The sequence below is a fragment of the Aspergillus aculeatus genome, assembly GCF_001890905.1.
Source record: "Aspergillus aculeatus ATCC 16872 unplaced genomic scaffold ASPACscaffold_4, whole genome shotgun sequence".
NCBI lineage: Eukaryota > Fungi > Ascomycota > Eurotiomycetes > Eurotiales > Aspergillaceae > Aspergillus > Aspergillus aculeatus.
The window spans coordinates 1,766,455-1,892,680 of NW_017962979.1; the positions used below are offsets into that span (position 1 = coordinate 1,766,455).

The 126,226-nt window shown below is 52.2% G+C and overlaps 41 protein-coding genes across 41 annotated transcripts in view; 17 read left to right on the forward strand and 24 right to left on the reverse strand.

Moving 5' to 3' along the window:
* Window positions 1-2,957: 2,957 nt before the first annotated feature.
* On the reverse strand, window positions 2,958-4,624 carry ASPACDRAFT_58732 (FAD-dependent oxidoreductase; the record flags this gene model as incomplete). Its single annotated transcript, XM_020203383.1, has 6 exons — window positions 2,958-3,084; window positions 3,140-3,218; window positions 3,278-3,473; window positions 3,531-3,591; window positions 3,675-4,141; window positions 4,205-4,624. The coding sequence occupies 6 exons, from the start codon at window positions 4,622-4,624 to the stop codon at window positions 2,958-2,960; spliced, it is 1,350 nt and encodes a 449-aa protein (XP_020058753.1).
* Window positions 4,625-5,506: 882 nt separating this feature from the next.
* On the reverse strand, window positions 5,507-8,195 carry ASPACDRAFT_76792 (chaperonin-containing T-complex subunit CCT5). The gene is made up of 11 exons (XM_020204792.1): window positions 8,051-8,195; window positions 7,971-7,988; window positions 7,853-7,901; window positions 7,676-7,769; window positions 7,528-7,611; window positions 7,170-7,459; window positions 6,465-7,113; window positions 6,270-6,407; window positions 6,024-6,204; window positions 5,866-5,954; window positions 5,507-5,801 (listed from the first exon to the last, which is right to left on the reverse strand). Exons 1-11 carry the CDS (start codon window positions 8,058-8,060, stop codon window positions 5,757-5,759), a joined length of 1,647 nt encoding a protein of 548 aa, XP_020058754.1. The 5' UTR covers window positions 8,061-8,195; the 3' UTR covers window positions 5,507-5,756.
* A 405-nt stretch (window positions 8,196-8,600) lies between these two features.
* Window positions 8,601-9,670, forward strand: ASPACDRAFT_41243 (chromo domain-containing protein; the record flags this gene model as incomplete). Its single annotated transcript, XM_020200916.1, has 7 exons — window positions 8,601-8,607; window positions 8,689-8,839; window positions 8,895-8,937; window positions 9,010-9,086; window positions 9,151-9,511; window positions 9,570-9,595; window positions 9,652-9,670. 7 exons carry the CDS (start codon window positions 8,601-8,603, stop codon window positions 9,668-9,670), a joined length of 684 nt encoding a protein of 227 aa, XP_020058755.1.
* Window positions 9,671-10,089: 419 nt separating this feature from the next.
* ASPACDRAFT_58735 (putative transcription factor Rap1) lies at window positions 10,090-11,647 on the reverse strand (the record flags this gene model as incomplete). Its single annotated transcript, XM_020203384.1, has 4 exons — window positions 10,090-11,025; window positions 11,090-11,330; window positions 11,378-11,463; window positions 11,519-11,647. 4 exons carry the CDS (start codon window positions 11,645-11,647, stop codon window positions 10,090-10,092), a joined length of 1,392 nt encoding a protein of 463 aa, XP_020058756.1.
* Window positions 11,648-12,066: 419 nt separating this feature from the next.
* On the forward strand, window positions 12,067-16,810 carry ASPACDRAFT_1879665 (uncharacterized protein). The gene is made up of 5 exons (XM_020198173.1): window positions 12,067-12,327; window positions 12,384-12,537; window positions 12,590-13,546; window positions 13,851-14,038; window positions 14,167-16,810. Exons 1-5 carry the CDS (start codon window positions 12,239-12,241, stop codon window positions 16,721-16,723), a joined length of 3,945 nt encoding a protein of 1,314 aa, XP_020058757.1. The 5' UTR covers window positions 12,067-12,238; the 3' UTR covers window positions 16,724-16,810.
* Window positions 16,811-16,828: 18 nt separating this feature from the next.
* On the reverse strand, window positions 16,829-17,849 carry ASPACDRAFT_76796 (uncharacterized protein). Its single transcript, XM_020204793.1, has 3 exons — window positions 17,813-17,849; window positions 17,290-17,724; window positions 16,829-17,177 (listed from the first exon to the last, which is right to left on the reverse strand). The coding sequence occupies exons 1-3, from the start codon at window positions 17,826-17,828 to the stop codon at window positions 16,900-16,902; spliced, it is 729 nt and encodes a 242-aa protein (XP_020058758.1). The 5' UTR covers window positions 17,829-17,849; the 3' UTR covers window positions 16,829-16,899.
* A 343-nt stretch (window positions 17,850-18,192) lies between these two features.
* On the reverse strand, window positions 18,193-20,312 carry ASPACDRAFT_115317 (putative oxidoreductase, FAD-binding). The gene is made up of 2 exons (XM_020195890.1): window positions 19,621-20,312; window positions 18,193-19,570 (listed from the first exon to the last, which is right to left on the reverse strand). The coding sequence occupies exons 1-2, from the start codon at window positions 20,111-20,113 to the stop codon at window positions 18,252-18,254; spliced, it is 1,812 nt and encodes a 603-aa protein (XP_020058759.1). The 5' UTR covers window positions 20,114-20,312; the 3' UTR covers window positions 18,193-18,251.
* A 492-nt stretch (window positions 20,313-20,804) lies between these two features.
* Window positions 20,805-21,831, forward strand: ASPACDRAFT_41249 (uncharacterized protein; the record flags this gene model as incomplete). The annotated part of the gene is made up of 2 exons (XM_020200917.1): window positions 20,805-20,969; window positions 21,070-21,831. The coding sequence occupies 2 exons, from the start codon at window positions 20,805-20,807 to the stop codon at window positions 21,829-21,831; spliced, it is 927 nt and encodes a 308-aa protein (XP_020058760.1).
* A 659-nt stretch (window positions 21,832-22,490) lies between these two features.
* Window positions 22,491-24,652, reverse strand: ASPACDRAFT_115320 (mannose-1-phosphate guanylyltransferase). The gene is made up of 4 exons (XM_020195891.1): window positions 24,329-24,652; window positions 24,206-24,262; window positions 22,907-24,076; window positions 22,491-22,832 (listed from the first exon to the last, which is right to left on the reverse strand). Exons 1-4 carry the CDS (start codon window positions 24,386-24,388, stop codon window positions 22,806-22,808), a joined length of 1,314 nt encoding a protein of 437 aa, XP_020058761.1. The 5' UTR covers window positions 24,389-24,652; the 3' UTR covers window positions 22,491-22,805.
* Window positions 24,653-24,878: 226 nt separating this feature from the next.
* Window positions 24,879-26,146, reverse strand: ASPACDRAFT_76799 (uncharacterized protein). The gene is made up of 2 exons (XM_020204794.1): window positions 25,324-26,146; window positions 24,879-25,260 (listed from the first exon to the last, which is right to left on the reverse strand). Exons 1-2 carry the CDS (start codon window positions 26,140-26,142, stop codon window positions 25,006-25,008), a joined length of 1,074 nt encoding a protein of 357 aa, XP_020058762.1. The 5' UTR covers window positions 26,143-26,146; the 3' UTR covers window positions 24,879-25,005.
* A 1,652-nt stretch (window positions 26,147-27,798) lies between these two features.
* On the forward strand, window positions 27,799-30,348 carry ASPACDRAFT_41252 (putative dynamin GTPase; the record flags this gene model as incomplete). Its single annotated transcript, XM_020200918.1, has 3 exons — window positions 27,799-29,880; window positions 29,937-30,078; window positions 30,131-30,348. 3 exons carry the CDS (start codon window positions 27,799-27,801, stop codon window positions 30,346-30,348), a joined length of 2,442 nt encoding a protein of 813 aa, XP_020058763.1.
* Window positions 30,349-30,824: 476 nt separating this feature from the next.
* On the forward strand, window positions 30,825-33,054 carry ASPACDRAFT_76801 (lysine--tRNA ligase KRS1). Its single transcript, XM_020204795.1, has 3 exons — window positions 30,825-31,159; window positions 31,241-32,828; window positions 32,881-33,054. The coding sequence occupies exons 1-3, from the start codon at window positions 30,944-30,946 to the stop codon at window positions 32,889-32,891; spliced, it is 1,815 nt and encodes a 604-aa protein (XP_020058764.1). The 5' UTR covers window positions 30,825-30,943; the 3' UTR covers window positions 32,892-33,054.
* Window positions 33,055-33,799: 745 nt separating this feature from the next.
* Window positions 33,800-37,139, forward strand: ASPACDRAFT_76805 (putative C6 transcription factor). The gene is made up of 4 exons (XM_020204796.1): window positions 33,800-34,044; window positions 34,155-35,070; window positions 35,121-36,022; window positions 36,089-37,139. The coding sequence occupies exons 1-4, from the start codon at window positions 33,822-33,824 to the stop codon at window positions 36,835-36,837; spliced, it is 2,790 nt and encodes a 929-aa protein (XP_020058765.1). The 5' UTR covers window positions 33,800-33,821; the 3' UTR covers window positions 36,838-37,139.
* A 421-nt stretch (window positions 37,140-37,560) lies between these two features.
* ASPACDRAFT_76806 (protein transporter TIM17) lies at window positions 37,561-38,945 on the forward strand. Its single transcript, XM_020204797.1, has 4 exons — window positions 37,561-37,826; window positions 37,920-38,118; window positions 38,220-38,374; window positions 38,510-38,945. The coding sequence occupies exons 1-4, from the start codon at window positions 37,758-37,760 to the stop codon at window positions 38,549-38,551; spliced, it is 465 nt and encodes a 154-aa protein (XP_020058766.1). The 5' UTR covers window positions 37,561-37,757; the 3' UTR covers window positions 38,552-38,945.
* Window positions 38,946-39,562: 617 nt separating this feature from the next.
* ASPACDRAFT_115332 (uncharacterized protein) lies at window positions 39,563-40,819 on the forward strand (the record flags this gene model as incomplete). The annotated part of the gene is made up of 1 exon (XM_020195892.1): window positions 39,563-40,819. One exon carries the CDS (start codon window positions 39,563-39,565, stop codon window positions 40,817-40,819), a length of 1,257 nt encoding a protein of 418 aa, XP_020058767.1.
* Window positions 40,820-41,488: 669 nt separating this feature from the next.
* Window positions 41,489-43,197, forward strand: ASPACDRAFT_4520 (uncharacterized protein; the record flags this gene model as incomplete). Its single annotated transcript, XM_020201570.1, has 3 exons — window positions 41,489-42,075; window positions 42,144-43,065; window positions 43,129-43,197. Coding segments are annotated over 3 exons (1,578 nt in total), but the record flags the coding sequence as incomplete, so codon positions are not given.
* An 878-nt stretch (window positions 43,198-44,075) lies between these two features.
* Window positions 44,076-49,365, reverse strand: ASPACDRAFT_50987 (putative ABC transporter; the record flags this gene model as incomplete). Its single annotated transcript, XM_020202419.1, has 16 exons — window positions 44,076-44,228; window positions 44,321-44,365; window positions 44,443-44,896; window positions 44,961-45,250; window positions 45,301-45,552; window positions 45,603-46,164; window positions 46,214-46,291; window positions 46,346-47,000; window positions 47,056-47,103; window positions 47,151-47,275; window positions 47,328-47,426; window positions 47,473-47,595; window positions 47,646-48,546; window positions 48,603-48,774; window positions 48,838-49,180; window positions 49,259-49,365. 16 exons carry the CDS (start codon window positions 49,363-49,365, stop codon window positions 44,076-44,078), a joined length of 4,407 nt encoding a protein of 1,468 aa, XP_020058769.1.
* Window positions 49,366-50,630: 1,265 nt separating this feature from the next.
* Window positions 50,631-52,528, forward strand: ASPACDRAFT_25320 (glycoside hydrolase family 1 protein; the record flags this gene model as incomplete). Its single annotated transcript, XM_020199322.1, has 4 exons — window positions 50,631-50,754; window positions 50,810-51,151; window positions 51,232-52,388; window positions 52,442-52,528. The coding sequence occupies 4 exons, from the start codon at window positions 50,631-50,633 to the stop codon at window positions 52,526-52,528; spliced, it is 1,710 nt and encodes a 569-aa protein (XP_020058770.1).
* A 347-nt stretch (window positions 52,529-52,875) lies between these two features.
* Window positions 52,876-53,805, reverse strand: ASPACDRAFT_41260 (uncharacterized protein; the record flags this gene model as incomplete). Its single annotated transcript, XM_020200919.1, has 2 exons — window positions 52,876-53,411; window positions 53,571-53,805. 2 exons carry the CDS (start codon window positions 53,803-53,805, stop codon window positions 52,876-52,878), a joined length of 771 nt encoding a protein of 256 aa, XP_020058771.1.
* Window positions 53,806-54,454: 649 nt separating this feature from the next.
* On the reverse strand, window positions 54,455-56,445 carry ASPACDRAFT_115341 (uncharacterized protein). The gene is made up of 4 exons (XM_020195893.1): window positions 55,964-56,445; window positions 55,768-55,911; window positions 55,642-55,709; window positions 54,455-55,590 (listed from the first exon to the last, which is right to left on the reverse strand). The coding sequence occupies exons 1-4, from the start codon at window positions 56,132-56,134 to the stop codon at window positions 54,807-54,809; spliced, it is 1,167 nt and encodes a 388-aa protein (XP_020058772.1). The 5' UTR covers window positions 56,135-56,445; the 3' UTR covers window positions 54,455-54,806.
* A 1,351-nt stretch (window positions 56,446-57,796) lies between these two features.
* Window positions 57,797-59,500, reverse strand: ASPACDRAFT_24744 (putative nucleotide-sugar transporter; the record flags this gene model as incomplete). The annotated part of the gene is made up of 2 exons (XM_020199287.1): window positions 57,797-59,176; window positions 59,252-59,500. The coding sequence occupies 2 exons, from the start codon at window positions 59,498-59,500 to the stop codon at window positions 57,797-57,799; spliced, it is 1,629 nt and encodes a 542-aa protein (XP_020058773.1).
* A 4,504-nt stretch (window positions 59,501-64,004) lies between these two features.
* ASPACDRAFT_41263 (anticodon-binding domain-containing protein) lies at window positions 64,005-64,891 on the reverse strand (the record flags this gene model as incomplete). The annotated part of the gene is made up of 4 exons (XM_020200920.1): window positions 64,005-64,039; window positions 64,106-64,157; window positions 64,221-64,713; window positions 64,848-64,891. The coding sequence occupies 4 exons, from the start codon at window positions 64,889-64,891 to the stop codon at window positions 64,005-64,007; spliced, it is 624 nt and encodes a 207-aa protein (XP_020058774.1).
* Window positions 64,892-65,666: 775 nt separating this feature from the next.
* On the reverse strand, window positions 65,667-67,949 carry ASPACDRAFT_76820 (NADP(+)-dependent, decarboxylating phosphogluconate dehydrogenase). The gene is made up of 5 exons (XM_020204798.1): window positions 67,917-67,949; window positions 67,404-67,540; window positions 66,892-67,343; window positions 66,401-66,829; window positions 65,667-66,344 (listed from the first exon to the last, which is right to left on the reverse strand). Exons 1-5 carry the CDS (start codon window positions 67,931-67,933, stop codon window positions 65,904-65,906), a joined length of 1,476 nt encoding a protein of 491 aa, XP_020058775.1. The 5' UTR covers window positions 67,934-67,949; the 3' UTR covers window positions 65,667-65,903.
* A 2,123-nt stretch (window positions 67,950-70,072) lies between these two features.
* ASPACDRAFT_24597 (RNP domain protein) lies at window positions 70,073-71,227 on the forward strand (the record flags this gene model as incomplete). The annotated part of the gene is made up of 2 exons (XM_020199276.1): window positions 70,073-70,319; window positions 70,416-71,227. The coding sequence occupies 2 exons, from the start codon at window positions 70,073-70,075 to the stop codon at window positions 71,225-71,227; spliced, it is 1,059 nt and encodes a 352-aa protein (XP_020058776.1).
* Window positions 71,228-72,933: 1,706 nt separating this feature from the next.
* Window positions 72,934-74,529, reverse strand: ASPACDRAFT_6249 (DNA-(apurinic or apyrimidinic site) lyase APN1; the record flags this gene model as incomplete). The annotated part of the gene is made up of 5 exons (XM_020203793.1): window positions 72,934-73,732; window positions 73,806-73,940; window positions 73,996-74,115; window positions 74,168-74,204; window positions 74,268-74,529. Coding segments are annotated over 5 exons (1,353 nt in total), but the record flags the coding sequence as incomplete, so codon positions are not given.
* Window positions 74,530-75,226: 697 nt separating this feature from the next.
* ASPACDRAFT_115361 (putative checkpoint protein kinase (SldA)) lies at window positions 75,227-79,597 on the forward strand. Its single transcript, XM_020195894.1, has 3 exons — window positions 75,227-76,384; window positions 76,484-76,928; window positions 76,992-79,597. The coding sequence occupies exons 1-3, from the start codon at window positions 75,395-75,397 to the stop codon at window positions 79,277-79,279; spliced, it is 3,723 nt and encodes a 1,240-aa protein (XP_020058778.1). The 5' UTR covers window positions 75,227-75,394; the 3' UTR covers window positions 79,280-79,597.
* Window positions 79,598-80,796: 1,199 nt separating this feature from the next.
* ASPACDRAFT_76825 (uncharacterized protein) lies at window positions 80,797-82,361 on the reverse strand (the record flags this gene model as incomplete). The annotated part of the gene is made up of 2 exons (XM_020204799.1): window positions 80,797-82,185; window positions 82,245-82,361. The coding sequence occupies 2 exons, from the start codon at window positions 82,359-82,361 to the stop codon at window positions 80,797-80,799; spliced, it is 1,506 nt and encodes a 501-aa protein (XP_020058779.1).
* A 6,877-nt stretch (window positions 82,362-89,238) lies between these two features.
* ASPACDRAFT_115364 (cytochrome P450) lies at window positions 89,239-91,745 on the reverse strand. The gene is made up of 6 exons (XM_020195895.1): window positions 91,227-91,745; window positions 91,026-91,142; window positions 90,870-90,966; window positions 90,752-90,820; window positions 90,088-90,696; window positions 89,239-90,022 (listed from the first exon to the last, which is right to left on the reverse strand). The coding sequence occupies exons 1-6, from the start codon at window positions 91,449-91,451 to the stop codon at window positions 89,586-89,588; spliced, it is 1,554 nt and encodes a 517-aa protein (XP_020058780.1). The 5' UTR covers window positions 91,452-91,745; the 3' UTR covers window positions 89,239-89,585.
* Window positions 91,746-92,556: 811 nt separating this feature from the next.
* On the forward strand, window positions 92,557-93,659 carry ASPACDRAFT_76827 (nuclear transport factor 2 family protein). The gene is made up of 2 exons (XM_020204800.1): window positions 92,557-92,607; window positions 92,676-93,659. The coding sequence occupies exon 2, from the start codon at window positions 93,035-93,037 to the stop codon at window positions 93,527-93,529; it is 495 nt and encodes a 164-aa protein (XP_020058781.1). The 5' UTR covers window positions 92,557-92,607; window positions 92,676-93,034; the 3' UTR covers window positions 93,530-93,659.
* On the reverse strand, window positions 93,658-94,478 carry ASPACDRAFT_41271 (uncharacterized protein; the record flags this gene model as incomplete). The annotated part of the gene is made up of 2 exons (XM_020200921.1): window positions 93,658-94,239; window positions 94,368-94,478. 2 exons carry the CDS (start codon window positions 94,476-94,478, stop codon window positions 93,658-93,660), a joined length of 693 nt encoding a protein of 230 aa, XP_020058782.1.
* A 1,970-nt stretch (window positions 94,479-96,448) lies between these two features.
* Window positions 96,449-97,901, reverse strand: ASPACDRAFT_76828 (KRR1 small subunit processome component). The gene is made up of 3 exons (XM_020204801.1): window positions 97,809-97,901; window positions 97,431-97,703; window positions 96,449-97,360 (listed from the first exon to the last, which is right to left on the reverse strand). The coding sequence occupies exons 1-3, from the start codon at window positions 97,866-97,868 to the stop codon at window positions 96,590-96,592; spliced, it is 1,104 nt and encodes a 367-aa protein (XP_020058783.1). The 5' UTR covers window positions 97,869-97,901; the 3' UTR covers window positions 96,449-96,589.
* Window positions 97,902-99,836: 1,935 nt separating this feature from the next.
* Window positions 99,837-101,219, reverse strand: ASPACDRAFT_58761 (class I SAM-dependent methyltransferase; the record flags this gene model as incomplete). Its single annotated transcript, XM_020203385.1, has 6 exons — window positions 99,837-100,018; window positions 100,072-100,310; window positions 100,390-100,511; window positions 100,686-100,973; window positions 101,030-101,150; window positions 101,203-101,219. The coding sequence occupies 6 exons, from the start codon at window positions 101,217-101,219 to the stop codon at window positions 99,837-99,839; spliced, it is 969 nt and encodes a 322-aa protein (XP_020058784.1).
* A 4,023-nt stretch (window positions 101,220-105,242) lies between these two features.
* Window positions 105,243-107,860, reverse strand: ASPACDRAFT_24633 (gamma-tubulin-complex subunit SPC97; the record flags this gene model as incomplete). Its single annotated transcript, XM_020199279.1, has 4 exons — window positions 105,243-105,324; window positions 105,375-105,577; window positions 105,630-107,617; window positions 107,695-107,860. 4 exons carry the CDS (start codon window positions 107,858-107,860, stop codon window positions 105,243-105,245), a joined length of 2,439 nt encoding a protein of 812 aa, XP_020058785.1.
* Window positions 107,861-108,559: 699 nt separating this feature from the next.
* Window positions 108,560-109,660, forward strand: pup2 (proteasome core particle subunit alpha 5; the record flags this gene model as incomplete). The annotated part of the gene is made up of 4 exons (XM_020202420.1): window positions 108,560-108,588; window positions 108,730-108,808; window positions 108,940-109,283; window positions 109,381-109,660. The coding sequence occupies 4 exons, from the start codon at window positions 108,560-108,562 to the stop codon at window positions 109,658-109,660; spliced, it is 732 nt and encodes a 243-aa protein (XP_020058786.1).
* Window positions 109,661-109,975: 315 nt separating this feature from the next.
* Window positions 109,976-110,819, reverse strand: ASPACDRAFT_41277 (alpha/beta hydrolase; the record flags this gene model as incomplete). The annotated part of the gene is made up of 2 exons (XM_020200922.1): window positions 109,976-110,305; window positions 110,436-110,819. The coding sequence occupies 2 exons, from the start codon at window positions 110,817-110,819 to the stop codon at window positions 109,976-109,978; spliced, it is 714 nt and encodes a 237-aa protein (XP_020058787.1).
* A 3,759-nt stretch (window positions 110,820-114,578) lies between these two features.
* ASPACDRAFT_76848 (uncharacterized protein) lies at window positions 114,579-116,519 on the forward strand. The gene is made up of 4 exons (XM_020204802.1): window positions 114,579-115,465; window positions 115,554-115,644; window positions 115,705-116,178; window positions 116,231-116,519. The coding sequence occupies exons 1-4, from the start codon at window positions 114,791-114,793 to the stop codon at window positions 116,275-116,277; spliced, it is 1,287 nt and encodes a 428-aa protein (XP_020058788.1). The 5' UTR covers window positions 114,579-114,790; the 3' UTR covers window positions 116,278-116,519.
* Window positions 116,520-116,857: 338 nt separating this feature from the next.
* Window positions 116,858-118,294, forward strand: ASPACDRAFT_76850 (BAR domain-containing protein). Its single transcript, XM_020204803.1, has 5 exons — window positions 116,858-116,950; window positions 117,107-117,262; window positions 117,324-117,885; window positions 117,937-118,068; window positions 118,126-118,294. Exons 1-5 carry the CDS (start codon window positions 116,916-116,918, stop codon window positions 118,156-118,158), a joined length of 918 nt encoding a protein of 305 aa, XP_020058789.1. The 5' UTR covers window positions 116,858-116,915; the 3' UTR covers window positions 118,159-118,294.
* Window positions 118,295-118,740: 446 nt separating this feature from the next.
* Window positions 118,741-119,976, forward strand: ASPACDRAFT_76851 (uncharacterized protein). Its single transcript, XM_020204804.1, has 5 exons — window positions 118,741-118,889; window positions 118,957-119,020; window positions 119,188-119,271; window positions 119,384-119,436; window positions 119,521-119,976. The coding sequence occupies exons 2-5, from the start codon at window positions 119,010-119,012 to the stop codon at window positions 119,598-119,600; spliced, it is 228 nt and encodes a 75-aa protein (XP_020058790.1). The 5' UTR covers window positions 118,741-118,889; window positions 118,957-119,009; the 3' UTR covers window positions 119,601-119,976.
* Window positions 119,642-121,501, reverse strand: ASPACDRAFT_1854430 (sterol homeostasis protein ARV1; the record flags this gene model as incomplete). Its single annotated transcript, XM_020197388.1, has 3 exons — window positions 119,642-121,161; window positions 121,213-121,266; window positions 121,313-121,501. 3 exons carry the CDS (start codon window positions 121,499-121,501, stop codon window positions 120,037-120,039), a joined length of 1,368 nt encoding a protein of 455 aa, XP_020058791.1. The 3' UTR covers window positions 119,642-120,036.
* Window positions 121,502-121,544: 43 nt separating this feature from the next.
* On the reverse strand, window positions 121,545-123,587 carry ASPACDRAFT_115404 (NAD(P)/FAD-dependent oxidoreductase). Its single transcript, XM_020195896.1, has 4 exons — window positions 123,146-123,587; window positions 122,771-123,060; window positions 122,132-122,708; window positions 121,545-122,072 (listed from the first exon to the last, which is right to left on the reverse strand). The coding sequence occupies exons 1-4, from the start codon at window positions 123,393-123,395 to the stop codon at window positions 121,807-121,809; spliced, it is 1,383 nt and encodes a 460-aa protein (XP_020058792.1). The 5' UTR covers window positions 123,396-123,587; the 3' UTR covers window positions 121,545-121,806.
* A 1,148-nt stretch (window positions 123,588-124,735) lies between these two features.
* ASPACDRAFT_115406 (MFS transporter) overlaps window positions 124,736-126,226 on the reverse strand; it is a 2,267-nt gene continuing 776 nt past the window's right edge. The window contains exons 3-6 of the mRNA XM_020195897.1: window positions 125,684-126,226; window positions 125,500-125,624; window positions 125,274-125,435; window positions 124,736-125,206 (exon numbers count right to left, since the gene is read on the reverse strand). The exon at window positions 125,684-126,226 is cut by the window's right edge and continues 213 nt beyond it. Of these exons, the coding sequence (XP_020058793.1) occupies window positions 124,880-125,206; window positions 125,274-125,435; window positions 125,500-125,624; window positions 125,684-126,226 (1,157 nt within the window). The 3' untranslated portion in view covers window positions 124,736-124,879. The remainder of the gene's footprint in view (window positions 125,207-125,273; window positions 125,436-125,499; window positions 125,625-125,683) is intronic.

Below are 126,226 nucleotides of genomic sequence, written 5' to 3' on the forward strand. Positions count from 1 at the left end.
CCGCCGCTGCTGCTACTGCTGAGTTATGGAGGCCCTTGTCTGTTACAGTCAGTAACTTACTGGTAGCAGCCGCGCAGCAACGAAGATCACATGATAACCAGCGGTGACAAGTTTCTGTCAGTAATTCTTGAACTGTTGCTTGTGCTTTGACAAAACCCAACAACACCTTTGGACCCACAGCATTGTACACTGTCCAACATCCCTTGTCCGTGCAAAGGAGAAATAATAGCTTAATTAACTTTTTTTCCCCACGCAACACGCAAAACCAAATGCCTTAGAGAAAAGCCTCGTTCGAAACCTCAGCCCCCGGCTACTGGTTGCTACAAGATGCTTCTCCAACGGTAATGCACAGTTGCAGGATAGGAAATCCCGGGAAAGGCAAGCTGCAACGCAGAGATGCAGCATCCTGCATCACTCTTTGTTTCTCGCTCCAAGCGGTGCATCGTTGCACTACTAAAACTACCTTGATTTCTGTGGAGTGGGGAGAGGAGAGGTTCGCTCGCTGCGCACGCCAAAAAAGAATGGAGGTGAGCGGAGCTATCTCGCCCGATGCCGTGTTCGGAAATGGAAAGTCGTGGAGGAGGAGGAGGAGGAGGTTCTAGACGTTATGGCTTAGATGCACGATGCTAATATATTTTCGCAGGTTCTGCGGAAAGGTGATGCACTGCAGCCAGCGCTATCGGTTTGTTCATGCTGATGGTGGTGGATCTGATCTGGCGTCGAGCTTCGTTGCTACTTAGGCTTATGACGTGGGGCTAAGTCGACGGATATAGCATAGTATCGAGTTGCTCTTTGGTTCATGCAGGAAGTCACTGTGTTGGGGAATGACTTGGCTTTTTTTTCGTCTGCCAGTTGAGTGCGTGATGGTGTGACACTGCTACATATGGCGAGTTGCTTTGCTGCGGGTCTCATCATGGAATGAACCTCCGTGGTCTTTCTATGACTCGCGGTGGACATTGCTTCCTTTGGGGTTGGTGATTACTGCCTTCATTATAGCGAGAGAAAGATGCCATTGACTTGACAAGGAACGTTGAGGTTTTTCTCAATTTCGGGTGCTAGCTACCTCTGATGCAAGCTGGTTAGGGGAAAGTATCTGTCATGATATACATGGATAGTCCTCGGGGGATTGGCAGGTCTATCTCCACGTAGTCTGGCCACAGTAATGTCCACGGCGCAATGTCGGAGAACCATGGAGCCACAATGCCTTATCAATCACTTGGTAGTCGTCAAATGCGGATCCGGGCCTGATTCTAGAACGGCCTCGCTCAAGTCCAGAGTGTCGTGCACTCGCGACATCATCTCTCATTTGCACCCGTATGTGTATGCCTATGAACGGTTCAAAACAGCAAATATGATCCCCGTCTCCAAACCCCTCAGAAGTCGTCATCGTGCCTCCCATACTGTCCGAATCACGGATCCTTCTCGAAGCCTACAAATCTATATCTGACTGCAGATATTGCCTCCTCGTCGGAATGTACGATACTACTGTATGAACAAGACAGACAGTACATAGATGGCGCTCGTGCTACCATTTGGAGCAATTGCTCTGAAGAAAAAAGGGTGTTGATCCCAGCTTGTCTGCTGATCAAAAGAAGCGTAAGCAAGGTAGCGCCTCAGTCTCGCTCTGCAATGTTGACTTGCGTCCAACGAGCCGGTCCAGACTCATTGCTTCCTTTCTGAATGCGACTGACTGGCTGCCGATTTGCATAGATTTGGGCCCCGAGCTGACCCCCCTCCCCTTCCCCCAGGAGTCATCTCGTGTCAAAACCCAATCTGCAACTCATAGACCAGCATCCCCTGTGACAGGGAGAGGGCTGACATGCCGTTACAGGTGAGTCTGCATTAGTTTAGGGGGGAAAGGCATGAGTGGAAAATGAATCGAAAAAAGAAAAGAATAAGAAAAGCATCTGCTGCGTCATTCGACAGGGAAGGAAAGGCGATCGAAGGCTAGTCTAGAATTCGAGGAGTCGAAGTGGCTTGCTTCTGTTCGGCGATGCAGGTTGCTGTTGCTGTTGCTGTTGCTGTTGCTGTTACTGGTGTAGTTGCTGTTGTCGCTGGTGTAGTTGTTGTTGTGAGCTGGTGGTCAGCTGAGCAAATTGCAGGGGGTGATTGGATGTGTGTGTTTCCCCTCCCTCTACCGCCTTTTGTCCTCAGCTACTCCGCATTCTCTACGGGATCTGTACTTGGTGGTATACTTCCTTTCCCCTCCGTCGTATCGGCATGTTTGATGTCCGACAATCTGACTCATAATTCAGTACCATTAAGGCACACATTCCCTCACTCACTACGGGAACACTGACCGTTGTCCATCTGTCCATATTCGAAGCGAGACAGCCGACGGATAATCTCCAGTGGCAGATCAGACGAGCGTCAGCTGGCAGTAGAGGTGGCAGTGGTTCAGTCTCTACAACATTCCCACTATGGAAATCATCTCCAGTTCGTCTCTCCCCCTCTCCGGCCCCCGGCCCTTCGACCCCCTCCTCCTCCCTTCCCACCCCTGATCATCAGGTATACCCGACGCTATATTGCCTATCCTTCACTTAAGGCAACCCATCTTGACCGCGATCGACGTTGTATCCCTTCAGCTCCGATCCTCACTCTCTCCCGTACTTTATCGCACCTTAGGCCGATCACATCCAGATCGAGCCCTTGATCGATTGTGTAATACCCAATCGAGGTGGACGTCTGTGCCTAACACTCGTAAAGAGTTATCTTGACTCGGCGCTCAAGCCGGCTGATCCATCTCAGGCCTCGCCCCTAGTTTTCTGTCATGGGACCCGGTTGACTATGTTGGTCACACATTTCATTGAATGGACTATACACCGCAGTGACATGAGATGTCCACCGCACAAACATCAAGCGTTACTATATACACGACTCCGCATGAGGTATCAAAACAATGGAGGAAAAGAAGCACAAGAAGAGAAGACTCCAAATCTGGATCTGTCAGAACTCGCTTATTCTCCGATGACCACTCCGTTCGACAGCTTCAATCCGACAGGCAGCCCTCGGATGAACTCCTTGTCGAACGAGGACCCAAGCTCTTGGGACAGGACTTCCTCGATGTCCATGTACATGTCGTATCTGGTTGAAAGGTCAGAAACCTGCAGCTGGTGCTCGGAACTGATGCTTCACTTACGCGTTCATTTCTTCAATCGTGAGCTTCTTCTGCTCATCCTCGACCTTGTACTTTGGCATGTTGGTATTGCTGGAGAAGCCTGGAGAGTCCCCGTCAGTCACATACTCGCAGTGTAGTCAGATCCCAGCAGTTGCTTACCGATGCGCTCGTTGATGTTGTATGCCGCCTTGGCTGAAGCGGCTTGGACTTTGGTGGCCCGAGGCAGTCGCACCTTCTGGTAGACTGACAGCGCCGCTGCGACATCACCGGAGAAATAGGGCTTGCTGAATATGATTCCGAGGGCCGCGGCGTCTTCGATGGCCATGCAAGCGCCCTGGCTCTGATGAGGCATCATCTGCAGAACGTCAATCAGTACCTCGCTCGGAAAAGCTCGTGTAGGGAAGCAACTTACTGGATGTCCTGCGTCTCCCAGCAGGCAGACCATATTGCTGGCGATATACGGGTAAGGTTGACTATTCACAGAGTTCAACTGTTAGTGAGATGTCCAGCACTAACTCACAGATACTGCAGAAAACAACCCAGGGGCGAGACTTACTGCACCCACAGGCGCCAGGGCCTAATCTCGATGCCGATGGCCAGATGAGAGCGGACTTGTTCATCTAATTCCGGGTAAGGAGCGAGCAGCTCTTCGACCGGACGATCCTCTCCGCCCCATGTGTGCGTTGTAAAGTCTCCCTTCTCGCGAGGAAAGAAGCAGTAGTAAGACAGCAACTTGCCGCCGTTGCAAGGGGAGAGGACGATCTTATCCCACTTGCCTTCCTGGCCGCCCCAGTATTCCAACGCACTGTCCTGGGAATAGTCGACCAACCCCAGGCGGACCGCATCCTCCGTGTGGACGTTGGCATGCAAGCAGCTCGACGGCGCCGGAGTCTTCTCAGGATGAAGGCCAATGATGCCTCGCACGGCCGAGCCGATTCCATCAGCACCCACGATGAGGTCGTGCCGCACGGTTTCACCACCGTCGAAGGTAATCACACCCGTCTCGAGGTCAATATCCTGGCACTAAACGCACGATCATCAGCAACCGTCCCAGTTCAAAGATAAGTATACCCCCCCAAAACTCACCTTATGGTTCACCTTCAGCGTGACCGGCGTGCCCGCCCCTTCCTCCTGCAGCGCGCAGTCCTTCAACATGGCATGCATATACTGCCGATGGAACATATTGTAGACGTACCCCCAGCGCTGCTCGTAGTCGTCCAGATCATAGACACTGACCGGCTCCCCCGTCTTCCAATCCCGGTTGATCAACTTCTGCAGCACCACGGGGTCGCCCTTGGCGATATCGACCCCCCATTCATGCAACCACCGGGTCCCGTTCGCCGCACATGAGATCGACGCGCCCACCTCCCCCGCAAAATCATGGCGCTCGTAGATAACCACTGCATGGCCCGCCCGCCGCAGCGCAATCGAAGCCGCCAGGCCCCCGATCCCGCCGCCCACGATCCCCACACTCAGCGGTCTCCAACCAGACGCAGTTGAGCCCATCTTCTTTGTTGTATGATATTAAAATCACCAAAGCCTAATAGCAAGCGTCTGAGAAATAATGAAGAGGGTGAAGGTGAAGAGTAATGATGATACTTCGATGTCAGAGACCCTCTAGTTTACAGGCGGAAGCCATCTATTTAAACTTCCTCTCCCCTCCTTCTTTACCATCACTACATCATAGGTTATCCCGATCAAAAGAAAGAAAGATACGAGACGGGCCCAGTCGCCGATTGTCCATGAGCTCACGAATCATCGCCTCTCTGCATCCCCCCAAAACAGTTATCAGTCGGGGCGGGCAGGCGGGCAGGCGGCCCGCGCACTCCAAGTGCATTATCCGCTTTGCTTGCGCTGTCGTAGCCGACGGACGCGGGGCGGAACTGGCACCACCCGCTTGTATATCGACTGGCTTATCTTTTGACTAGGGGATTGAGATGGGATTATGCTTCGTTTGATCGGATCTTGGGTGTGGGATTTACGCAAAAAAAAAGTTGACGTTTGATAAGGGTGGATGATGGGGCGGGTTTAGCTGTGGGAGGTTCGGGCGGATGTTGCACGTCCGCTTGTATACATATCTTGTGGGGCGGGGGGGGGGCCCTTTAACGGCAGGCTCCTGCTGTGGATATGCAAGGTTTGGGAGAGATTGGTGCACCTGAGGGCTTTTAGATAGGCGTGGCTCTGAGGACTGGGTTGCGCGCTACGGCAGATATCCTGAAGAGCTAAACTTATATATCGTAGTCCATTGGAGATAATAAGTACAGTACAACGTAGCTATATTCGGTACGTGGGAATGTTCTACTGGAGCTTCTTTGAACAAAAAGTCTTTTCTTTCGCATCAACCTGAGGCAATCTCAAACATCATCAGAATAGAAGTGAACGATGTGTGCCATGGAAATTTATTGTACTTTGTTTGATTCCCTTAGTTTTCTCTATGTACCAACAACCATAGTGACACCCCACCACGCGCACCACCTCGGTTTGTTCATTACTCTTGCCGAGAGGAACATATATTGAAGAAAGTAAGTAGGATTATCATCTTTAGCCCCGATGTGACTGTAAACGCCAAAGGTGGTGGACTCTCTTTTAGCCTGCAGAATAAGAAGAAGAAAAAATTACATTCCTGTATACAAGAAATCTAGAATTCCTGGTCATCGTCACCGGAGATGATGACGTTGTTGATCTGCGATGTGATCACTTATTAGCCTCTTGGTCTGGGGTTGACTCAGGTGGATAAGCAAACTTACCTTAAGAACCATGCGGCAAAGCTGGGTGGCGAGCAGGAGCTGCGAGCGCTTGCCGATCAAGGGGTCGATGGCGAAGTGCTCTCTCATGTCTAGTCAAGAAGTGTTAGTCGGAGTTGCGCAGCAGCAAGATATGTTGTTTGAGAGCTACAAGGACGTACCGTTGTTGCCAGTCAGCATGCAGTCGACACCCAAGCGGGAGTTGTTCTCCTTGACCTGGCGCGACTTGATCGAAGCCAGGGTCTCAATGGGGCTCAGGCCGGAGTTCTCAGCCAGCGCCAAGGGGATAGCATCCAAGGCATCGGCGAATGCGCGCATGGCGTACTGCTCAATACCAGGGCTCTGCGGGAATGTTAGACAAATAACACAAGGGTAGGTCCGGACTTGAGAGGCGAGGTTCCACGCACCTTCACAGCAGCATCCTCAACAGCGATGGAGCAGGCAATCTCGGCAGCACCACCACCGTAGACGACACGGTTATCGCGCACAAGGTTGCGCACAACGCAAAGAGCATCGTGTAGCGAACGCTTGGCCTCGTCAATGATCTGGTGGCCATGGTCAGCAATCGGTCACGTCAATTCCATTCACCCGTTCAGACTGACCATCTTGTTGCTTCCTCGTACGAAGACCGTGACGGCACGGCTGTTGGCGCACTCCTCGATCACCAACATCTTCTCCCGGGTAGTACCAAAGGTCATCTCGCGAACGCGACCGGCAGTTCCAAGCTTCTCTGGGCTCAGATCCTCGAAGCGAGGAACGATGCGACCATTCGTGGCGATAGCGATCAACTCAATCTCGGGTCCACCGACCCAACGGACAGCAGGAAGCTTGTTCTGGAGAAGAAGGTGGTTGGCCTCGTCGTCGAAACCCCACTGGCAGATGACCAGGTTGGCCCCGGAATCCTTCAGGTTCTGGATCATCTCTGTGAACTTCTCCCTCTCGTAGTCCTGCAACTTCTTGAACTCCTCCACGGATGTGATGTCGAGCTTGTGCTTGGTCTTGGGCTTCGGGGGCTCAAACGGACAGGTCAAGATAGCCAGCTTAGCATCCCGGACCTCATCCGGCATCTGAGGGTGAGAGAAGTCCTTGTCGACAATAACACCCTTAACGAGGAGAGAGTCCTCAAGAGCACCTCCAACCTTTCCGTCAACCTTGATCAGCTCGAAATCGACATCCTTGCGCTCGAGGTCGGCCACGGAGAGGACAGCATCGATGGCGATCTTGGCGAATTGGTCGTGGGACTTGGAAACGCTGTGAAAGAGTCAGATGGGAGTGACTGCAGGGGACTCAGGATATGGTCACCGTACATCTTGGAACCCAAACTCGTCTTGGCAACCTTCAGAAGGTTGGAGGTGTCCTCCTTGGAGAAGGGGATCTCGTCGCTGATCTTATCAAGTTGTGCAATCGCGATCTCACAGGCCTGGTCGTATCCGTCTGCGATCCGGATAGGGTGGATACCCTTGTCGATGAGTTCTGACGCTTGCTCCAGCATGGCTGCCGCCAAAACCACAACACCAGTAGTTCCGTCACCGATTTCCTCGTCTTGAGACTTCGACAACTCAACCAAAAGCTTGGCAACGTTGTTTGTGATTTCCATCTGTCCAAAATCTTCAAGTCAGAACTTTTGCTAGGGGAGGACTGCGGGGCGTAGTTGTCGGCACGAACCTGGCCGAGAATAGTAGCGCCATCGTTCGTCACGGTGATATCGCCATCGGGGGAGATAAGAATCTTGTCAAGACCGCGGGGACCCTGGAGTAGTCTGTTAAAATCGGAACCGAGACGCATCTAGCATTCGTCAGGCGACAGATCATACCAGAGATGTCTTGACGATGTTGGCAACCGTCTTCGCGGCGACAATGTGTGACTTGACGGCTTCAGTACCATGCTGTCTCTTCTTCTTGCCTTGACTGTCCGGATGGATTGCGATCAGCGACATATCCTACACCGACGAGATTGTGGCACACCATCTGAGCGGGGGATCGTAACGTACTCCCGAACAACGATGAACGGCCGGCCTTGTTCATCCTTCATCACAGAAGCTGAGTGTGGTAGTCAGCGACCCCGGAACTTGTATCATAATGACGAGGATAGGTAGCGGAGGGGTCAACCTTGAGACAGATCAAGCTCTGTAGTCACAAGAAAAAGACGTTAGCACCTTGGTCCGAAATGAGGGGTATCAGAAACATACGCATAGCCATTTTGACGGTCTGCCCACTTGGCGGGAATTTGGAGGGGGAGGGGGAGAGGAAAGGTTAAACAAAAGCCCACAAATCACAAATTGAAAAGTAGACGGAGAAAGAAAAGAGCCCCCAAAGAAGAGAATTAGGAGTCGGTGAGGGGGAAGAATGATAAAAGAAGGGGGAGGGGGTAGAGAGAGGGGATGCTTTAACCGGCACAACTTCAAATGACGGGCGATTGTAGAAATTCATCTGGAGATGGAGGGAGCCAAAAGCGGGCTAGTGAGCTGCTTGCCCAAAGGGGTCTAGCGTAGATCTTCCACCGCGCGCCTGCGCGACTAGCCAATAACCATTTCACTGTCCATCGTCACTCTTCTTGCTGCTACTCCGTACTCTTTTCCCATTATTCCATCCTCTAATCTTCTATCGGCCTGCGGTCGGTGAACTGCAAGCGCTCATCGATCTAAGAAAGCCATTCGAGTCAATTGACATCGCATTTCGACCGCCAAGCTGTTTTCGCGACTCTTCTATTTCGCCGCATCACCGTTTCAAACAACAACAATGCCTCGTGAGCATCAATTGCCCATGACCGCGCGTCTAAACCTGTCGCACGGAAAGATTTGACTGACTAACCATCATTTACCATCAGCTCCGGTGACTGACGTGTCCGATGACGAGTCGACTGGCGAGTCTATTCCTTACGAGGAGGCCCCCGCACCTAAGAAGCAGGCAAAGAAGCAGGCCGTTGACGATAACGAGGATGATGAGGACGAGGACGAAGATGAAGAAGAAGAAGACGTGTGAGTACGGTTAGGAAGTGCTTGGGTTGGTCTTGGAAGTCCTGACTCCGCGCAGTTACCACGTCGAGAAGATCGTCAGTCATGAATGGGGCAAGAAGGTGCGCGCCGCTCTCACTTGGGCCTGTTGCCCAATTACAGCTACTTTGGAAGTCTCGCTAACTTTGCGACAGGGCGAGCTGCTCCTGCAGGTGAAATGGAAAGGATATGATGACCCCGCCGACATGACACTTGAACCAGAGGGAAATCTGTGCGCTCTTCGCTTCTGCCTTTACCTTTGCACAAACCGAACTGACCCAAATGATTTTGTCCAGCGATGGTGCGCAGGAGGCGGTTAATGAGTACTTTTCCAAACTAGGTGGCCGTCCGGAGAAGCCTCAAACCAAGAAGCGCAAGTCCTTGGGAAGACCTCCTAAATCAGCAAGCCCCGAGAAGACACAACCGAACAAGCGGAGAAAGTCTCGAGCAAACGAGTCACCGGAATCCCAAGCAGCAGAAGACAGTGACTCTGGCTCGTGGGTGCCCAAGTCTAAGAGCTGGGAGAAGGAGGTGGATAACGTCGACACAATATTCCGCGAGCCGGGCTCGGGGAATCTGCTTGCCATCTTGAATTGGAAGAATGGCAGAAAGTCCAAGGTCCTTATTGAAACTTGCTACGAAAGATGCCCTCGAAAAGTATGTGCTCCTGTGGCCTTTTGGATCTGAGAGAGAATAATGGCTGACAACAGGCAAGATGCTTGACTTCTACGAGTCTCATTTGTAAGTAGTCACTTGTACCGCAGGACGACGCTATTCATAAGCTAATGTCATGGTAGGGTCTTCAAAGAAGGTTGAGATACCATGTGGAGTCTGCCGTCTCTTTTCCTCCCAGCAATTTGGGTGAAGCATCCAGGCATTCGCCTTCTACTTCCCTTGGTATCCTCCCCAAGGTTGCGATTAGTGGCTACGAAGCGTTTACAACGAACCGTGCATATGGGTGTTCTGTTGGGGCTTTATACCACCATTTACAAATGCTATGACTGTAAGATAAACCCTCTTTTGGGTACTTCTTGGACATGAGAGGTCAGCGGAGGGCACAGAATGTCCCAAGATGAAAGAGCACTTGCACACTTCTTGAAATACATCTTGCTTCTTCCGTTGCCATCTTCGTTATATTCCCGGGTCTTTCCCTGACTTTTCTTTTCATTTGATCGCTTAGCGTTCCTCTGTATTCTAGTTGCATGTTATCAAATTTCCAGTTTGTGGTGGACTTCCTATTCGATGGTTTCTGTCTCAAGACCGGCAGCCCTTGCCATGCTTAGATATTCCCACCTAGCATCAAACGCTTCCGCGCCGTGTTTCTCTAGAACCCGCTGGATCCCTCGGGTCTCTTTCCCTTCCACACACCTGTCATCTCCCGAGGTCCAAACCCCCGGAATATCGTCTGGAATGTCCTTTCCGGCCACCAAGAACTCGAGAACCTTGTCTGCTAAGTCTGGGTCCATACTTGTGCAGCGCAAGGCCTCAATTATCTGTGCCTCTGTCGCTCTGCCATTCCGAAGGCGGCGGTCAATCCAAGTGTCAATATCCTGCTCCGGGATCTCTGGCTGAGGGTCGGGAACGGATTCAGGCTCGGGACTTGAAGGTAAGAAAGGAAGCTGAAGAAATAGAGGATCTATTTCCGGGGGTATTGGGGCGGGGTCTGTGCCACTTTGTGGCTTATCTGTTCCAGTCTCGGTCTGTTTCGGAATGGATTGTTGCTCGACTCCGTTCGTAGTTGGAGAAAGCTTCTCCCCACCAATCAATGCCTTAGGATCGGTTTGTGGTGGAGGAGGCCTCACAGGCTCCTTACCTTTGTGCTGAAGGCGTGCAGGTGCAGCTGCTACACGTTCTGGCACGGGCTCAGCGTTTCTTCTTTTGGGAGCTGAACGATGCATTGGGTCAGGTTGATTCGCTTCGTCGCCAGTCTCCGACATGCGTTTCCTCTTCTTGTCAGCTGGTGTGCTAGAAGAGGGCACAGCCTCATGCTCCCGTGAGAGAATTGCTGGCGGCTGAGTCTGCGCTGTAGGGGCCGTCACCTGTGCAGGAGCAACCTCCTGCGAAGCTTTTTCTTCAAGAGCAGAGCCTTTTGGCATGCCCCCCGGACGCGGACGACCACGTAGCCTCTTTAGATAGCGATCACGCCATGATTGAAATGTATGTCTGGGATTCTAGGGGGTATTCAGTCACGATTAGACATCTATGCGGGGGGCTATAGATTGAGGTGGACACTACCTTCGCCGCAAGTTCTTGGTAAATCTTATTCCCTGAAATAGAGGCTGTCGAGTCTCGTTCATACTTCTGCATCCAGTCCCATAGAAGCTGGTCATCTGCGACAGTGTAGGGCACTTTGTGGTTTCGCGTAGGAATGTATGAAGCGCCAACTGGTCGAGCTTCTGATGGCCCGGCTCGATAAGGCTCTAGATTCTGCATCCGCCCTTTGCGGATGGAGTCCTCGATGAACTTGAAGGAGTATCTATGCATAAGTGAGTTGTGAACATCTAGGCGGAGTGACATACTCACGTGTCCGGCGGGAGATTCCTGCGTTTGTGATCGACTATTTTGATTTCGGCATCTTTCTCAAACAGCCTTATGTGGCCTCCGTGTTGCTTGAGCCCTTATTAGGTAGGAGCTCGCTATCAATCCAGGGCAAAGGATGAGTACCTCAATAAGATCTTTGAACCGGTTTCGTTGGGGAACATTGTGTGAGAGCCAGAAGTGCTTTCCCCGGAAAAGCGTCCCATTCGCGGTTATTGGGGCCTCATGACTGACTGCCGTAGTTGCCTCAGCCATAATAATCCATAAGAATATCCGTTTGGCCTGGAAGCCTTGGAAAGTCGCGTCGGAGCTGTTGAACGCCCTTGCAAAGCCTCCGACGACGCGCTATCACGTGTTTCCGATGTTGAGTATAGATCCAATTGCGCCGGATGGTTTGTACGTCTTTGGGTGAGTGTGTTTTGTGCTTATAACAAGCCTAGCATCATCATGACATGGATAATGTTAGAGCAAGAGCATGCTCTGAGCAGTCGAGACAATTAGAGTCGAAGGCACTTTGTTTGTGGTGGTCATGACAGACAATTGTGAACTGGAACTGGAACTCGGCCAGCACCAGCCCATTCCCCGTATCTTGGAAATACGGTCACGTGCCCAGCCTGTCCAACGGCCGCGTGGGCAACAACCCGGGGATTCATCCTATGGCACTGCAGCCTTCCCATTATCCTATTGAGGCGAAATACAACGGGGTGTCTGAATTAATGATCGAAATATTCACGCATGTCAGGTCAATGATATATAATACCAAGCTAGCAGTACCTATGCTGTACATAATTGGAATCTGATTGCGACTCAAAATTGGACCCCCAAACTGGTTCGACTCGGAGCAAGATGGGATTGCTACGGACCATAGCGCTGGCCATCCTTGGAATTTCAGGCTTTGTATTTATCGCCCTATTTGGAAGACTACCTGCATTTCGGTAAGCTATGTATTGGTCCTCGAATGCAGTGAACTGCGACTGATGCATGCTTGTAGCAAAACTCCAATCGGGTTCCTTCATAGAGTTCTTTGGATACATATCCCTAGTGGATTCGCAAAAGTCGATGAAATACTGTTCAGCGGCCGGCTTTTCTCTTGCTGCAGTCAGGCTGGCAAATATGTTCTCAATGAGAACCATCCTCTTGTTCTGGTTCGTCTCATGAATCAGAAGTCAAGCTCGTCTCCCTGCTGACTGAACTCAGATATTCTTTGCCTCACTTCTGGTAGCAGGCCAGTGCATGTTCATTCCAGCCGCTTGGGCCAGGATCTCTCCGGCCCACCATGTATGGATACCGCTCGTTGTAGCCCTCCCTTACTACTTCTTATATGCGAGCATAACCACTAAGTCTTTCATTACCCCCAAAAACCACGCTGAGGAGTTGGAACGCTATCCATACGATAGGGTCATCTTCCATCCAGGACACCGCTGCAGCACCTGCCGCTTCCTCAAGCCGGCGAGAAGCAAGCACTGCAGCACTTGCAAAGCATGTGTTTCCCGACACGACCATCATTGTGTGTGGTTGATGAACTGCGTTGGGTTGCACAACTATCACTACTTCCTGTCGCTGATAGTATCGTTATGCGTCATGCTGACTTATGGCTCGTGCCTTGGATACACTCTGCTGTACCAGACCTACGACAAACTGGTACCTGCCGACAATCCTTTGCGACACACGCGACAGAGCTGGACGACCTTCTTCAACATCTGGGCCGTGGTGATCGCTGCTGATGTTCGCATTGGCGCGACAACCCTGTTGATGACGATGACAGCCCCTTTGGCGGGGGCCTTTCTCGTATACCATACCTATCTGATTTGGGCCGGTATGACCACCAATGAAAGCTCCAAGTGGTCGGATTGGAAGGAGGACGTTGCCGACGGCTATGTATATAGATCGACCAAGGACGTGATATATGGCAATTCGCCCTTGCTCGCAGAATACCAGGGGTCACCCACAGACTGGCCCATGAGCAGCGAGCAGGTCCTTGCACTCACGGATGGGGAGGCTCCAAAGGAAGGACATCTGTTATCTTCGGATTCGAACGAAATATCGCAGCCCAGCGACCGAGATGCTCCTATCGACCCGCGGTGGAATTTGGTACATAGTATGCGGGAGGTTGAGAATATCTATGACCTGGGGTTCTGGAACAACTTGCGCCATGTTTTCGGGCTCTCCATCCGAGCCAAGATGTCATGAAAAGGTATGGGCTCTATACATACTACATTATTTAGTAGTGATGTGAATTGTACATGAATCTTCCCGAATAGGCAGTCAGTCGGCGGCGGCGGGATGGTTCCGGAGCCGGAAAAATTCCCCTCAGCGGGTGTTATTCTACGAGTAATAATTCCCAAGTTCTTTCCTTCTCCGCCCGCACTTAGTTGGACTTCTTCTTCTTCCCCGCAACAATCAATTCGCAAAGCCGCAGCTGCTCAAAACCAACGGTATCTTTAACTTCGCGCCCAAGATGGCTGACCGGGCAGCAGCGGAGATGAAGCCCAAGTGCACTCCTGCAGAGCTTATGCTAAAGGTTATTCTGACGGGGACCTTGAGCCACTATGAGACCCGGGGTATGATTGATGACAAACGTCTTGAACACATGCTCTCTGCGGGCAAGCAGATTCTTTACAAGACACACCAAGAAAGCGATGTCAGGTGTGTTTCCGAAGCATTTCCCCTACTATTCCTTCAAGCCCATTTCGTTCTGCAGCCCCACGCTTGCACTGTTCCCCGCACAGAGACTGTGTTGTTGACCGGCCGACTGATTGAGCTCCCCTCGATAGACATAATCTCGGCCTGTCACCGGACATCTGGCAAGGCTTCACAGATGTTTTGACCAAGGCGATCCCGGTTCTCGAGTCCCAGTCGTTCGCTTGGAAAAGCCCTCCGACCGCCAACTACGACCACTCTTCCTCCAACCTCATAGCCTACAACTACTTCTCACTTGTCAAGGATATCGAGCGCCTGAATGACTTGTGTACCATCGCCCGCAATCTCCTCGCCACCACGAAGAAGGCCCAAAATATGGCGGCGGAGAAAGGCTTTGATCAGAGGATTCTAGCTCTGGTGGACACCTGTGTCAGAGTCACCGCGCGGGGATTTGATGGGGAAACGAACGCACGGAACGAGGAGCGCTGGCAGAAAGTCGTCAACCTCTACAAGCGCCTCCTGATCACGTGTCTGCAGTTCATGCACAATTTCATCATGCACAACGAGCAGCGGAAGATGGTTTTGTGGCTGGACCTCTTCGGATACCATTCCACGGGAGATTCGAACATCATTCAGCCCCGGGAGCCGCTTGATCCGGCCTTTTCTCAGCCCGAAGGAATGGCGCCGATTGTCAAAACCGGAGAGCGGATAGTCAACCCCCCCATCCGGGCTCTCTACGATCAGACTGCGGAGGACTTGCTTCTGGAGACGATCTCCAATTTCCCCCGGGAACCCGCAACGATCAAAGAGGAGGCGGCCATGCTGCTTCTGGCAAACATCAAGGACCACATGGAGAACCTGCTCGGGCGCGATCTGACCGCCATACAGGAGATGGGCAAAGACCCGGAGCAGGTCAAGGAAATTCGCGCAGCTTTGACTGCTATTCTCGGAGCCAAGGTAGATGGGTGGTCTGATCTCCAGGATAGAGCCAAGGACCTTCCGCCAGCCCTGCCAGAAGATGAGCCTCCTCGCAAGAAGGCGATTGTGACGATAGATCGGAGCCTAACAGCTGGTTTCCCACGCGTTTGTTGGACCGATCTTCCCGACCTTAGCGAATACGGGGCGCTTTCGGCTGGTGATGCAGTTGTCATGGAGGAAGATATGAGTATGCCCCGGTCTGCTCAATCTGCGGCCGAAACCCTACAGGAAGCGAAGGACGAGTTGATGGCGCGACTGCAAGAGAGCTCCCAGATTGGTGGTGATGGAGACCAGGACTACGATACTGGGGATGCGGGCACCGTTGGTGATGACGACTCGCGCAGCCTGGAGGCTGTTGCAGACGGAAGCATGGAGGAGGAAGAGGAGGAGGAGGAGGAGGATGACGATGAAGATGACGACGATTACCGCGGCCGTCCAGGAGACCAACAACGCGGTCTGTTGACGGATATACCGCTTGTGCTTGGACCCGCAGAGATCGAAGCGCTTCCTATGATTATCCAAGCCGGTATCGTTGACAGTTTCGGCTTGAAGGGCGGAGAAAGGACGGGGTCGCGGAATATGCAGGCTCTGCGATGCCACATCCTACTGACGCAGGAGACTGGTCGCAACCTGTTGAGAGAGTTGTTGATCTTCATTGCTGCCTGGGATCTTCCTGATGACGAGCTCTACTTCAAGATGATGGTTCAGATCATGGATGCGGTTCTCAAGAACGGTCTTATGTCACACGCATACTCCGATTTCGGCCAGCCCAAGGACATTATTTCTCCTGCGCAGGCAGTCGTGGTCAAGATTCTTACACACATCTTCCGAGCTAAGTATTCTCCAGCATCAGTCACCGGTACTTCTCAACATACCGCAACCAAGAGCCCGGCCCCTCTGTCCCGAGTCGACATCCTTACCGTTCGATACATTTTCACCATCTTCCGGGGCAACATCATTCCTGAGACTTGCGCTTTGATCTACTTGCAGGGACAGATTCGCGCCGGACGGGCTCTGCCGGAGGACTTCCCGCTGAACTTGTGGGATATGGAGCGGGTCTACGAAGGTGTCTACCAGTTCTTGGAGTTCTTCGCTGTGCTGACCGAGAACAACGACTGGAAAAACCTGCTTGTCAAGTGGGAGATCGTCTATGACTTGGTGACGTTGATCAAGGAGCTTGAGGCCAGCATCCCCAAGGGCCAGCTGAGTTCCCTTACTCTGGGAGGACGCAACAGCCCTTCCCGGGACCATCAATCTAGCTCGGGTTCCGGGCCGGTAGCAGTCGAGAGACCATATGACCCCGGTGACCCCGACCCCGTTGATGCTGGGCCGGGATCGAGAGCAGAGTCGCCGCCCATCACGGAGGACCCGTCGGAGTTCGAGTGGCGCAATTTGAAGAAGCTGGTGGTGCTTGTTCTCTCGTCTTTGGTGTGGAAGTGTCCCGAGGTTCAGGACCAAATCCGGCGCTATGGTGGTGTGGAAACCATCCTGTCCTGCACCAACTTCGATGCTCACAACCCCTACATCAAGGAGCATGCCGTGATGTGTTTGAAGTTCTTGTTGGAAGGTAACCGCGAGAATCAGAAGATGGTCGAGGAGTTGGAAGCGCGCGAGGTGGTCAAGGATGACAACGGGGTCCTGGAGAGGAGTGGCCTGGAGGCTATCATCGACAAGGCGGGCAAGTTGGCTCTTCGACCCAAAGAGGAGCTTTGACTTAGGATTATAGCTTAGCTACGCTATTACGCTATTCTTCCTGACATGATAGACTTAGAAACAAAAATTACAGTTCATGAATGAAACGTCTCTATGCAAGTTCAACAGCAAGCCTCGCGGGTCCAAAGCATAGTTCCGCAACACCATGCCCTATTATTCGGCCCCTATCTGTAAACCTAACCATACATGCCATCCCACTCCTCCTCCTCATCATCCACCGCCGGCTTCCGCCTGGCCTCCGCCTTGTCCCTCTCCTGCTTGGCGAAATCCGTGCGATCCAGCGGACACGTTCCCCGCAACCTCAACCACGGCCGCACGCACTCCAAATCAAACAGATGCGTCGGATGACACGGCAACCGCACGACAAGGGGGTACTGATCCTCCAAGAACGGGTTGTTGCAAATCGGACAGACCTGCGACGAGTTCAAGGATGTCTTGGGCACGCGATCGAGCACTACACGAGAAACCAGACATTAGCCAAAGACCCTTTCTGCTCGTATTCCGCAAACAACCCCCCTTAACCACCCTTTTCACCCCCGCCGGAGAATGAAAAACGGAATACATACCATCGCAAAACTCCTCACTCACCCCCTCCACCTCCTTGGGCGGCCGCTCCGCCGACTGCAACAACGACGCAATCATTTCCGTTAGTAGCTCGTTGCCCCCGTTGACATCGGTAGCCGTATCCTCCGGCCCGAAGCTGGGGATCCCCCCCGCTGCGGCGGCGGCGATGACGTCCCCGCCCCCGCCGCTGCCCCCGTCGCGGCGCATCACGTTCAACGCTTCGGCGAGCGTGTAGAAGGCTGCGCTGATGTCGCGCGGGACTGGCACGGCGTGCGGCCGGTGGGTGCTGTGCGATTCATCCGGGGTGATTTCGGAGAGGGTGGCGAAGAAGCTGGAGAGGTCAGGGCGGCGCGGGTGCGTTGTGGTTGTTGTTGTTGTTGTTCCTCCTGTGGTGGTGGCGGTGGTGGTTGAGGAAGGGTCGGTGGTGTTGTGTTCCACTTTTTGGGAGGGTTAGTTTGACTTGAACTGGGGGGGTTGATTATTGGGTTTGGGTTTGAGGGGGATAGGGGGGTAGGAGGATGGTACCTTCGTAGGTGGACATGGTGGGAGTTGTGGGAGCTCGGGGAGCTCGAGGGGCTGTGGTGAGGGGTTTGTGTTGCGGTGCGATGGGTTTGGGATGGAAGAATGGTTGATTGGAGTGGGGAATATAAATGGAAGGATTCTCGTGAGGAGAATGGTGGTAGAGACTGCGGTGACGTTGGCGTCTGAACGCTTCTGCGGCAGGTTGCCGAGGTTGAGAGAAAAGAGCTCGATAAGGTACGGTACTTAAATGGCGGCGGCGGAGATGAGATGCGGAGGCAGCAGCCGATAACGCGTTGCCGCTCGGCGGCGGAGATTCCGATCGGGCGGAATCTCGGTCTTTACTGGCTACTAGGTATTTTACGAACTATGCTCCGATGTAGAGCATGAAAGGGTAGATAGATACAATCCTTAACTATATAAGTAAACTGGTAGTATAATCGCGTTAGTAGTTAAAGTCCTCATATACTACGTTCTTACCAGTGAGCCACTTCAAAACCGAGCTTTTCAAAGCCGGACTGCCGCAGAAATACCATGTCTCGGCCAATGACAGGTCCAAATCATCTGTGTCCATCCTGCGTCGTGAAATCTGTGCTCCAGAGGAGACGACAACCTCATACTGCCGCTTGATGAATTCGTCCTCCGGGTCAGACCCGGTGAGAAACAAAGACGTCGATCTGGGCAGCGCCGGAAACCGCTTGAACGTATTCCACACTAAACCCACGTCGCTGATTGATATAGACCACAATAGTCGTAGCCGGCTAAGATCCAGACCGGGGAGCTGGGCAAGCACAGGCGTTATCCCAATGCCACCTGCTATAAAAGGCAGGATCTCATTTCCCGCTGAATTTATCTGAAATTCTCCCCCAACCCCTTTCAGAGGGACCTCAAGGCCGGCTCGTTCATTGACTCCCCAAAGATAGCGAGTCACATTACCGTGCTTCCTGGCTGTTATTTCGAACTCTGATGTAGAGATTCCCTCGCCTGGATAAGATGAGATAGTGAACGTCCTGACATAATCGTCATTGAGGCTGGTCGGGTCATCGTCTCGCATGTGGCTGTAGCCGAGACTCAGCTCATCCCAGAACGAGAATGTCGCGTACTGCCCTGGAATCCACTTTCCAAGTTTGACTGGATCGGAGACGCGGAATCGGAAACGAGCAATGGCTGGAGTGAGAATCTCTTTCCGGATAAGAGTTGCTGTGATAGAGCTATCTTCCTTGAGATCGGCCGCACTGACCTTTTCTGTCGCCAGATACCGCACCGGAGGATTGTATGGAGACGGCTCCCCGGCGATACCGCGGAAGGAGAGGGACTTTTCCACATATCGCGCAGCTGTGACGGTGACCACGACTGCCAGATTTGACCGCGGAAGCACCCATGCTGCATCTTTGCCTACCAGAATCCGCGCTTCCCCGGTCACGTATAACGCACTTCCCGTGTCAAAGTCCGGGAAGACGTATCCTGATCGAGGATTGGTCTGGAGATTGCCTAGAGTCTGGTATAGTCGATTACCTGAGTATTCTGGATAAGCAAATACAGCCCCACGTGGCCCGTTAGACACCAGTCGCACAAATCCAGGAGGACCTCCACGGATGTTTGTGTCCATGTCAATTGTACCATGAGCCGAAGAGACAAACAGGCAGTCAGCACGATTGAGAAGGTCTACAGCCGCCGGGGTCAGTTGAGGCGAGCTTGACACCAGCTTCGGATTTGGAAGGGCAGGGATGATCTGCTTCTTATTCATATACTTTGGACAGTTTCCTGATTCGTCAGCTGTGCCGCATGCCTGATATTATGGGATATCTACTCACCGAGACTTGCATCAATGTGCAACGTCAGGTGGGCGAATCCCACCTGGTTCAAGCCTGACACTGCGCTGGGACTTTCCAACGACCCCGCAATCGACCTGCCGTGAAGCTTCACTCTCTTACGATTTTCCAGATCGAAGACTAATCCAGACATCAGTTTTCCGCCGCGCGTGGAATCCGCCAAGTCGCCTTCCGGTGGACCCAGCAGTATTCCAGCGACGGGATCATGTCTCCTGTCGACAGGTGTGGTCAGTTCGACCGTGGTTTGCGAAGTAGGTCTAGCGAATCCTTTCTCGCCGCCCCAGATGCTTGTCCAGGGGCGTCCTTCCGAATCAATAGTCCCAATAGCCAAAAGTGGAGCGCGTGGCAGTAGATAGCCAGCATTATAGGTGAGGCTTGGAACTGTGGGGTTATCGCGTGGGGGAACGTGAAGCAAATTGTGCATTTCTTGCTCACCCTCATGCCAGGGCATGGAACCTGCAAGTATGGAGGTCATGATGGATTAGTAGCTTGGCGACTGATGTCGGACAGCCAACATTTAGTAGCTAGGAGAAAAGAGGACATCAGTGCTGGTTGTGAGGGCACTGCTGGCTTTATGGGGAGAGTTGTAGGTATGTGCGAAGGTTTAGGGAATTAATCAGCAACGATGGTGTCAGTCAGTCAGTCAGTAAGTATGGTAGTACGATGCGAACCAGTAGTAACCATGCAGCGACAATAATACGAGAGGGAAAGAGAGCATCTAGAACTGGATGAAGTAAGCGAGACACGTGCCATGCCTACATAACTACTCCACAGGTCAAACGCGGCTGGGTTCGTCATCTCCTCCTCTTCCCGCTGCTTTCTTTAGCAACAGCCGTGGTTGTGGAGCCTGCCCAGGCAGTGTAAAAAGTGATCGACCCAGCCAGGCGTTGCATTGTTGTGTTTCTTGCTCTCGCACTCGCACTCGCACTTCCTGCCTGCTGTTTCTTTTTATTTCCTCACTTTGTTGAATTGTCATGACCTGAAATCAACTCTCCCCCTCTTGCAGGTTCAAGAGCATCTGTCTTTCTACCATCTCCCCCTGTCGCTCACCCACAGTATTGTTGTCTGATCGTTTTTTGTTTACTACTTATCGATCGGAACGCAACAATTACTGATAAACCCACCCCACTGCGACTGGAAACATCCTCCGATAACCACCGCCCACTATGCGTACCACAGCATCAGTCAAACCATCCCACTACCCAGCGATACCCTTCCACATTATCCGCGCAACGGGTCTCATTTCGACCTTTATCGTAGGAATTATTCTTGCTGTCTTTATCACCAACCTACACAGCCATGGCTACAAGCTTCCGTGGGCCTTCCTGGTCGTAAGTCCCTGCTTCTCCTTCCCCGGATTCACGCCGGTCCCAGCCAGACACGCAGACACACAGACACACAGACACCCCAACTAACTCGAAAGTAAAACAGCTCCTAATCGCCACCGTCCTGACCCTTCTCAACTACATTCTCACGACACTGACCCACTGCTTCTATGGCCTCTCCCCACGCCTCTCCCTAACCACCAATTCCATCCTCCTAGTTCTCTGGCTCATCTCCCTTGGCCTACTGAGCTACTGTCTTGCGCACACCATCCTGACCAGCTGCACTACCACCTACTGGGGCACCTCAACCGGCATCAACGTGTGCCGCATCTACAAGGCGCTCTTCACGTTCACCATCCTCGCGACCGCCGCCCACATCGCCGCCGTCGTCCTCGATGTGATCGTCCGCCGACGCCAGACCCGCCTGGGCGAATACGACCCCATGGCCAGCAACGCCGCCCTCAACGACTACAAGATGCACAACCGCGGGAGCAGCGTCATGTCCGGCGGCGTGGGCCCCTACCACCCGGACGACATGTACGCCCAGCCGCATCCCGCGCAGCAGGGGCCCTACGGGTACCCCGCCGGCCAGGAGGCCTATCACGATGCACCACCGCCCAACATGCCGGGCCAGTATATGTCCCCGCCGCCGTCGTATAGCGGGCTGGGAGCCCACGCCGGCGCCGCAGCAGAGCACGACCGCGCTCACGAGGTGGAACAGTACAGCGACGCTGCGGCGGCGGGAGATCTCGGGGCACAACACCCCATGCCGCGGGTGCGGTTCAGCGCGTATGGAGCTTCGGCGTCCACCATGGGCTATAACCGTCCCGTGGAGCAGACGGGGTATGATGCTGGGGCGTATCGCTAGATGTCTATTGAAATTCGTTTCGTTTGCCTCCTGTGGCCTGACGAGCTTGTGTCCTTGAAAGAAGGCGTACGCTAGAATTCGAAGCAGCCTCAGAATGCGAAGCGCTTCTGTACGGTCTTTACACTGTTATATTATGGATTTGACGCGTTACGATCTCGCACTGTACATGATCTATTCTTCGAACTGAACATTTCAAACCACTCAAATGGCCCGAGATTAGTCGCCGTGACTCACGGCGCCTGGTTAATATACATTGGTGCACGTGTCCATCTCATCGAGTACGCCGTAATGTCGCATCGGCGGTCGGTGAAGAGCTCGGTGGTCTTCGAGACCACCTCCCTACCACACTTGACCCAAATGAAAATTATTAGCCATCAACCGGGCAGTAATGGAAAATCTTCACTTCCTGCGTTTCAGCCGCGATCGGACTCTGAGCGACGGTTCGTTCCAACCAGGTGCTATACGTCACGATGCATAATCTCGCCTCGGTCTAGAATATATTCCGATCCAGGCAGTTTCTACCTAGACTCTAGAGGATGATTTGTATTGAAGGATATGGATAGAAAGTTTTTATTATGCAGACCGGCGTTTTCTAGGGACATTTTTCGGTGTTGATTTCAGCACATGTACTTACCACAGAAGACATCTATCTACATGTTGCCTTTTCTATTACTATCTAAACACGGACCCGCGAATTGGAACGATATTAATTTATTAATTTGTAATTTTTCTGTGGCGGGCATACAATCCATACCCATGCCCCGTTCATTCTAAGCATGAACACTAGCTCTAAAGAATTTGCTGAAGCGAGATAAGAAGTCCGCAATCGAAGGCCAGGAAAGAAAAATTAATCGATCAATAAAGTATAACCAAGAAGAGCATGGCAGCGATAGGAGAAGCATTTCATAAAAAACATCTGAGACAAAATCCGTTCACACGTTACGTTCCAGATTTTCAAGCGCAGGGCCGACTTTCTACATAATAACTTCGTTGGCGACGTCCTGTAGTGCTGAGTTAGCTTGTGCTCATATTTAGAAGACGAGTAAGAGGGAGAGATGGAGAGGAGGATACGTACGCGCTTCAGTTCCTTGTAAGGCAGACAGACACAGTTCTGGACGCGCACCTCATCGCCCACAGCGCACTCCTTGCCCAGGATGGTGATGCTCTGGACCTTGACGCCGTGCTTGATGATGCTGGTCGAGTGGCTGGCCATCGGGACAGGCGTACCCTCCACACGGGCCCAGGCGCCAACGCGACCGCTCCAGCCGATGATCGAGTGCAGCACGCAAGCGTCGTGCTTAATCTCGGCATCTTCCAGCACAATCGAATCCTTGATACGAGCACCTGCGCCCACGACGACGCGAGGTCCGATGGACACGTTGGGGCCGAGCTTGGCGGTGGGGTCGACGGTGGCGGAGGGGTGGATGTAAACGGGGGGCACGATGGAGGCGGAAGGGGGGGTGAGCTCTTCGGACTGAGCCTGGAAAGCCTTCTGGAGGTACAAAGCATTGGCGGGCACCGCGGAGCCGGCCGTCTTGATCTGGCGCCAGAAGTCCTTGGTCTCGTGAACGAAGAAGCGGTTGCTGTCGGCCAGATCGGACAGGATGTCCTGTTCGAGACGGAGGACTTCGCTCTTCTCGGCGTCGTCCTCGGCCGCGACGAACGAGGATTCCAGGTTCTCGGACGAAGGGTATGAGAGCAGGCGGGGCCGGGTGGTGCGACGCTTGATGGCGCTGCGGATTGAGGGGAAGATGCATTCGGTGGCGAAGAGGTAGACACCGCAGTTGATGAGGTTGGAGATGTGCGACTCGGGTTTCTCGACGTAGTGCAGCACGCGCTTGGTGTGCGCATCGGACACGATGCAACCGAAGTTGGTGGCAGCATCGTTGTTGACCCGGGTTCCGAGAATGACGGCCTCCGCATCCTTCTCTTCGAACAGCTTGAGCATCTCCCCGAGCGGGAATGAGCAGCAGACATCGGCGTTCAGGACGAAGAAGCGCTCGGGCTTGCCCTTGAGAATGGCATCGCGGAAGTGGTAGAGACCACCGGCGGTACCCAGAGCCGTGTATTCGCGCAGGTATTGAATCTTAAACTGGGGGAACTCCTTGGCGGAGTCCTTGATGAAATCACGGAAGACCGTTTCGTCATAGTAACCGACCAGGATAACTTCGCGAATATCGGGGATCTTCGCAAGGGCTTTCAAGCAGTGATGAATGATAGGGTGTCCGGCGACTTCGAATAAGGGCTGTATGGTAGATCAAATGGTAAGCAACCGTGCGTAGACGCCGGGGAGGGGGGGTGCAATCCGCAAGCGGGAGGGAGGGGTTGGAGGGAAATAGTTAGTTTCAAGGACGGAGGAGGGGCAGCAACCGACCTTAGGTACATCGAGAGACAGAGGCCTGAACCGAGTTCCTCTGGACGGACCACCGACCTAAAATCGAGTAGCGAGGTCATTAGTGAGCTGAGTGAAAGGAGACAGATTTCCAATGCCGCCTACCAAGATCACGGCCTTTGTGGAGGCCACGTTGGAGTGCTCCCGAACAGGGACTTGAAGCATTGAAGCGACGAGGGGAGTTGAACACAACGAAAAAGGAGGCGGAGGAGTGGAAGAGGAAGAAGGACGAGGTCTGAGAAGCTGAAGCAGAAAGATTTAAGCAGCCAGCAGCTTTGAGAGAGACTCGAGAGGGGCGATGGAGACTAACTCGTAGTTAAACACTGAACTAGACTAGTCGACGAGGAGGACGAACAAAGGAGGCCCACCGCCCGCCGGGCAGCAGCGACCTCCAGGCTGGTCACGGGTGGTACCTTACCTTGCCGTGTTAGCGCTGCGGAGGAAGAGGATCCGTGGTTTGGTTGGTGGTGGAAAGGGGGAACTTCACCGCTTTCGGTCGGCCCTGCCCCAGGTGGGCCTCTTCTATAGGCACAGTACTGTACATACCTGCTAAGCATCCACCGTCTTCGGACAAATTGAACCTCATCCTTTGATGTTCGTCTACGTTAGAATCACGCACCTCGACTTCTACCTAAGATCGGCCTTTCAAGTTCGTACCAGCGGCAAAGCAACTTGTTGAATTAAAGAAAAGGCTGCTAGTAATTAAGGTATGGATACAAGCTAAGAGAAACCTTCGCCGATGCGGTCAAGCTGCTTTTGGTTGGGGAGAATAGCAGCACTAGTTATTCCTCACCTTCTTCGACATCCGCACTAAAGTCGATATCCTCGTCTTCGTCCTTCGGTCTGAAAAATTTGGTGGCACGCCAACAAGCAAAACGCGGAATAAGCGCTGCCATCTCCTCAAAGAGTAGATCAGTATTGATAGCGAGTCTTTGAGACACATCGAGGTTCGGGAAGTCATCGTGTAGTTTCAAAGGGATCAGGTCTCCAGCATAAATGTACGGTACGGAATTTCGGTCAGGGGTGGGATATAGGCGCTGTTGAAGAATATTCAGGATTAGTTGTCACCACTTTTACTGCAAGTACCTAGAACAACTTACAGTGCGGCCACCGCGTAGTCGTGGCTCAGAGTGAATCAATTCCCAAAGCTCGAGGTCGGCTTCAATGGTGCCGATCCAATCTTCAACTTTGATTTGCTTTCGGACGTGCTTTTCCGTATAAGGGTCGGCCGTGACAGACGCATCATGGGCGCTATTCTCCAAGTATGTGGCATGTTTCTGTTTCCCCAGGTCGTTGCCGAAGCGCAAGAGGAGTCTAGCCGCGCGGTCTCGAAAACCCGGATCCGTGCGTGAGGTGCGATACTTTTTGTCTTCCTTGATCTTGAGTAGAACAACCAGTTGCGCAGGCTCATAATGCTTGAAGTATTGGAGCATATCTCGGTGAAGATCTTCTCGAGATTCTGAAAATCCGGTTTCCATCATGATTGTGGTAGAGAGCTCACCATCACCAGGGTGACGAAAGGTGATTGTGTGATCAGGTATTTTGGTTCGCAGCTGCGGCTTGATTCCTTTTCCTTTGATGATTCCGCTGCAATCAATACTCATTTTGTGGTTTGAGAGATAGCGACACAATTCACGCGGTAGGATCGTTGAACGCTGGTCGAGAATGTTCTGCACGAGACTATCAACGACAGAATTCAATGGGCATTCTCCCATGATCACCAAAATGCTGCCGCAGTAGAAGTATCGAACCCGATAGGTATCTAGCACTCGGATCAACTTCGGCGAGTCCTCGATGTCAAGGCGGGTGTTAAGAATCAGTTTGTCCACCTCGAACAAGCTAGTTTGGATGAAAGAAACGACTTCTGCTATAACTTGGTTGAGGCGCGTGCTTTTCTCTGTGGGCTTCGATATGTTCATGCGCATCCCCGTTGGGGAAGCCTCTAAGGTTGTAATTGTAGACATGTTTGGAGGTGAGGACATGATGGCGGCAAGGTAGCTGCAAAGCAAAAGGCACTGAAATGGGTTGGACGATAAATCGAGATTCTGCGGCAGGAGCGATGTGAAAGTTGATTGCGAGTAGGAGCGTGGGTTTTCACAGATTTTCGAAGTTGTGTCATCAAGGTGTCAGGCTCGGAAGTAGGAAGAAGACGAGCCTTTGCAAGCACGTGGTAATGAACCAACTTCTAAGGTCGAAGGGGTTACAATCCATGCTTAACCTTGCATACTCCAAGAACTGATGTAAAGTTTTTGACAGTATTGCCGTAGCTATTTAAAGTGTATTATTGAGGGGCGCAAGCATTTTGTAGAGGGTCTCAAATTGACGTCACTAAGGTCTCACTTCTCACTTGAAGATAGTTTATAAACCCATACAAAGTACTTCTACTTTATTGACTTCCACTTTAGTTAAATCCTATATAAAGTTTGAGTGAGAAGTAATATTTCAGTAAAGTCAAAGTAAAATCTATCAAACTCTTTTTAGTTGTAAGTAAAAAATAAAGTGGAAGTCAATACAGTGGAAGTACTTTGTATAGGTTTGATAAACTATCTTCAAGTAAGAAGTAAGACCTTAGTGACATTAATTTGAGGCATTCCAGACGGATTGGCTGATGCTTGGTGAAGTGGGTCTTTCACTAATTACCTATGTCAAGGATAATACTAGCTTAAGCAGTTCGAGTCTTATTTTCGTCCTTGTCCTCCGCAATCAAAAAGAAAAAAAGAGCTGAGTTCTCAGGAACTCTGCGCATAAGGCTCGGTATAGTTTAGTTGAAAGCTGTGAGAATGCTAAAGTACAAGACTTTCTAGTTATGGCTGTGAAGTCACGAAGTCTTGTCTAAAGTGAACTCCTAAATCGGGCTTATTAGTAGTACAGAGAGGGTATATTCAGAACATGCCATAGCCACTATTGTTTTGATATGTTTTAGTAGTTCCTCGTCTGTTTAAGCCGATTCTAAGTGGGTCAAATGAATACGGCATGTCAGTTGCAGCTTTTCAGTGAATGGTCGTCGTGCCGCTAGTACTAAAGAGCTTCGCAAGGGTTGCTGCAGGGCTGTAAATTGATCTATCAACTCCACGGTCGGCTGTATCTCTACCACTCTAAGTGAATGTGTTATTCACAGCCTTCTGTGTGTGTGACAAGATAATATACTGCCGGTGTTGCTCTGTCAACTTCCCTTCCACACCCCCTCGGTATAAATCTGCCTACTTTTGGATCTCCTTTCCTTTCACTTCATCAATATCATCATCTTCTTCTTCTCTTCCAAGCCATTCCAAACAACGTAGCTATCTGGTTTACTCACTCTATGGTGGGGGACTATTCTCCAAGACTTTGCTCGGCTTTCTGATACCATTTTTTCCATCTTCTGTGTGAAGCGTCTATACCTATAGCCTCCTACAGCCTCTCATTCCCCCTACTTCGGTTGAAATCCTTGCGATCTCCGTGTCGAAATTACCTTTGCTCCAGCCACCGTCTGTCAAGATGGCGGAGCATTTATCGAGTAAGTGGTAAATTCTTCTATCAAACTGGTCACTTCTGACTCACGTCCCCAAGCCGTGATACGAGCCAAGTCGGCCGAAATGTCTGGTCCAACGGCAGTGAAAAACGACTCGATCAATATCATCACTCACGACATGAAGACACTGGTGAAGAAGATCCAGGATCTGCGGCACCTCGGTATCGAAGACAGCCAGATTGCTCTCCCCAGAATATGCGTCATCGGCGATCAAAGTGCGGGCAAGAGCTCTCTGATCGAGGGCATGAGCGAGATCAAAGTCCCACGCGCGGCAGGAACCTGCACTCGGTGTCCAATGGAGATTAATCTCACTGAAAGCGACCAACCTTGGACGTGCCGCGTCTATCTATCAAGGAAATACTTTTATGACACAAGTCAAAGAGTTGATAAAGTATCCAAGAAGACACATCCTTTCGGTCCTTGGCATGGTCAGGATCAAGAGGATGAGCTTTTCATTACCTTGAGCGATAGAGATGATGTCGAAGAGGCGATCCGATGGGCGCAACTGGCCATCCTGAACCCAATGAGACCGACAGCTGAGTACATTCCTGGGCAGAATTTCGAAACAGATGAGAATTATTGCCAGGCCAAGTTCTCACCCAATGTAGTGCGACTCGATATTTCCGCTCCTGGCTTCCCGAGTTTGTCATTTTACGATCTACCTGGTGTTATAAGCCAGGCCGAGCACGAAAGGGACAGATATCTGGTTGCTATGGTCGAGAATCTTGTTAAAGAATACATTACTCAAGCAAACTGCATCGTGCTGTTGACCTTGCCGATGACAAATGATGCGACCAACTCGAGTGCCGCTCGCCTCATGAGGGAGGTAAAGGGTGCAAAGGCGAGAACTTTGGGAGTGCTTACGAAGCCCGATCGAATCCAATCCGGGGAGTCATACGTTCAATGGCTGGAGATTTTGGAAGGAGACAAATTCAAGCTTGGACACGGCTACTACGTGATCCGCAATAATCCAGACCCCACGATCCAGCATGCTCAAGCCCGTTGTGAAGAGGACGCGTTCTTTGCTTCAGAGCCGTGGGCAACAGAACTTGCCGCATATCAAGAGAAGTTTGGAACCAGGAAGTTGCAAACAGCACTCTCAAGCCTTCTACTGGACCAAATTCAAGGTTGTCTTCCTAAGGTCATCGAACAGATTGAAGCCAAATCTCAACGTATCGATGCTGAGCTCCAAACCTTGCCGGATCCTCCTTCGGCGAGCAGTCCATTTATTCTGTGTCAGATGCTGAACAACTTCAGGGAGCGCGTGCAGGCGCATATGGACGGCGGCTCGGTTGACTATCCGCTGCTGAAGATGTGGTCTCATCTAGCAATCGACTTCAAAAGGGTGCTGATACAGACCCGGCCAAGTGTCAAGATATTCTCTCAAGCCGAGGAGCGTGAGAAAGCGATGTACAGTCAGAAGGGTGATGACTCAGATAGCGAAGTCACTATAGTCCATCCCCCTCCTTCAACTCCAGCAAAGCGCAAGGCCCTGAACCACGGCGATACACCGGGTGCCAAGAGGAGACTTACACCGGACTTGAGCAGAGTTAGCTCGACTTCGCCATTTGATAAGGTCAGTCGCGAGATCAAGAATTTCACATGGGAAGAGATTCGGGAATGCAACGAAACTGCCTCGCGAGGGTGTCTTCCAGACCAAATCGATCCAAAAGCAATCGAAATACTGAATCAGCGGAGCGTGAAACACTGGAAAGCGCCATTGACCATATTCTTGGATGAAAGCCATAAGCTAGTGAAAAAGATACTGCTGGAGCAAGTTGATGAGGTCTTTGTGCAGTATCAGCGGACTAACCTCTATCGCGAAATACGCCGAATTGTAGAGCAATACTTACGGAAGCTTCACCAGCAGCACATCAACTGGGCAGAAGAAGTATATGAGATGGAACATAACAATCCTTTTACGATGAACGGAATAGCGCTAGAGCAGGCCAAGAACCATGGGTTTGGTGTTCTCGTACGCGCTCGGAACAGCAATCGCTACGCTTTGTACCAAGACCGTATGGGCAGATACCCACAGGGGGATATTCGCCGTGATAACGAACTCAAGAGCATGATCGAGAAGCCACAGGAGTTGGAGGCAGCACTTGGTCCGGATCTGTACCTCCCGGAAATGAGGATCATGGCAGTAGGTTGAGATTCATGGGGATCTACGATTACGTGGCTGACTGCCCTCTCCTTCAGTATGCGCGAGGTTACTATGATGTTGCGAGCTCTCGCTTCGTCGACTTGATCTGCCAGAGCACCCATACAAAGCTCTTCTCCAAATGCCGCGGTCAATTGATTGAAGAGATTCAACGCGAGCTACACATCAACGATCATGACAGTGAGTGTTGTTTATGTTTCGAGCAGGGCACCTGCTAACGTTCCGCCCCTAGTGTTTGAGAGATGCTGCGATCTCATGGCAGAGGAGCCAGAGCGCCAACATCGCCGACTGGTTCTCCAACGCGAGAAGGAGAAGATTGTCAAGGCGCAGACATGGTTGTCGGCTGCCAAGAAGGACGAGCCCGAAGACGTGTACGACAATATGACGGTCAAGTCCCAACCCCAGGATGATTGGGCGCCTTTCTCTTCGAGTCTGGATACGTCTGTGTGAGAGTCTATATGCAGACGAGTGATTGGGACAATTGATTAGAGCCAGAGACAAGAAACTTGGGGTGGGTTGAAGGGTGAAAGGCGGGGTACGCGGATGTAGAAAGAGAGAGCGATAAATCAAAACCCCATCCGCATGCCCTAAGCCCTAAGCCCTGCCTGCCAATGATAAGGATTGATAGCGTTGGGATCGAATTGTACACTATACTAGTTTACAGAACGAAGATCTTAAGTAACCAAAATGTTCAAGATCGGGATGCTACTCCGTGTTGCTGTAATTCTCAACTCTAAAGATGTCATCTCGTGCAGAGGCAGCATTTCTTTCTCAGCCTGAGGCAGCAATAGCCCGACAAGCCGTGAAATTGAGTCATCCATGATTGAATCGAAGGAGGGGTGGGCGTGGGGGAGCTGCCCCTCCCTACCCAATCACCATCGCCCGCCTTGTCTCCCGCCCAAAATTCTCTCTCGCCGACTTCCAACCCACCAAACCCGCTGCTCCGTGTGTCATCTCCTTTCCCCTCCTTCTCTCCAAACGTCTTTCATTTGTCATAGAGGAGTCTAAGTCCCTGTTGCGGTACTTTAAGCCTCACTGATTCATCATGGCCGACAACACTGCTGTCCAACAGGCTGAGGCCTCGTTGGCCAACCTTATCCTCGACGAGGTCACCGGAGAGAAGGTCTCCAAGTCCGAACTCAAGAGACGCCAGAAGCAGCGTGAGAAGGAGGCCAAGAAGAAGGAGCGTGAGGCTGCTGCTCCTCCCAAGCCTGTCAAGAAGACCTCTGCTGAAGACGATGAGGCCAACCTGACCCCCAACGTAAGTCGTACCCCGCCATCGCCTGAGATATGCCGTCGCGCAATACTTGCTAACCATATTCGATAACTTGAACAATTATAGCAATATTTCGAGATCCGCAGCAAGAGAATTAACAAGCTTCGCGAGACCAAGCAGCCCGACCCCTACCCCCACAAGTTCCAGGTCACCGATGACCTCCGGAAGTACCTCAAGGAGTACGAGGGTCTCGCCAAGGGCGAGCAGAAGCCCGATGTCACCGTCCGCATTGCTGGTCGTATCTTCACCAAGCGCGCGTCCGGTTCCAAACTGATCTTCTACGATATCCGTGCTGAGGGTGTCAAGGTGCAGGTCGTCTGCCAGGCTCAGAACATTGCCGGCGACGCCTCGTTCGAGGCCCAGCACGAGCACCTTCGCCGTGGCGACATTGTTGGTATTGTCGGTTTCCCCGGTCGCAGTAACCCCAAGAACCGTGAGGATGGTGAGCTGTCCATCTTCGCCTCAGAGGTTGTTCTCCTCGCCCCCTGCTTGCACGCCATCCCCTCCGAGCACTTCGGTCTGCAGGACAAGGAGCAGCGTTACCGCCAGCGCTACCTGGATCTCATCATGAACGACCGCTCCCGCAACGTCTTCCTCACTCGCGCCAAGATCGTCTCCTACGTTCGCAACTACTTTGACAGCCGCGACTTCGTCGAGGTCGAGACCCCCATGATGAACGCCATTGCCGGTGGTGCCACCGCCAAGCCTTTCATCACCCACCACAACGACCTGGACATGAACCTGTTCATGCGTGTTGCCCCCGAACTGTACCTGAAGATGCTGATCGTTGGTGGTCTGGAGCGTGTCTACGAACTGGGTCGTCAGTTCCGTAACGAGGGTATTGATTTGACCCACAACCCCGAATTCACCACTTGCGAGTTCTACTGGGCCTATGCCGATGTCCACGATGTCATGAACTTGACCGAAGAGCTTGTCTCTGGCTTGGTCAAGCACGTCACTGGAGGCTACGAGACCACTTTCCACACCCAGTCTGGTGAGGTCTACAACGTGAACTGGAAGGCTCCCTGGCGCCGTGTGGAGATGATCCCCGCTCTGGAGGAAGCCACCGGCGAGAAGTTCCCTGCTGGTGACCAGCTCCACACCGCTGAGACCAACGAGTTCCTCAAGCGCATCCTCAAGAAGACCGGTGTTGAGTGCTCTCCCCCCATGACCAACGCCCGTATGCTCGACAAGCTGGTTGGCGAGTTCATTGAGGAGACCTGTGTCAACCCCACCTTCATCACTGGCCACCCCCAGATGATGTCTCCTCTGGCCAAGTACCACCGCGAGAACGTCGGTCTGTGCGAGCGTTTCGAGGCTTTCGTCTGCAAGAAGGAGATTGTCAACGCCTACACCGAGTTGAACGACCCCTTCGACCAGCGTCTCCGCTTCGAGGAGCAGGCCCGCCAGAAGGACCAGGGTGATGACGAGGCCCAGCTCATTGACGAGAACTTCTGTACCAGCTTGGAGTACGGTCTGCCTCCCACCGGTGGTTGGGGTATGGGTATCGACCGTCTGGTCATGTTCTTGACGGACAACTACAGCATCAAGGAGGTTCTGGCCTTCCCCTTCATGAAGGATGACAAGACTGCTGCTGAGACCAAGAACGCCGCCGAGATTGTTGGCATTGAGCCCCAGCCTGAGGAGGGTATCCGTAAGTCATTTTGATCTACAGTCAGAGAGACCCCTGTGCTAACCAAATTCAGCCCACAAATAAACGCACTGTGATGAATAATTTCGGACGATAGTCAAGCTGATGATGACGTGTTGCATGGGTTTCTGGGATGTCGATGAAGAATTCATTCAATTATAAATCAGGACAGATTATAATGGGTCTTCAGTCTCCTACAAAATTAAATGAATATGAAATGCATGTTTTCGGTTTCCCAGGCTAGAAATCACAAGTAGTATTAATTTGCTGTTAATCTTTGTCGTTATGCCATTCCATCCCTGCGTTTTGTGAAAAATATAACAGTGCCGATGCATCGAGCTGCACGTCTAATTAAGGAATCTGCATATACCTTCCCGAATCTCAAAGCTGTGTCGAGCTCTATACCTTTGTCTATCTTGTCTTCCCTCCAATGAAGGCTGCCAAGTACCAGATACATCCTGTGCGGACAAATCAATGAACGTCTTATGTTCTACATTATGGTTCTGAGCACTAATGCTTGGGGAAATTGCCTTATCAGAGAAGGTATGAGTTACAGGCCACAAAAATGTCAGGTGTTGAGGATGGTCGGCTTCTAGGCTTGGAGGACCTTGCCAGAGAATCTCATTTATATGACCTCAGAGATATAGGTTCCATGACTTTTTATGTGTGCGCGAGCACCACCATATGGCATCGGGTAAATAATAAAATTCTCAGGTAATCTTCGCATTGATACAAACCGAAGCTTCGCGCCGGATGTTTCCCTTCTCCGCCAAGGGAGCGGGAAACGACGGCTATTTCCGTTTACCCTCCTGGTCTCCGCTCCAGTCCTCCCCTCGTTGTGTTTCTCTCTCTTTCACGCGCACAATCGTTCGGTATCCATCTAGGCTGATTCCCAGGCTCCCGCATTCTACGATTCCGGCCTTGCTGCCAAATTCTTGTGTCGGAATTTTGACTTGTTTCTGCGATGTTATTGGTTGAGCTGGAACTCCACCCATCATGGAAGTCAGGAGGCCGTCCGCCCGCTACGGCGACACTCCGACGCGGACCTACCAACGGACCTACAAAGCCTGTCTCTCGTGTCGGCAACGCAAGGCCAAATGCAACCTCGGAACCGACCAGGACGGCTTTCCGATAGGGCCTCCCTGCGCGAAATGTCGAAGGGAACAGAGGGAGTGCATCTTCAGTGAGAAGCGGGCGTGGGAAAGAAGCAATAAACGCGGTAGGTGTTCCGCTATGCTGGTGCTGGTGCAGCTATAACCGTCTCTGCTTGTGCATGACTTCTTTGTATCAGTTATTGCTCTAGAACCGGAGGCTAACTCTTTTCAATAGGTCTTTCGGAAGATGCACCCATGCCGTCGCCAAGTACACGTCGCAGGTTTTCGGACCATACCAGACAGGACCGGGAGCGACCCGATGACGTTTTGAAAGTTGGCGCTGACAGCCCCTTTGGTAATGGCAGCATGCCTGAGAATGAAAGCGGGGGATCGCATACGATTCACACTTCCGAAACACAGGCTGGGCGCCGCGATCTTACTCATGATGTGCTACAAGTGTTTGATGATCGTACCATGGACAATAGCACTACTGGTAGAAGTAACAGCTCGCTTCAGTCGCAACCGTTTGATATCCGACGGACTCGGCGTCGAAGCGTGCCAGAGGATGTCTTACAAGTTTTTGACGAAAGAGTAGGTAGCGAAGGCACTGAACCACAACACGACAGTAGGAGATCGCATCACTCTTCTGTTCCTGAAATATACGCAAACCGGACACGGAAATTGCCGAATAACATGCCGCAAGGGATGGAGCAGCGTCCAGGCGGGGATAACAGCAACCATGCAGATGGTGACAGAAGCTTCCACCACTCTTATGACACTGAGGCGCGCTCGAGCCAGCACCCAGCAACGTCGAATCTGGCGAATTCAATGATGCGGACCGTGGTCTCGAGTGGAAATGATGCTTTGAATATTCTTTTTGAGGCCGCCGTAGCCCACAGCCAGGAGAATATGGCTAATGAGTTTCAGTCGCAATCACAAACTACACAGGAGAATGCCTCGCATGGCATAGGCGTGGACAGTAGTACCATGAACCCGCCGCAGTTCAAGTACCCTGCGGAAGCCTTGGCCAAGGCGAAGCGCCCGGTACAGCTTTCGCCTGCATCGGAAGAGGTGCTCAAGGTCTGGGAGACCTGCCGATTCGTCAGAATGGGGTGGTTCACATCAAGAGAAGCAGTGACCTTGATTGACCTGTACGTATATCTACTTCGACCTGGTCATAAACATATCTTGACGCTTGCAGGTTCTTCAAGAACATGGTTCCTCTATCCCCAATCTTGACCAACTTCTATGCCGATCATGGTAACCACCAACATCTAATTACTTGTGATCCGGCTTTGTGTTGCGCTATATTGATGCTATCGTCTCGGTATCATGTGTTGCCCGGGGCTGGAGGCGAGTCCCGGAACTTCTTTATTCACCACCGTCTGTGGCAGCATTGCCAACATCTCGTGATGCGACTGGTATTCGGGCAGGAAAGATCGTCGCATGCGAAAAATAGAAGCATTGGGACCATTGAAGCACTGCTCTTGATGTCGGAATGGCATCCCCGGTCCTTGCACTTCCCACCTGGAAGTGACGGTTGGGACTCAGACTTGGTTCTGGTCCCTGGGCCTCAGAATCAAGATGATTCCTCGTCAAACCGATGGCTGGAAGACATAGTCGAGCCTGCCAGAAGATCAGATCAGATGTCCTGGATGTTACTGGGATCCGCGCTGTCGCTAGCACACGAGTTGGGGATCTTCGAACTCGATGATAAGAAATGCGACTATGCGTCATTATATGAGGGTTTTATCTCAAATGATCAGATCAAGCTGCGCAGACTTCGAGTGCAGCGCCTTCTATACGTCTACATTAATCAGCTGGCTTGGCGGATTGGATGTGTTTCACTCATGCCGCAGAGCTTGAATCATACGATACTCGGTCGGCAGACGACTAGAGATGTGAGCCATTCAGAAGATGAATGGTTGGCGCTGATGGACTCTTGGATGGATCTCACAAAATTGGCCAAGAATGTGACGGATATGTTCTTCCCTTCGATAACGTTCGCGAGGCAACAGCTGCACAGTGGGCGCTATATCGACTTGCTAGACCACTTCTGCCCTCTTCTGCAGAAATGGAAGGAGCAGCATCTTCGGCATGACGGTATGTGTTCCTTGGGTACTGCGAAACCAGTCTTTGCCATGAAATGCTGATTGATCTATGGTGCAGTGCTTAGCAAACATTTCTACGACATTCTCTTCATTGAATACAACTTCGTGCGGGTCTACACGCACTCAGTGGGGATGCAGGCAGTTGTGGAGCGCATAGTTGCGGACAACGACGCGAACGTGGAAGAAGTCCGCGCTATGCATATCGATCCCATTGACTACAACTATATTCAGGAAGTGATTGATGGATGCTGTAAAATTCTGCAGAAGGTCATCGAACTTGGTGACTCAGGAGCTCTGCGGTTCTCTCCGGTCCGAATCTTCTTGAGAATCACCAGTTCCTCTATCTTTCTGATGAAAGCCCTAAGTCTAGGCACTCGTCCAGCAAGACTGCGCGAGTCACTAGATATACTGGAGCGCTGCGTCCAGGTGCTGAAGTCGAATGCTCTTGACGATATCCACCTGAGCACCCGATACGCCGAATTGCTGGAAATGCACGTGTCGCGCCTGCGTCGAAACCTGCTTGCATCTTCCAAATCTGCTAAGAACAGTCATGGAACCACGACTCGCAACTCAATGGTTCCTCAACAGAGCACAGAAAGTGACAATCCTGCCCCCATGGCCGAGACCCCTGTGTCGCAGAGCCTGGCGGACGTGAGCCTGTTTCCCCAGCTCAACGATATCGCCGGGGATGATTGGCTTTCTCTACCATTTGATCCGTCGATGGCACCCTTTGGAATCAATAGTTGTGGGCAATTTCCTGCTTATGGAGGAGGAGCGTTGAACTTCATCTGGAACTTGCCATCGTAGTTGATGCCATCTATTTTGAGGCTGGACCCACTTCCTGTACTATGTACTGAAGAATAAAACTTTATCATGCATTATCTTGCTTAGCGAGCTCACTTTGTTGATTCAAATATGCCGCAGATATGTAGTGCCTCCATGGTTGTGAAGTATGAGCGGAAAGCTCAACGCTATGCATAGGCTGAGCGACGGATTGCGTTGACTTGACGTGGAGCTTTGTAAGGCCAAACATGGCAAATGTAGCGCACATCTCCAGCCTGTTGTAAGGTAGACAACACAAAGGAAGAATGTATAGCACACTCGCTAGCAACAACCGACACTGATCTCTTATCATCAGCATGGCGTCAGAGAACACAAAGCCGGATGAGTCGGCCAAGCAAAGCGCTCGGGCCTTTTGACTCTTAAGAATAGCACGCAAGGACAAGAGGAGAGAAAGAAAACTTTGATCGAATCCCTGTCAGTTGGGATGCATATTTTCCTCCTCGTCTTCCCGACTCGCCACTCATAGACTGGGTTCGGACTGGGTTGGACAATGTTTGGAAGGGAGATTCCGGGCTGGTTATCGGCACGTGATCTGGGACTGGGGGTACCAAGTCACGTTTTCCCGGCGAAAAAAGCCAGAAACTTATTGTTGCGATCCGCCTTCGCTCTCCGTTCCCCGACCCCAGAGTTTGTCCATTAAAGACTGCATCTGCCAGCCTGTTGTGCACCACCTTGACTCAATCTCCCGACCCGATCTCTCTCCCTGCAACTCGCATCACACTTCCGTCGAGTTCGATTTTACGGCACTGCGAAACCACCGTCCTCTCAACCTCAACCTCTTACTCGACGTTGTAGCTCCTGCCACAGCTACTTGACTCTCTCCGGGCACGCTCGCCATTTGACCTCTCCCCCCACCTCCTCTTCGCTTTAATCCATATATCGCAATGGATCACTCCAGAGATCCCTGCCCCTGGGTTGCCCTGAGCGACTTCGGTGGTGCTTTCTGTATGGGTGTACGTCATCAATGAACTCCCAAGCTGAATCACGCTCCAGCTGCATTTGCATTCCGCATCGAGTACACCACTAAACTGTTTCCTTTTGTATAGGCTATCGGTGGTGCCGTCTGGCACGGTGTCAAGGGTTTCAGAAACAGCCCCTACGGAGAGCGTCGGATAGGTGCCATCACAGCCATCAAGGCTCGTGCGCCCGTCCTCGGTGGTAACTTCGGTGTTTGGGGTGGTCTCTTCTCGACCTTCGACTGTGCGATCAAGGGTATCAGAAAGAAGGAGGATCCCTACAATGCCAGTACGTTTTTTTATCCGTTGTTGTACAGATGTGCACGAAAGCGGCGCGGCATCGCGCGCGTTTCATGAGATGACCACATAGCTAATTTTATTTCCCCCTAGTTATTGCTGGTTTCTTCACTGGTGGTGCTCTGGCTGTCCGTGGTGGTGTCAAGGCTGCTCGTAACTCGGCCATCATGTGTGCTGTCTTCCTGGCTGTTATTGAGGGTGTCGGTATCGGGTTCCAGAGAATGATGGCCGACAACACAAAGCTCGAGGTGAGAATTAATTCCGGTTTTGTTGTCCCGGGGCATGGTTTTGCCAGTGACTTGTTTGGCCAAAGAATCAAGACCCCCGGTGTTTTTTTGGGAAAGTTTATCAGGAGCTAACCTCTATGATTTCATCGACTTTAGCTCCCTCCTCCTCCCCCAACTCCCGAGAAGGCCGTCGCTTAATTGATCCACCACCACCTAAAATCTCCTTTATTTCATGCTAGTTAGGAACGTACGAATCCCCGCGTTGTCAGCAATATGCCCATCTTTCTCATATCCTTATCCGTGGTCTCTCTTCTCTGGTGTTGGGCTGGTTCATATCATTTCAGGATGCATGGTATAGAGGTTTCTTTCGACTCCTTGCTTCGATCCTCCTTCCCTCTCTCCCCCTTATGATGTCTTTTCTATAAAGAAGTGTGGGTTTTTGTCGGCGATTTTGGATGACACAGCCTTGCATCCTTGTGTATTTTTTCTCTGTTGTGTGTTTTTCTTTTCTGAGAGGGGCAATCTCAAAAGAAGAGGTTCTCTCCGGATTAGTCGGGGGGGAACTGTTTATCTTTTCTTATTTTTCTTGTACATTAACATGCAGATATCAGGTATAATGTGATACTTCGTACACAGTGAAGTTTTACCTCTGGTAGTCATTGACTATTGAATATCGGGAAGTTGATTTGTGCAGCAGACTGTGACGGAGTGAGTGAGTGAGTGACGGCCGACGACCCATCCCAATCAGGCAAAGAGCGTGCAGCAGTGCCAGCCGATAAGCCGCGCGCAAGACAATCCATCGACCCCGACCTTTATCCCTCCCCCTCTCAGCGCCTCTTTCAATCGAACTCATAACTCATAACTCCAAAGGCTGCTTGGTCACCACCAGCCTGAATCTTTATTCTCTACAGATCCTACACCCGGTATACGAAAAGAACCAGCTGCCAGCATCACCACCCACAACAATGACTTCTACCTCTCACCCCTCCCATCCCTCCGACCACAACCACAATCCCTCCCCCCCTCCTCCCCCTCTTCAAACCAACCCTCATCCTCCACGGCGGCGCCGGCGCCATCCACCGCGCCACCCTCCCACCCGACCTCTACGCGCAATACCACGCCTCCCTCCTGCGCTACCTGCGCTCCACCCGCGCCCTGTTGGAAGGTGGCGCCTCGGCCCTCGACGCCGCCGTTCACGCCGTCTCCCTGATGGAGGACGACCCGCTCTTCAACTGCGGCCGCGGCAGCGTCTTCACGGCCGCCGGCACCATCGAGATGGAGGCCTCGCTCATGGTCACCTCGGTGCATGCGGGGCACCCCTCGGAAGCGATCGTCAAGCGCGGCGTCGGCGTGATGGGGTTGCGGAATGTCAGGCATCCGATTCGGTTGGCGAGGGAAGTGCTGGAACGGTCGGGGCAGGACGGACGGACCAGGAACAGGGGTGGGGGCAGTGATGGCGGCAGTATGCACTCGCAGCTGGTGGCGCCCTATGTGGAGGATGTGCTGGCCAGGCAGTGGGGGTTGGAGTTCAAGCCCGATGAGTGGTTCTTTACGCAGCGGCGGTGGGAGGAGCATCTGCGGGGATTGCGGGGTGAGGGCGAGACGATCACGATGAGTCAGGGGACGGTGGGGTGTGTTTGTTTGGATCGCGGGGGTGGGTTGGCGGTTGCTACGAGTACGGGCGGGTTGACGAATAAGTTGCCGGGGAGGATTGGGGATACGCCGACGCTGGGAGCGGGGTTTTGGGCTGAGGCGTGGGAGGAGGACGGCGTTGAGGGGATGGGGATGGGGATGGGGATGCGGTATAGGAGGATGGGGTGTGGTGGTCTGGTGGATGGCGAGAAGGGGGAGGGGGACAAGGGGGTTTGGGATCTGACTCTGGGAGATTGTTTGCCGGGGTTTGTGAAGGATGGGGCTGATAGGATGTTTGAGGCTTTGTGGGGAGAGGAGGATGGGTTGGCTCGACGGGGTGACGATGGTGATGATGCTGCACAAAAGTCGGAGAAGGAATGGCTGATTGCGCACCCGCTGGAGCCGACTCCTGCGCAGAAGGGAGACTTGAAGAAGAAACGTGCGGTTGCGGTGTCGGGGACGGGCAATGGGGATTCCTTCCTTCGCACGGCGGCGGCGCGGACGGCTTGCGCCATGTCCCGGTTCTCAACCCCTAAACCCTCGTTGGCTGAGGCTGTCAGTGCGGTTGCTGGGCCCGGCGGCGAGTTGCAGCGTTCTGCGGGGGATCGTTGGGGCTCAACGGGCGAAGGTCAGGGGGGTATTATTGGTATAGAGGCTGAGTTGGAGGATCCCGCGGTCATGGATCATGGTGATGATAAAGACCGAACCAAGCTCCGGCGAGGAAAAGTGGTGTTCGATTTCAATTGCGGAGGGTTATGGAGGGCTTGGGTGGAGGATTCTGGTGATGGGGAGGAAGTTGAGCGAGTGATGGTGTTTAAAGAGGAATATAAATAGAGAAGAGAGAGAGTGTGAGAGAGAGAGAGAGAGTGAGTGAAAGAGAGAGTACTATACTAGTATACATAGCTGGCCTGGTTGATAGCCCCGGCCAATGACCACAAGCTTAAAATCACCAAGAGATTGTTCGGAGGCAGACAGTAACAATGACGGTACTTAGGATAGTCTTCAAGTGCCTGCGCGAAGAAGAATGTGTAGAAGAGTATCCGTAGCGAGTAGCAAGAAGCAAGACAAGCAAAAGCAAAGCAAGCGGAAAGACCACCCCGAAGACCCCACTCACTTACTGTCTCGGCTTGGCGCTTCTTTTCCTCCATCCATCGTCACGTTCCTTTCCTTTCTTCTCTCTCTCTCTCTCTCCCTCCTCTTCTCCTCCCTCGTGTGTTTCTCCTCTCCTCCCCTCTTTCTCATCGCTTCTCCCCTCTTTCGACCAGCGTCACCTCGCCATCTCGTCGCATGCCATCCTCAATTCCATCTCCATAAATCCTACCCTCTCGCTTGACTTTCATTCGCTCCATTTGGTTTATGTCATGCATGCATTGAGCTATACCTTCCCAGCCCACCCCATCTTCCAGTAACCCTCCTAGCGCACGCGTCTCTCCATAACCCTCACCACTCGGCACACTTTCAATCAATTTCCCTTACCGTCAAATTCAGGTAGCCTCGTTTGCCATGGAAGAAAGCGCCTCGTCGCGTCCCACCAACACCCCCGAGGGGTCCGTCGGAGCAGACGATCACAACCCGTCGAGCTCCGCGAAGAACCCAGCCCTCAAAGATCGGCAATGCAAATACTGCCACCAGGCATTCACCTCATCCTCCCTCGGACGCCACCTCGATCAATTCATGTTCAAGAAGAAACCCGATGGCATCCATGATGTCGAGGAGATTCGACGCATCCGAAGTGAGATCACGCGACGCCAGGCCCGCACCTCGTCCGGCAGACGCGACACCCCCGAGCGAACACCTGGCAAACGCCAACAAGACCTATTCGACTCGGGCGACTCGGGCACGAAGCCACGCGACGGCGCGTATAGGATGATGTTCAACACCCCTACGTGGCATGCGACCGGAGTCATCAACGACATCCCGAATCCGAGCCAGGCGCAGGAGGGCACCTCCGCCCATTCGCGCATTGCGCCTTCGCAGTCTCGAACCGGGTCCTTTACCTTCACGGATAGACACAGTTCGAGTAATCCGGACACCATGCGAGCGCTGGAATTGGCTTTGCGCGAGGTGCTAGATAACATCAAGGCTGCAACGTATGACCACCTCCCATCTGGCCCTTTGCGCGTTGTGATAAACGATCTGACATTCTTCATCCCTCCAGCTCTCGAATGCGCCCCCGACTCTCCCCATTTGATTTTGACATCCAATCGCAAACCTTTCCCTCCCTCTGTCTGCAGCTTCTACCCCCTCCGCCCAGCCTGTTCGCAACCAACCCTTTCCCATCGCCTACGTCTTTCCCCCTCCAACCTCCGGGAGTCGAGCACCTTGAAATTGTCCGACAAGCTCTCCGCGCGAAAATTGAACAATGGCAGTCCGACCAACTCTCTTCCGCCGAGTCCGGTTCTCACCCTCATTCCGGCCGCCCATCGACCTACGGGCTCGACTCCAGTATGATCAGCCGCAGCGCCCAACAACACGAAGACCTCAGCCTCCGTCATCTTGAACTCGCCTTCAAGCACTGGGCCTCTTTGTCCCAGGAAATGCGCAAAGATGCTTGGCAACTCGAGATCACGCGCGCTTTCGCTCGCGAAATGGACAAGCGCAAATCCTTGGACGATCAGCTCGCCCGTGTCCAGCAGGAAGCCAACCAACTCCGCGCCCAGGTTGAACGACTCGGTTCCTGCCAATGGCCGCGAGAGTTTGCACTCTTCCCGCCTGACACTTTGCCTCTTCCGCGGGATGTCGCCAAGGAGTTGGATGCGCACCAGAGCCAGATTTCCCCTACCGCATCGAGATGGGATTACGACAGTGTTGTTGCGAAATGGAAGCGAGTTGTGATGCATGATAAGGGAATGGGTCGCGTGGGCGTAGGCTACACAGCCTCCCTTCAGCAGCAGCAACATCAGGATGATCTCCCTCAGATAGCGCCTTCTAGCACAGAAACAAGACAGCAGCGCAGTGCGACGGCCACAGCAGGCGATGACAGTACAGCAAGCAGAATGCTACACCCTCCGACCGGCGCCTCGGCCTTGAGTCCCAATCCTTCCCCAACGAATCCCGCCCCTATTCCTAGCGCAGCACCCGTATCATCATACCCGCAGCAGCAGCAGCAGCAGCAGCAACAACAACAATCACAGCAACACCAGGATTCCGTGACTCGCAGCCCTGAAACGGGCCCTCATGCTAAACGCCCTCGCTTGATGAACGGCCATCATACGGCGACAGCAGCGCCATCCGCTGTGGGACACGACGCCCCAGAGGGCAATGTCCCTAGCTCTGGCGTACCTGTACCATTGTCCTCGCCAACCGTAACTACCGGTGCCGGCAGCACATCGGCCCAGCACTCCACCGGCTCCTCCAGCCTGTGGACCGCCCCGCAACAATCCAGCGGTGGTATCCCCTCTAACCCCACGGGTGCAGCCTCCGGGACTTCCGCACCGACGCCGCCGCCCTCCTGCTCAGAGACGGCTTAATGGGTGTCTGAGGCAACTAGCTTGCCTTTGGCACTCTTCTTATCCCACTGAGTGGGACGCCTCGAAATTTACATCTTCCGGAGAAGACAAATTTACTCTCGTCATTCAGAAAATGAAGGTACAACCGGGTACATTCTCATCACCGACTCAAGGTCACTACATACAACCCTCGATCTATCTATCTATCCACCTCAATCATTATTGAAAATGTGTCCGATCTTAACGTCGGGGAGAAGCAACAGTGGACCCACACTCCCCCACCAGTATAGGTTATAACAGGATGAATCGGGGGGGAGGGGTGGGGATAGAAGCCATCAAGCCATCCTATGCCAAATGAGTGGTCTGTCATCTTGAGGATTGTTTCTGTTGTGTGTGTTGATTCTCCTGTACATACGTTATTATATACATGATCCTTGAGATTGGAATCCCATTCACAGTCTATACTAGCACTTTCAGTGTTCGTGTGAGTTCCCAATTTGAGTCGCTGACTTTGCCACATAAAAAAGCAAATCGCATCTATGACGACGGTAGAACGTTCACTCAACCCAACTCCCGAGGTACCCTGCCTCTCCGCAGCATATGTCGGCGCATGCCAGCAGTATCTCAAACAACCCACCCACTCACCGATCCCCCGTCTTCTCCTGCGGAGCGTTCGCATCCTTCGCCTTCCGTTTACTAAACCACTTCCTGATATCACCGATGCCATGCAGATACAGCCAGGAGAAGAAGAAGACCGCCATGAAGTTGAACACCACGTAGGCCCAGAAGATCCCCTGTTTTGCGCTATCAGCTTCATGTCGACCTGAGACCAAAGGGAAACAGCCCAGCAAGATTGACCAGCAGCCGGGGGAAAAAATAGACTTACATAATCTCGCCATTTATGCGAGTAGAAGACGTTGAAACTCGCGGCCTGGCATGACACGGAGAAAGGATATACGTTAGTTTTCATGCCAGTTCAGAGGTAGGGGCATGGAGAGAGGGACATACAAAGACATCGCCATCGGCGTATTGACAGAAGGCACAGAGTCCGTTGGCCGCGTCTTGGACGTATCCGCCCACTTGCGAGGCGTATGCACCCGCGTATTCCTGACAGGTGGAGCCGGGGGGCGGACTGAAGAGCGACTCTTCGCGGGAGACGCAGCGGACGGGGACGTTGTGGGTGACCACGCCCAGGAGTCCCTCGAGGAGGTAGTGGAAGGGCGTGAGCCAGTACATCCAGGAGCGCCAGAAGTGGATGAGCGCGTTGTAGGGGACGACGACGCCGCAGAAGGAGACGACGAAGGTGAAGAACGTGGGCACGAGGAGGGAGGCGAAGAGCTCGTTGGGCGCGAAGGAGGCGATGAACTGGCCGAAGCCGATGTAGAAGGCCTCAAAGAGCATGAGCATCATCCAGACGTAGCCAGAGCTGAACGAGTCGCGCGGGAACCAGACGCCCCAGTACCTGTGGTGGTGTCTATTAGTTTGCGTGGACTGATGAAGATGGTGAAGAGAGAGGGTTTGCTTGCCAGCAGTTGAAGTAGAGCGAGCCTGCGACGATTGAATACGGCAATTCGGGGAGAACGGCGCTGGTCACGAAAGCTGTCCAGGAATAGATCTTGGCACCGGCCTCCCGAGACTGGTAGAGATCGCGGAAATGGAGGTATCGGGGCTGGAGCTGCTGGATCAGAGGCGGGGAGATGGTGAGGGTCATGAAGATGGAGAATAAACGGGATTGCATGTCGATTTGGCTGTTGCCTAGGTGCCAGAAGGTGAAGGTATTGAACAATCCGGTGAAAATGTGAAGGATGAATTTACCCTGCGAGCTTGTTAAGACTGATGGCTTATAGCAGTTCGAACACCACCTACCAGAACGTATTGCGGCGTCCGCCAGTAGGCAATGAAGGATCGTTTGGTGACCGCCACAATTTGCACCCAGACGGGCATCGCAAATTCGCGGTCATCATCTGTTCGTTCTCCTCCTTCCTTGTCCCGACGTTCTCGGGTTATCTTCTCGATGGTCTCTGAGAGCTGTCTGTGTTCTCCTGAATTGGCCCAGACATCGCCCCAGTCTTGTCCTTTGTACTCAGGGTTTCCAGCACCAATGGCGTCGAGCATGTACTACTTCAGTCAGCGAAATAGGTCGCTGTGATATGGAAGGCTGCAAATACCTCGGCAGGGTTCTCGTGCGAGGCACACTTCCTGGCGCCATTGCTTTCGAAATAGTCAATGAGCGTCCTGGAATCTGAGCCCAGCTCAGCGTTGTAAACGACCCTTCCTCCAGCTTGTAGCAGAAGCAAATCGTCAAACTCTTCGAACAAGACAGCAGACGGCTGATGGATCGTGCATAGAATCGCTTGACCAGCATCGGCAAGTCGTCGGAGAAAGCGTACAATATTGTAAGCGGCCAGTGAGTCCAGCCCAGAAGTCGGCTCATCAAGGAAGAGTAACAGTTGTGGCTTGCTTGCTAACTCAACCGCAATAGTCAATCGCTTACGTTGCTCTGGGTTCAGCCCGGCGCCACCGGCCCCGACTGTTGCTCCTGCTATGCCTCTCATTTCCAGCAGATCAATGATTTTCTCGCAATAATCATATTTTTCCTGGATCGAAACGTCGCCTGATTGACGAAGACGGGCCGAGAATCGGAGTGATTCTCTCACAGTAGCTGTAGGCTCATGGATGTCCATTTGCTCAGCAAAGCCAGTGGCTCTTTGGAAACTCTTTGGAAGCGGCCTGGAGAACTCAGCAACAGCGAATGGACTGCTAAGATGAATATACTTACTTGCCATCAACAAGAAATTTACCAGTGACAACACCAAAGTTGACACGCTGCGCTAGGGTATTCAAAAGGGTTGTTTTCCTGAAACGATGGTAAGTCAGAATGTCGACAGAGATTGTTGATTCATAGACTAACCCTGCTCCTGACGCACCCATGAGAGCTGTGAGCCGACCTGGCTTAACGTATCCCTGTACGTCTTGGAGGAGCTTCTTCTGGTCACCTTTATACGGGATGGTATAATTCACATTTTGCCACGTGAAGATAGAAGTACTTTTCGCGATACCCTGAACCTGTTTCTTTGATTCGTCCGAGTTCTTTTCTTGGAGGCTATTGCTGCTCCCAGATTCGATATCACCCGGAAGCTCCTTGTACTTCACCGCATCCTCGATAGCTTTGGGTGCCTCACCGCGCTTGAAGATGGTGACCGTGCTGCCTCCCTTGTTGGGTTTCTGGAGTTCCATGCCTAGCATGGTCAGGACGACGAAGAGTATGAACCAGCCGATGATAATCCCAAAGTTACGCCAGAGATGCGATCGACTGTATGTGAACGCTTCTTCTATATATCTAGATCCCTGAACGACCAGCTGATTCGGGGTGCTTCCTTGTATGGCGCACACTTGATGGCCTGTCTGTGCAGTCGGACCATCTGGGAAAATAGCTGGTGGAACGCATTGTAGGTTGAGACTGTAAAACTCGTTCGACATGATTGCCTCAAAGGCGTATTGTACTGGATTGACCCAAATCAACCATTTGAACCAAGGATGCATCTTCCATGGAGGGATGAGATAACCTGAATTGGTCAGTTGTTGTATGACAATCGATGCGAAGGGCGGGACTTCAATTACCGGTATATACGATCAAAATCTGAATCACGACACCGGTAAGACGTGTGGCTAGAGATATTAGTCCAGGCTCTAGAGTCCCTCAAGATCTTACTTACAAACATCAAGGGAGCCAGCCAAGGCGCCGATGGTTCGGAACAAGGAATACATCGTCATGGTAAGCGTGAATATGAATAGGAAGTTGATAAAGAACTGGGATGCTGTCCTCTGAAGGTTCGACATACTGCGCATGATGGTCAGCTACTATTGCGCTAAACAGGCTAAAGATGGCGTACAAATATACCACCAACTCGAAAAGAGTTACTTGGATGAAAATAATAGGCACATCAGCAACGACCTGAGCCAGAGCAAATGCTGAAGGGCGATAAAAGGAACTTTGGGAATTAGTATCGGTTCCTACTTTTTTGATGCAGTACTCACAAAGTCTTGTGCTTCAGCATAATAGGCCGACTCGAAAAGAACGCCGTAAGTTCAGCCATGGCGAGAAGTGCATTGAATAAAAGGACAAAGAACAATACACCTCCTCGTGTGAAAACACCGGCACTGCCTACTGATTAGAGAGCCCACAACGGCTGGCATAGGTGCGGACAAACCTGGTCTGGGGAAGGTCATAAAACAGACTTCCAACGATCAATGCTTGGAAAGTAAGCATGGCCCATTTGCCGATCAGTGTCTGCTTATCACCATACATGATGAGAAACTGTCGCTGGGTCAATATGATAATTTGTTTATAAAAGGATACTGTGTAATTCTTCTTGAGCTTTTCCCTGGCAACCTCTTGTTCCTCTCTATGGGCCTCTAACTCCTGCTCAAAATCCTCGATATCTTTTTGAGCAGCTTTAGAGATGTCACTGTATCGATATGCTCTTTGGAAATCCTCCCCTGACCGAGGAGTGCGATCCTCCCACCCTTGCTTGACACGCCTGGCAAAGGGATCGCTGACCGAGGTCAGAAAATCCGGGGTTGTCCATCGAGGAGGGCACTCAAATCCCAAGCTTTCGAAGTAGGCTTTTGCATTTTCTGTGCGTCCGTAGTATGCACATTTTCCGTCCTCGATCAACATCACCTTGTCGAACAGGTTGTAAAGGTTTTCCGACGCCTGATACAGTGCCACAAGGGTGGATGCATGGGACATGTCTGTTGAGCTCCTTAGGCTCTGAACATACTCCAGGGCCGTGCTTGCGTCCAGGCCTTTCGTCGAATTGTCCCAGCATTGTGTGCTAGCCTTAGTGACCAACGCTTCGCCGATGGAAACACGCTTCTTTTCTCCTCCGGAAATACCACGGATTAGTTCATTTCCAACCTTTGTGCCGAGCGCATGTTCGATCCAGAACAACTTGGCAATCGTGGACAGGAAGGTTTCCTGATACTGCTTCCTGGTTTCTCCCGGAAGTCGCGACTCCTGGCCCGGTGTCCTACTTTTCAGCGCGAACATGAGTGTATCTCGGACTGTAAGCGTGGCATAATGAAGATCATCTTCGGGGTTATAGAGCACTACGGACGTCAGTCCTGGATCAACAATGCCAGCAACCAAAACAAAAATCGAATACCTTCTGAGCGATATTTATCGGCCATTGTCTCAGAATCTGTGCCTCCATACAGTACATCGCCTTCGACACTCTTGTAGCCGGACCTCTGATTTCCTATCACTTTCAAAAAGGTTGAGCAGCCAGACCCGGGGCGACCCAGCACGAGAAGCATCTCTCCAGGCCGCACGCAACCCTTGTAGGAGAAACAAAAGTCAGAATCATTCTTACAGGAATGAGGTGCAACGCTATCACTCACTGTGAAGTCGTCAAGAATAGTACGCAACGCATTCCCTGAACCATGATGCTTGCGACGAGTGAAAAAGTTCTTGATCAATCGAGGTACGGCAAGAAAGATGTCTGCATTCGTAGGTTGAATGGCAGCGCCTAGTCCCACGCCTTTCACCGTGAGATTCTTCCATACTACGCCGAGATGCCTCGTCTTTTCCTCTTTTGAGTTGGCTTTCCTCTCGTGGCCAAACATGCGGGACACCAGTTTCGCAATCTGAGCGGTATCATCTGCACCACCCCCGGGTTCAGATCCTGACCAAGCGGTTTGTCTCTTGGACAGCACGCGCGCAATATCATCGTCAGTTAATCTCCTGTCGAGAGTGAGCCTCTTTTGACTCCCAGCGACGTGTTCGCTGGCAAGGGTGGATTGATCTTCATAATGGCTGGACCCGGCCTTCGAGATTGACTCGGACGGAGACAAAGAAGTCTGCGAGGGGTTATCCTCGTGCTGACCGTTTCGAACGCGACTGGAGCTGATATTCTGCTCTCTGTCCATGATTTATGATAAGCACGAGACTGGTAATTGACCTGATGGCAATTGAAGATCGAGCTGCGCATTCAAAAAGATATATGGGGAGCACCAGGGGTAGAGTCTGGACCGACGCATTGGAACATACATCATCAGGTTATATTCACCCCTAAAGTCTGATGACGGACATAACCGGATGTACAAGAAGCAGGAAAGAGTAGTGGGGGCTCCGAGAGTCCATTGATCAGCAAACCCAAACTCAAAGCCAACCGATGTGACATTGCGGGCGTGAGAAGGGTGAGTCGGAGTCCGACATGCCGATGCGACGGAAATAGGCGAGTGCTGTTCCGATTCGAGGAGTGGTGCGCATTTCCAAGGTTGACGGTGAGAAACCCTGAGCTGCCAGAGTCCGTGGTGGAGGACGATGCGATGCGATTCAATTGACGTCGAGCATCATGAAGTCATCATCTGCGGCCATCGGGCGAGAACCATGGAATTGGTTTGTGCATCCTTTGAACGCCAAGGGGAGCTGAATCATGCGACATCACGGGTCCTTCCCAACTTGAATACTCCGTCATACCCAGTATAGGTGATTGTGCTATGTCGGGGTTGTCGGGGTTAGTGTAAGTCGTGCTTGGTGTTGTCGCAGCTCCCGACTGGTGATCAGGAGTTTGAGACACACTGAAGGCGCATAGGATCATAGATTCAATGAGGAAGGGAAATGCCTCTTCCTTGTGAAAGGGCAATAACTTGATATGAGACAGACTTGAGATCTAGACTCGATAATAAAGTAGATATGGAGACGAGGTGGAAGTGAAGGTGGAGGTGGAGGTGGAGGTGGAGGTGGAAGTGGAAGTGGAGGTGGAAGTGGAAGTGGAAGTGGAAGTGGAAGTGGAAGTGGAAGTGGAAGGCTTCCCCTTCCCTTTCTTCCCCTCTTCAACTTCCTCACAAACACTGTCATTTTTCGCAACCCCGCATCTACAGACTAGATGATGAGGTTAGATTACAGCAATCCCAGTCACGACCATTAACCGGATCAATAGGAGGGATCTTCTCTGCAGCGGGATATTTACCCCGTCTCCTAGTAGATGCAGATCTCCGGACTTGAATGGTTCCACCACTTTCATAACTGCAGACTGCAGCAGCAATGCCTGCAATTGATTTCTGTTTTGGCTAAATAATGGCAAACCTTAGCATTAAAAGGACGCCCTCATCATGGGCAGACTTGAAAGAATCATGAGCATCTCAGAAGCTTATAGACTTTGAGCATCATCATCATCATCAACAACATCATGCGCGTACCCTTCCTCACCGCGCTGCTCGCCATTCACCCGGTTGCAGCTATAGACGCGAGCAATGGAACTCCAACCACCAGCTCAGCGCCTCTAGTCACCAGCCTTAATCTCACAGTCGAAGGTCAGCTTCTTCCCTAATGGGGCGCTCCGTAGGGACCTCAGCTCATATACCATAGACCTGTGGAACATCTACATCGGTCCCGTGGAGACCGCAGCGGTCAATACAACGGTGGAGCCCACTCCAATCCCAAGCTCTCAACTGATCCCACCGCCCCAGTTATACTATCCCTCCTACCTGACCGGCGCCCAGATTCCCGCCCAGGGAAAGAATGATAGCTGGTCCTTCCCCAAGGGATTCTGGTGGGGCGTCACCAGTGCCTCGTACCAGGTCGAGGGGGCTGTCAAAGCCGACGGCCGTGGCCCCAGCATATGGGATGCCTTCACGCATCGAGCAATGAGTGTAGCTGATAATCAAACTGGGGATGTCGCAATTAACCAGTACTACACCTACAAAGAGGGTACATTACCCCCCCCCCTTCCCCGGCATGTTATATTTATATCCCCTCGGGAGAAACCCAGATCTAACCACGATGACCAGACATCCAACGCATCGCCGCCATGGGCGTCAAAGCCTATTCCTTCTCCATCTCCTGGTCCCGGATCTTTCCCTTCGGCAATGGCCCAATCAACGAAGCTGGTCTCCAGCACTATGACGACGTGATCGACACCTGCTTGGAATACGGGGTGCAACCGCAGGTCACCCTCTACCACTGGGACCTGCCACTCTTCCTGCAGCTCTCATACGGCGGATGGACCTCCGAGAAAATCGTCGACGACTATCTCGCATACGCTCGCGTACTCCTAACCCGATGGGGCAGCAAAGTAGCGCAGTGGTACACGTTCAACGAGCCCATCTCCTTCTGCGGCGAGTACCCCGTGCCGGACGGCTACTTCACCACAACAACAACCATCCCCGCCCACCAACAAAAGTTCTGGTGCGGACACTACATGCTCCTGGCAGCCGGCAAGACCTACAACCTCGCACGGTCCCTAAACATCACCGCTCCAATCAGCGTTAAGAACAACGGCGGGTACAAACTACCCCGAACGAACTCCAGCGCGGACGCCGAAGCCGTCGAACGAGCCTGGGCCTTCAACGAAGGATGGTTCGCCGACCCCCTATTCTTAGGCGACTACCCAGCCCGCCTCAAGAATCTCACATCCAGCTTCCTGCCCGAGTTCACCGCGGCCGAGAAGAGCCTCATCCAGGGCGCGAGCGACTACTTCGCGCACGACGCCTACACCGCGGCCTACTACATGGCGCCCGACGCCGGGATTGAGGGCTGCCTCGCCGACCCGAGTAACAGCCTCTACCCGCAGTGCTACAATTCGACCTACACCTTGCCCGCAAGCGAGGGCGGGTGGCTGATCGGTCCGGCCTCCGACCCCAACACGCGGTGGCTACACAAGGCCACGGAGTGGCTCCCCGCGTTCCTGCACTACATCCAGCGCACGTGGCAGCCAGCCAACGGCATCGTCATCACGGAGTTCGGCTGGACCGAGCCCTTCGAGGCCTACAAGTCCAAGCGCGAGGATATCCTGTCCGACCCGGTCCGGTCCGCGTACTACCGTGATTACGTGGAGGCCATGTTGATCGCCGTGGCGGAGGGGGTCAATCTGGTAGGGTGTCTGGCGTGGTCCATTGCCGATAATCTCGAGTGGACGGCCGGGTTTACGGTCAAGTTTGGCTTGCAGGTGAGTACCGGTCCTTGGTTTCCGAGGTCGGGGTAAGCTAACTGGAATGACAGTATGTCAACCTAACCACCCAGGAGCGGTTCTACAAGGCCAGCTTTTTCGAGCTGGCGAACCTCTTCAAGACTTATATCAAGGAGTGAAAGGGCGGGTGCTGAGGTCGGACAAGGGATACCACACATTTCCCCGAGTTAGACTAGTGTGACACTGAGCTCAAGATTCTGGAGATAGTGTCAACAAATAGCAAGATCAGTACAATCTATCACCTCTAAAACACCCGGATTTGAACCCCTACATGTACAAGTCTAATTTGCCTTGCTATAATGATCCTCAGAACTACACGCTACCATCTAACCAAACGAAGAATATATCCAACAACACCCACACAACCACTCTCCTACCTCCAATACTATATACAGAACCTTCTGCTTTCCTCCATCCCATCTTCACCTCTCACTCCCCATCAACTCCGCCCAGTTTCCAACCCCACCTAATCTGTCCCTCGGCTCCGACCCGACCATTTCCTTCGGCCCCTCCCCACCTCCGTAATGCTGGTATCCATGTCCACGCCCAGGCCCATACCCAGGCCCATACTCATACCCATACCCAGACCCACCACCAGAAGACGCAAGAGTCGCACTCGACGACGACCCCTCCTTCCCTCCCGCACCACCACCACCACCCTGTACTTGCAAGTCCCGCCTCCATCTCCCCACCAAAACCCCCAGCGCAACCACCGCCCCAAGCAACGGGACCCCAACCCCGAGACCAACCCCAAGCGCCAACCGACCCGGCCCCGCGTCAACGCAGATCCCGTCGCAGACCCCAACCCCGACACCGTCGTCGCCGACTCGCGCACCGACTCCGCCCCCTCCGCCCTAGTAATATTAAAATAACACGAGACGAACCCACCCGCCTCATCGGGGTCAATCCACAGGAAGAAGACGTTGGAGTACGCGAGGTCGAAGCCGTAGAGCTGGACGGGCCAGGTGAAGTTGGTGACGGAGTCGGTGGGGTGGATTTTGGCTTGCGGAGGCCGGGGGGTGGTTAGTTATGGAATGTAGAAGGCCCTTAGCTGGGGTACAGTGGGGAATGGCTTCACTGAGGTACAGTATGGAAAGGCCCTGGCTGGGGTAGAGACAGCCCTGCTGATATCCTGCTAATAAGAGCGATGGGCCCACCTACAATAGATGTTCCCCTGACTCGCCGCGCTCTGCTGGACCAGACTCTGCTGCCAGATGGAGACATTAAATACCCCCAGGGTCGTTTTCCAAGAGATGACCTGGTCGTCTCCTAAGGTCCAGACGGGGTTGATGCCGTTGCCGGAGGAGGGCTTGATGAAGTAGTTGTTTGCGTCGGAGGTTGCGGCGCGCTGGATGATGAAGCATAGCAGGAGGAGTAAAAAGCGGAGGGCGGACATTGGATTAGCTAGATGTTATGGTCTGGTCTTAGGAAAATGGATGATCGAGAGGATGGTTCTGGGGTAGCGATCTGGGTAGTGATCTCCTGGACACAACTACTATTATACCAGACCCTTGGAACCCTGAAGGGCTCATAGTTTTGTACTACAGCCTTGCTGCGATGTCCCTAGGCGTGTTATTCTTAGGTTTAGCCGCCGGGGATCGGGTTCCTGGCCACGGCCATCCCGACCCGTGCAATGAGAGAGGTACTTTAATCGCTGTGGCTGGAACATTGGAATCGGTTCGCCAAGGGTAGGAGTCTATGCAATGACCTGTTGGCATGGTTTGGCGCGGTTATTTCAGGGCTTTTGGGTATAGGTGGGGGTTTGGGGGGAAGTCCCGGGTTGAGGATGCATTCCATATGATGCACAACAAAGATCAAATTACACATTTGGGCGGCTTAGCTGAGAGCTGGACTATCTGAAGCAGCGGTGGATCTCAGAGGTTGGCTGTCTACTACAATCTCCTACAAAGTCCTAAACTCAAGTCTGTGTTGGATGATTACGAAGCTCGGGTTTTGTAGACCAATGCCTTCTAGCAGTGGCCTACCAAGGCGCTGAAGTATTGCTAGCCTTGAATCACCAGTAAAGAATCGAAGTTTGCTTAAAAGCCGTGGGTGAGAACTAGGTCTCACCCCTCCAACGATTTCTGGTGTATTTTGAAGGAAAGACTGCATTGACAATGCGGTGGTAGAATGGCAGCACAAGAAGCTGCTCTGCGGGGGAGAAATGCCTGAAACCGAAGAATTGGGACCATTGTGTGACGGCGAAGTTCAAGCTGTTCTGTATTGGCAGGCAACTGATTCAACCGCATGTGGTACTTCCATATTATCTATGTGTGGCGAGGTCGTGCTACGCCCCATTATAGCGAGATCTGCCGCTAGAATGCCTAGCACGATTAGCTGTCCAACGAATGAATGCAGCGATCAATCAACCTGCACCTGTTGCCACGGCAGCACAAACTAGTCCGCAGAAACATCCACAATCTTCTGCAGCCCATCCTCTTCAAGCATCGCAACTGACCCTCCAAGCACAGTGAAATTCCTCGGATCAGCATCCAACGGCACTCCTACATCATCCCACGTCGCATGGACCGTTCTCTCGCCGCTCAGGAGCCGGTTGACGTTCAGCATGGTACTATACATCACCCCGAAACTATAAGCCCCGTGCACACTATCATCCTGATCATGTATATCGGAGGTTTTGGAGAATGACCCAGCGGGCTGGTACCCCCCCGTCAGCGACGGATATGCGCCGAAGCACCGTAGATACCCATGCCCGCACATCCGGCCCAACGACACATCAAATTGAGCCCCGATATCAATCTGCTCCGCCAGCTGCCCAGGGCTAACGGAGAGCGCCGCCAGGATCTTCTGGGCGCCGAAGTAGCTCACGGCATAGACCAGGGAGCAGACTGCATCGCCCACGCTGCAGACCAGACGCGTATGGTCGGGTCGATCGATAGGAGGCGGATCCCGCCAGTAAGGTAGGAAGTGATGGGGCGGTAGCACTGTAGAATCCTGATGCGACAGGAAAACCGGCAGTTCGGTCTTGCAACTCATACCGCAGTGGCCGAGCCAGAGGATTTCCCAGTCGTCGCCGTAGGGAGACCCGGTGGAGTTGCCATCCGAGCCTTGCAGAGCTCGGACGGCGAGCGCATAGCTCTGGAGCTGCGTTTTGAGGGTCACGTCCCAGTCGACGTCGTCCTCCATAATGATAGCGCTTCCGAGCCTATCCTGGACGATTCTGCGCGAGGGTCAGTGGGCAGTGCAGGACGGCGAGCGGGGTGTTGCATACTGCTGCATTGCATTGACATGCGCACGTCGAGCCGCATATTCCGTCGGCTTGTGGTCTGGATTCCAATGCTGGAGGAGCTCATCAGCAACCAATACAGAATTAAGTTTCACACATCTTCATGCTTACATGAGGTATTGATTTGGGATTGACTTGGTCCGGAGTGACCCCATCAATCCATTCCACACGGAAGCCGCTGACCGATGAACCTAGGATAATATTGTCCCTCTTATCGGGTCTGGACGGGAGGTTCACAACGAAAATCTTCTGAGTCTGCGTCTTGTTAGTACAAAGGTATTCCTTCCACCAGAATTTCAGTGCGCACCCCTAGAGTCTCATTGCTGATAGGATGGAGAGGGATCGACTCATCCTGGGACCGATTCCGCGCTATCACTTGCGCATAGTGGATTGGCGAGAAGCTCAGAATGACGGCGATCGCCCCAATTAGAAGTAGAATGGTCCGGGGGAGTCGTTTCTGAAGGATGGACAGAACCATACTCGCTCGATCAAGTAGAAAAGACAGTAAGATCGAACATCAAATCAGTTGGGCTGAGCTGTTGGCCCACTCAATCGCCCCTTGAGGCGCTCAATTCTCGATCGTTGAGTGAATGCGGGGAGGGATGGGGATGTCCCCAGCGGGCTTATCTGGCTTGGCTCGGGCTTGCTATTGCCTGGTGGAGCGGAAAGGAGAAGAGAAAGACAGAAAGAGAGGAAGAAAGAGGGGGAGGAAAAAGAAGAAATCGACAAGGAAGGGTCCAATGTCGGTAATGCTAGTCTAACAGCCATCCCTGGTAAGATTTGCTCAGGTAGTTACATTGGAGAGGACGGATCTAGTGGGAGAATTAAATGAGCCATGAATTAGCCGCTGGGCGGCGGGAATCTGGCCCAGTGGAAGGTGCGGATCTGCCGCCGGGACCCTCTACTGCGTCCGCTACTCACTCTTCTACCGAGTACTGTACATCGAGGGTGGGTTATAAATTCCACATCTATTAAATGACCAGGTTCGTCTCGTCCCGGAAGGACGACGAAGCTTCGAGTCGGTTAGGGCTTCCCTTCTACATGCTGACAGTTCTGGTGTGAGGTAGCAGGCGGTTCGTCATAGAGCTGGCGTTTGAAGAACGCTCCCTGGGTCGCCCGGTTTTCGATAGCAGCCGGAGTGAAGTTGGACATGGTGAGGTGGGAGAAGATTCTCGTACAGAAGTGTTATCGACATGGACGGAATCTCCCTGTCTAAGCTCAGTGAAACGAAGGGGGAAAGAATACAATATAGTCAAGTATAAGTCTGGCAATGCGATGGCGAGATATCGGTGATATGAGCTGATTAGCCCCAAACCACGGACGGAGTTGAGGCGGGCAAGCACTGTTTACCTCCAACTCCCCCTGCTTTGTTGGCGGGTCGTCATGCTAACAGGTGCACCGGCGATGTGATACGGGGAGGTAAACATACAGTCCTGACTGCAATTGAGGCTGGATGGTATCATGGAACATAAGCCAGTGCTTGACGCCCGCCACCCGCTCAGGATGTGGGCGAGATACTCCGGGCAATCCAGTTCGATGGCCTGTTTACACATACTACTTACTAGTTTGACCCAATTACCAATTCCATTTCCAATGCAGAAGACACAGTCATCAATTTTATTATCTTAACACAGAACAGATTCAACCTAATCATGAATACACACTAAGCCTGCCAAGAAAGAACAACACAGATCATGGTAAAATATATTGGTATACGGGGTATCCATGATGCATTCGGGCTGTAAACATCGAACAACCAATGCAGAATGCCGGCAAATGTGATCGCAAGCGAACCCCTCTCCCTGTGGATGGCTAAGAGATAGATAACATGGTATCACGCGATAAATAAACCTCTATCCCAGACCGGGTCTGACATTATGTGCACAACGCCAAATGTACTCCACACATGCCACCTCTCGGACATGTGGACTTTCGAATCAACGGAAAGAAAAAAAGAAAATTCACATGGATGGATTCAAGATGCAAGGAACCGTCAGCCTCTTGCCAAGAGCCATCACATCGAATCCGGTGTGGACAGAGTGCTGTCAAAAGTGTTTCGTGGAACAGCGGAGCCGTGAGCTGAACCAGACCAGCGGTTCCCAAAATCATGCGAAAAGAACTCAGCCGCCAGGGTTGGTCTTCAGTGGGCGGATCGCCCCTCCCCATGGGAGAGCCTATCCGGGGATGGTTGCACAGCGCCCCCGAAGCTTTGCCGCCGATCCGACTTGTGAAGCTCCGCCTCAAGTGAAGTGATGATAGGTGGTGCAGATTTCAACGGGGAGTGACCGGCGACGCGCGGGGAAAGCGACCGATCGTGGTCGCTGAGGTTCGAGGTGTTGATGCTCAGCCCATGCACATTGCTGCTGGCGCCGCTGGCACGGACGCGGAAGGAGCGGCGGCCGGGGTTCAGGTGGTCGGCCGGCGTGATGTTGACATTCTCATCGTCGTCCAGGTCGTCCGGCGAGCAATGCATGCCTGCCTCAGGGTGGCGTATCCGCTGATATTCACCGCGCTCGCCCGTGGGATCCGAGTCGTCAGCCTCGGAGTCAAGGTTCGGGCTGCGCGTCCAAGATCCCTTCCGAGCTTCCGCACGCATCTTCGCAATCTTCATGTAGTTATATGTACCAATGCTGGCGATGGTCACAAACAAGCCAGTGATGTTGATGAAGGTAAGCTGATCGTGGAAAATCACCCCCGCTGCACTGATGGTGACCACTTCCTTGAAGATACCGCAGATGCTCAAGGTTACCACCGAGGAGCGCTTGAGGAGCGCAAACTCGGACGAAATCATACAGAAAGCGAGAAGGCCGGGGAAGATCAACAGGCCCACCCCGAACAGGCTACCGCGAGCCTCGGCCAACGCATGGAATCCCGCCGCGATCTCGGAGGGTCCCTCCACGGCCAGCGCAATGATAATAAGAGACACAAACATGACGGGGGTAAGGAAAAAGAGTGTAGAGAAGGGATTGGCCGTCGCTGGGTGGCGGAGGAGGAGGATTTGGGTCAGACCCCACCGGAAACCCGAGAAGAACGCGGATGCAATGACCAGGACGAACCCGACTACATTGAAAGCGGTCTCGCCAGCGACCATCATGACAACACCTACAGTCATTGTGGCGATAATGATTATCAATCTAACTGAGGGAGTCTCGAGGCGGAAGAGGAAGGCAAACAGAAGAACAAAGGCGAGGGCGGACGATTTGCACATAGTAAGAAAAGTGAGGGAGATGAACTTCAAGGACATATTTCCAAGACCAATGTCGAGGGAGGTTGCTGCACCGCAGGGAACCAGACGAGTAAAGTAGAAGAATTTGGTGAGGATCGGCCCTTTCTCCGAGTTATCATGACCTCGGACGGGCGAACCGGACGGCGTGGAGGTGTGAGGGTGCTGCGGGCGCAACGAAGGTATCAAGTAAAGCAGAAGGGAAGAGAGTGTGAACTGAACAGCCATATGCAGACTGGTGGTGAAGAGAGGGAAAGGAAACACGACGTTATTGTCTGAAAACATCCATTTGTTGTACTGTAAAGAGGGCACGCGACCTGGTTAGCAGATGTCCAGCTCCCGCCCAGCTCCGCCCCTAGGATCCAAACTTACAATTGAAATCGACAGCGAGAAGAAGTACCACATGAGGATCAAGCCACCGTTGACTAGAAGCTTTTGGAGGATGTCCCGATCGCCCATTCCCAGTGGCAGCCAGTCCTGTTTCGAGGCCTTGACATCGGCTATGCGGGCATCCAACTGCCTGCGCTGCTGTCTTCTGCGACGTCGCTGACGCCTCTGCCTCGCAGTCAAACCGGTCTCCTCGTCATCGTGGATGTCTTCGTCCGAGCTCGTGTAATCCATTTCGCTGCTTTCCGCAATGGAGGACAGATCCGACTCGTCTGCGTCCTCAACCGGTGAGGACTTCTTCTCCTCTCTTTTCGAAGCGACTCCGTCCCCGGTTACCCTTGCAATGTCGTCCCTTGGGTCAAGAGCCGCCGAATGGGAACCTGCAGCCAACACTGAGCTCCGCCGTCGATGATGATTGCCGGCCGGGGAAACACCCATACTGGGACGGTGCTGATCGTCGGGAAGGTAGGTAGGAGGGAGGGAGGCGAAGTGATATATGGGTGAATCGCGGACTCAGAGGCGTTCGCTACAATGAGGATGGCCCCATCAGTGAGAATGTGAGTTGTGTCTCAGAGGCCCACCGCGCGCGCACACGATCGAGAGAAGTTCGAAGGGAAAAAAAAGAATCGGGGGGTGGGTGAGAGGGGTTCAAGGACGGGTGGGCGGCCAAAGGAGTGTGGGAAGAAGATCGGTGAAGGAGCAAAAATGACTGGTCTCGGAGATTGGAGAGGAAAAGGGAATTGATGAGATGACACAAAGGAAAGTAAAAATAAAAAAGGGACTAATCCAAGGAAAGAGGTAGAAAAAGGAACTGTCAAAGTAAGTAAATTGGGGGGAAGGGGAATAGTTCGTATGGATGGATGATGCAAGGGCGACCGCTGCAGGAGGGAAGAAGAAGAACAGCAAAAAAAGAGAGGGAGAGAGAGAGAGATTGAGGAATGACAGCACAGGGAGGCAGTCTGAGGATAATCAGGCGCTAGGGGAAAAGTAGATTAGTGAGGAATTATCCCAATAGTTCAAACAAACTGGGAGTAGGAGTAAGATGGAAGAGGATTGATTTCAAACAGAGTCGGATGAAATAAGAGTAATATTAAAAATAACAATGGAGGTACGGTACGGAGTACTTGACGTGGGTTGGGCGAGAACGTGATTGTGATGGGGGGAACAAAATTGTTATGGTTTGGAAGGAATTCAGGGTCGTGCTACTACAAGTATGAGTACAACAGGTCTACTCTGATAAAGAGAGGAGAGGCGATGCGATGCGATCGATAGCTTGCTTGCTTGATTGACTGACTGATCGAAGGGGGTTGATTGGGGACTGATTTGAGGGAGAGTCACTTGATTGTCCTCCCTCCCTTCCCTTCCTTTCCTTCCATCCCCTGAGCTCAATAGTAGTAAGTAACTTAAGTTAGCCACCAGAACGTCATTTCATCCCCAGACCATCCAGCAACCCAACCCAAAAGAATACGAGCACGACCAAAGTTAATAATCATGATGACAACAATCCACCACCCCTTCAACCACTAGACTGGTTCCACAACACCTGACTTGTCTCAAATTACAGGCCACTTTCAGGGAATTGGAAATCACACAACCGATAGGAAGGGAGAAGCGAAGCAAGAAGAAGAAACCGAAGAAGCAGAAGAGACAGAAGAAGAAGCAGAACAAAAAGAAGGACTTCACCTCCTCTCTCGATTCAAGACGGAGTGCCTGACCCTTGAACATCCGTGCCGAATAGGATGACTCTGCCTTTGCCAACCGACAAACCGACTGACTGACTGGAGGATAAACTAACTAAAGGACGGGCTGCTGCTCAGGGTTCAATCTCTTCGCTTCAAATTATTATTTCCTTTCCTTCTTCCCTTTTTCCCTACATTAGTGTCTGTGGATCACAAGAATTGTCTCCTCCCTCCCTCCACTTTTGCTGTGCCACTTGGCCCCCCCTGTCTGCCATAGACTAGTTGCTAGGCATGAGCCATAAGGGCAAGTCGCAGGTCATTCGATTCTTTCCCAAGGCTGGAAGAGCGGGGAACAACCCGACAAGCCACTCACAACCACTGGGTACATTTAGTGATTGCTCCGACGCTCCGAGATTAAATTTTGCATCGTTGGGCTTTACCCTTCCGGACGATCCGGGGGAAAGAGGGGAGCGACGGGACAAGCCCAGGGGGCATTTAGTTGACCCAAATGCTGGTCAATTGGTGGTGATGCTCGTGGTTGGTACCTTGAGATTTCAAGGTTCGTGAGGCGGGAATCAGTAGCTTGGGAAAGTCTCACTTAGAGGGTCTCTTCATGACTATAATCATTGTCGGACATTATGCATCAAGAGTAAGTGTCAGCTAATCATGACCTTATAATCATCAACCATCGTACTCTGTAGTGTATGCATCCATCAATCAGGCAGCAATCGCCTATCTATCAGGCCATTCCGCCCGGCATCCGTGCCTGGGGCGCAGTTTACTCTTACTCTTAGAGATTCACATCCACATCTCTCTCTCACACACACCGACTTGACTTGACTGACTGCTTGGCATCTGAACCAGCAATTATTGAGAAATCGGCCAGCGTCGGCGGGACCAACTTTAACCACGCGCCTTTCATGGATGGTCATTGGGTGGTCGGACGATGGCTGACTGTATGGAAAATGAGGAGGAATTCGGACTGACCCGACAATGAGAATTGCTCTCGTCAGACTTTACCATCGGAGAGGGAGGGAAAAGAATTCAGGCACAGATGGACTGAGTCTCCTCAATCGAAGCAGTACATGACCACTACTGAATAGCTATGATGTGATACGAGAATCACTGATCTTCTGGAACCATACACCCACAGTGATCAGATATGATGAACAGATGAACGAATCCCATCCTCGGACTGAGATCATAGTTCCCCCTCTATCCCCTCAAACAGAACAAACGAACCGAGGCTAGATCGTTCTTCTCGAATTCCTTATCTTTCTTTCTCTCTCTTTCTTTGATTCTCTACACCTGCAGTAGTACAACACTGTCACAGCACAACTCGAGTCTCGAGTCACTTTCTCGCCACACCCCATAGGGCTAAAAGATGACCATACCGTCATAATGACAAAAAGACAAAGCGGGAAACCATTTCGACACTAACGAACCATAAACAGTAGCTTATTGCCCCCCTCCCCTCTCCCTGGTCACTGATTATGATTAATGGAGATTTAACCAACGGGTAGAATCCTCGTATCTGCCCATCACCCAAACCACAGGTACTGTAAGATGGACCCCATATCGGTGAGTCACCTGCCATGCCCATCCATCCAGTACAGCACTACAGAGTACTGTACTGTACAGAGATAGATAGCCTCGTCCATGTGGCCTAGCCCGCGTCGAGGGGGCCATAGGGACATCAGAGTCACTAGCTAGCTAGCTCGTCTACCAATAAGTTAGTTACGCCTATTGACAACTCAAGGATAATCAATCACCTTCTGCGCAGGCTCCGATAAGAATATACAGTAACTTACTCCGTAGTCAGTCAATCATCTCCGTCCCGCAAATCCCCCCTCCCTCCCCGCACGGCACACCAAACGCTCGGGCATCTCAACAACCCTTACCGACCTGACTACATAGATACTCATATCCTCAAAACTCTCACTTCTCTATCTTCCAGTACTCTGTACGGTAGATGTAGGTTCACCAGCTATCGCATTGCATGAATAGTCCCATGCACAATCCAAAATCCCAAAGCCAAAAGCCCCACTCACTCTAAACGGAAAAGAAAAAGGAAAGAAAGAAAGAAAGAAAACCATCCTACAATAAAGTAATCGACACGTCCAATTCAATCCGTCTATCAATACTAAATCGAGCCAAGGCGATCAACACTAAATAAACCGACACACCCTACCGAATTGCTGGACACCCCAGGAACGGGGACCTAAAGTACTGGTAGGTTCACGATTCATTCGCGAGGCACAGGCACAGTCCTACAATAAGGCGTCATCGGAGGCAGGTGTTCGTGTTACTGATACTACGATGGGAGGGGGTGGTAGCGTGCTCTCCTGCAGATCATCGGAGCTGCTCACATGGTCAGTTGCGCTTGAAGGGTTCGTGACAGGGTGCACACACTGGACGATCCGGAGGATTGTAACCACACGACGATGGGCGGAAGTCGCTTGGACTGTACCTGGGACATACGGCGCTTGAGATACTAATGGTGGATTAAAGTAGAAAAGTACCCTGGGGTGGGAGGGATATCACATTGTCTACAACATAAAGAAGGGACAGATGTAAGGCTACTTATCAAGCTACGGGGCATTTAGAAAGACATAGCATTGTTGCCCTCCTTTCAGAGTATCCGGTACTATATCTTCAGATACACATACATTAGTTGGGGGGCAGACCGTCATTCCCACTCGCCCTCCCCAAAGTGTATAGCCGGCAGATCTGCAAGACGTGAATGCAGTCAATCCTACCTACCACACCCCAATGTAACCAGAGAATTCTCTATACCCAGCTCACCAAGATCTTATCAGTCCGTCATCTCCATCCCACGTGGTTTTTCTTGCGACTCTTCTATTGCCCGAGACCCACACTCCCCATGTATAGTTCAACTTCAAGGGGTCGATCACTCTCTTCCCCGATGCTCTTCTCATCTCGCTGATCCATGCGGTTGGGGCATCTAATCCACTTAAAACTCGCTTTGATGACAGTGCCATATAAAACAAAACTAGCCGTCGAAGAGGTAATCGACTCCGCTACAGAACGGGAACGGTTCAACCGCCCTTTCTCTGTCCAGCAGCGCCAGGCCCTGCAGTCGATGTGTTAGATGAATGCTGAGATCTCTGGCGGCCAAGACGGGGGAGGTGACCCATACCGATGGTGGCGCTGGCATTGCGCAGTTCGATTTTTTTGCGTTCCATTTCGAGCTGTACGATTCATGTCAGACCGCCACTACTTGCGCAAGATCCACGAATGGCTGAATGACTCACCACCTTGCGTACTCGGGCAAGGGCAGCCGTGTCACCAGCCACCAGAGGCCGACAGTCGTCCACGCGGTATGGAGCCGCAATGGAAACTGCATCTGCCACAATGATCTTGGCCCCATCCCATCTCGCCGGCATGGTCCGACTGAAGGCGTCGAAGATGTCCTGCGCCTCGCGGGTCACGCCCTTACCACGACGAGCCTCGCTTTCGTGCGCTTTAGCAATAGCATTGGCCTCCCGGTTCTTCAGGGAACGTATGTCGAGAGCGTGGAGGGGTGGTACCGCGTCGGCGAAGGACGGTCCATCGGAGGCGGTGGCAGACGGGGCGAGGGAGAGGATCTGAACGGATTGTATACGCGAAATGGGGATGATGCGGTAGTCGCCAGTTTGGGACTGCTTTTCGTCGGCGGTGTCAATGGCGACTAGATTCGTGATGGGGTCGGCAGTGAAGAGGGTGCCCTCAATCGTCGACGCGACCGGGGCTGTGCTGATGCGGACACTAGGAGATGATGGTGGTATCAGCATATAGACAAATAGCACTTAGCCAGCAGCAGGCATCAAAAGTCGCTTCTGGACAACCAAATGCACACCAACACCAGGCTATACAAGCCCAAGAAGAACAGGGAGCTTTACCGTGCGCCAATGGCGTCGCTCAATGCCACTTCCAAAGGGACCATGGCGCCTGTCGCTCCCTGGCTTGTGGCTCCTGCGGTCGGTCCTTGCGCAGATGCTCTCGCTCCCACACTTGGACGTTTGTTGTCTGCCATAAGCCTGCCTCTGCTAAAGATGGAGGGTTCGAATGAGACTGTCCCACCGACGACAGCACCAAGTCCAGCAAGGGTCCACTATCGGGTGCTATGTCGACCGAGGCGAGATTGAGGTAGAACCTAATCAAGAGAGAAGGGCGGAGACACCTGTTAGAAGGACAAACTAGGTCAGCCTGGCAATCAAACTATTGTTAGGCAATGCTGGGAAATGCTGAAACCACGGTCGTTACTAACAATGACGATGGAACTTGGGCGCGGAACTGGCTGAAGTGGGACGGTGCGGGAACCGCAGTTGAAACAAAGTCGGACAAAAGAACGACAAGAAAAGGAGATGCTAAGACAGCAATGACCATACAAAATGATACCCACCCTACTTCAACCGATTGGAATGAGAGGAAGAGAGAGTTGAGCGCCTACAACGCCGCACATGTAGTGGATTGAAATAAGATAGTGAGGAAGGTTGCAGGAAGATGCAGAAAGAGGTCGGGGAGCGGCGACGTTTGGCCGACCCAATCGGGATTAGCTCAGGGCGGAGCGAGACTTCCGTTGCAGCACCAATGGATGTATGAGTCCTCACGCCATCATGACTACACTACTGGTATTTACGAGTATTTAGAAGCCCACATTGTGTTTGCCTGCATGATCCCAAAGAAAAGCTACTGATTATCAATCACACCACCACTGTAAAAGAAAAGAAAAGGGTTCATTTCATTCCATACGTTTTTGAACGTAACAGTAAGCATCTAGATACATAGTACTATGAAGCAGAATTAGGTATACTTCCTGTTCCGCTTCTTGTTTTCATCATGTCATTCCCTTCACTCAGTAAGCGCATATCGCAGACTCCCTGAGCTCAGCCCAACTGTCCCCTGCTAGACCCGTGCGAGGCTTCACGTCCAGCGTATTACATCGCGTGTTTGATTTAAACAATGTAGGTCGACGCAGAGACGTTGCCACCACGGCCGGTCCAGTTGACGTGGATGTCCTTACCCTCGGGGTAGGTCTCGCTGGCGTGCTCGGGCTTGATGCGGAAAGTGTGGGCACCGAAGTAATCACGCTGAGCCTGCAGCAGGTTGGCGGGGAGGTCCCGGGTGCGGTAGCCGTCGAAGAAGCTGAGGGCAGTGCTGAAAGCAGGGGTGGGGATACCCCAGAGAGCACCCTTGCTAACAACGTTTCTCCAGCCCTGCTGGGCGTTGTGGATGGCCTTGTTGAAGAAGTCGTCGAAGAGCAGGTTCTCAAGGTCGGGGTTCTTGCGGTAAGCGTTGGTGATGTCCTTGAGGAAGACGGAACGGATGATGCAGCCACCACGCCACATGAGGGCAATGGAGGGCTTGTTCAACTTCCAGCCGTACTCACGAGCAGCCTATTAAAATTCACGTCAGCAACTGCATACCGGACTGGATGCGGGAAGAGTCTTACCTCCTGGATGAGCATGAAGCCCTGGGCGTAGGAGATGATCTTGGAGGCATACAGGGCCTGCTCGAGGTCCTTGATGAAAGCCTGCTTGTCACCATCGAACTCGGGGGTAGGGCCCTGGAGGAGGCCGCTGGCACGGATACGCTCGTCCTTGATAGCAGACAAGCAACGAGAGAAGACGGCCTCGCCGATCAGGGTGACGGGCATGCCAAGGTCAAGAGCGTTGACGGCAGTCCACTTGCCGGTACCCTTCTGACCAGCCTTGTCAAGGATCTTCTCGACGAGGGGAGTTCCATCCTCGTCGTTGTAGTAGAGAATGTCACGGGTGATCTCAATCAGGAAGGAATCCAAGACGCCCTTGTTCCACTCAGCGAAAACATCGGCAATCTCCTTGCCCTTAAGACCAAGACCGCGCTTGAGGATATCATAAGCCTAGCGATAGATAGTATGATTAATCTCTGAACGCGACATTCCGATTATTGTTGATGACTTACCTCGCAAATGAGCTGCATGTCACCGTACTCGATACCGTTGTGGACCATCTTGACGAAGTGACCAGCGCCCTCGTCACCGACCCAGTCGCAGCAGGCCTCACCGTCGCTCTTGGCGGCGATGCTCTGGAAGACATCCTTGATGTAAGGCCAAGCCTCCTCGTTACCACCGGGCATCAGGGAGGGACCGTAGCGGGCGCCCTCCTCACCACCGGAGACACCGCTGCCGACGAAACGGATGCCCTTCTCGGCCAGGTACTTGGTGCGGCGGTTGCTGTCGGGGAAGTGGGAGTTACCACCATCGATGATGATATCACCCTCCTCGAGGTGGGGCAGAAGAGACTCAATGAACTGGTCAACGGGCTTTCCGGCCATGACCAGGAGCATGATACGACGGGGACGCTTGAGCTTGGCGCAGAACTCCTCGACGGAGTGGGCACCAACGATGGGCTTGCCTGGTTGTACACCATGATGAGTTGACTTTGCCTGAAAGATAATACGTAAATGAAACTCACCCTTAGCCTCGTTCTCCAAGAAGCGGTCGACCTTGGAGGTGGTACGGTTGTAGGCGCAGACGGTGAAGCCGTGGTCAGCAGCGTTAAGGATCAGGTTCTGACCCATAACGGCCAGACCGATGAGACCGAAATCAGCACTAGGCAAAGAACGCGCCGGAGCGCCGACATTGATGCCGGCGAGGCGGGCGCTGAAGTCAGTCGCCAGGTTCTATGTCAATAGGTGGGTAGATAGAAAAGAAAATGACGGACAAGGAGGGGATTGATCCCGACGTTTGAGGACGTAGGGGATCAATGCGACCCTCCAGACCTGCGGCCTCCTCATCGTGATGATTCACAGACGAAGGGCAATCCGAGTTCATGACAATGACCCGAAAGTCATCTCGAGGCTAGTGTGCGCTCCAAGATGGTAGCCGCATGGTGAAAGAGGATCGACCAATGCATGCAAGAAGGAATGCAATGCATGGATCATGGATGAAGCATCAAGACAGAGGAGTGGGAGGCAGAGTTACTTACACAGCTTGGTCGGCCATGATGAAATTGTGGGGGTGGGAGGGGAGGAGGAAATTAGGTATGGATTTTGGAGAAGAGAAGCAAAAGAGATGAGGTAGTTAGAAGAAGTGGGAGTGACGGAGGATATATGAGGAGAGAAGGACGAGGGACCAAGAAGGGGAAGATGGGAACGGGGCAAGCGAGGGACCGTAAGAAGGAAAGCATTGGAAGATGTCAGAGCAGGATTCACGCAATGTGGACGGGGCTTACGGAGCAGCTCTTCCGTCATGGGTGGGACGGGAGGTTGAGTTGGGTTGAGCGGGGCAATAATCGATAGAAGGGAAGAATACTAGCAAAGAGGGGAGAGAGAACACCAGTGGAGGGAGGGGGGAGCAGAGTCCTCCGGTGAGACCGGCCAGCTTCTTTTGGTAACTAGTACCTACAGATCGGATATATGAATTGATCATGAGAAAAAAAGTAAACAGAAATTAGACTACATTGCAATTTGCTGCGTCGCATCGGATTCTCTTCAATTGGCTCTACGTATCCAATTAATTAACCAGTTTGAGATGACAGTATTCGTAGATGCCATAGTCTCCATGGTGGCAGCTTGTTGTGATAATGATGATGCTCTCTCTCTCTCCCTGCTCTGATGGCGGGGCAATGGAGGGGCACAGCAACCGGCGGCGGCACTGCAGAAAATCCGCTAGAATCCGGCCTACATCGGCCCTGAAAAAGGAATTTGTCCCAGAGTAGCGCTTTCGGTGAAGCTCGTTCGGGAACGGATAAATTGGGACCGCCTTCCAAGCCCTTCTCCCCACCACCCATCCCACTCTCATCGGTTCACCCAGATGCTCAAGTAAGAAGTATGTGTACTCATACATGATCCATACGAGACCCGACAACCACTTAATCTCCCTTCATCATCATCATTCTCCCAGGAGGTAAGACCGGGATGATTAATCATCGTCATCAATTGTACTCCGTAGCTTGCCGCCAAATAGACCGGATTAGAGCGGATAACCCATCCCTCTCTCTAGGCTTAAAGCCGATCAGAACAATTCCCGCCGGAGAAATCTACTCCATTTCCGGGGACTCTGATCATCCCGCATCTGCTAATTAGTCTAAAGCTCAATGAAGCCGATGGGGGTTCTTTTCTCCGTACTGGTCAGTTCAGTAACTATGGACTGTCTGTGGTCGGCAACTGCATTTCCCAGTCAGGTTTAGGGTGGGGGTCAAGTTGCATCACATGGGTTCAATCACTTGAATCAACAATCGGTTGGGGGTTCAGAACCACCACGCAGTGTGGCTAGCCTGCGCTGAGTAAGAAGATCGGGGCCAGCCAAATCATTGACTCGCCCGCGAAGGTTCCTGGACTTCAATATCATGCAGCTCGCAGGACGGAGTATGCATGTAGTAGCATTCACCTCACTACCAGGCAATAAGCAGGTTGTCCCTCGTAAAGCTCATCCTCGTATAGACCGGATTGACTTAGTTTCCAAAGAGGAAACTCCCCGCTGATACGTAGCTACGTACTCGGGTTATTCGGTGTCAAACTTACATGCCAGTGTTGACAAGCACTTTCTCTCTCTCGAAGGAAGCTAGGCTAGCTTTAACAAAAACAATCAGACTCAAGGATACAGCAACGATGCGTTCTTGCTTTCTGCATGCATCGGTACTAGGTCACGTGCAGCCGCAGCATCTGCGGCAGCAGGGTGTAATGTCCTGTTTGCACTTTACGGCAGGCTTTGGAAGCGACCAGCGCACTTTTTCTCTTGTCGGCCGTGTCTGTTGCTTCAGGCATCGAGAACCATCTGCCAGCCCATCAACTCACACTACCCTTACTGACAACCAGATTTCCATATCATTCTCCTCCTCCTGATCAACATCTCGCGATCCCAACCAACTCTGCAACTCCCAAGTCAGCGCTACTAGCGTCTATCATCAACTATATACTCAATCCTCCAAGCTTTGTGGTCTAACTTGGGATACGGCATACGGCCTTTCACCTTCAAGCCACACATCTTCCGCACAAGGATTCGGGACCTTTTTCAGGCGTGACGTCTGGCGTATTGACTGCGACGTCAGTCAGGCCCTGAAGGTACGTGTCTGTTGCTAGTTGCTGAACAGCGCATCACACTATCCACCGTTTCTCCCTTGTACCGAACCCTCCGTTCATCATGTCCTTTCCGCCACCTCCAGGTCTTAGGCAAGCACCTTCGTCGCTCCCTGCGCGCCCACCACCACCAGCGAGCACTGCTTCGCCTGCCACCTACCAACAACCCGCATACTCGGCTGCGCCCTCGTATGCACCGCCCGGTGCAACCAGCGGATATGGCAGTCACGGGCCGTCGCGACCGGGCTACGGCGCCGCCACTGCCTTCGCACCGCGCTCGGTAGCCTCAACTCAACCCTACCGTACCAGCAGTCCTGTGGTGTCCGCTCCACCTACCTCAACCAGCGGCTATGCAACACCAACCACGACCGGCTACGGTAATTACTACCCACAACAACAACCACAAGCATCGTACCAGAGCGCCCCGACCTACTACGGCGCCCCGGCCCAGTACAATGACGGCACCTCGTATGGCCCGTCCGTGCCGCGGATCCAGAACCCCTTCCAGCCCGCCGCCGGAAGGGGCTACGGCGGCCGCCATGACTCCGGCATGGACCCGGAGACGGAAGCGCAGATTGCGCAGTGGCAGAGCGCCTACGCGAACAAGGAAGAAGTCCCGGCCCCCGGCAAGGTCCCTGGACGCCGAGATGCCGACCAGGGAATCGGGGCTGGGCCTGCATCCGGCGCGAACACACCATCCGGTGCCGCCGCCGGTGCCAACACGCCCGCGCCGATAGTGGGGGTGCCGGAGCCCGCGCCGAAGACAGTTGTCCGCTCCGGTGGTGGACAGAACTGGACCGACTCGACACTCTTGGAGTGGGATCCGGCGCACTTCCGTCTGTTCGTGGGAAACTTGGCGGGCGAGGTTACGGACGATTCCCTGCTGAAGGCGTTCGTCAAGTACACGTCGGTGCAGAAGGCGCGGGTGATCCGCGACAAGCGCACGCAGAAGAGCAAGGGCTACGGGTTTGTCAGCTTCAGCGACGGCGACGACTATTTTAAAGCGGCGAGAGAAATGCAAGGCAAGTACATTGGTTCGCATCCGGTTCTGCTCCGGCGGGCCACCACCGAGGTCCGGCCCGTGTCCAACAACAAGAATGGAAAGAAGCACGGGGGTGGAGGCGGCTCGGGTGGGGGCAGTGCTGGTGGGGGCAAGGTCAAGCATGATGGAGTCAAGAAGCATGGAAAGACCAAGGGCGGACTGAAGATTCTCGGATGATCGATGGGGTTAAGTGGACTTTGTACGCAGGCTCTCGATCAAGTAGGCAATCCGATGACGACTTATGCTACGACTGGGGTACATGAAGTTAGAAACCTGAAGCATTCTGTAACCTTCAGAATCGGGGATAGTTCAATTTGTACGCAATATACCCTTATCCTCATCCTCAATACGTCTCTACACACATGCTCAAAATATACTCGGTATTATATAAACAATTCCCCAAACTAGAACACCTAGGGTCGAAACCAGTCCACCCTTCCTAAGCCCTCGAAAAATCCAAGCAAAATCCATGGGAAAATCCAGTAACAATCCCTCTCACTTATAGACACCTCCAACCGACTCAAGCCCCTCAAGCCTTCCAGCTCATCCCTCCCCCGTCGTAGAGTCAACCATAATCCCATCAACCATTGCATCATAAGTCGTAACCACATTCAAACAACATAAACAACCAAGCCCCAATCCAGCAGGTGCATAAATATACCACATAAGATTCATGAATGACTCGACTCCAGAAACACCTTCACCAGCGAGGCGTGATAATATCAACCGAAAGAAAGAGAGTTGGTGAGGAGGGGGAAGAATCAACCACCACCGCCTTCCTCCCCACTCTCCTCATCGATGGCCCGTTTCCGGTACGCAACGCGGTTCTTCATCGTGTGGATGCCGTAGCCCGCGATGGCGAGGATGATGAACAGGACGATGATGATCACCGCGATGGCGATGTTTTCTTGCATCTTCACCCGTTATCGGTGGAGTGTAGTTGGGTTTTGGTGATTGGACGGTGAGGTCAGGTGACGTTCCAAGTTGTTGTGGATGGGGTGGTTAATTGAGGTTACAACGTCTCATGGGATCGGTGGACGTAGATCCGATGTGTAGGTAGGTAGGTAGGTAGGTAGGTAGGTAGGTGTTTATCGATCTGTGCGCACGATCTGTGGGGGACGGATCTAGATTTTGGTTCCTCAGGAATGTATGTGGATAGAGGTCAAATTATCCGGAAGATATATTGATGGTATGTATGGGTTTGGGAATCCAAGGGAGGAGAGGAAGATAGAGAAAATAGAAGGGGGGGGAGGGCTGGCATGCTTGTGGGACAACTTATAAGGTTGTCCACACACAGCCAGCCAGCCTTGAGTGACCATTGAGTGATGGAGTCAATCAGTGCCTGGGCAAGTAAGTGTTCCCCAGCCATGCTGTTTTTACTTCCTGGCCTTGTTTATTGCGGGTGGCTGGGGAAATGCGTTGATGCAGCGATGCTAAGTTGCTGCGTTGCCGGCGCTAAGGCTCGAGTTGGTCAAGCCCAAGGTCGGCGGTTGATGCTATTTCGGGCAATCAGCTTTAACAAAGTTAGCTCCAAGTTGATTGTTTGCTCTGGATAGGCTATAATCTTCGCCGGGTGGTAGATCGGGGATGTTGGGCTGCAATGTACGGAGTATTGTACATCTACATGCTGTATAGGTAGCCCAAGTTTTTCTACAGTGGAAACTCAATGTGGTTGATGAGCCTGCACAGTTTCTAGGGCTGTTGTCCACTCGGACAAAATCGATACTTCCATAATACCTCATTTGAGGTCGAACAACTCATTCAAACTAGTTCTCCGAATGAGATTGACATCCTTCTTCATCATCATCACTCTCCTCATCCTTCTTCGTCTTCACTGTCCTCCCCTTCTTCTTTCCCGCCCCATTCATCATCTCCATCAGCGTCTTCTGTCCCTTCTTCGCGCCCGATCCCTTGGCTGCCTTCTTCTCGTCCGCCTCCAGCTTCCGCATATACTGCTCCATCTGCTCTTCCCGCATCTCCTTCCCCTCGTCCGCCAATCTCGCTTCCAGAGCTCGGAACTCCTCTCCCTCCGGATCCATGCCGATCAAAGACTCGAGAAGCTCAATCTCCTTCGCCCAGACACTGGGATCGGCGACCAGCTTCCCCGCAGCCGCGGCTGGTTTCTTTGGGGCCTTCTTCTTGCCCTTCGCCTGCCCAGCCTCCCCATCCTCCCCGCCCTCATCCTTCGTTGCGGTTTTGGCTTCTGGCCGGTCGATCGGCGTCTCCAGGATCATAGGCACCCCCTCGAATCGCTTCTCATTCATAACATTATGAAATGCACGTAGTCCCAGGAATCCCGTCCCAATGTTCGCGTGCAGATCCCGTTTACTACCGCGGGGCGCTTTCGAGTCGTTAAGGTGGAGGGCCCGGAGATGTTGGATGCCAATCAAGTCCTCGAATTCCTGCATAAAGGCCGCGAAGCCGGTGGGGCTGACAAGGTCGTAGCCCGCCGCGAAACTGTGGCAGGTGTCGATGCAGATGCCAATTCGCGGGTGCAAGTCAGCAGGGATCTGGGCGAGCAGATCCTTGAATTCCGAAAGGGAGCCACCGATCGTGCTGCCGTGGCCACACATGGTTTCGAGGACCGGGGTCACGGTCGTGGTGGCGCGGAGGGCGGAGGTGAGAGCGGAGGCTAGTCGGGTGATAGCACTGGCGTGTGGGGTAGAGTTGGCAGAGCCGGGACTGTTCGCACATCATCAGTATTCGTGTTGTAGAGCTCATGTGTGCAGAGGGTACCCAGAGCTGGCTGGCTTACTGGAAGTTGTATAGTTGGATGCCCAGAGCTTCGCACCGACGGAGATCGTCGAGGAAGGAGTCGTAGGCTTGCTTGGCTTTGGCTTTGTCTTCTTGAGCCAGGTTCACAAGATAAGAGCCGTGCGGAAGGATGTGTCTGGGTTTGAGGTAAGTTGGGGGGGCAGATGACAGATAGGCGTAGGGGAGCTCACTTTGCTGCATCATACTCGTGCTCTTTACACATGGCGCGGAATTGATCTCGATGGTCATCCTGAAGGGGTGGATTGTCCCATTTCCTTTGCGACTTGAGGAAGAGAGCAAATGCGTTTCCTCTGACGTCTCGTTAGTTGATGGCCAACCAGAAGGAGACTCTGTGGGACTCACCCTATGTGCATGCTGTTGTTCACCGAGTTGAAAACGCCTGTACCAATTATTAGTACAGGATTACAATTCATAGGATAAACTGGAAGCCAACTCGACGCACCTTTGGCTGCGCTGACATGCGCGCCGACAAGCATGCGCAATCCCTGGGTCCGAGCTCTCAAGGGCACCATCTCGGCTTCTTTGGTTTTCTGCTTCCTGGAGACCTTGACCGTTTTCGATACCTTCTCCTCAGCCTCTTCCTCCTTCGCTGAATTGACGTTGTCTTCTGTTGGTGCCTTCACAGTGACCGTTGTCTCAACCTCTTCCTTCACTTCCTGCTTGACTGCGACGGCGGCGGCGGAGGCGGCTGCCTTGCCTTGACTAGCTTTGTTGTTTCTCGAAATCCCTGGACTCGCAGTTTTGGCCTCACTGCCAGTTTCCAATTTAATCGAAGTCGTAGACAATGAAGCAGCAGAAGCTCCAGCTGATTTAACGCGCTTCGACCGACGAAGTGGGGAGGTTGGTTCACAATCTTCGCCGATAAGCTTGCGTTTTTGGTCTTCCGGAGAGCGTGGTGGCGAGACGGCGACAGCGCTGGATGCTGCTTTGCGAGCACCGCGAGGAGGCATCGTACCTTTGCCTGTCAACAGCGAGTGGGATTCAACAATTATTGGATGTTATTCGAAAATCAAGTAGTCCGTTGATAGACGGTGGGTCGACCAAAACTGTCAAAATTGGCGGTTTGGCGATATGGTGACGCGGAGCGGAGCGGACTTTGCAGGGTCGAGGCCTTACTTCACTCCCTTGGAGGCAGCCAGTGGTTCTGTCAACGTAATACCACCATGATGTCAAGTGAAAAGTTTTGAGCACCTCCACATAGCTACAGATGATTGATACTTCTACATCATCTCAGAACCTTGCAAGGCAGTTGATACACACTAGAATGGAGGGCAACCAGCTAATGGCAGCTTCAATTTTACCTTTCTAGGACTAGCGTGCATGTGACCGGTTGTCAGGGAAACCAAATCCAGACTAGCGGCTGTTTATCGATAAACTCGATTTGCGTCAACTTCTTTCTGATTTGGCTCCCTTGCAGCCTGAACCGTGTCGACCATCGCCCTTCATCGCCCTCCACCCACCACCAAATCTCGACGACGACAACTATAATCACGACCCCAATACCTTGGACACGACTCTTTCGATACACATTCGAAGTGGGCGATCCTTGTCTCGTTCTTCATCGCCGCCATGGCGGCCTCAAACGATTTGATCGACTTCGATATCATCGAAAACCAGAAGGAGAACATTCAATCGCTACCAGGGGGGCGGTCTGCTCGAGAGCTAGCCCGAATTTTTAGTCCCCGAGAAATGACGGACAAGCTCGCTGTTCCGTCGCCAAATGAGACCAAAAGCGTTAACGATGCTATCAGACAAGAATATGAGGCGGAGCTGCAAGCTATTGACGAATCTGATGACCCCCTCGATGTTTATGACCGATATGTGAAATGGACGCTCAACGCCTACCCCTCCGCCCAGGCCACACCGGAATCCGGGCTTCTTCCTCTTCTCGAACGCGCCGTGAAACACTTTCTCTCTTCCGCACACTACAAAAACGACCCCCGCTACCTGCGCTTATGGCTGCAATACATCAGACTTTTCTCCGACTCGCCACGAGAAACATTCGCTTTCTTGGCCCGCCATCGTATTGGTGAGAGCCTCGCATTATTCTACGAGGAGTTTGCGGCCTGGCTGGAAGGTGCAGGGAGATGGACACAGGCAGACGAAGTTTACCACCTCGGTATCGAGCGTGAGGCTCGACCAGCAGAACGCCTGGCTCGCAAATACCGCGAGTTTCAGTATCGCTACGAACAACGGACGCAGGACAATGGTCCCTCGTCCCCGGCCTTGCCGGCCGTCCGCCCAGCCTTGGCGGCCAAGGTTGATCCTTTCGCGTCGGCTTCCCCCGCCTCGCCCGATGCCCAGGCCGAGCGCCCGGCCCCCGCCCGCAGCGCCGCCCCGAAGACGAAATCCGGCAAACCGAAGATGGCCATCTTCTCCGACGCCGACGCAGCGAGCGAGCCGGCGGTCAGCGGACCGGCGCAAGGCTGGGACAGCATCGGATCACTGCAGGATCGACGCAAGGAGAACAAGGTGGAAGCGAAGCCTTGGGCGGGAGAAACCTTGAAGGCCGGGAAGAAGCCCGTGCCGAAGGAGAAGATGACGATCTTCCGGGATGAGGTATGTGCATTTCCCGATTCTCTCTGACTTCCAGATATTTACGATCGCAGGACTAATTGGTGGCATGAACCCGGTTTGGTTTACGATTAATGTATTCAGTCAAAATCGAAAATTCAAGTCAAACAAGATATTCCAGATGTCGTGCCAGAGCACCGCGTAAGGGAAGCGATCAACCCACGTACCGGACGCCGGGAACGCGTTTTCGTCAACCTCGATGCCGTATACCCTGACTATAAGAATCCGAACCATGAAGTTAGCTTCGAGGAACTCAGAGCGATGAGGCGGGGGTGGTTGAAGAAAGACTGGCGGGTGCCCAAGGTGCCTCTCAGAGAGATTCCCGGCAATTCTAATGCCGAAATGCCCTCCGAGAATCCCCTCGAACATGGCATAGAGAACGTACTACCGGATCAATTCAGGCAGAAACTGACCGTGAAGGACAGAAACACTCATGCGCAGGAGCACAGTGAGGCAAATGCTGTCCAGGAAAACAAGACCAAGGCACGAAAAATGAAAATGCGCGAGGTCAAGCAAGAAACTCAGACAAGTAAGCGCGTGTTTCCTCGAGCCTACTGATGATTTGACGCTCAGAGACCCTAACAACCCATAGTCAAAATGAAGTTTGATTCTCCTACTGGAGGCAGCAAAGTTCGTCGGAAAAGCACTGCTGAGCCCACCATGACAATGCACACACGGGCTGCAACAGACGAGATTTATAGTATATTCAACCAACCACTGAAGGCGGAGACAGATCAAGCGGCCGAGAGTGATTTTGATGATGATGACTACACAAGCGCTGGGGAGAGCACTGTGACGGGGCATATTTCAGCTGCATCTAGCGATTTCGGCGACGACGAGACGACGACCTTCCACAAGTCATTTGACGATGATGGGTTCGAGGATAACACACGGGCGGAAAGTGTTATCGATGGTGAATGGACACAGTTCTCTGCTTGCGACGTCCCCAACGCCCACACGTCTCATTCACTCGTTGACGAACACTCCTCCTATGACGATAGAGAGAACGAGATTTTTGATGAGAATGCTGGTATCGAGCAACCTGAGAGGCAACGATTTGTCCCAGAGATGCCCGAAGATTATGTTGCTCCCTACGGCACCTACCGGGATCCTGCGATGGTAGCTCAGAACCGCTTGCCTTTCATGACGCCGATCGTTGAGCAGACAGAGTACTCTATTTCAATGACAGCAGCGAGGGCCCAGATGTATAACGCAAAGACACCCTCCAAACCGCAGATGGGGAACCTCTTGTCAAGTCCGCTACTTGCTACCAGCACCCCCCACCACGAGGACCACTTCGCCGATATCCCCGAGGATGTGACCATCTGTCCAAATGTGGACGAAGTACGATCTAGCATGAGACTCACGCCTCTGAGTGAGAGCATGCGACAAGAGCCGGTTATCAAGCAGCTGCAATGCAGTCCCACGAACAAAGACGTTCGTAACACCATTCTTCATTCCTTGCAGCCGCCTTTGGCCTCCTACTCAGGCTATCACAACCACCCACAACTGATGACCCACTACGGCTCCGAAGTCCAGAGATTCTTTAAAGCGACTAGCAAGCGTGGGAAGAGCGGGGACGAGGCGGCGTTTGACTTGCCCATCCTCGAACTACCAGGTGCTGACAGAAGTTATATCATCCGACGAGAACTTGGTGCCGGAGCTTATGCCCCCGTCTACTTCGCCGAGAGCATCGAAGGCCTACCGTCTGACTCAGAGAGCGAATCGACAGGCAATTCGAGCAGAGATTCCCGCAGCAGAACCGTTTCAAGCTACAACGCCCCACGCCATGGATTCGAAGCCATCAAATTGGAGGTTGGCCCACCGAGTGAATGGGAGTTCTACATGATTCGCATGGCGCACGACCGCTTGACCCGGAACCCTGAGCTCTCTCGCGCCACCGACAGTATCATCCGGGCTCATGAGCTTCATGTCTACCGGAACGAGAGTATCTTGGTGGAAGACTATCGTGGTCAGGGCACGATTTTGGACCTGGTCAACCTCATCCGCAGCGAACCAATTTCGCCAACCACCAACAGTGAGGGTGGAATGGACGAGGTGCTGGCCATGTTCTTCACCGTCGAGCTATTCCGCACCGTTGAAGCTCTGCATGCAAGTGGGATCATCCACGGCGACATCAAAGCCGACAACTGTCTTGTTCGCCTCGACGACAAGCCTGCCCTGCCTCCCTCCCTGATCGACCTAGACAACGACTACGCCGACCCGCGCGAGGTGCACTATTCCCCGCGGGGTCACCACGGCTGGTGCAACAAGGGCCTCTCGCTGATCGACTTCGGCCGCGGCATTGACATGCACGCCTTCTCCCCGGCCGTCCAATTCCTCGCCGACTGGGAAATCAAGAGCCACGAGTGCAACGAGATTCGCGAATCGCGGCCCTGGACCCACCAGATCGACCTCTACGGCCTGGCCGGCACCATCCACGTCATGCTGTTCGGCAAGTACATCGAGTCGATGCCCGTCCGCCGCAGCGAGGGGTTTTCGGCGGGTGGTACTGACTCGGACCAGCCCGAGCCTTCCTCCTCGGCCACCACCCGCACCTACCGCATCCGCGAATCCCTGAAGAGATACTGGGAGCGCGACATCTGGACCGACGTCTTTGACCTCCTGCTCAACCCGGCCGCCGAGCGCTGGGCCCAGGTCGAGCGCGCGAACCGGGACCCCGCTGCCGCCGGCGTCGCGGAAGACGGGACCGGTCCTGGCCCTGCACCGATCCTCCCCGTGACCCACTCGATGAAACTGGTGCGGGAGCGCATGGAGGCCTGGCTGCTGGGGAACGCCGAGAAGAAGGGCCTCGGCTTGCAGCTCCGCAAGCTGGAGGCGATCTTCGCCGAGCGCAAGAAGAGATTGGAGAAGGTCTAGGGTCTACCCTCCTGCGGTTCTGCTCTATTCTTTCTTTGGTTGTGATATGTCGCATGATCTGAACACATCCCTCAACCTTTAGTTTATACCCCCCCTTTTCATGCTTTTGGGATTTGCAGCGTTGGCGTTCTGAGGTGGGATTGTGTTTCTCGGTTAGATTGCCTTTTCTATTCTGGTACTAAGGTTTTGTTCCTTGTCGGTGGGATAGTGCTACACATCTCAATAATTCGTACAAATGTTACCATCCTCTGGGATAGTGCTACACATCTCAATAATTCTTACAAATGTTACCATCCTCAACAGTATTCTACGTATTCGAACCCCAGAGTTTATTCGAATCAATGGATTGAGAAAAGTAGAATAGTTATGTGTATCCTTCGCAGGAAAACAGCCATAACTCAATTTGAAGTGCAGAAAATCTCTAGAGATAGATAGAAAAGAAAAAGGTGGACATTCAGAAGAACCAGACAGACAATCTTCAGCTTACACTCGAAAAGAGAAACAAGACGAAGAAGGAGACTGAGACTTTCACCGACTGTCGCACACGCGAGATAGAAAAGAAATAGAGTTGAAGAAAAACACCGCTAGAACAACAGATAATGGGGCCATCTTCGCTTGCTTTGCTTTCCATGTATTGTACTGTGTAAAGACACAAATCATCCCAAGCAGGAAGAGTCAAATTTGATGCAGCATTGATCGTTTCATCTATCGCAACACAAAATAATCATTTCAGTCAATAGCGCGTCTCTCCGTTCCAATCGTCGTCGTGCATTCCCTCTGAATACACGCGGTTTCGTTGTCGTGGCAAAAAAAGAAGTAGATAGATCAGATCGCACAGGAAGTCGATGGTCGATGAGTTGGTTGCTGGGGTTGGTGGTGATGAGATAATATTGGAAAATGATATGGAAGAAAAAAAAGTAGGGAATGTTCAAAGAGTGAACCGCAAGGGAGCTGTTAGCTGATCGTAGCTGGTTAGTTGCCCTACTTGGCAGTTGGAATTGGTGATGAGTAGATCTTTCAGGGAATGAATGTGGTTAGGTAGGTTGAGATTGCGGGGACAAGAAGGAAAAGAACGAGTGTATTTGACCGTCAAACAGCGTTAAGGAGAGACCTGCATGGTGGCATGAGGCTTGATGCCAATGAAGTTGTCGGAGCTCTCGGTGGATGTGCAATGCTGCAATATTCAAAGAGCTAAGTCCAAATAGGAAAACAACGATCGATTTCTGTCGGTTTGATTCGTTTTAGCCAATTCGGCTGGTACACCATAGTCCTCGGTCCTGAGCATAACAGATTGGTGGATGCTGCTGGAACAACGCACATGGATGCACTTGAGTTAATGTTGTTTTTCGGTTTTCAAATTTTGCCAGTGTTGAAAAACTTTCAACATGCGGAACTCTAGGAGTTCAAGGTAAGGTCATAAGATTCGTCAATGCCGTTTCTGTCATTATTCTTTGATCCAAAGCGATCAAATTCGCAACAAGTCGTCCAGGTCATTAGTGAGGCAACAAGCGCCAGCATCACCGCCTTGAATAGGGCATATTGAGGATTTGTCTGCGAATTCGTTCCGCATCCGATATACCTTCTTCTGTCGGGTCAAATGGGAGTGGGTTGGTGATCTCTGGTTCCTTACGTGGGGTGCCAGAAACGCCCGGTCTGAACTGCGGGAGCAATCCACTTGCGAACGGGTCGGAGAGGGACGGTGCATGTCGGACGAACCGAGGCGAGGGTTCGGGCCTTTTGGCGGCCTCAACCTTGAAAGGTGAGCCCAAGCGCTTGATGCTGTCTCCAACCAAATTGAGAAGTGGATTGACGGGCTTCTCCACGAGGCTATCCTCATTGCGAGTTGTTGATGACGGGGGAGAAAATAGCTGATCAATGCCCCTAGGGTTCACCGCACTCATTGTCGCTCCACGGTTACGGATCCGAATCCGACGTTGGTCCATGTCGTTCAGCTTTCCTTGGCGGACAAGCTCCTCTAACTGGTTCCGTGTATCTTGTTCTACAGGAGTTTCTGCGGCAGGCGCATTGCTGGCGATAGTGGCGTCGTGCTCAGCAGCGGGGAACACAGGTGGGGAGCGTAGCCGGGAACCCGTGACGTGGATCGTATCTCTTCGATTCCTGGGTGTATGGCGCTGGGATCGTTTTCTTGAGCTATGAGGACCCCATGTATTGTATGTAAATGGGGATCCGAGGCGAGGTATGCTCTCCTGCTCATTTACGTTCGCATGAGTTCGCGCAAGTGGTTCTATGGGTGCTAGCTGCGCAACCCCTGATATGGGGGTGTTGAACCACTCATCATTCTTCTCCGGCAAAGAGGAATTTTCCGCCGTGAGTTGAGCGAGTGGTCCATGGGTTGAGCTGGCGGCAAGTGACACGCCCAGGTCGCGTGTTGCATACGCTGTTGAGCTGTTGCTGTAGCCATCAGCCTGAGAGGCTTCTTGTGAGGCCCGTGTGAACAAATCGTAGAATGGTGTAGGGCTCTTGGACTGCATCATCCGCTGATAATGTGGCGCGATACAGAACTTCTTTCGGCAGAGGAGCTTGAGCCTTCGCCGGGTTGACGCCTCCGACTTGGGCCAGAGTGGTCTTGCGGCATCGGTCTTAGGGGTCGGGGTTTTGTCTCCGCCCGAACGTGACTGAAGTATGGCGAACGGAAATTGCTTGTCCAGTCTAAAGCGACGTTTCTCCCAGGCCCGCTTTGCGTCACGTGCAATTCGATGAGTGACACCCAGGGGCGGAATACTGCCGGGGGTCATCTTGAAGGGAGTGATTGTAGGATCCTGAAGATACAACTGATAAGTATTCCAAAGATGATTATCCATATCGATTGTCCAGCGCTCCTTTGCTGGGAAAGCCCGCGGTTTGTTCTTGAGAGCAGCACGCATCGATGGCGTCTCGGTAACATGCTTGGGGGGTAATTCGAGATGGAAAAATGGATCGTACGAATCGCTTTCCATGCTCGTACAGCTTCCACCCGCCGAGCGTCGCGACCCGAATGTTTCGATAGATGAGACGGAAGAATCCGATGCTTGCGAACAGGCGGATCCAGGTCGCTGAATGTTTTCTCCAAGAGTACGAGCATCTTCGGAAGACCAGCGCTCGGGGGATTGATTGTCAAGATTCGGGCGGATTTGAGCTGGAGGGGTCTTCAGGGCTACTTTGTCCCGAGGGGGCGCTAGAAAGCGGTCATCCCGTGACGAAATTGTCGGGCCTCCATTGACTACAAAAGCATCATGGGGCGTGGGAAATTCGATGGAGGGGAGAGGGATATCGGAGGGGGTTGGATAAGCCGTGCTGAGGTCATACTCGGCTTGCGCAAAGACGTTGGTTCCGGAGCGAACACGAGATCGGCGAAGGCGACAGCTGGAATGACGAGGCGGCGCCGGCGGGACATCTAGGTGCGCTGGGATGCGCTCGGGTGTCCTCGGCTCCCCTATGCTGGTGGACGGGAAAGTGAAATTCTTGGGCAGCGTGCGCGAAAGGCCCAGCTGTCGAGACTCCATGGTAGACAGGTGACAGTCTCGCACAGTGGTAATTGGTGACAGGCTGGGTCGCGACGACGTGATCCGGAGAATTAATACGTACTCTTAGCAATAACACTTTCTCTGACACTATAACATGTCGCTCGTCTGTGGAAATGTTATGCGCAGGAAACGAGATATCCTCAGCAGGAGTCAAAGCGCTAACGGGGAGATTATAGATGCCGCGCAGTGTACGCGATCCCAATTGATCGCGCTGGAACTCAATCGTGGTCGATAATCCTGCGGGAGCCGGACAGCCAGGTTCTGACGGTATCCAAAATGAAGGATAGAGCAAAGAAAATCGTTCTCGCTAGTAGTTGGACGTCTTGAGTCAGGCTTCAGGGAGATGAACTAAGCGCGCTGGGGGGGCGGGGGGTTCGGGGTCGGCGGAGGGTCGTAAATCGTAACAGTAGATGAGTAAGAAAAGGAAAACAAGGTGCGTCAAGGTGTGAGTGGTCGGTTAAGAGTTGTGAGGACAGTGATGTGAGGCGCGAAGGTGTGGAATGTAACGATGCGCTGGAATTGAGACAGAATCACATTGAATTGTAGCCGCGCTCCATTGCCCGATCGTCGATTTACTTGAAGTATGGGGAAGAGGCGGACATTGACCACACGAACCCGAAACCAACAAAACACGAAGGAAACAAAGAGGAGAGAAAAGAAAAGGAGGAAAGGGATAGTCAAGGACGAGCGACAGGCTCTATCGGAGAATAAAGGAAAAAAATAAGAGGAACACGTAGCTGTATAGAGGAAAAAGGGAAGGGTGGGGAGAGAAGGAAGTGAATGGGGGAGAGGAAGAGAGAGAGGGCGGAAGTGAGAGGGGAGAGAAGGCAAGGAAGGAAGGAAACTAACTAACTGGTAAGACCGGTGGTAACTTGGTAAGTTAAGGAATAAGGGAGAGACAGCCGAGGACAGAAGCGGTAGCCGCCCGTACAGTACCCTTGGGTTGGTCGGGTTTGGCGGACTGCTACCACTGAGTTAACCACTGTAAGTTGACCACTGTAAGTTAAGCTAACAGTGGAGTTCCTCCCACCACGTCAAGTCCCTCCCTCTTTTAGGCTCCGGGAGAGAAGCTCGATCCTCTCCTTGCCCCGTTCCATGGATGCCACACGGACAGACATGCAATGAATGCTATGACCATCACATCCCTCATGTCATGTCATCGATCTAGTGATTTCCTGCCTGGTTTTTTTTCTATTTCACGATATGTACCCAGACCAGAATAAGAAGGAAAATGAGACGAAAAAAATAAAAGTAATAAGAAAAAAATTGACAATCAAAACCAAAGAAGGACAAGAAAAGTCGCTCATCACATTGCCTCTGGAATGCGGAGAATTGATATGTTGGACATGCTCGTGTGAGCCACTCAGCGACAGGAATACTATATTATGCTGACCCCCTTTTTCCCCTTTCTTCCTTTTCCCTCTTGGGTCATGATTGTTATTCTGTCTTGTTCTTCTCTCTAGTAATTTCGCGTCTGCATTACTTTTCCTGCTTTTCTTTCTTCACAATTTGCGGGGCAGTCTCATTCTGACTTCTAACTTGGTGACTTAATTGTCAGTGTGCTCGAGAACGAGACCGTCATTACCTGCGTCAGAGGAATCAAAATAATGCTGGATATAGATTGATAGTGAGCGAGGAAGATCCGCCTCACCGCGTTGCCCAACCCATCCCTCGGAACGGGCAGAGAAAAATACAAAAGAAATGTGCGCCTGCAGTGCCTGGTCGAACAAATGACAATTCCGCTCGGATGGGGCAAATCGTTGTTGGCCGCCCCCACTAAGAAAAGTGTACACTGTACAGTATACTGTTCCTTAACAAATTAGCAGACTAGTAGACTAGTAGTTTAGTGGTGACTCTAGTCGAGGTACCTTTGCACGGGCTGGGCTGATATCGATCGGGCCATGCCCAAGAATTAATTTCCCCATTACTTTATTCGCAACATTGCTCGTCCTCGACCCTGCAAGGGTGTCTGTCTCGGTGTGATGCCGTGAGCAGGCTTGGGTTTCCCACTGTCAGGGTGCAGGGTGCAGTGTGGCCCGTACGTGGCTGCTACTGGTGAGTCGTAGCAGCAGTGGTAATCTCGTTGTACTACCAAGTAGTATCTGGCTCCTCCATGTTTTCTACTCCTTCTGCCGCCTTCTAGGTGATGTGATGACAAGCTTCACGGTCCAGAAGACAGACTCACGAGGGGTAGTAATTATCAGCGGGTCCTCCCTCCTCCATTGGATCGACAAACCGTGCTTGCTTGGATCCCGCCAGAGACCGAAATAGCAGTCTCGACTTCATCCTAGTCTACTTACTCCCTAGTGTGGTAGAAAATTCGGGTGGCTGGGAAGGTATTTTGTTGGCCTTGGGGTGGTAGGCAATTGCTGCTGCTCGAGGAAATTATTTCGCCTCGAGGCCTGAGGAAGGATAGAGGACTCGAGACTCGAGAACTGTGTCTGTGTCTGTGTGTTGACGGGGAGAGGGGGAGAGCGAGGGAGAGCGAGTTGGCGAACACTCTCCCCGAAGGCGAGGACCCCAGTCTCCTGCAGAGGCATTCCCCACCGTCAGGCCAAACGAACCCCCAATGCACTGGGCGTGCATTAGCGACCCCAACCAACAGCCAGTAGCATGGCGGCGGTCGAAATTGTGATCAAGCACTAGTTTGGATGGCATGGTTCGAAAGGATGAGTCGGTGGCAGTGAGCGAGGAGACACCGGTAGTAGATTCTTCTAGTCTTCTCTTCCTTGTACTGTACCGTTTGTACCACAAGACGAACCCTTACCTGAAACCACCATGTAATCTATAAAACTTTCCAAGCAATGTATGTGTAATTTATCTGTATTGCACATGGGTAGTGCCATTCTGTGCGCCGGAAACACATAAAAACATCAACTATCATCCTATTGCTTTAGATACATATATCATGAAGGTTTGATGTGAAGGAAAGAGACTTGTAACTATGTTGCCCATAAACTCCTTAAACATATATCCAACTTAGAAACTACATTGTGCTGCAGTGCAGAATCAGATTACACTGCCTGGCAAGCTTCTCTCCCTTTTACTTAAAAGCTTGTTGCTGAGCCGAAGTGTTTTACAAAGGGAATCTCGCGAACATCTGTAGTGGCCTTTGATCGGGCTTCTATATACCCCCTGTCAAAACATGTTTAGGCTTTCGGCGAAGAGAAGGAAAGTAAGGATTGTTGACCAGGTTTACAAATTATGCCATGACTACCAAATATGGCAGATCATATTTGAACCGAGCTCAAACTCAAGTCGATTTAGTTTGACTACTGATGAGCGCCGTATAACTCAAGACTTATTGAAATTCTACACTCCAAGTCCTATAAAGGTGTCAGTTCCCACGAGGAGATGGACAATTCCGGATAACGTCTGAAATCTCCCTCCCGAGACTCGGCTTTGTCGGAATCAATTTATCCTGCCTCCCCCGAAATCAACAATGCAAAGATCATTATCGGTGTTAACTAGTATATTATCTGGCTTTGCATCATCTCAAATGATTTCTGCGGCATGTAGTCTTCGCATTATATTTTGAAGCTGATCTGTCCACTTCTTCCAAATATGTCTAGAAGTAGCATTCATGTCGATATTCGCCAAGTACTGTAATGCTCGATGTATTCAAGCAAAAGTCTTAAAATTCTGGTATTAGTATGATCTTTCTGGCCTTGCACCATTTCGTGTAGGATCGGGATATATACAACATCACAAAGACTTCTGGATCTGATCTGAACTAATGCAAGTATCTTATACTCAACTTGCTTACTGCAGTAAGTGGGGTTAAAGAATCGAATCGCACCAATCCAATTGAGATCTTTTTAGGCCGTTGAGGAAGATCTTCCTCTATCTCGTCCGGTAACAATATGACTCTCCAAGCTTCGACCAAGACAATTTCACGTTCTATAACAGCAGTTGATAGATCAGCCCCCGGGGCAGCTTATTCTATAAGCGGCTGATTTTAGAACTTCCTATTTAGAGTCTGTCGAGTAAGATTTAAGATTTATATGTCGAACCAATCCTGCAGAGTTCGCACTTGAGGTTTTTGCTTCTCTAAAGATAAGAGCTTTATAACAGAATTGTATTTAGAAATGAAGCAGATTTCTTTTATTAGATTCTTCTTAACGCTCTCTTCTTTATTACTCTGCTTCACTGCAGTATTATACGAGTGCAATTTGTACAAAAGAGCCAAGTACTATATTGTGGTTTTCAAATTATCTTGACATTTTTCTGCAAAAACTGTGATGTGAAATCGCATGCTATAGCATAGTATTGTTAACTCAGTATTAGTGCCCGCGCCGCGGAAGAACTCGAGCATAGTATATGCTAATAAACCTCTTCATATCTAGTAGCTTAGCATCTAAGTTATGGCAATCGATTCGAAAGGTAACTATACATCGAAGCCAATATCAATCTGACAGTAAATGTCCAAGCGACGATGGACGAAAGTGACATCGCTATCCTACCAAGATAGTTAGATTCCATGTGCGAACAACCACGATGCGCTCAAGTGGCGATGTCTGTGGAGTTCTTGTCAACTTTCAATACTTGGAGGAAAGTGAGACTGCTGCAAATGCAACTAATATGGAGATACACATTCCCTTATACAGCAGAGGAAGTTATAACCATGAAGTATGCAGGCAATGCAGAGCAGCAAAATCATAGATCAAAGGTAAGCTAGTTGGTGTATGTACTGTACCTTACAAAGGTGATATGAGCTGTAATTATGTTGATGTTGTCAAATTATATGACCCGACCTGGTATTCTTGCTGTATGTAACTAAGGCATCTTACTAACCTTAGAGGAACTAGTTGTCTCAAGCACAGGACCTATACCCGATTGAGCTTATCTGCATCTTCCGACGCGTGCCGAGGTGGGGTAGACGCGACCTTACCGCGTGATCGACGCGTATCCGCGCGTCTGTGTAACAGAACGTTTATGACTTGCTTTCCACCACTCGCAACGTGCCAGTCTCAGTACCTCAGTACGGAGGTTACCATCTTACGCAGTACCGCCAGGGTCTCAGTCCCTGACTAATAGACCAACTAACCCTCATAAATAAATACTGGGTAGCATTCACACCACTTCAACATCCCGAATACTTGATTCTCAAGCTCCAACTTGTTGAACACCAAAATAGAAACTGCGTAAAAAAGCAGGTGGCTGGGGCTGGAGCACTTCGGTCCAGGAACAAGGAAGAGAGTCCACCAGAGAGTCTACGGAAGACTATTCTTAGACACCGCTACTATGATATCCACGCTAAGTGCTAAGTGACATAGAAATTATTATGAAGATATGAACGGACTACGTACTAAAAAGTGGAAGTGGGGGACCCCCCCCCCCCCCCACTAGAATCAAAGCAGACTTTCAGGAACCAAGAGCAGCGCGAACCTGGGTCGGGTCCAGATCTAATCCAGACACTGCTCCCCATGGATCAAACAACAGTTACCAGAAGTTGTCGTTGTTGGGATCTGCTTGAGTTTGGTTCTTCTAAAGATTTATTGACTGACTCTCCTTCCCGCAAACCATCATAGGACACATAGAACTCCGCATACTATCCAATTACTAGGCAGACAGAAGAGGATATATAAACATAAGCACGAAACCTCTATCTATCTAATCCCTGTCGATGCTCTGATAATCCTGCCTGCACCCTTGATCCATTAAGCTTATCAGCCCTCGTCTCTCCTGCATGCACTGAGTACTCGAGTATGTGCTATTGTACTGTACACAACGCTTTATATTAGATACCTACGCACAGTACTCTGCACCCCATCCCTAGGCAGTCAACCCTTGACAGGTGATCCCAAGGATCGTGTATGTGCATATCACGCACACGTCAACAGGTCCTATACTAAATGTTGATTCTCCAAAACTACCACCTCGCAATGCCATCCCCGTCCACCCTGGCAGTCGACCATTATATCCTATCTCCGTGACTACGACAACCTTTACCGGAGTGTTTTCTACCCACCTCCTGTGTGCTCAGTTTATCGCCCTGAGTCCAGTCCAGTACGGGACAGGACATGTACTGTACATGCGAGTGCATACATCGAACCAACAGCCACCACCACAACCCCGATCATTCCCATCCGACATCCCGAGGAAAACAACCCACGGGCCAACTGCTCAGCTATCCTAATCATGCACGCATCCCACAGAAGCCTCAGACCTCGGTAACTAAACCTCTCCAGCAAGCCCCCACCTTCCTTCATCGAGTATATATCTCAGAAAATCGAATCGCCTATGCTAGCGATGTAATTCCCAGTGTACCCGCATTCTCGGTCCGGCGGAGTCGAGGTATGTAGCAGCTGCACGGCAGTCCCGGTAGAGGGGTTGCTGTACACTGAGCTCATCCAAATCATCCCGGAACACACGCAATATCAATATGAAGTGATTTCCCCCTTTTGCTCTCGTTACCCACGTCATGAGTGACCACCCCCCCCCCCGCCGAAGTTCCACAAGCGGATTCTTGTTGCATTGCAGGGGTGGAGGCGAAGGAGAAGTTTGCCGCATGATTTACTGGATCCTGCTTGATGGTCCACTAGTTATCCCTTGCCTTAGGTGGGTTTCACTTCTTATCTTGGATATGGATGAACTTGCGTCATAACGGTGTTATGTGTGAGAGTTTGTGCCGGCTGCTACTGCAGTCCTGCAGAGCAACCGAAACAGAAGAGACATGTTTGTTGTCTTCGATGTTTGTACAGTACATGTGTTAATTTCTGCGGTGGATAGCGTTCAAGTTCCTGTTCTAACCAACAACCACAAGAGTCAACCCCTAGACCCTACTCCAACCTCGAGAGATCCACCTCCGGCTCCCGAGACCTGAACAACAACCGGACGGTCGGGTCGCAGATCGACTCCGTCCCATGCATGAAGTTCGGCGGTCGCCCGGTGCGATCCTCGAACTTCCAGTCGTAGCGCATCAGCAGATGCACGAGCAGGATCTTGATCTCGTTCGCCGCGAAAAACCGTCCGGGGCACGCGTGCATCCCGTGGCCGAAGGCGTAGTGCTCCGCGCTCGTCGTCACGAACTGGAACCGGTGCTCGTTGCCGGGGGATTGTCGCCACTTGTAGAAGCGCAGGCCGTCGTAGACATCCGGGGAGGTGTAGATGGACGCGTCCTCGAAGATGTGGGCGGAGACCAGCATGCTTGCGCCCTTGGGGATGCGGGTGCCGTCGGAAAGGGAGACCTCTTTCGTGGCGAGGCGGTTGAGGAAGGCTGGTGGATGTTATGGTTAGCATGATATGTATTATTGGAAGGGGTTGTGGTGTTTGGCTATTTACCAATTCCGGCGGCGTTCATTCGCTGGCTTTCCTTCAGCACGCTGTCCATTTTCTTCATCTTCGTGAGGCTGGTCTTCTTCAGAGAGCCGCTGTCTTCGGTAATAACCGTCTGGATCTCGTCGCGGAGTATCTGGATATATTCGGGGTAGGCCGTCAGGTCGTACATCACGTTGGTCAGGAGGTTGGACGTCGTGTGGATGGCGGCCAGAGTAAGGCCCATTTGCGCCTGCGCCACGTTCAACGGACGTCCGTCTGCAAGCTCATGAAACCAGTCCAGTGTATCCTCGTGGCTTCGGGGCGGGTTCTCTGCGGGGAGCCGCCCCTCTCGAATGAGTCTTCGCCTTTCCATCTCTTTGTTGACGATCGCGGACCCAATCTTCACATGTTTGCGCACCCCCTGGACGGTGGGTATGAACCAGTGCACTAACGGTTGAAGAATCGATGGCCAAGCTCGAAGATCGCGCGCACCCACGAAGGCGTCGATGGTGAAGTTGACGGAGACATTCAGCCACTGTTCGTCGCGACAAATTTTCTCACCCAGAAACACGAGGGTAGATAACCGTGCAACGATGTATGGGATCTCCATGGCGAAGCTGACCGGAGTCCATGCTGTGTGCCACCATGGTCAGTGTTGAGCAGTCCGTCTGAGAGGGGGAGCACATACCATCACTTTTGGGAAACTTTTCTCGCAGCACGGCGCTAGTTTCCTTCGATAAAGGGCTCACGAGTTGACCTGAAATATCTTCTAGCGGTGCCACATGCCGACTTGGAGCATCACTTACCGAGAGAGTGGGTCAGACGCTTGTTGATCACATCTATTTGAACCGGCTCTACCTTCTCGAAGACCTCGAAGCCGGGAATTTTAGATCCAAAGAAAAACTGCTCGGATATGACTTAGATCGGCTGGGCCAATGCTATACCATAAGGGTAGAGACTACCTTCTTGTTCGCTTCGTCGAAGCTGAGATGCGGGTGGTTCTTGACCTCATCCACAAGGCTGGGGTGGAGCACGACGGTTGGATCGGAGGCTGCGACCAGTTGAAAGACCTTTCTGCCCTATATCGAGTCCCTTTTAGCGCATGGTACAAGGCAGCTGTGAGAGCTCTACCCTATTTGTCCTGGGCTGAGCAATGCACGAACCTGGCTGAACCCCTCCGCGAAGAGCTCCTTAGCGGATGTCACGAATCGCTGCTTAGCCTTGCTGTTCGAGAGCTCCCATCTGCTTTTCCCGATCAGGGGAATGTTTTTGTAAGGAAAGCCTTCAGTGGACTCCTGAGAAATTCTCAACACAAAGACCAAGAGAAAGGCCACGACTGCGCCTTGCAGCAGATTGTAGCTTTCCAGCTGCTCGATGATGAAAGCCATTGTTGACTGGCTGAGTGACTGACATTTGACAAAACGAGGGGGAGCGACGAGGTTTTAAATATGAGGATACTTCGGGTTGACATATCTTCCTCGAGCACCGATCTCAAGCCTTCTTGGTAGCCTGGGCAGGCTGCTTGCCAATCGTGTGTCGTTCACTGATTCCATCGCCAGCAGCCCGTCGATAGGGTGTCAGACTCGGATGCGAAAGCTTCAAAGTTACCGTGAGCCCTGTCTAGGACTGGATCCACTCGATACGCCGAATACGTTGAAGGCCTCGAGCCAATCTGGATCCTATACCGTTGAAATGACGAGTCAGCGATTGGTCGCTGATTGGAGCACGACAGATGAGCTATGGTAGATCGGATAAAAGACTGACAGGCGCTGGTAAGTTTGCTGCCTGCGAAGCCTAAATTTGTTCCAAAGATGCGATAAATTTCGATGATAGGCGCGGGGATTACCTAGCAGGGCAAATTGGATGTGCGGCGGTTGAAGATCCTCGACCCCGACAATGGTTAATTTGTGTTGGAGTAGAAATTTGACTTTTGGATGTGGACGATGTGGACTGAAATATCAGGAATCGAGGCTCGATAATTGGACACAACGAAGAAGGTCCTAGAGTGTGAGGTCTATTAGACGAGGTTTCAACAGTAGGAAAGTCACTGTAGGTATGGAGGTAGGTACCTGATCGTTAGGATAACTAGGAGAAAAGCGGGTCTGGCCGTCTTTAGTTATATTGAATTGGTCCCATGCTATGCTATTTGTCCGCTCGTGTGGAGAGGTAGTTCAGTGTGGATCCGTCCATGGATGGATCCAGCCTGGAGGATGAAGGGAACGTGCAATGTGGTCGATCATCGTACTCGAATACGCCCGCGGCTGCTCAGCTTTTCACTCAGCTCCTTTCCGTCCCGCCGTCTTTTTCTTCCCAAATACACTGACTACACTGGCTACACTGGCCACACTGGCTACACTGGCGCAGACACGGCACAAGAATCCGAGATTAAAAGCCTAGAGCCTTCGCCTAACCTAGAGTAACTACATGAGAATTTACTAATTATTCTAAGGACCTGACAGTAATTGCCCGATGTCAGCAACAACGCCAAGCTTGAAACTTCCTCACGAACTGACTAGTGGGACGGGCTTCATGGAGGAGCAGTGGGTGCTGTCATCTCTTCCCTACTCCAAGCATGAACACACAAGGCCATGATTTATCTCTGACTCTCTCAGACTGGCACTCCCGCGCGAGGGCACTTCTTCCGATGCTTGCAGCTTAAAAGAAACACCTTATCCGAATGGACTGAACTGTATGTTCGTTGGTCGGGATGATCATCTACTGCCCTCACCTGTTGGTCCCGGCAGGTGGAGGGGACATCATGGAGCCGACGTTCAATGCAACACCACAAACCGAGGCGAACCCCGCGTCGTCCACGCAATCAATATACGTATGAAATTACAGGCACCAACTTGGCAGCTGAGTATAAAGATGATCCAAGATCGACTCTCACCAGCAACTTAGGGGTAGCATAACTCTTAACAGATCTTCTTTGCCATTTATACTCTCCCGAATCGCACCTTCAGACTGAATCATGGCATCTCTATCGCTCAGGCAGTTTCTCGAGTACATTCGGGCCTTCAATGCCAAAGACTACCGGAAACAACACTCCTTCTACCACCCAGATGTCCGTCTTGTCATTCCCGACCCGGAGGTGGGAACCCTCGTGGGGTCCGAAGGCATCATGAATCACTATGCTGTACTTCATGCCACCGCGGAGGAGACCGTCGTCCCCATACTGGTCATGGTTGACCAAGGGCACATTTTCTTCGTGATGGAGACATATTTTCGCTACTGCCAGGCCACAGACCGCGCTGTCCACGGGTACAAGGCACAAGCCGGAGATGTGATCAAGGTCACCGTGTGGGCACTGTACGACATGGACGGTGGAAAGATGAAGCACATTACTTGCAACGGGCTCCACCATGAATTCCTTGGCACGGCGGATGTGAATCAACGGATCAACGAGAGCTGGAGTCGAGCAGACAGTACGGTCAAGCGTTGCTGGGGCTCTGCTTCGCTGCTCTAGAAAGTATTCGTACTCCGACTAGAATACTGGACATCATACTCATACATCGTTCATTATCTATCAGTACACTTCCCACCATAGTATACACATCATCAACCCACAACCTCCAAACCACAAACGCACCAAGATCACGACCCACAAACCAACCCTTCCCTCTGATAATCGCGAAACACATCCTCCGGCGACCCTTCCGCCGTGCCCAACCTCTGAAACCCTTTACGCATCGACTCTTTCCCATCTTTCTTCTTCCTCTTGCTTGGCGCCATCCACCCCTTTGGACTACTCATCGCCGACGCCGCCGTCGCAAACTGCAGCCGCCGCCTCACCCGCGACGCCAGCCCGAGCTTTTTGGCCGTGACTTTGCGGGAGACGATCTCCACGCACGGCGACGGCTCCCCTTCTGTTTGTTCTTCATCATTATCGTCCTCGTCCTCGTCCTCGTCCTCAGCGCACAGCGTGTTTCGCCGCTGGCGAGTAAATGAAATGCTCTCCGGTAGGTAGATCCTATGGTGGTGGGTCGTGGAACTGGACGCCGTCCGCGACTGTTGGTGGCTTAAGAGGGGTTTTCTGTACGAGCTGCTGCTCTTTCGGGATCGGGGTTGTGTGATTGCTGCTGCCGCTGGGGTGGGACACAGGGGGTGTTGTTGCTGGGCGAGCTGTTTCTTGGACGTTTTGGTCTTGATGGGGCTGAATCGTTTGCGACCCGGGGGCTGAGTTACCTTACGGGTTAGTGTCTTCTTGTCAGGAAACGGTGAGATGTCTTGTCTAAGAAGGGTAGATTTTTGTTGAATAGCGAAGTAACACAGTGAGTTGTAGAATGTATATAGTAGTTCCGTACCGGGTTTGGTGGTGTCTCCGGGAGACGATGCACAAAGCAGCCGTCCTCATTATTAAAGCGGGATTGTTTCGCCTTGCTGGGCGAGGATTTGAAGGGCGAGCTGACCCTCATGGCTGTCGGGCGGCCGGTGATTTCTGGTCTGGTTGTCTGTGGTGGTGGGTGGTGAGATGTCTTGGAATGTGTAGGAGTCGGTGGGGGCACATGGTGGTGCTATTGCATAAGACCTTGATGACAGGATTCAGAGAAAACGAGCAGAGAGGAGGAGAGGGAGGGTCTTTTGGGCTGTGTCGAAAGGGCCTCCTTGCTAAATACTTGCTCGGGGGTGTCTGGACCATTCTTTGGATGTTGTTGCGGCATAAAATTGCATTTCGGGAGGAATGTAAATAATGCAAGTCGGTTTTGTGTCGGTCTCTGGTCGTGGATCGGGCTAGTATATTGAGAAGAAAATTGGGATTTAGGTCTAGCGATGAGTACGTGATTGTTTGTTTTCACTATCCATGAATGGATACAATAGCTAATGGTTCATTGACAGAAGTCTGCCACACATTGGACCGGAGACTTGTCAAATTAGTTGCTGACATTCCTCGCTGATCCAGAGCATGGTGTTCAAGTCACTAGACCCCGCATTCTCCAGATGAAAGAACCGGCCTACTCTCTCGGTTCAATTATTCAATACTTGCTGGACAAGCTAGGTGAGGAAGTGCCTCTCCAATACTAGCTTTCGGGTTGTGCTACTGTTGCCCTCGCAGAAGGTCCGCGCTTACTGTGAATACACTAATGAGTCAATAGACGATAATAGCTGTCATTGATTATACGTGCTTTTAAAATGGTCATTCTATATCGTTCTTAGCAGAAGGTGGTCCTGCCATTATTCGTAGTATATAGATCCATGGTAATACTACAAGCCTTGTTCAGACTGGCTCCGCCGCGAACTGACAAGCTCAATGCTTTTCAACAACGAGAGATATAAGCATTCAAGCTCTTGGTCTCTGACATTAAGCAAATTAAACTCCTTCTTATCTCGTATTATTCAGTGGTAACACATATCTCACGGAGCAATAGCCAATCAATAAGTTCCGAGAACGATTACATCAAGATGAACCGATGGTGGGTGGCAACATGACGTGAAGCTGCTTGCTCGACAGACCCAGGTACAGCTCCTCGTACAAATAGTATACTGAACTCAGAGGTGTGAACTCAACAATCTCCCCTATTCAATGAATCAGTGACTTATACAGCAGTAAATTGCAACCTCTCGCGCCTAATTTCCTTTGCCAGTCCTGCACTAGCTACTATATATCACTACCCACCCGGAACGTCATCACCCTACACCAACAACATCCCCAACCCCAAAACAAACCAACCCCCACAATAATAAGAGAAAACACTACAAAATGACCGAAACAAGCCCCATCTACAACCTCATAGCCGACATGGACGCCGAAGACGACGCCATCGCCCATAACACCACCGCCGCCCCGGACGACGACGCCACAACCGACTATGGCGCCCGCGCCGTCCGCAGCGCCGCCATGCCAGCAGACGAGGCCGATGAAAACCTCCTCGCGGACCATGTCTCCGTCCAGGACTCCGCTCCGAGGGAGGATCCAATGGTGTCGCATCGCTGGCGGCAGGAGACGTCGACGGCCGGGGGCGGGTATCAGTTGCGGGAGGTGGAGGAGCGGGCGGATGGGTCGAGGCGCGTGCATCGCGAGTACGAGGATCCGGCGACGGGGGTGACCTATGTACGGGATTTGGATGGGTGATTGTTTTCTGCTGGGAAAGGAGGGAGGGGGGGCGAGGGATTTGGGAGTGGGTGTGGTTTTTGGGCAAGGAGTTTACGGGATAGTATAGCATATGTCAGGCTGGAGAACAATGTCGAGAATAGCAGTAGCGTCTGGACGGAGGGACGTTTGAACTTTCTGGACAAGCTCACTCCTATGGGAATTCAGGGTCTGTGACGCTACCTCCGTATGTGACAGACCTAACCTTCGATACGAATACAATCCACTGTAACCAATCCATTCAATTCAAGCTTTTGATATCCCTTCCCTCCTGGCTCACAAAAGATAGAAGGGAGTCAAGAAACATATAATTAACTCCAGCCCATGCTATGCCTAAGCGCCATATTACGAAAGTCCACACACACGAAGGGGGAATCCCCTGACAAGAAGAAGAAAAGAACCACCGAGCAAAAAGACCCCACGAGACGACAGGACAAATTAAGCCTCGCCATCGGACGTCTCTTCCTTCGACTTGCTCTTCTTCTTCTTCTTCTTCTTTTCCTTCCGGTCCGAGGCGTCGGCGTCCGCCTCCAGCTCCGCAGCCTCCGATTCGCGCTTCCGCTTCTTCTTCTCCTTCTTCTCCTTCTTTTCCTTCTTGGCCTTCTCGGCCGCCTCGAGCTCCTCGGGCGCCACGAACGCCTTCTCGCGCTCCTTCATCTTCTCCTCCCGCTTCACCCGCTGTCTCTCCATGATCTCCTCCTTCTGCGCCCGGTCCTTGGCCTCCTTGGAGAGGAAGTACTCGCCGGACTCGATCTGCAGATCCACCTTGCTCTTCTCCGGGGCCGGGGGGAAAGGCGTGTACACCTTCTTCGTCTTGTCCGTGACCTTGAACGGCATGCGACGCTTCGACAGGGTGCGCTTCTTGAAGTTGGGCAGGAACCGGTCCCACGACTCTTCCGCCAACGAGGGATCCTTGGCCAGTTCGCGCTTGATCATGAGCTCCTTGATGTGGTAGATCGGGTGGATGTTGGCCATGCAGTCGTTGATGACCTTGCGCACTTCCTTCAGCCCCTTGTAGGGTCCCATCGCGGCGACCGTGTTACCCTGCACCAGGATGTAGGTGCCGGTGAGGAGCTCGAGCGCCTTGAGGGTGGAGCCGCCGGGTCCGAGGATACGTTGGCGGCGCTTGACGAAGCGCTCCTTGTTGCGGACTTGGTTGCGGATCTTGATAACGTCGCATGCGACTTCGTCGTCGAGAATCTTCAGGGCCTGGAGGATAATGTCAATCAGCGAGAAGTTTCTTTTTGGATGTAGCGTCGGCGACAGGAATATTGCCTACCTGTTGCACCGGGACACTTCTAGACAGAAGCTTGATCAAATCGCGCGCCTTGAGAATGGCAGCAGGATCAAAGGTCTTCCGCGTCGTCTTGACCGTCATGCTACCCTCGACCAAATCGAGGGTACAAGCAATGCCATATTTCTCCAGGGATCTCGTCACGAGGGGCCAGGCCTCCTTGAGATATTGTTCGCGGTACTTGGGGAACAGAGTCGCAAACGAGGATTCCTCGGCGAAACTACCGGCGACATTGTCTTCGGCGTTGAAAGGTTCGACCTGGTCGCAGATTTGCAAGGTTAGCATGCGTTTTTGTCGCCAGTACATCTCGAAAAATCTTTTCTTTTTTTTTTTTTTTTTTTGGTATGGGATCATTGCACCAACCTTCCATTTGTCGATATCATCCGTATCCCACGGCTTATCTCTCTTGTATGTGGAGGGCATGTTGAGTCCTAATTGCGACAACCAGGGAGGAAGACTCTGGATGGATCTGCAATTCGATGCAAAGAATGATTGATGATCGAATTGGCGGCCAACTTTTTCTGAGGCGCTTCCGCCCCGCGGGCACTTACCGGTTTAGGTAGTGCTGGTGGCCAGAAACCCCAGGCCAACACAAGGCATCAAGATAGTGGCTCCGGAGCGCCTAGAACGATCGATCGAGGCTCAATATTTGTGAACATCAGCTCGTCTGCCATATTCAACTTGGTTACATTGTCACACTACGTATGTACGGTATGGAGTGCAGAAATTATATCAGTTTGACTCTGTGCGCAGACAAGAACTTCCCCTTTTGCACAGTGAGCGCATCTCCACCCCTGATGTATCATATTCCCGTCGAAGCTATTTCATGACATCCATTGGAGCTGCACTGCCCAGTATGCAAGGCTTCTACTGCATCTATTCTATCAATTGTATGTTTTGACGTTGCAGTTCAGGAGTACCGGAGCCGAGCGAAACTTATTGGAACAAAAGAAACCGATAACGGTCTCATAGACCCGGCGCAACGACTTGTGCGAACAATTGGTTCCTTGGCCGCGATTTAAAGTGCATTGAGCCGCCCAATAATGCTCAGGCAGCTTCGCAGCTTCGATCGAGCACGGTAATGTATTGTACGTAGGCACATAGAAAACTTGGAGATTGAGTCACAAGAACAGTTGACACCATTCGATCGATTGGTGTAAAGTCTCGCTTTGATCTGAGCTCTGGAAGCACGAGTATAGTCAGGAGTGAGTAAGCAGGCTGGAGAGTTCACCTAGCCATCCTGTTCTTCGTGGAAACTATTGTTGCTAGGCTGTGATTAAGCCCTGATCAGCCATTTATAACTTGCCTGAGAACGAGCTTGAACACTCAGCATCTTAATCGAGTTCCCAAGGGCAGTTGAGCCACTAATCGCATCAATGACAAGGTGGGTCGCGGGGTATGCGGACGAGCAGATAGACCTGTCAATGTTGTGGGAGGTGTTTGGTTAAGTGCACATTTCGACTCCTCAAACCAGCGAGGCGATCCCGTGTGTCTGGTTCCAAGTTCCGTACCCGAAGCGCCAAACAGTCCACGAACCTTCCCTTTTCCCTCGCTGACTTTGCTTCCTCCCTTGCCTGAACTTCTCCCTTATCTCGGTTGCAATCCCATTGTCATTCTTTCGTCTAAGAATCAATATGATTCAAATCAGGTCCGCTGTTTTTGCGGACTCCTATGGCGCACTTCAAGATAGTGCGTCATCAATGTCCTTCTATCTTCATGGACTTCGTGCAATCTTGCAAGCTGGTTGGTTTTGCCAGCCCATACTTGTCACAGACCCTTCGCGCAATTATGGCCAGCAAAGTCGCAGAAAACCGAGATCATCTCGCAGTAGCAGACTTTATGCACACTGCTTGCGTTTTCTTCGAGTCGAGTTGAACAAGAAAGGCCATTGGGGTGTGTATTCAACAACGAATCCCGTCGTATGAGCGTGTACCTGTATTCGATCAGCACGCTACACCACAGGCTCACAAGGGCCTTGTAAGAGCTGTCCCCTGTCATAGACCAATACCTATGATAGATAGTCGGCTCTTTACCTGCGCCAAAGAGATCGACGTGGTGCTCGCTCGCGATCATGTCAAGACCCCACGACCAGCCCCCAACTCAAATTAGGAGATAAAAGCACGGGCGAATTCAATCTCGAGTCTTCTATTCAACTGCTTATCTAGAACCAGTATCAATTTGTCTGAGCGAACAGTGAAGGCTTGCCCCTCATGACCCGTCCGTTCATGGAAACTCGAGTACAACAAGCGGCTTGAGACCAACTCCGGACCAGAGCAGAATCATTGACAAACGTCACGGCTGAAACTCCGAATCGTCTACCGAGGCTTTCTCCCAATGCAAACATACCTAAGTCGTCAGCGCCCAACTGACAGCGCAGTGGAAACGGGCTACTTACAGTGGAAAGTAGGCTTTCAGGCCCGGTCTTCCTGCTTCTTCCTGTGCTCTGGAAATCATTCGCTGAAACTCTTCATAAGGCATTCTCAGACGTTGAGTCATCGGATACAATGCCAATGCTGACAGCAGCTGTTTGGTACATTCGAGGTTGGCTGCACCTATGTCTCGTGCTCTTGGATCTAGACCGGTATCAGTTCCATGATATACGACTCTCATGCATTGGAAGATTTACCACTGGACCACCCAGAGAGAGGAAGAGGGATCATTTTTACGTCCACCTGGTCCATTCCTGCTGCCACCATAAGGTCTCTCAAGCGCGTTCCTACACGAAGGTCCTTTGTATCATTCAACGACTGCATGAACTTGGTGCTCCATTGTCTCAACGCATGATCCTCGGTGAGGGACCCATTGTCTGATTGCACATTGAAGTACATCTCCACCATCTGGACCCAGCCACCCGGCTTCAGAACTCTAGTTCTCTCACATAAGTCAGCTTATGGCGTCAAAAAAGAAATCAACGATTTGATGACCGTTTCGCCACATGCCAGACCTCTTGATATCCCAAATATAAGACAGCCATCTGGCTCGATCGATGCCTGTCGCTTGCATCCTCGAATGAACGAGATCGAAATGATTCGACGGAAAGGTAAAGGGGCGATTCAGATCGTCGACCTAAACGCATTTCATCAGCATTTTCTGACGCAAACGCCATGGGAAGGTATCTGGTACACAAGCCAAAAAAAAAAAAAAAAAAAAAAAAAAAAAAACTACATTAGACGGAAGAAGGATTCTCATCGACTGGTATGCCGAATGACTTTTCTCCAGACCCAGGGATAGGAGTCGTACCTGAAACCATAGATTGTCCGGAGCATAATCAGGGCTCATCTGGGGCGATATGTCGACCCCAATGACCTTCACACAGTGGTTAGCGAAACTGAGTGTCGGAGGTGTTGTATGTGGCCCGACCTCGCATTGTGGATATTGCTCCGCTACTTCGACCGCCCAAGCTCCTGTACCGTGGCCGCAATCGAGAATCTTTTTGGGGTTGTCGCTCGGCAGGGGTGGGAAGATGAGCCGGTCGTCAAATGCCTTGTTGAAGACTTGGTGTTGAAGTTCGAGACGTTCCACTTCATCCTAGGATTTTCGAGGTCAGTGACGCACGGATTTGCGGCGAAGGTCCATGATTATACATCGTCCACCGGCTGAAAATAGATTTTGTGTTCGATGGAGTATCTCTGGAAATCGCGATCATGGACTGTGATGAGCTGAAGAAACTTGTCATCCAGGTCCTCTGTCTGCGAGTCGGGACTCCTTGAAGACAAATAAGGATTAGCTCCTGATGCAACACTCACGAATGTGGTACCAGGTTACGTGCGTCATTTTGATGTTTCAAGCCTGTGGCAGATTTGAGCAGGTCTTATTCTCCGAAGTGGTCCGGGTCAACAAGGGATGACAGCGGGTGTGCCCGGTCAACCGGTACGGCTTTGTACACTGGGATCCCAAAAAGAAGAGACATATATAGTGCGTTTCGAATTTGGATGAAAGTGAATCGATGTGGCAGCCGAAAATAACGCGTTGGAAATCTCCTTGAACCCGCCGGAAAAGTGCGTATCCTGCCTTTTATGTGTGAGCTGAGCGAAGTATTGGGATGCGGGACTCCATTGCCCGTACTAATGTACGGATGGTGGGAAAGCCCGTTCAGCCCGATACCCAGCGTCAGGCTTGGTGCTGATGAGGACCAGAACCAAAATCATTGGCAGAGAAAGCCTGAAATACACCATCCAGCCTGTCGGATACTGAACGAAGATCGTCCGTTTGTTTCTGCAATACACATTGTCAATGCTCAATGATAGCTGAGACCTCGGCGCTTTGCCTCAATGGCATAGCAGAATTGACACTCTGAGCTGAAACGATCACACGACTATGTATGGAAAGGGGAAGGGAGGGGACGGAAAAAGCCTTCTTGGAGGGGTCACCAGTACTTCCGATACCACCCTTGGAAGCAGACGGCCAGTCTGGCAACGTTCCTCGTGCCCATTTCTCGGGGCCTGTCCAGCGCCCAGTGCCCGGGAGCCAACCGGTACGGTCACACAGTGGCTCGCTTGTATTCTAGTACAAAGTTCAAGCGAAGGATCCAGGCCGTCCTGACCCTGTCAAATCACGGATTGAGAATACCCCCAATACTACCGAGCCTAATCAGTTTACTCGGGTTCCTGAACCATCCTCCGTTTCCTGCGTTAATACCTTTCTGCCCTTGGCCGAACAGCCCCTTCTAAAGCCGAATGATCATATCGGTTCAGGAGAAGCAAGGTGCCAGCTGAACAATCAGAGCGTTGGGGTGGTGAGCTATTTTACGAGCCTGTGTGAGGGCTACACAGAAGAACTATTCCGTTAAAATCCGATGCAAGCGAGCTACTGAGGCGATCGATCTCTGCGGAGACTTTCAACATGAGAAACCTTCAGTATTTGTGGCTGCATGTCTTGCTTTCCAGGGCCATTGGAAACCCAAGGCTAAAGCAAAAAGAATCGGAAACCGGAGGAGAGTGATGATCAGAAAATCTTCTTAGCCAAGGAGGCAGTCCGGATTAACGGCCTTGGTGTCATGCACAAGGTACCGCAGGGTTATTTGGGTGCATAACATGCACACAGCCAAGGAGGGGTTCGGCGCAGTAGCGCGGACTTTTGGCCAGCCACTATATCCAGCATGATGGTGGCTTTGCTCCGCGTTTGAATAACAGCAGGGATCAAATGAGCATGAAACCATGAAGATTCTCACATCCAAGGTGATTGGGAGAAGGGACTGAAGATTTCGATCTGAAGCACAGGCACGGTAAATGATCACCAGGTCAATCACTTTTTTCTTTCTGAGGGGGCCACTAAAATATAGGTATTCGTAGTGTCTTAACATTATTAACGCAAGTAGGACGTGAGGACATTTTTTTTTGCTCTCGATCAAAGTTTTTCTGTTTGATTTCAACCCACCTCATTCACATCTACACCGCTCCTTTCCTGGATTGCAAAAGCAATGGAAAATCAGCAATCAGTGTTGGAAACACTCGACAAACGAGATTGAAAGCCCCTGAAGGTGGCCGGGTCGACGTCAAGATTTTGTAAAGTTCCAGGCATGCGACTACTTATGAAGAATAGACCAATAGCGTCATCTACGCGGGTGGCTTAATTCCAACACATCCACAATGAGAGACACTCGACTGGGGCCTCCAATGAACGTGCACTCTTCAAACTTACCATGAACGGCATAAGGCCGGCTGCAAATAACAGCGACTGGCCACATCGGCGCAGCCTCTTCAGGGTCGACGGCCCGATTGACCACAATGGAATGTCCTACTCATGACGATGGGCCGCGGACAAAGCGATGACGAAGCATTGACTCCGCTAACTAACTCCAGCTGGTCACCTGAGACAGGACTCTGCGCAGCGACTTCGGCGGTGGCTTTGGCTTTGACTCAGTTGCTGTGGGAAAGGGTGAAGAAAATGGACCGTGCCAAATGGCTCATTAGGGTTACGCTAGACACAGGGGAGGGTTAACTTAATGTTCTGTCCTCTAAGCGTCCCCTGCACACGGACAGGGAAGGGAGTTCATGCACGTCAAGAGGGATTGTCAGACGGAGTTGGAATTAGAGACATCCAAGTTGTCGGTACAACTACGTAGTAGGTGAGTAGTACCGACTAACTAAGTCCAGACCAAGGGACAAGATAACCTACAGTATAGTGCAGTGCTACAGGTCTGGGTGCGATCCCAGAACCATGGTTCAGCCGCGGGAAGCTGGAGGCCTTCCCGTCGCGCCCTTCGGTAGTTTAGTTTAGGGGGGGGCGAGCTGGACCCGCTAAGTCAACGGGGACTTGGAAGAATGAAATGAACCCTCCCTCTCGATTTCTGTTTTTCTCCCTCCGACTTTCTCCTCCTTCTTTGTGGTTCTATGAGAGACTTGGATAATGATTCGTGTTGTTCTCGGCTTGGCACCCCGTTCATTGTCGTCTCGTATCGGTCTGGTCTCAGTCTGCCAAAGCCCAACTGACTGATCGTAAAGAACTCAGCGGTGTTTCGTTTGCTCGCTGGACCACGAGTTGGTCCGAATGGGAAGACCATTTACGGTAACTAATGACAACTACCACAGTATACGCCTGTGCGTCTCGGTCGGGGATGAGGATCGGCATGCTGGCTAGTGAAGAAAATCATTTCTGTCCCAGCATTTGTTCATTTATCCCTGACCCAAAATCCCACTCCCAAGAAAATCAGCAATCATATCCAAGACAACACAACCGTCCGATCACGAGATTACATGACACCTCATCCGTGACCCGACCCTCCAAAATGTATCGGTTCCAACACCACCACTAATCCGGCATCTCCACCCTAGAGCTGAGCCGGCCGAGCCGTTGGCATACAACCATCCCACTGTCCTACTCGTATATACCCCCCCAAAAATGAGACCTTCGAAGTCTTGAAGCGGAATCTACCGAAGGGTGCCATCAGCACCTCGGTTTTACCCGAAGCTACCCATACGGTAGGCTCCCAAGCTCTACTCTCAAAGCACCAGATAGACCGACGACCCATGGGGTCTTGGGTCCTATCCTGTTTCGGGATTTTTTATGTTGTTGCATGAGCAGCAGTGAGAAAACGTATCCTTTACCTACTTCTCTTGATTTCGCCGATCCGACAGCTATGTCTATGATACCGGGACTGAACCATAGAAAAGGCACGCGCAGCAGAAGTTGTAGAAGGACACACGTGTACAAGTACCATCGTCTCACTATCATCAGTTACACTTCTAGGTAGAAGATCACGATAATCTTAATTCATCGCCTCCTGAGCTGGATTCAATTCGTTGCATTGCAACTAGGCTAAACTTAAAATGGGCATTGGGTATTTTTCTCTGGAGCTCGTGGGGGATTAGCATCGTTGCATGGTCGTTGGGGTCGTGTGATTGGTTGATCTATATACACCTTCCGGGATTCCGGGGGGCTTCTAAGAAGAGCCGCGAAGGTTTATCGATGAATTAGGAAAAAGTCGGGGTTGAGGAGAAGTGGTGGGGTCAGATAGATGAGGTCCAGTCTAGCGTGGCCGGGTCGATGATGTGCGGATTTGATACGCAGGGATTCGAAGGGGTTGTCGAACCGATATCCGCGGGTTTTGGCACATCTTCACTCATCAGCGTAGTAGAGTTGGGGGTGGTAGCGACGCTGTAGGAGGTGGATTGGCTTTGCCCGTCAAATTGCGGGTGCGCTGGCGAGGCCTTTGACTGGGTGCGTTTGATCACGAGACTGCATGCGACGTTGGAGGACAAGCCTGTGTGGGAATTGGACTTTCCGTCCGCAAGTGTTGGCCTCGCGTGCAGACAGCATAAGGCGAGGAGAGGAGTAGGGATGTTTCCCGTAAAATGCTCAGTATTCTTTGCTGATCGCACTCAGAGAATGTGCCAGCTTCAGAAGAACAACGCTCTCCGTAGCGGCATAATAGTTCAAGCTGCAAGCAGATGTCAGTAATCGCCACATCTCTTTTACTTTGATACTCACCTGTCCATCAAGATCCGCAAATGTCGGCTGAAATGGTCCTCGACTCGTTTAAGCGACTCGTCAATCTTGTCAACTCGCGTGGGATCGTATTCACGACCCATTGTCCTAGACAAGTCGGGGTCGGCCAAGGCAAGGTTGCGATTGAGATTGCCGTCGGCCCAGCTAGCGAACGTATTGCAGCCTATCATCAGTCGATGGTGGACCTAGGTAGTCTGTAAGCAAGCGAGAGGGGCAGCCTGGGTAAGCTCGACTGACCTTCAGTAGTTTGGCCTGGGTCAGCATGCACTCTTTGAGACAAGTATCCAAGAAATCCACATGGTCCTGCATCAGTTCATCCACCGTACGGTTGGCCTGCTTGGTACCGTTGACAGTGACTTCCGAACCATCTGCGTCGGTTCCATTCACCCGGTTCATCAGAATCTGCCAATTGGGCTCGATGACCTCCGCCGTGCAGAAGTAGAGCAGCTGTTGGATGAATAACAGCATCTTCGAGCGCAGGGTCCACGCGCGTCGTTTCCACGTCTCCAATCGTCGGTCAGAGGACTTGTGTCGCCAGGCGTCGGCCTTGCTTTGCTCCAGCCAAGATGCGCCGAGCATAGTTTCAACGTGGCGCAATGACAAGATGTGCCGGAAGACAAGTTGATACCGTAAAACTGTCTTCCGACTGATAACGAGAGACAGTGGGAAGGGTACCAGATAGTCGAGCTCGAGCGCATCGAATCCATTGATCTTCGTATCATTTTCTCCACCTTGCGTCGAAGGGGCTTGATATTTTTCGAGTGCCGCCTCCGGATCATCTTGGTTCATGCCGGAGACGCTCACGACCTGCATCAGCCATTTCGTGAGCCCGACCTTATTCATACGCACCTTAACGTCTTCTTTGAAAGGGTCCTGAGCGGCTATACTTCCGGGCTGACGTAGGACTAAGTCGAGAAGCGACTGGAGCTTGCTCTCATTGACATCCTTGGCGGGCCTGCGCAGCTCAGAATCGCTAAGCTCGAGGAAGTAGGAAAAGAAGTCGGAGCGATCCAGGAAGAAGTAATGCTTGAGAGAACGGAAGCGGGTCGTCAACGAGTTCTTGGTCAAGAGAAGGTTCAATAACGAGGCATTCGCATATGTGTAAGCCGCATTGACATTTTCCAAGAAGCGAGGATCATCTAGAGTCTTGGGCACATCCCTGACCTCTTTACTGACATCAACGCCACCGCATTCTCGTACGACATTAAGGTACTTGCCTGCCAATAGAACTTTGTCTTTGACCGTCTCCAGCTGTGGCGGCACCTCATTGTCGCGGATCGTATAACGTTTGTCCCAATACTCGTCGGTGTAGTCTTCTTCGAGCTTTTCGCGCTTGATCCATTTCTGCTCTTTTACCAGAAATTCACCATGTGGGTCTTTAATCCCTCCGTGATGCAGCCATTCGTTGAGCATAGCCATGTAAGGCCGGCTGCCGTCTCGCAGCAACCTTTCCAAAAGAGCCTTCGTGGTTGGATCACCTGAGAATGTTGCAAGTCGCTCAGTCAAAAGACGGAGGACATTGCCGCCTTTGCATATCTTCTTACTAGACATAGCACCTGGAACGAGATCTCCGCCTTCCCTCAACTGTTCCAGAATGTTATCAACGTCGTCAAAGTCGTCGATGGTCTCGTCAAGGTCTTGGTCCAAGAGCCCGTTTCGCCGGAGTAGGTCCTGACCGAATGAGTATAATTGAGCCAAGCATTGGCTAGTAGGCATGGTCTGCAGGTGAAGAACATGCAACGTGAAGTTGGGATTTCTCAGCAGTTCACCTTCAAGCTGCGCGACCAGCACTAGAAACTCTTTTAACAATTTCCGGATCGTAGCACACATAGCATGGCTCACTTGGCCGTATTCCGCCCGACTTTGTACTTCGACAAATGACTCCAATGCGCTATAATGTGTCGCGATTTTTAGCGTCGAAAGGGTGAGATCCTTCAAGGTCGGGTCTAGACCAGCCGGTAGCTGAAAGACGGGGCCCGTCAACCTATCCTTTTCCACCGATGGGTCGTACGAGCTGTGGTAATGGATGTACTGGCCCTCAAATCCCATGAAAGTGAAAAGAAGATCTTCCAAGATTGCTTTCTCCTGCGCGTCCGGAGATAGCTCGCGAAATGGCGAAGGCTGTAGGGATGGAGGCAATGCGGATGCCAGCGGAGGAACCGAGACACGAGAGGCCAACGGCGCGGTGGAATGGGGCACTAAAGAAGCCTGCGGGTTCCAAGGAGCTGCAGGTGGTTCATAGTTAGCATATGAAGAGGAATCTTGACTTGCGAACGAGCATGTTGAGGGAACATTGACTGACCCTCGGTCGGCTGCTTCTCCTTCCTGCGAGCGTTGGGACTGCCACCATCGACATGGCTAACTCGCTTCGACCGTGAGCGCTCAAGCCCTCTGCCATGTCCAGCTGGCAATTCCTTTGTTGCATGCCTTGTTCGACCGTGAGACATTTCCTTCGCGATGCCCGGCATCCGCTCTGCCCGCCTGTCGGTCGCCATTTGTTGTTGCTGTTCGCGAGGGATCCTGGGTTTGGGGCTGGATGAGCCGACAAAATGACTGACGGGTTCCGACTGCAATGGAGAGGCGCCGCTGCGTATGGGAGCTCTTTCTGGATCAGCGACGCGATTCGAGGCAACGCGGGGTCGTGGTGCGCTCATGTAGTTGGCGCGACGGTCACTGACGGACATGCTCCCGCAGGGTGAGAACAATCGGGAGGACCATGCAGCATAAAGGAGCTGGTTTGGTTTCGCGGGAGAGAGTGAGAATAGAGTGAGAGATATTCTCCTCTTGGTGAAGCTAAGAGCCACGAAAAGCGAGAACAAATTGAATTGCACACGATCGCAATTACACGTCGAGGGGAAAGTTGGGAGTCGGGGAAGTTTGGTACGCAATCCGACAAGCTCCAAGCAATCGATAGATGCCTGGTTGTGGCCTGGGGCAGCAACCACCGCCTTCTCCGCCAGGCACTCGCCGGACTTGCGTAGCCCGCAACAGCTTCGCCCCGAGCTTCCCAAGAGCAGCTGGCCAACATCTTCTCCTCCCCCCACCCCCCATCCCTACACCCTACAACTTATCACGCTTCCCCATTCTATCTCTAATTTTCACCAGAATATATCTCTGTCTTCTTTTCCAACCCCGCATATCTCTTTCATATCTCCCATACAGCCAACATGTTCATCGCCCGATCGGAATATGGTAAGCTCCGTCAGACCCTCCTCTCTGATGCGGTCATCTAACAGCTTCTCATCGCAGACCGTGGAATCAAGTACGAGCTCTGTCACCCCCCTGTCGAGTCTACTGGATCTGCAAGCTCGAATTCCTAACCTCGTCACTTTCGCAGCACCTTCTCTCCGGAGGGGCGTCTCTTCCAGGTCGAATACTCTCTTGAAGCTATCAAATTGGGCTCCACTGCGATCGGTGTACGTTCAGCCATCCCCTTCTGCGACAGACCCGACTTTCCAACGCCTGCCAACGGCACGAGCGTGTCCCTTCATGCGATTCCCCATATTAGTCATTGCGATGGAATGGACCCGTCTGACAACAGAACCAGGTAGCGACCTCGGAAGGTGTCATTCTGGGCGTGGAGAAGCGCGTCACCTCCAGCCTCCTCGAGGCTTCCTCCGTTGAGAAAATCGTCGAAGTCGACCAGCACATTGGCTGCGCCATGTCCGGTCTGCAGGCAGACGCCCGGTCCCTGATCGAGCACGCCCGCGTCGAATGCCAGAACCACGCCTTCCACTACGCCGAACCCCTCAGAGTCGAGAGCTGTACCCAGGCGATCTGCGATCTGGCGCTGCGGTTCGGAGAGACGGGAGATGACGAGGAGAGCGTGATGAGCCGGCCCTTCGGTGTCGCTCTGTTGCTCGCCGGTATCGATGAGGATGGACCTCAACTGTACGTGATGGCGATGGGATCTTGTCCCTTTGCGGCGCTGGAAACATCAGGCTGCTGCATAGTGTGTCTGGCTTACTAATCTTTCTGTCTTCATTAGATACCACGCCGAGCCGTCGGGTACATTCTATAGATACGATGCCAAGGCGATTGGCTCCGGCAGCGAGGGTGCACAGGCGGAGCTGCAGAACGAATACCACCGCTCCTTGACGTTGGCGGAGGCAGAGACTCTGGTTCTGAAGACGTTGAAGCAGGTCATGGAGGAGAAGCTGGACGCGAAGAACGTCCAGCTCGCCAGCGTGACCAAGGAGAAGGGATTCCGCATCTACAACGACGAGGAGATGGGCCGGGCTGTTGCGCAACTCGGCGGGAACCAATGAGGGAGATGATAATGCTTGGGATTCTCGATGAGCCAATGTGTATGTCGGCAATGGTAGTCTTTGGAGGGATCTCTGTTGGGCCAACCCCATAGAAAAGAACAATGACTTGTCTAATGATCTATATATCGCCTTGTTGCATCGATCCTATTGATAACGAATAGGATCCTGGCGAGACAGCCATCTGGTATTTACACGACATCGTCACCTGGCACCATCATACGCAGACGCCAGGCCTATACTATATGCTATATGCCATATACACCGCACTCCAACCACACCCCTAGCAGCCACCACACCTTACCATCTCCCCCAAACTCACAACCCCGTAAACTCCGCAACTGCCCCCAAAACCACCTCAGCCACCCTCTCCGGCTGGCCAACCTGCGGCACATGGCCCGCACTGCACCGCTCAACCCGACTGCCCGCCGTAGCGGCCAACTGCTCCTGCAACCCCACGGGCAAAGCCTGATCCGCCTCACACACCAGATACACACTGGGCACATCCCGCCACCCGGCATACTCGACCGTGGCATCCCAGCCCTGCGCCGGCTGGGGCCTGAGCACCTCCGTCCACTTCCTCTGCTCTTCCTCCGACAGATCCCCGAACAGCAGCTTCTCGGGATTCGCACAGTACGATGCGCCGTCCTAACCATTCATACACATTAGCACATATATCACGACCCTAACTACCCTAATCCTTGAACCCAAGGATCCCCCTTCCCCTCTTCCACTATAATGTTGACACCAGGATCAGGGAGGGAAAAAAGTGACAAACCTCCACCCAAGCAAACGGCAACGGCTCATGCTCAAACCCCACAGGAAACACCGCAGCCGCCAGGAACACGATCCCGATGACGCCGACCTCGCCGCCGCGGGCCCCGCGATCAAGGCCCTGCATGGCCTCGCAGCCGAGAAACCCGGCGGCCGAGTGCAGGACGAGCACCACGGAGTCGCCACGGGAGACCAGCCGGGAAATGGCGGCGCGGAGGGCGGCGATGTCGTCTTTCATGGTCGGGTTGCCGGGCGAAACGGTGCCGGTGCTGGGGAGGGTGACCGTCTCCACGGGGTAGCCGGCGGTTGTGAGGAGGGTGGTGAGGTAGGTGTAGACGGTCGGTCCTTCCCAGAAGCCGGGGATGAGGAGAATAGTAGGGGTAGGCATTTAACTGTTGGGGGGTTGTTGCGATGGTGGGTGGATGTATGGACAGTAGACACCACACCATGTACATAGGCTACGATTTTTGGGGATGGAAGGAGGAGAAAGAGGGGGGATCGAGTTTCATCAACAGAAATGGGCTGTGAGCTATGGAGGGGAGGCTGTTTGTGGCAGGCTGGCTGATTGATCGATTGCTTGAGCTTATGCTAATGCTAAGGCTCTGTGTCGGATCATTCTATACGCTTTGGTCGTTGAGGATGGAGACGTGCGGTCCTACTGTGAACCAGTGGAATGGGATGGTCTGGCTTTTCTCCAAGGCACTTCTTGATTACTGGACTAGCTAGTAGCAAATCACAAATGGGATAGGGTCGTCTAAATCCCTCTGATTGAAGAGTTCAGTGTAAGCTGACACAGTCCTCACTCTCGCGTAAGCACTAGCACCAAAAAGAACTCGTCGAACCTAGCTCACTGAAGGTCTGGCTAAAGCTTAGTATGGAGATGCCGATCCAGGCACTCCCAGTGGCATTGGATATCACCGATATCACCACTGCTACGAAAGAGCGACGTAGAAGCTGATATCGCGTCTACAAGAAATGGCTCGCGGACTTGTAGGGCTCTCCGTTCCTGCTTTACGTGTATCATCCAGGCCTCCTATTTCATACGACTTCATCACTCACAAAAGCATCAGCAAGGGTTCCCTCGCACTTATAGGGCTGGATGGACTGTACAGCGTGCTCTCACACTCACTCCGCAGCCAATCTTGCCTTCCTTTCTCGCCCACTCTTTATGGCTGGACCTAATCAATCGGTCCCAGAACCAGCTGGCAAGATTTGATTCATCGAGTGGATTGCCGGACGCACAGCTTGCATACGATGTAGATATATGCATGCACATATAACCTGATTTGCCGCTGATCGCTGGCAACCGGGATCTAGAAACGATCGCGGTGGTTTCTGCGCCACCGATTACCTAGGCTAGATTGTGAACTGGGCTGGCAGGGCGAGACCTCTTTCGAATCTAGACTGTCTGGGTTCGGTGGCTAGGCCTTCGAATCGTTGTTCTAAGATTATGAGGCTGGTGCGCTCTGGATATATTTATATCTTCTGATTGGTGCTGTCGCTGTTGCCATGTAAGAGGACAAGTACAATTCCGAACCTGGAGAGATTGCTGCAGGTGTGGGATTGTTGTGGCTTCTGTTGTTGTTGTGGCCCGAGGTTCTGTGTCATGCATTTAATCCCTGGAGCTTGGGTCATCATCAGGATGACTTAACAACGATGAGAGTTAAGAACTGACCTATTGGTATGGTCACATCCTTTGTTTGACTCCGATCAGCGATCAGGAGATATCACTGTTGAGGATCTCGCATGCACGGTCAGAACAAGGATGTTCTTTGTTGGTCTGCAAGGAAGGATGTGAGCTGTAGACAAGGAATAACAAGGTCATAGCTTAGGTGTGCTTCGGTCACAATGAGCGACTTTTGAGGAAGTCTTCAACTGCTACTTGGATCGAATGGGACTCAGACATGGGTAGAGTAATTGAGGGCTCATGCCGGGTGCGTGATTACCAAGCACCTTTAAGCTCAGTTGTGTTATCTGCGCCGTGAATCAATCACAACAATCAGTTCTTTCCAAGTCGCGGAATTTGGCATAGCAAACCCTGATCGCAGATTACTCTCCTGCCTGATCGGATCTACCAAGCAGTAGGGCCAGTCCTGGCTGAGACAATAAATCCGAGCTGTTGTGCGCAGGGACGGAGACTGGATCGTGCAGAGATGCCTATACGGAGACTTGGCGCAGAACAACAGTTGGCAGTACCTTAGCTTCGGCTCCGTTCTTGTTGGCTCGGCATTAGTGCAGAAAAGCCACAGGCTGGGATGGGGTGAGTGGATTTGCGCCTCCACTGGACTGTCCATTGTTTTTCTTCATGGCTCATGCGCCTGGAAGAGATTGTAGTTTAACGTCGAGTCTGCAGACACCCGGAGGGGTCAAAGACGACACGGCAAATTTAGAGCGGCATACCATTTCCGTCAATGCCTGCATCCTCTATACTCTTTTTGAGCGGTAAAATTGGGCTCATCTCATGTCATGTCCATTATTGTAACTTAATCTTCCAGGTCCAGTGTCGAGACCGTTGTTTTGAGTCAGACAGTAACCCTTTCTTACTTCCCCGTTGCCCGGCCGAGGCTACAATTCGAGGATACCTCTATCCCACTCCACTATCAGTGATGTCTACCCAAGCACCGTCGTAAGCCTGGGTGATCTATTTCTGTTGCCCAGTCGCTTCGGTCTCGACCAATTTCTGACCCGCTGTGGATCGGCGAAAGTAAACAATATGGCAACGCCAACAAGACCACGGCCGTACTGGGTTTGTCCAGGTGGATAACAAACAGAGTCTGGAGGTTCTTAGTAAGTTTGATTGGTAGAGCATCAATATCGGTGTGCGATGAAAACACAGAATAGAGGCGTCCAGATTGACTACCAAGGTCAGGCCACTCTGCGACCTGTTATGAGTACTCAATGTTTATAGTTCAAAGGTATTGTTGATCATGGCCAGTCTCATGCACATCGAAAGAAGACGGATCCATTCGAGTCAGCCAATTGGTGAGGTTCCCCGCTCACGGCTGCAAAGAAAAAAACCTGAGGCCCGACCGATTGAATGAAATCATTCCTGTTGCCTCGGAAAACAGACGGCAATGTTGCACAGAACAGTCTCTGGGGAGGCGGCTGAATCGATCTGGGATGTCATACATACAACAGTTCCTCCGCCCCTGTCGTAGGCACGTGGTCATTGCAAGGCTACCACTGTGTAACGGCTAGATTGGTGGTTGGTGGTCACTGAGCTTCAGTAACCGCGTCCTGTGAGGAAGCACTGCCGTATCAGAGTGATGCTCGTCTGGCTGGAACTCTTGGGTTGAAACCAGGAGTGTCGAGACCCTGTCTCGGATCGACCTAGTTCGCTGTAGACCACAGGAGGAACTCTGGACCTGGGAGCTATCGACCAGTAGGTAACCAGCAGTGACTACTGTATTGGACTCACTGACTAGCCGTCTCTGGTCGGAAGTGGGTGGGCTTTACACCCAACCACAAAGGGTTTGATGCATGATGTACTGATGGGCGGACAGCTGGACGGAAGCAATGCGCTGCACTGCTTACGCCTCGAGATTTGCGATTTGCGTGAAGATGGAGAGGACCAGACTCGAGGGCGAGGCGGCTGGGTGGAGGGTGACTTGCAGGGTGAGAGACCAGGAATGAACAGGACAGAGGAGTTTCAATACAGCTGAGGGAGTGAGTGACTGAGGAAGTGAGTGGCCATCAGAAGCACACGCGGTTACCGCACGGGGAAGGCGAGCAATCGAGCTGAGCAATCCGTCCACCGTCACTCAGTTACGACTCTTAACGAGACGATTACACGTGGATCCTGCCGAAAAATCGCAGGGCGAGGGGTGCGGATCACTCGAGTTTACCATACCAACTAACATACCAATACGCAAGGGTAATCTTCTCCACCAAACGTCACTCACCTAGTTTTGTAACTGTGTATGTACTCGAGTACAGTATTTCTATTTTCTTTTCTCATTTTGTCTTTTCTTTCCCATGAAATTTGTTCAGTCTATTTTCGATTCCCCCTTTCTCCTTCACAGCAGATATTTGCCAGAGGATATATAAGAGTCCTTCGATTCTCTCCACTACTGGGAATTATTCCATTGTTGCAGTCTGTGAGATAGAGCACTTTTCATACTCATACTTCCGAAAACTGCCTTATCGACTCGATCGATTATCAACCCTGCCCCGCCATCTGATTTAAACTGCGGCCCGCCAAAAGTCAGCCGCTGTCGTCACCCACGGTTGAATCTAATCATCCTTCCATCTCATTCATCCATACTTCGTACTTCATCCCGAGTCACAACAGTCAGTCACCCTTATCTGCCTTTGGTATCTTCAGGTCATTTTCTTCATCACCACACCGCCGTATTACACATGTCTCGCTACGGCGACTACCGTCGCTCCACGGGGGCTCTTGACGATGACCGCTACCCGCATGAGCGGCGGGAGCGTCACCACCGTCACCGTTCGCGCGCCCCCTCGGTGCTTGATCGCCCCCGTCGATTTGAAGAAAATGAACGTTTCGAATACCGCCTACAAGAACAAGACCGCTACGGCCCCCCTGCTCGTCGCCCGGACATCGTGTACCAGGACGATCATCTGATCCATTCATCTGGTCCTTTGGTTGCTTACGATCGCCGTCGTGCGGAGAGCCCTCTGCCTCGACCTCGACTTCTCCGGCGCCAATCCTCCCTAGACACCTTCGATCGGATCCCTGCGCGCAAGTTAGATGAATACTATTACAGTGACCGCCCTCCCAGATTGTCTCCAAGCCCGCCACCCCGACGGGGATCTTACCATCGAACCCGCGAACCAGACTACTACGAGGAAATCAGCATCGCGGAAGGAGACTATGGAGAGGAAGAGTACCGGGGCTTTCGCGAACGGAGCGTAGGACGTCCCCGTCGCTCAGCAAGTCGTTTTCGTGAGAGACTAGTGGAGGAAATTGATGTGGAAAAACCGTATCCTCGGAAAGGCAAGACTCGCATGCCCCGCAAGATGGTTCATACCACTGCAATCCGCGAGCTTGGCTACCCGTATGAGGAAGAGGTGTGTATACAGTTCTTTCACGCTTTGGACAAAAAAGAAGGTCTAGAGTCTATTTTACCGATCGATAAGCTGACATCTTTGGTCCAAGGGTAAAATGGTTGTCATTCAGCTGGCTCTGTCCAAAGAACAAATTGATGAGGTCATCGGGAGAAGTCGCGAGATCAAGCGCCTGACCGAGAGTAAGTCACCCTTTCGCTTCGAGTCCGCAGGCAGCAGGCACTAACTGCATGATTTTAAAGCACGCGTTATCCACACCAGCTCGCCGTCCCCAGTTCGCGCCCGCCGTCGAGACAGAACTGTGGAGCGAGTTCCGATGGAGGCCTATACCCCTAGAACCAGCCACGACACTCTTATCATCGAGGCGTCTCCGTCACGGCATCGATCTCATTCGCGCCACCACCACTACCACCACCCCCATGGTGAGCTTTTGGAAAAGAAAGTGACCAGGACTGTATCACGTACCCGAGACATTTCGGTGCATGGACGACCCCGTCGTCGATCGTCACCAGTACGCAGATATGAGCGTTATGAGGAGCAACCTAGCAAGACTCACGCTGGGTCCCTGGCAGTTGTGGTGCGGCCCCGCGATAGTGACGAAGATCTGCGGGAATATGCGCTTGAGCGACGTGGCAGCGGAGAGTATGTCCGAGACACGGAGATCATTGGGGATGGGGTTGCGGAGGAGATTCATGAAGTGAAGAGAGAGCGTAGAGGTACGAAACATATGTTGTTCTATCACCCATTTGGATGCTAATGCCTTTCTAGGTCCAAGTTCCCGCATGATGCGTGCGATGATGGCGACATTGACGTAGTCTGGTCGAGTTGTGGTGTTATACAAATTCTTGCTTTTATGACGCTGACTTACGACTTATCGATTACCCTTTCGGTGTTTCTTATAATAACTGTGATCTTCTTTTCCTATTTTGTTCTTCCCTTTGCTTTCTTATCATGTACTATAACAGCTTGACTGCGTTTCTCTCTGTATTATTTGACTAGCCCAGTTTGACGATCATTTGGCGAAGATAATGATGACTATGCGAGCAACGATGACTATAAACAAATACTTATGACTCATGACTCATGACCATCTAACAAGTGAATTTAAGTAGTCAGAGACCTGATTCTGCATGATCTACTCCAGCCACCTAAGCGTGCTACTGCAAGCGATTTCTCCCACCGCCTGCTGCCAACTCATCGCCCATGGATTGATTGTTCTTCCAACCAAGCTATTGCCAGGCGGGAACTTGAACTATTCCAGAAGCGTAATTGCCGGCACGAAACCGTGGCGGGGCCAGGCGGTGTCAGACCGACGGAAAGTGGCCTCGACGCTTGCGATCATCTCAAAACACTCTGCCTCTGCAAGCCACAGATAGGCTATCTTAGCTTTTTACAAAAACCTTTGCATCGCCTCTACTGAATATCTACCAGTAGGACTGTACCGACTTTCACCATGGACAAGTTCTCAGCGTTCGGAAAGAACCTCAGGTGAGATAAATGATCGTCCTTCTCCTGAGTGTGGCTTGTGCCAGGAGTTGGTAGTGGATTCCGTATCCAGCCTCTTCCCAGCGGCTGCGCACGAGCTTGAGCTGCCATCATCGATCAGACATTCACGCTAATATTTCGCTTCGATGGGATATTCAGCGCGAGCTTCTCTCCCTTTGCCCAGCGCACTCAGCAGATGATCCGCGAGCAACTCGGTCAGGCAGAAGACCGGACTCAGCTTCCCGATGAATACATCGAATTGGAGAAGCGCGTGGATGCGCTGAAGATTGTCCACCAGAAGCTCCTCCAGGTCACGTAAGGGCATCTAAGTATTCCCCGGTCTTGAATGTTACCTGCTCACGTCCCAACCTCCTAGCTCCCAATACTCCAACGAAGCCTACGACTACCCTCCCAACATCCGTGAATCCTTCAATGATCTCGGTCGCACGATCAACGAGAAGGTCTCGCTTCTTTCCCAAGCCTCGTCGCCTGCCGAGGCCCAGGCGGCCCTGGTCGCCCCCCCCTCGGCCAAGCCCCAGCCCAAGACCTTCAACCACGCCATCGCTCGCGCCTCGCTGGCCGGATCCCAGACCCTGGCGCAATCCTCTCACGGCGAGGACCCCCTGGCTACTGCCCTGGAGAAGTACGCGCTCGCCGAGGAAAAGGTGGGCGAGGCCCGTCTGGCCCAGGATGCTCAGATCCAGTCGCGCTTCCTGGCTGGGTGGAACACCACGCTGAACACAAACCTGATGTTCGCGGCCAAGGCCCGCAAGAACGTCGAGAACGCTCGTCTCATGCTGGACTCGATCAAGGCGGCTAAGAAGGCTCAGGTCAAGGGAGACTGGGACAGTCTGAGCGAGGAGGCTCGCGCCGAGATTGAGCAGGCGGAGGACGAGTTCGTCGGACAGACTGAGGAAGCCGTGAGCGTGATGAAGAATGTATGTTTAGATGGCAGTGAACTTGGTGGATGATGGCTGACTATGTACCAGGTTCTCGACACCCCCGAGCCCCTCCGCAACCTGGCCGATTTGATCGCCGCGCAGCTCGAGTTCCACAAGCGGGCCTATGAGATACTCAGCGAGTTGGCTCCTGTCGTGGACGGCTTGCAGGTTGAACAAGAGGTGAGTGCATGGATTCCGGATATTCTTGGTGCTTGACTGACGTGCATTTCGACACAGGCTAGCTACCGCAAGAGCCGTGAGGGAGCTTGAAATGCCGCTCAAATTGTAAATTTCCTTGTCTTATCGTTTGCTTCTGTTGGAATCGCAGCCCCTGTTAATTCAGCCCCTGTTTGATTTTGTGGCAGTGTTCTATATCCCTCGATAGGTGGTTACATCGATCAGATTGACTACACCTTTTGTAGTGTGACTGTAGTTTGGACTGTAGTATATGTCGTTTTAGGCCAACGATGCCTGCCCCAGGCCCCAACGGCGGGCCGGTAGGGCGGTGAGCGGTGGGCCCAGGCGGTGTAGGCGGGCCCAGGCGGTGTAGGCGGGCACTTTGCCCAGCTGCCAGCTGCCAGCAAGCAGCAAGCAAGCAAGCATCACCTCTTCGGAGAAGCTCCGCCGATAACTCACCTCTGTGTCGATAACCATCATCATCCTGTCGGTCTGTCGGTCTCTGCCTGCCACGACAACCATTCTCGCCGTCCTTCACCCCCAAGTATCCCAATTGCTCGTATCTCCATATCCACTTGGCCTTCCGAACCACCCTTACCCCCGAAGCGTACACAACATCCCCGACCTCGCAATAGCAATCCATACCCCTCGAACAATCAAAGTAACCAACAGCACTCCACACCCACAGCGCAGTACACATTCCCAGACCAACCACTCAGCCAGCAACTCTCACCTACAATCAATCTATCTCCGAATATCACCCCGAGACAACAGGAGTAAAAGCACATAGTTAGGCTGGCCCTACGCTGTACGGAACAATAATTGTACTTCCTTCCACCACCACAAAGCGTATCTGCCAATCGGGACCTGGTGCTTACGCTCTCGCCACAGATTCTCTCCTCGACCTCTGGAAGACATCTCATACCGAAGCGATTATAGTCAAGATGGCGAACGGGTAAGTCACCCCCGGCCCTCGCAAATCATTCCCCGGACGGCCACCAGGAGTGCGCTTGGAAGTACCAAGCAGCAAGCAGGCTTGAATGCCCTTTCACCCACGTCCATCAACATCTCCATAACCGGAACCTCAAACCCACCCACTAACCCATGCTGCAAAACAACCAGATGGAGCATCATCATCGGCCTCATCGTCGTCGTCATCGCCTCCGTTTTGGCGTGGATCTTCAGCCCCAAGGGCGAGAATCAGACGTATGTTCATCGCACCCTCCCCTCGCCCCTAACTCCCTCCATCTTACCACCAAAGAGAGAATGCAATCTATCCGCTCAACCAAACCTCAACTAATAACATAATCGAAAACAGTGTGTTCAGAAGTACCCTGATCTTATCCTTCGTATGCTGTTATCTGATGTGGGGTATGTCTTTCCCCCATACCCTCCATGAGCCGGGCCAGGCCCCCAAAACTGAATACTGACATGTGATTCTTCTGTTATGTGTAGCGATCACGTTCCTCGCGCAGTGGCATCCGCTTATCGCGCCTAAGAGGTCGGATATTCGGCCTGATCGGGTGCCTGAGTAAATCCCTCTTTGACTTGCGATCCTGCTTTTGTGTTGAAGGAGTGTGAGTTCGGGAAGTGAGGCCTTTGTATGATGTATGTCGAGGTGGATCGGCAGGGTGGGTGTCTAGAAGTGTTGGTGATATGCTACGTACGGGCCCGTCCTGGCTTGGTTGGCGGGGAGGGTTGAATGGGATTATACCCCCGTGAATTTTGCAAGGGATTTTCTCATGTTTCTCGAACGTTTTGTATAGTTCATAGTTTATAGGTTTTCGTTGGCACGGGTGAAGGTTGTTTTGAGTTATGCGGATTCGCGAATTGCATCATGATTGTATCCTACATTTTTCTTCTCTTGGGCGAGGGGGAGTTATATGTATGTTGCGTATACGGAGGTGGAGGTAGAGGAGCTAAAAGATAAGCATGGATCTGTGTTTGTTGATGCTTCCCGTTAAGCTTAGGTTAACTAACTCCGACCAACCCCAAGATCACTCTCTGGACTGACCACCGCGCCACCAACCCCGTCACCGCCAACGCCACGGCCCGCAGATACCCGCATCCAAGCAGGATATACAGTGCCTCAATGTTACTCAGTAGCACAAGATGCGAATCCGCCGCACCCAGGGACAGCAGCGAGCCCATTAACTCGAAGAACTCGGCGAGATAGCCGGTGGGAACGGACTCTGGCAGTGCGCGCACAATACTGTCCAAGAGGGAGGAGGAAAGTGACGACGATGATGATGATAACGATGATGTGGAGGAGGTCTGTGTGGCTGTTGTGATGGCGGCGGTGATTGCTGCGACAGGAGTGAGGATGCTGTCGAAAGCTGTGGGTGAGCCAGTACTGGCACTACTGCCGATTTGATCAATGGCAGAGTGCGAAGCGGTGGTAGTGGTGGTGGTGGTGAAAGCGTTGCCGCTGCCGTCCGGGCCCCAGATGACGAGGAGGATGGGAAATAGCTTCGCGCAGCTGCTGACGAGAAGCGCGGTGCTGATGGCGGTGGGGCTTGCAGGGGAGGGTGGGGGCAATGGCTTGATATTCATTCCCATGGGGATGTTCATGGCCATGTTTTGGGCGGGGCCGGTGGAGGAGCGGCGGAGCGGCGGCGGAGGGGGGGAGTGGGCGGTTGGGGTTGGGGTTTGAGATTCGCTGCCTGTCGTGATGGTGCCAGTGGATGTTGTTGTTGCTGGATCTTGGAGAGAAGAAGATGAGCCCTGCGGGATGAGCTTAGGTGGGCTGAGGATCGTTGCAGGGGTGGGTGTGGCAGCCGGGGAGAGTTGGGAGGCTGGAAATGACGGTAGCACCGGGGTGGAGGGATGAGAGGCCTCTGTCCCGGTGTTGTTTGTTGTATTGCTCTTCGCGACGTGACCCCGGGGCGTTGGGGCGAGGATCGAGGCAAGGAGACGGATGGTGAGATGATGAGCAAGCGTCGCAAGCGCGTTCAGACTGAGGAAGAAGAGGTATTGGACGATGACGGGGGCGCGCCAAAGGAAGGTATCGACAATGGAGGGCGATTTCTCAATGCGAGCCCAGGTGAGGTAGACATCGAACAGGAGTAGGAGGATCCCGAGACGGATGATGGAGCGCTGAGAACGTCAGCTATTGAGTGATAAAGTGTTGACAGTGGGTGGTCTTACATCGAATTGGTTGTCATAGCCTCCTAATCGATTGAAGAGCAGATGGCGATATACCTGGTACATTTAGCTTTGGGTTCAATTTGCAGAGCAAGAGCCGCACCTGTGGTTTGATCAGGACAAGATCGATGAAGAGTACGACAAAGTCATATTCGACATATTTGTCGGCGAAGCGCTGGCAGCGCGGACATTGAGTCAGGCGAACTCCTTTACCCAATGATCGGTCATCAGCACGGCTGTAGGTGCTGTACAGATGGGAGACTGGATATGAGCACTCGATGCAGATGGGCATCGTGTCACTTGTAACTGATTATAAAATCATCGTTGATATAAATGCAACATGCTATGAGGAATGATGGAAGAGAGGAAAAGGAAAGGAGAAAGAGTCGACTCCAATCTCGGCGCGGAGATCAAAGGCGGTGAAGACCTTCTCCGCAGCGGCTGTCCCTGGTCTGTTTACTCCGCATCTCCACTCCAGTTCCGGCCCCTCGTTTCAACCGACGCAACAGCTGGCTAGTCAATCTATTGCATCCTAGTTGCTTTATAACCATTCTCTTCCAATGTTGACCGTCAAGAATATATTCAGGTCCTCGGAAGCTAAAGCTTACTTCCCACATCCGGGCTCTTGACATACGCCAGGATATCATTCCGACCACTCGCCAACCGTTCTGGGGTTGTCTTGAACAGCCGTGGAACTCCACTTTCCTCATAAGCTGCACCATCCACAACCATCCGTGCGATGCCCCGCGCAGACAAGAAAATCTGCGGCATGCCATGACCACTATAACCAGCGATTACGAGCTGACCGGGTTTACCTGGCACATGTCCAACATGCGGTAGAGCATCACTGCTATATCCCATCACTACTCAAACATTAGCCCAACGACCATAGGACGCAACAAGTCGATCAACAAGGGCTTACCTCCTGACCACACACGGTCCGTATATGCCCCCGTATTCTCCCAGCCGTGGAAAGTACGCTGCATATAGTTGTCAAAATATCGTGTCGCACCGTCCACCACCCGGCCATCATCAGTGTTGTGGTACCAACTGGGAATGTCCTGTTTGTAGAAGGTGGACTTCGCACCGCCCACGATGATACTACCGTCAGGACGTGGAATCAAGTAGTCATAGTCCCAGGCGTTGAAGCGCAGAGTATACGAGCAGTCCATGGGCACAGTAGGTGGGTTTGGAACCACGATGCGACTGCAGAATCCCCGCACGGGGACGATCTTGTCCCGGTACTGTGGTGCAAGGGCAGCAGTGTATGCATTGGTGGCGAAGATGACCGTCTTGGTGCGAATCGAGCCGCGGTCAGTGGTGAGGGTCCATCGTCCTTCAGCATCCGGGTCATTAGAGATCTGCCGTACCGGGGTGTTCGTCTGCAGATTCACCCCGGCGGCAATGGCGAGCTTCAGAAGGTGCATGATAAGCTTGTACGGCCACAGGCGCCCGGTGCGTTGGCTAAAGCACCCCCGAGCTCCTTTGACGGCCGACACCTGCCAAAGTCGGCGGACCTAAGCATGTGCATACATACGGAACATGATTGCGATAAACTCACAGCTTCAGCAGCCTCCAGCCCGGTAAATTTCACATCTTCTACAGACTTTACCCCCTTCGCGACCAGAGAATCATAACCCGCCTTGACCTTGGCAAGTTGGGCTGGGTCAAAGTGCACATCGCAGACGCGGTTCACTTCCATATCACAATCGATCTTCTCTTTCTCCACCAAGGCCTGTACTGCAGAGACATGTTCCATCTCGAATGCGGCCACTTCGGCCGCCGCCTTGACTCCGTACTCATTGGCCAGGTTGCCGACTCGGCTGTAGACATCGGGCTTGAGATGGCCACCTGTGCAAACCGCGGGGCAGATGGACGCCCCACAAATTAGCGAATGCTCATGATCCAGAACTACTTCATGAGCGAAGCTTCATACCGTTGCGTCCGGTAGCCCCCGAGCAAGCCTGCCGTGCTTCAAGAATGATGATGGACGGCTGCCTCTTTCCGCCGGCAGTCGCACGCTCCAAGCAATGATAAGCAGTAGATGCGCCGGCGTAGCCAGCTCCGATGACGGCAATGTCGCAGGTTTCGGGTAGAGCGTCGGTGGAACGATGATTGTCCAATGGATCGGGCTCCGACCGCCAGAATGAGGACATGCTATTTACAGCTGGAAATGGGCTGGTCATGGTGAGAGGATCGGTTGGGGACACTTGAACTATGATAGAACTATGGAAGAGGACAATGAGTAGAGCGCATGGCTCAATTCATAATTATACTGGAAGACCATTACCATATCTAGTAGCGCATACTTAGTGCCCTTGAGAGAAGATAAGGCGCCTGATAGCTATGGGCGCAACCTATAGTATTGGACAAAATCGCCGACAGGTTGCAGCGGGGAAGAATCAAACAAGACATTGCCTCCCTTGCCGGTGAGGGGAAGACGGGAGTATTGTCAGATTACTCCTTGTATACCAGGCTGGGGCCCGCTTATCTTAAATCGGGCCATCTGTTATCAATGCTAATGATATCCTGGTTCGGCAGTCTATACTTCCCAACACGGCGCGTTCGACGATTCTTCCCAGAGATTCACCAAGTTCCAGCAAAAGAGATAGTTTAAAGTGGAGGGACCCGGAAGGATTGAAATTCGACAAGCTAGAATAGAAGAAGAAAGATTTACCTTGTAGCGTAGAAAGGCAGCACATTGGAGCATCAATCATGCCCCAAGCACCCTCTTAAGCCCTAAGCAGCAGTAGAAACCCGCAATTTAACTTATCCATCATTTTGACAAGGCAGGGTCTACTACAAGTAGACAAAGCATAAAGCACTGGCCGAATCACGCCAACTACCGCCCTCCTCACCGCCCACACAGCAGAACCTAACGAACCTCGCAGCAGGAAATCCGGCTCTCCCCACATTCCAGGCCCAAAAAACGACGATCCGGAAAACTGTTCAATTTAGGCGGTGGCAGGAAACAAGGTACCTGCGGGCGCGCGGGCGGTGGTGGCTCAGCAAAAAGCGACCTGGGAAACTGTTCAATGGCAGAAAACACCCCCCCCCCTCCCCCGGGGGGGGGGGGTGTTACCGCCTACCTGACCGCCGTAACCCAGCAGAAGCTAACGAACCTCGCAGCGACAGATTCCCAGAATCTCTGGAAATGCAGAAAACCAATCTCCAAAAAACGACCGAGCAGAGTGGTTAATTTGGGCGGTGGCAGAATTGTCCTGCTAAAGCGGCAACCTATGGGTCTGCCTGCCGGGCACCAAGCGGGCGTAGGGGTCCGCCGCATGCTTCACCGCCTATGCCTACCTGTTGTGGCAGAATTTATCCGTCGGAGGGGCTATCTACTGTCGCTTTGTGGGGCATGCATACTGGATCTGGACATGTTACTATGTAGAATCTGCTGGAGGGTCCGCTACTGTTTGGGAATTTCCGGCGCTCAGAACTGGGGACTATGAGGACTCTAGCGGTGCTTTAGCAGATCTATGTCTTGATCCTTTGATATACTTTTTTACTGATTGGTAGTAATGGCGTGCAATGCAAGATTCGTAGTTGCATCTATGGATCCTCGGATCCGAGGCCTCAGTGGCTTTGTTCGGTGTATCATTCATTTTGATTCCTCAATGCCTTCTTCCAAGGCCAAAAACGAATCTACTGCCATCGATCTGCATCCTTAAACCACAGGTTCCTTCCTCTTCTTTCTCAGAAACTCCTCCTGCTCTTTCTGACTCTCTTTCAAATCAAGGAAGAAAGCCAGCCCCGCGAAGCTGGCCAAACTCAACGCAAACAGGAAATAGAATGGCGTGGAGTTATTCCCACTCGGCGAGGCATCGATGATGGCGCTCGACACCAGCGGTCCGATAAAGGAGGAGGTCTTGCCGATGATGCTGAACAGACTAAAGAAGAGGAACTCGTGGCCCCGCGGGGTGACTTCGGAGATCATGATCATGGAGTAGCTGTACCACGGGCAAACAAGCAACCCGTAGTAGACTTGATATACCTAATCCCGGAGACCTTGGTCAGAAAGTGTATGGGCGGGACCTCGACAGGGCGGAGAATGTACTTACCCAGATTTCCCAGAGATGGTGGAATCCGAATTTCTGCGTCCAGATGCCAATCATGCCCCAGCCGTCGAGGAGAATAATGGCGATGGCAACAATGTTGAACATGGTTTTGGTGGTCAGGTCGAAGCGTCGCTGGAAATACCAGAATGTATAAATGCCGACGGCCTGGATATGTTGTTAAGATTCCAGGTGGCCCCAGCATGTACGCACGATATAAGGAATTACGAACCTGGGCGGCGATACCAGCCAGCAAGACATATGTCAGTTCAAGGGAATTATACGACACAATGTTGTTTTGCAAGGTGGAGATAACGGTCACGGTGGTGTTCAATGAGTCGCCGAGGAGGAAGTAACCTAGGAGTGCACTGCAGTTAGTCCAGGCACCTTCACTTCAGAGATGCAGGTAGACATACCAACGAGATAAATCAGGCTCTGCTTCAACGTCCAGATATCCTTCAGCGCACGGACAAGCTGCTTCAATCCAGCAACAATGATATTGTTTCCCTCCGGATCCTGTCCCGGCCGACGCTTCTCCAGCACGAACCATGGTATCGACACCAGCAGCCAAACGCCACTGGCGAAGGCGATCAGAACGCTCAACCCCCAGTTGTTGTTCGCTTCGCTCGCATTGACATGCAAGGCGAACATGATGCCCACAATGATGGCGAGGATGACCAGCTCACTGACCGACTGCACGTAGAAGGCCACATTGGACAGCTGGGTGCGCTTCATCGAGTCCGCATGATCGTACTCCTCCCTCGAGATGCGGCCCGCGGAATATTCATCCGCCGCATCGCGCATCTCGATCGTGTTCCTGGCGAGGCCCGGGAACGCCGCCGTCCAGAAGGTGAGGGTCGTCTGGTACGCGATCAGCCCGACGATGTACAACCCCACGCCGACGCTCCATTTGTCCGCCTCGTGGACCCCCAGCCACGCAAAGCCGATCGCCCACGCGA

Excerpts from the sequence above, each read along its gene's own strand:
- ASPACDRAFT_115320 (XM_020195891.1), bottom strand. The coding sequence starts at position 24,388 with ATGCTTCAAGTCCCTGTTCGGGAGCACTCCAACGTGGCCTCCACAAAG. Across the intron at positions 24,077-24,205 it reads TGTCTCTCGATGTACCTAAG|CCCTTATTCGAAGTCGCCGG; the intron begins GTCGGTTGCTGC and ends TCTACCATACAG. Across the intron at positions 22,833-22,906 it reads CTTACAAGGAACTGAAGCGC|GACGTCGCCAACGAAGTTAT; the intron begins GTACGTATCCTC and ends TCAGCACTACAG.
- ASPACDRAFT_76848 (XM_020204802.1), top strand. The coding sequence starts at position 114,791 with ATGTCTCGCTACGGCGACTACCGTCGCTCCACGGGGGCTCTTGACGAT. Across the intron at positions 115,466-115,553 it reads GCTACCCGTATGAGGAAGAG|GGTAAAATGGTTGTCATTCA; the intron begins GTGTGTATACAG and ends CTTTGGTCCAAG. Across the intron at positions 115,645-115,704 it reads GATCAAGCGCCTGACCGAGA|CACGCGTTATCCACACCAGC; the intron begins GTAAGTCACCCT and ends ATGATTTTAAAG.
- ASPACDRAFT_76851 (XM_020204804.1), top strand. Across the intron at positions 119,272-119,383 it reads CCCAAGGGCGAGAATCAGAC|TGTGTTCAGAAGTACCCTGA; the intron begins GTATGTTCATCG and ends AATCGAAAACAG. Across the intron at positions 119,437-119,520 it reads ATGCTGTTATCTGATGTGGG|CGATCACGTTCCTCGCGCAG; the intron begins GTATGTCTTTCC and ends TGTTATGTGTAG.
- ASPACDRAFT_76820 (XM_020204798.1), bottom strand. Across the intron at positions 67,344-67,403 it reads CTTGGAGAACGAGGCTAAGG|GCAAGCCCATCGTTGGTGCC; the intron begins GTGAGTTTCATT and ends GTGTACAACCAG. Across the intron at positions 66,830-66,891 it reads ACATGCAGCTCATTTGCGAG|GCTTATGATATCCTCAAGCG; the intron begins GTAAGTCATCAA and ends ATCTATCGCTAG.
- ASPACDRAFT_76801 (XM_020204795.1), top strand. The coding sequence starts at position 30,944 with ATGGCCGACAACACTGCTGTCCAACAGGCTGAGGCCTCGTTGGCCAAC. Across the intron at positions 31,160-31,240 it reads AGGCCAACCTGACCCCCAAC|CAATATTTCGAGATCCGCAG; the intron begins GTAAGTCGTACC and ends GAACAATTATAG.
- ASPACDRAFT_115404 (XM_020195896.1), bottom strand. The coding sequence starts at position 123,395 with ATGACCAGCCCATTTCCAGCTGTAAATAGCATGTCCTCATTCTGGCGG. Across the intron at positions 122,709-122,770 it reads GGCTGGAGGCTGCTGAAGCT|GTGTCGGCCGTCAAAGGAGC; the intron begins GTGAGTTTATCG and ends CGACTTTGGCAG. Across the intron at positions 122,073-122,131 it reads GGACCGTGTGTGGTCAGGAG|TGATGGGATATAGCAGTGAT; the intron begins GTAAGCCCTTGT and ends ATGTTTGAGTAG.
- ASPACDRAFT_76806 (XM_020204797.1), top strand. The coding sequence starts at position 37,758 with ATGGATCACTCCAGAGATCCCTGCCCCTGGGTTGCCCTGAGCGACTTC. Across the intron at positions 37,827-37,919 it reads GTGGTGCTTTCTGTATGGGT|GCTATCGGTGGTGCCGTCTG; the intron begins GTACGTCATCAA and ends CCTTTTGTATAG. Across the intron at positions 38,375-38,509 it reads CCGACAACACAAAGCTCGAG|CTCCCTCCTCCTCCCCCAAC; the intron begins GTGAGAATTAAT and ends CATCGACTTTAG.
- ASPACDRAFT_115341 (XM_020195893.1), bottom strand. The coding sequence starts at position 56,134 with ATGGTTCTGTCCATCCTTCAGAAACGACTCCCCCGGACCATTCTACTT. Across the intron at positions 55,710-55,767 it reads ATCCCAAATCAATACCTCAT|CATTGGAATCCAGACCACAA; the intron begins GTAAGCATGAAG and ends GAGCTCCTCCAG. Across the intron at positions 55,591-55,641 it reads CATGTCAATGCAATGCAGCA|AATCGTCCAGGATAGGCTCG; the intron begins GTATGCAACACC and ends ACCCTCGCGCAG.
- ASPACDRAFT_115364 (XM_020195895.1), bottom strand. The coding sequence starts at position 91,451 with ATGGCTTTCATCATCGAGCAGCTGGAAAGCTACAATCTGCTGCAAGGC. Across the intron at positions 90,821-90,869 it reads GCGTCTGACCCACTCTCTCG|GTCAACTCGTGAGCCCTTTA; the intron begins GTAAGTGATGCT and ends AAGATATTTCAG. Across the intron at positions 90,023-90,087 it reads AATGAACGCCGCCGGAATTG|CCTTCCTCAACCGCCTCGCC; the intron begins GTAAATAGCCAA and ends AACATCCACCAG.
- ASPACDRAFT_76850 (XM_020204803.1), top strand. The coding sequence starts at position 116,916 with ATGGACAAGTTCTCAGCGTTCGGAAAGAACCTCAG. Across the intron at positions 116,951-117,106 it reads GCGTTCGGAAAGAACCTCAG|CGCGAGCTTCTCTCCCTTTG; the intron begins GTGAGATAAATG and ends TGGGATATTCAG. Across the intron at positions 117,263-117,323 it reads CAGAAGCTCCTCCAGGTCAC|CTCCCAATACTCCAACGAAG; the intron begins GTAAGGGCATCT and ends CCAACCTCCTAG.
- ASPACDRAFT_76805 (XM_020204796.1), top strand. The coding sequence starts at position 33,822 with ATGGAAGTCAGGAGGCCGTCCGCCCGCTACGGCGACACTCCGACGCGG. Across the intron at positions 34,045-34,154 it reads GGAAAGAAGCAATAAACGCG|GTCTTTCGGAAGATGCACCC; the intron begins GTAGGTGTTCCG and ends TCTTTTCAATAG. Across the intron at positions 35,071-35,120 it reads GCAGTGACCTTGATTGACCT|GTTCTTCAAGAACATGGTTC; the intron begins GTACGTATATCT and ends TGACGCTTGCAG.
- ASPACDRAFT_76828 (XM_020204801.1), bottom strand. The coding sequence starts at position 97,868 with ATGCCCTCCACATACAAGAGAGATAAGCCGTGGGATACGGATGATATC. Across the intron at positions 97,704-97,808 it reads ATGATATCGACAAATGGAAG|GTCGAACCTTTCAACGCCGA; the intron begins GTTGGTGCAATG and ends ATCTGCGACCAG. Across the intron at positions 97,361-97,430 it reads GAAGTGTCCCGGTGCAACAG|GCCCTGAAGATTCTCGACGA; the intron begins GTAGGCAATATT and ends ATTATCCTCCAG.
- ASPACDRAFT_115361 (XM_020195894.1), top strand. The coding sequence starts at position 75,395 with ATGGCGGCCTCAAACGATTTGATCGACTTCGATATCATCGAAAACCAG. Across the intron at positions 76,385-76,483 it reads TGACGATCTTCCGGGATGAG|TCAAAATCGAAAATTCAAGT; the intron begins GTATGTGCATTT and ends TAATGTATTCAG. Across the intron at positions 76,929-76,991 it reads CAAGCAAGAAACTCAGACAA|TCAAAATGAAGTTTGATTCT; the intron begins GTAAGCGCGTGT and ends AACAACCCATAG.
- ASPACDRAFT_76799 (XM_020204794.1), bottom strand. The coding sequence starts at position 26,142 with ATGAACATATCGAAGCCCACAGAGAAAAGCACGCGCCTCAACCAAGTT. Across the intron at positions 25,261-25,323 it reads GACTACGCGGTGGCCGCACT|CGCCTATATCCCACCCCTGA; the intron begins GTAAGTTGTTCT and ends ATTCTTCAACAG.
- ASPACDRAFT_115317 (XM_020195890.1), bottom strand. The coding sequence starts at position 20,113 with ATGACCTCCATACTTGCAGGTTCCATGCCCTGGCATGAGGGTGAGCAA. Across the intron at positions 19,571-19,620 it reads GCACATTGATGCAAGTCTCG|GAAACTGTCCAAAGTATATG; the intron begins GTGAGTAGATAT and ends CTGACGAATCAG.
- ASPACDRAFT_76827 (XM_020204800.1), top strand. The coding sequence starts at position 93,035 with ATGGCATCTCTATCGCTCAGGCAGTTTCTCGAGTACATTCGGGCCTTC.
- ASPACDRAFT_1879665 (XM_020198173.1), top strand. The coding sequence starts at position 12,239 with ATGGGATTGCTACGGACCATAGCGCTGGCCATCCTTGGAATTTCAGGC. Across the intron at positions 12,328-12,383 it reads GGAAGACTACCTGCATTTCG|CAAAACTCCAATCGGGTTCC; the intron begins GTAAGCTATGTA and ends GCATGCTTGTAG. Across the intron at positions 13,547-13,850 it reads TCTGGAACAACTTGCGCCAT|ATGGCTGACCGGGCAGCAGC; the intron begins GTTTTCGGGCTC and ends TTCGCGCCCAAG.
- ASPACDRAFT_76796 (XM_020204793.1), bottom strand. Across the intron at positions 17,178-17,289 it reads GAGTGAGGAGTTTTGCGATG|TGCTCGATCGCGTGCCCAAG; the intron begins GTATGTATTCCG and ends TTTCTCGTGTAG.
- ASPACDRAFT_76792 (XM_020204792.1), bottom strand. Across the intron at positions 6,408-6,464 it reads TACGAGGAAGCAACAAGATG|ATCATTGACGAGGCCAAGCG; the intron begins GTCAGTCTGAAC and ends CATGGCCACCAG. Across the intron at positions 5,955-6,023 it reads CATGCTGACTGGCAACAACG|ACATGAGAGAGCACTTCGCC; the intron begins GTACGTCCTTGT and ends CTTCTTGACTAG.